The sequence below is a fragment of the Vulpes vulpes genome, chromosome 3 (genome assembly GCF_048418805.1).
Source record: "Vulpes vulpes isolate BD-2025 chromosome 3, VulVul3, whole genome shotgun sequence".
In the NCBI taxonomy this organism is placed as follows: domain Eukaryota; kingdom Metazoa; phylum Chordata; class Mammalia; order Carnivora; family Canidae; genus Vulpes; species Vulpes vulpes.
The window spans coordinates 58208974-58353152 of record NC_132782.1 but is presented as its reverse complement, the minus strand read 5'-3'; the positions used below and the strand labels follow the sequence as shown (position 1 = coordinate 58353152).

At 40.4% G+C, this 144179-nt stretch overlaps 1 long non-coding RNA gene and 1 pseudogene across 4 annotated transcripts; one reads left to right on the top strand and one right to left on the bottom strand.

Annotated features, from left to right (window-relative positions):
• The first annotated feature begins 34247 nt into the window (after nt 1-34247).
• On the top strand, nt 34248-99541 carry LOC140598231 (uncharacterized). Of its 4 annotated transcripts, XR_012000445.1 has the most exons (8): nt 34255-34352; nt 39812-39985; nt 49864-50192; nt 51021-51241; nt 52017-52143; nt 52557-52632; nt 98175-98378; nt 98767-99491. It is a non-coding gene; the product is annotated as an uncharacterized lncRNA (long non-coding RNA). The 4 variants fall into 4 exon arrangements; XR_012000446.1 differs by having other exon boundaries at nt 51106-52143; XR_012000444.1 differs by having other exon boundaries at nt 51021-52143.
• Nucleotides 99542-99877: 336 nt separating this feature from the next.
• Nucleotides 99878-100877, bottom strand: LOC140598121 (glyceraldehyde-3-phosphate dehydrogenase-like; annotated as a pseudogene).
• Nucleotides 100878-144179: the final 43302 nt, after the last annotated feature.

Sequence of the window (144179 nt, the reverse complement as noted above, 5' to 3'; positions counted from 1 at the left end):
CAAGCTTGATCTTCTCATAGGTTGTACATTTCCTTTCATTAACACAAAAATGAAAACTTTTCTTTCTTCCAGTCCTAGAAGAAAGGAATGGAGGAGAGGAGAGAAGAAAGTCAGCCTCTGAATATACCTGGGCATACCTTTTTAAGAAAAGAATGCAAACTCTCTCCCTTCTGGAAATGTCTTAGGATTCTATGACCACATGAACCCATTGCGAGGACCTGCTCAGCATCTTGGAAGGAGCCCCTGCCAGGCAGACTCAAGGTGAAGCTTTAGCAGCTTTATTGTAAAGTCTCTGCCTGCCTTCTTCTTTTTGTTTTCTGAATTTGGTTGAACACTACCAATTAATTTTATTCCCTAGCTTCAAAAATTATACATTTCTGAATGGGCAAATGAATGCATGTTTTCCCATGCGCAGGTAAAGGGTATTTTGAGAAAGGCAGAAACATATTCTTAGGTGAGTCTCCTCATGCTACTGGGCTCCAGGACAAGTCAGCTTTATCATTCCTCTTGTCTCCCCAGGATTTTGCAAAATGAGTGGGTTTCCATGGCATCTTTATTTTTTTCTGGCAGGACAGACAGGGCCCAGGGCAGGGGATCAGAAGGCTGGGGTTCTAGTCCCAACTTCACAGCCACAGAGAGGGCTGGAGCAGAAGTAGCAGAGGGTGAGCTGCATAATTCCCCAGGAGGGGCTGAGGCCTGGAGAGGTGTGGCCACTGACCCAAGGGGGTACAACTGGTTCCTCCTACAGCAAGAACTCCCAGCCCAGTGCTCTCTCCATTGTACTTCCTCTCTGGTCTCTTCCTCTAGCTGTGCATTTTTGGGAAAAAGGATTTCTGACCCTTCTGATGTTTGGTTTCTTCCTCTGTACAAGAGAGGGCTAGAACTAGATAACCCATAAATTCCTTTCAGTTGAGTATTTTCTGTTCCTCCAGCTGTTTTTGTTTGTTTTTTCCACGTTTGGTCATCCCAATGAACAGCATCTCCTGGATGACCTGGTCGAGCCCTAGTACCCAGCACAGGGTTTGCTGAATGCTTTGAGTGGAATGGAGATTTGATAACGTAAAGCTTCAAGGTGGGGCAGTGGAAGTAGTGGCCTTCACCTTGGCCCCTTGCTGTCCTCTTGAACTTTGTTACTTTGGTAGGGACAGGGCCAGGAGGGGCCTGAGAGGGCCCTCACAGCTCCGTTTCATTACAGAGATGAAGAACCTAGGGCCCTCCTGAGGCTGCTTCATGAATGGTACTGACAACACGTTGGGGCTCCGGTGCCCTGACTTCCCCCTGCACAAATCCCAGCCTTCAGATTGCTTTGAGGCAGTCACTGCCCGGCCACCAGCGCCTCGGCCTAGGCCTGATAGAACTGCGCTGGGAGACCCGGCTGCCTTGGTCATGGAACAGACCAAAGTAAAGATTCCACTTGGGATCCATGTTGAGGTTATTATTCTTTACCTAACGTGGAGCTCCCATTGCCTCTACATTTAAATTAAAATGTGATTTAGTTTAAGAACACATTTCCTTATACTTGTCTCAGGTCTGGAACTCCTTCTGGCCACCATCAGAAACCTAAGCGACAGCAGTTATTTTAATTTTGCTTCTAGAATGTTCTCCTGACACGAGTGTTACCCTGACATGGGTAAATACTCCCTCTGTGAATGCATCAAGTTCCCTCAAATTCCTTTCCTCTTTCTTTTCCTTAAGAAATGGACTCTTCTCTTTGAAGCCACCTTCAGTGAAGCCCACGTCTTCCTGCTGTCCTGCCAGGTTCAGGTGTGGGCAGTACTTTCAGGTGGCTCCTGGCTGTCCTTGATGGTCTCATGTAGACCTCCTAGTCCCTCTTTGAAGTGGACACAGTTTCTCCTCGTTGGAATGTGGAACCCTAACTTTCCCACAGTTCTGCAGTTAGTTGGTGGCAAGATCCAGATGCCAACTCAGGGTTTCTGAATCAATTCCTGATATTCTTTTTGCTGTGTCACAGCCACTTGGAGGACAAAATGTGAGGAATGCCATCCACCCTCGAGACAACATATGTGAGAAGTTAGAGGAGGAAGGGGTCCCTCTACTAGCGGAGGGTGGGAAAAGCTGAATGCAGACACACTATTTTAATCTGGGCTGAGAAGGCAGGGGAAGATGCTACGGGCATCGATGAGAGCTATGTCATGTTTCCGGGGAATATGGCCCGTGTACCGGGGTGGGGTGTGGGCCAGTGTGGACCCTCGTTGTCATCAGCCACATGGGCCCCAGCTTGGTTTGGCAGCCACTGAGTTGTGCATGTTGATTCACTCATTTATCGCTGTGAGGACAAATGGCCTTTGCCATCAGCTCCTCTTGTCCTTTCTTCATCTATAAATAAATTATGCTTCTGTTCCCCTATGTATGCATTTCTCTTTTTTCCCTCCTTTTGTAGAAATAGACTTTATAAAGTATGCATCATAAAAGGTAACAGGTATTACCTATGTAACTTGAAAGGTAAAATTCCACCATTTATTTAGCGGCTAGCCTCGGTCTCCACGAGAAGAACTCTTTAATGGGCAAGAACATTTTCTCCTCATTATCACCTCCTCAAGTTGAATAGAACTAGGAGGCCTAGACTTGGCCCTGGGGGTTTTTCAAGGTGATAATGAGGTAGCATTTTGTTCGCCTTGTGCCTTATTTTAGCTCTTGGTGTATTTGCTTCATTATCTCTACAGATTTTAAGTTGTTTCAGCAAGGAGTATGTCATTTCAAATTTGAATTCCTCACTGTGTGGAGCTCACATCTGGCACATAGTAGGTGCTCAGGTAGCCCAAGAGTCAAGGTGGCATTTTCAAAATTTTCCTGATGATAGAATCAAAGAGATGTGAAGAGAATAAGGATTATTCTATCTTCTGGACAGCAATAGCGTCTAATTCATATAAGATTGATTTATATGTATTAGTAATAGAGATCTTTTTTTCTAGGGCTGGGAATATTTCTTTCTTTCATTTTTTTAAAGATTTTATTTATTTATTTGAGAGAGAGAGAGAGCAGGGGAAGGGCCAGAGGGAGAGGGAGAGAATCTCAAGCAGACTCTGTGCTGAGCGCAGAGCCTGATGTGGAGCTCAATCCCACAACCCTGAGATCATGACCTTAGTCAAAACCAAGAGTCCAAGCTTAACCGACTGAGCCACCCAGGCGCCCCTATAGGGTCAGGAATACTTCTGTTCATCCTACCTGGACACTCTGGAGGGTCTAGGCATTAATCAGAAGGTTGTTTGGTGAATGTAGAATCTGAGCATTAAATAGTCGAGAATCTTGAGGGTTATTTCATCCAGGTTTTGGGGAAGCCTGAACAAATGCATTGCTTTAGGGATAGACATACCATCACCTATCACATTTACCCCCCCCAAACGTCTGCCATATTCTCAGACTCCAGCAGACCTTCCTGGCAGCTTGGTGTTAGCAGCTGAGATGATGGATCTCAGCTTGATTTGAAATGCAACCCATTTGTTCACCAAATTGAAGATAGAACTACAAATTTTGTAAGTTGTTTATTCTGAGGTTAGTCTTATATTTCTATCTGGGCTTCTGGACAGTGACCAATCATGTGAGTGTGCATGAATGTTATTTATTTATTTATTGAGTTTTTAATCTTAATTGCAGTATAGTTAACATACAATGTTATATTAGTTTCAGGTGTACAATATAGTAATTCAACAAGAGTGTGCATGAATTTAAGAAGAGAAGGTGTGATGAGTATCCTTTTCACCACATCTCATTTAATGCCCCAGCCTACCTTGTAGCCGGTGCTGGGATTCGAACCCAGCTGATTCCAAAGCCAATATTCTTTATCCTACATTATACTGCCTCCCCATGGACACTCAGAGTCTTCTATGACCTCACTCCCATCCATCAAAACAGCCTCACCTCTCTGCTCATGCTTTCCTTCAGAAATGCCAAAACGCTCTGAACTCCCTGTACGTGTTGCCCTGTGTCTGATCCATAGGCGGAATGGTCTAGTTGTCCTATACCTGTTCAGCTGAGATCTGAGTACTCAGAAACAGGAAGATAGCAATGTTACAGTAGGAGTGGGCAAAAGGGAGTGTAAGTATATTATGGGCCGTGCACACTATTAACAGATCCTTAATATAGGTTGTTTCATTTACTCCTCCTGTTTATCTCACACAGTATCAACAAGAGGATATGTATGCAAGGGTCATGAATTTAGACTCCAGGGCCAGTTTTCCCAGATTTGAATCCCAGCTTTTTACTAGCTGCATGACTGTGGACAGGTCACTTTCTCTGTCTCTGCCTTAGCTTCCTTTTGCATAAAATGGTCATGATAATAATTGAATTTGCCTCATTAGAATGTAATGAGGATCAAATTAACAGAGTCTGTCTGGCATATGGTAAACTCTTTCAAGGGTTAGCTATTATTAGTGCCCCAATTTTAGAGATAAGGAATCTGGGCTTGAAGAGTCACTTGTTCCTGGTCACACAATTAGCAAATGGTTGCACTGATTTTTAAACCTGGATCTGCCTGCTTCGAAAGATCATATTATTACTAGTCCATATCACAGTGTTCATTAGGATAAATAAGGACAATGTGCTTTTCAGAATGGGGTCTATGTCTTAGGTGTGTACTCATAAGAAAAACGTGAAATATTAGGGGGTTAAAAGAATGGGTTTTAAGATGAATCATAAAAAATTGCTCTCAATTTACATACTTATCATAGCCTAGCATTATCCCCTGGGGGCATGGAAAGGCAGTTTGGTCATCTGGGAGCATCTGGTTTGTAAATATGCAAACCCTACATAAAGATTAGCCTTCATTGTGAAAGTTTGCCAATTTTTTAGCAAGGAACCCTGGGCATAAGGAAGTCAAGTGCAGGCCCCTAATGGAACGTGAGATACTTGTGTACAGCATACACACAGAGAAAGCTTTTTTGGTGGGAAGTAGATTGCATGTCTAGAGCCAAGAGGCCTGCTTGGAGAGGTCCAAGACTATGGACTGTCAGACAGTCCAGACTGACTGCTTAGATTGCTTGCGCTGGAAGGGGGCAAAGAGACTGAGGACTACAGACAGTAGGGGGCAAATGTAGGAGGAGATAGCAGTCAGAGATAGCAGTCAGAGTAAAGATAAGATAGGGAGTTTCATGGCTGGAAGAAGGATCAATAGCTATGGCCTTTGGGTGAAGAATATGACCCCATATAGCAAATACTTCAAAAATGGGCCTATCTTTTTTACTTTTAACACTGGCTCCTAAGTCATAATAAATGATGGCCAAAGATTTGTATTTATCACAGTGTTATTAAAAATAGGAAAAATTGGGGGGTAGTCTATTTTAAAATAAAATTGATAAAATGAAATAATACATAGCCATTAATCATGATTTTAGGAATGGTTTTTAAACTCTAGGGGAGCAAGGATCTTTAATAGCTTGTTCAAAGCTGTGTGTTCCTTGCTTTAGATAATGCCTGGAACATAATAAAAGCTCAATAAATTTGCTAAAGAAATAAATATAATGTGCAGAAAAAGATCACCCAGGACACTAAACTGAATCTCTTGCTTTGAAAAGGATTCTGATCATGGAAAAGGAAGTATTAAAAATGCCTCCATACATAATGCATACAAATGTCAAATCATTATATTGCACACCTGAAACTAACATAATGTATGTCAATTATACTTTAATTAAAAAAAAAATGCCTCCACACTAACCTTGGATTAGATCCTGGAATAAAAAAAGGACATTCTTAGTCAAGCCATGAAGACATAGAAGAATCTTAAAATACATATGGCTAAGGGAAAGAAGTAAATCTAAAGATTATATACTGTATGATTCTAACTAGATGAAATTTCAGAGAAGGCACAACTAAAGAGACAGTAGAAAGATTATTGGTTGGGGCACCTGGGTGGCTCAATAGGTTACGCAGCCAACTCTTGATTTTGGCTCAGGTCATGATCTCAGGTTCATGGGATCAAGCCCATGTTGGGCTCCATGCTCATGGAGAAGCTTGCTTGTCCCTCTCCCTATGCTCCTCTCCTCACCGCTCCTTGTGCTCCCTCTCTCTCAAATGAATAAACAAACAAACAAAATCTTAAAAAGAGATCACTGATTTCAGGGGTTCTGGGGGAGAAAGAGAGGGATAAATCTTTAGGGCCACAAAATTACTCTATATCAGACTGTGATGGTGGATACATGTCATCAAGCATCTATCAAAACTCATAGAACTGCACAACACAAAGAGTGGACCTTAATGCAAACTGTGAATTTTGGCTAATAATAGTGTATCAATATTGGCTTATTATTTTAACAAATGTACCACACCCATGCGAGATGTTAACAACAGGGGAAACTGTGGGCTAGGAGGGGTGCAGGGTGAGGATGGGATGGGTATGTGGGACTAACGCTACCTGCTTGTTTTTTCTGTAAATCCAAAACTATACCCCAAATTAACTTCTTATTTTTTTAAATAAAAAGAACATAAGTGGAAAAGCTGGTGAAACCCGAAGAAAGTCTGGGTTTTAGTTAATAGTAACATACCAATGTTAATGTCTTAGTTTTGACAAATGCGCCATGGTTACACAAGATGTTAACATTATGGGAAACTAGGTGAAGAGTATAATGAGAACTCTCTGTACTATCTTTGTCACTTTTCTGCAAATCTAAAATTAATCCAAAGTGACAAGTTTATTTTAAAAAAGATGCCTTACAGCAAGCGCCATTCGGGCCTCCTGGCTGACAAGCCCCCAGGCCCAAGGGCTGCCTTCGAGCAGGGCACTTGCCAGGGACAGTGGGGCTGTTCTGGTGGCCAGAAGGAGATGATGGAGGGAAAATCCAGTGCCCACATTCCAATTTTGGAGGTTAGGTGACAGCCATGAGCCCCAAGTTCCAAAGAGATGAAGTTAAATGTGGTACAAACCACAAAAGCACAAGTCAGCAAAGATTGTATACAACTGCCATCATCTATTTTTGGAAATACATAGAAGTAGTCAAGGAATGAAAGCTGCAGTTGTGCCCTTCTACAGGTAAGTCTCTTATGTCCCCTTGGAGAATCTTTTCTTCTGTGTTTGTTGAGTGACTGCATTGGACTCTGAGGGGTCTTCAAGGAGCAAGGCAGGTGTGAGCCCTGCCCTCAAGCACACTAAAACTGGGTTTTCAATAGTTAAAGAGTGTTTGACCTCAGTGTTTGTTTGTTTGTTTGTTTGTTTTTAAAGTACTCTATACCCAATATGGGGCTGAAACTTGCAACTCTGAGATCAAGAGTCACATGCTCCACTGACTGAGTCAGCCGGGTGCCCCTATTTGTTGGTTTTTAACACGCTTTCCTAGGTCACAAGCAGACTTGCCAATACCCCCTTGTGCCCTTCCATAAGATTTCAAAGACTTTCTTGTCTCTGCTTTGTGATATTTTATCGATGGTTGTCACCTCTGGAATTGGTGTCTTAAGGACTCCTTTAAAAACTCATCAACATGCCATTGTCTTTCCTTTGAAAAGAGTAGTAGCTACGTAAGAAGGCCATAGGGGTGGGGAGGAGCAGTCGTTTAGCCCTGGCCATATAAAGTGCTGAGTTTCACACTAGGACTCCTGAGATTTGGCTCACACCAAACTGGCCCTGAGACTGGCTTATGGAAGTTCAAAGAGAAGAATTCTTTCTGGGGTACCACACTCAACTTTGGCTCTCAGGCTCACATGTTGGACTGTTACCTACGGTACTCCCATGGTTCCAGTCTAGGTGTGAGCTGTTCCTTACCTGCCTACATGTTTAATCTGTTTCATCAGAGCAGCAAAAGCAGGATTCCTACTTAGAATTTACTTTGTTCGGTTGGTCAGTGAGGTATCGTAGAGCAAAGTAAGCTATTTCCCCTGGCCTGCCTGCCACCCCTGATCAGGGTAATGGGGTGATGGTGGTGGTGCTAGGCATATAGAATGTGAGTCATATTTTGAGGTGTGCTTGGACCTTCAGGCATTCCCAGGCTGTGTAGGTGGTGTGTCTAACTCATCACAAGCATCTGAGCAAGGTTCAAATTTCCTGGTGCACTTCTGCCTCTGATAGATAGGCTGGAACAGTTTCTCTGAACATAGGAACCCAGAAGTTCTAATGGACAGCCTGGAGTGAGGAGCTGGAGCTAGAACGTGGGTCATGACTGTGGGGAGGCCCCAGGTACAGGGCTGATTTCATGGGTGTGTGACCTCTGATGTCCTGTAGACTCTATGCTTAGAAGGGCCTCACATTAGGTTTAATGCTCTGCTCTCTCTGTCTTGAAATTATTAATAAATTTCAACAGGGGTTTTAATTTTGCCCTGGGCCCCTATCTTAGTCTGTTCAGGCTGCTATAATAAAATACAGTAGACTGGATGGCTTGTAAACAACAGAAACTTATTTTCACAGTTCTAGAGGCTGGAAGTTTGAGGTCAAGGAGCCAGCATGATCAGGTAAGGACCCTCTTATGGGTTGCAGACTTTTTACTGTGTCCTCATGTGGTGGGAGAGAGAGGAATTCCTTGGGACCTCTTTTATAACAAGGATACGATCCCACTCATGAGGGCTCTGTCCTTATGACTTAATCATTTCCCCAAATTTTCTACCTTCCAGTACCATCACATTGGGCATTAGGATTTCATCACATGAATGTGTTGGTGGAGGTGGGGTGGGGAGACACTTTCAGAGCATAGCAGTCTCGCAAATTATGTAGCCAGTCCTGTCCATGTGCAGTAAGTACAGGAGGATCAGACAAGTTGGGGTTCAGATTTGACTCAGCTCCTTATTAGCTGTGAGATCATGAAGAAATCTCTACTTAAGTTTCTGAGCCTTAGTGTTCTCGTTAGTTAAATAGACCTACTTCCTTGTTAAGAGAAACATTTAAATGGGAAAACAGTTTAAAGAACGAGGTTGGTGCCAGGCACACAGTAGATATCTTGCTGTCCATGCATGCAGCCATCCATCCAATCGTCCATCTGTTCATCCATCTAGTCAGATACCTAACAAACATGTACCATTTGTCTGTTTGTGCAAGGCAGTATGGGAGGGTGCAGTTTTTGGGGTGCAGAATTGAAGAAAATGTGTTCTCAAATAGCTTGAAGTGTAATAGAAGGGATAAGATCCCTCCTTCCACAATGGTCCCTACCAACAAAATTTGAATATAGGGGACTGGTTATTATTTACCTGGAGATAGGAAGGAGTAAGAGGGAAGTAAGGTGTAAAACTTAGGATGAGACACTTAAGTTTGTGGGATAGTCTGAGTCATTGAGAAAAGTTAACAGAGAGCATTGACAACTGTCATCTCATTTTAACAAGTGCCCGAGGGAGGGAGAGGGTGATAACATGGATGAAGGAAGACAGAGGAGGAAGGCTCCAGATGGGGTGGAAGGGTAGCTTTATTACAGCTCCAGGAGAAAGGTAAGATCAATCTGGATCCAATAATTGGAGAGAATACAAAAATGTAACACTTTCATCGTGAAACCAAGCAGCCAGTTTTAAATAATAACAGATTTCTGGTTTGAGGACGCCTGGGTGGCTCAGCGGTTTAGTGCCTGCCTTCAGGCCAGAGCGTAATCCTGGAGACCTGGGATCAAGTCCCACGTCAGGCTCCCTGCGTGGAGCCTGCTTCTCCCTCTGCCTGTGTCTCTGCCTCTCTCTCTCTCTCTCTGTCTCTCATGAATAAATAAAAAAAATCTTTTTAAAAACCCAGATTTCTGGTTTTAACCACAGCAATTTTTATCAGGTTAAGCATGAAAGCAGACCAGCAATGCACATACATGGGGAAATTTACCATCTCGGTTTAATAAACGAGTTTATGTGCTGTGTTGAAACAGTGCAACTTCCTTAATCCAATATCTGATGAAAGAGCAAGGATAGAAGAATTAATTTACCACACACTAATTAAAGAGGGGTATGCACTGTATATACGGTGAAAGTCTCTGAAATGAATATTTGATAAACAATATCTGGTAAATTAAAAACCTGAAATGTTAAATTAAATGCAAATTAAAAATCTGGAATGTTAAATTAATTAAATACAGAAAACTGCATCAAATAACATTACAGGTCTCAGTTAAATTGAGAAGAAAAAAAAAAAGCCAAGTTACTCATCATTACATCTTGCCAGCTTGCACTCTTGACTCACCTGTTGGGAATAAATGAGGGTGACAGGAGCTTCGGATTTATCCATGAATTTAAATGTCACATGCACAGACATTTCTGGGTACTTTTGCTTGCGAAGCTAAGTGGGGAATAAAATGGACTTTTTCCTCTTACCATTGAAGAGGTGCTAAGAGATTCAGTCAAATCACTGGATCTTCTTCCAGCTCGAGATAAGGACAGCCATATTGTTACAGAAAGGGACCCCCTAAGGCAGAGTGGTTCACACTATGTGGTGGCTGAGTTTACGACTGATGTGCAGCAGAGTGAGCTTGGAGAATTAGGCTCAGAATGTTCCTCGAAACCTGCCTCTCTCTGTGGCTTTGCTATGGATAAAAGACCAGAGTGCCTTGGTTGCCTTACAGGCATGAGCTCCACTGCCCTGTAAAGAAATCTAATGGGTAGGGTCAGCCATATTTCCTTGTGTTCCCTGAAAATGGGCGATGCTTTTAAACCATCATCTATTGTCATCTGACTCTTGATTTGAACACAGGATCAATCCCAGTGGGTCCTTTGGATTTGAAATTCTGCTCCCGCCACTGACAATTGAGTTATTCTGGGCAAGACATTCATTTTTCCTTTTTCTATTTCCTCACCTGTTGGATGAGGCTCATGATGCTGACACCACAGAGAGCTGTTGGCAGGAATAACTAATCAACCTGAGTGCTTTAAAATAATTTTCATTCTAACTTCTGCAAATTAACCAGCATTTCAAAGCTGTCATAAATTGCCAAAGTTGTTTTTTAGTCTAGGTCTCTGGGTATGTTATGAACACTTGAGATACGAAGTTTTATTTCTGGGGGACAAAATCATATTTAGTGAATGGGAAACTTTACAGAATAGATTATTTTTGCCTTCCCTTGGGTCACATAGTACTTTATTCATGTCTCTATTTTAGCACTTACACTGTATTGCTATTATTTTAAAAAGCTTATTAATTGTAACCATTCATTTAAAACAACACCAGTAATATATGAAAGAATTCTTTTTTTTTTTTTTTTTTTTTTTTTTAGAGAGAGAGAAGTGGGAGGAGGAGGGGCAGAGGGAGAATGAGAGGGAGAGAGAGAGAGAGAGACAATCTTAAATGGGCTGCACTGGGTGTGGAGCCTGACATGGGGCTCCATCTCATGACCCCGAGATAACGACCTGTGCTGAAATCAAGAGTCGATGCTTAACCAACTGAGCCACTAAGACACCCCAGGAATTCTCATTAAAATATACAAACAATACAGATAATGATACAGGTTCCTGGACCACAACTTTCAATCCAGAGGTACAGATGTTCTGGGTTTGCTCATGAGCTTTGGCAACTCTTCACCCTATGGGCTTGCAGGAGGTAAATGGAGAGTTGGGCTTCAGAGCTCATGAATGAGCAACTGTTTTAGATAAGCCACAGAACCATTGTAACATCTTTGTACATCTCTACATGCTAAAATGGATTAGTACAACCTTAAACATTTGGGCTAGAAGTTTTGCATCCTCAGAAGGTTAATCAGCAAAAAATATTTGACTAAAACATGTCCTTTCTGTGATGAAGTCAGTTTCACTTTAGCTTATGAAACCTCAAACCCAGGCTCTGGCAGTGTATCAACCTACCATAATGTGGGAAATGAGCATAGATGCCAAGTTCCAACATACTCAGGCCTAAAAGCCATGGTCTTGTAGGGGAATTTCTGGGGGCTTCCTATCATTTGATCCTTCTGCAACTATGCCACAAATTTTGTTCTTCTTGTTAAATTGGTGCCAAGGGCCAAACATTAGTGGGGAAACTCCAAGAGCACCACCTAATTTGTTTCTTTTCTTACATTATTATCATTACGACATTTACCAAAGTAATGCACATTCTCTATATCTTAAAATCCAGGGAAAAGAAGAAAATTATATTCCTTGGCATCTTGCCACCTATAGATAACTAATGCTAGCATTTAACATCTCAATATATACTTTCCAATCTTTCTATATGGATCAATCTTTTTCTCTCATTTACCTTTCCTTTCTTTCCCCCCAGTTGGGTTACTGTTGTACCACAGTTTTATAATCTGTTTTTTTTTTTTTCACATAAAAGATCTTGAAATTCTTCTATTATCTTCTGCGTAATGTTTACTAGCAATGTACTATTCCATTACATGGCCACATTAAAATTTATTTAGCAATCCCCTATATTGGATGCTAGGATACTTCTAATTTTTTACCAACATAATTCGATTCTTTCAAATAATAAAAAATATTAGTGAGAGCTTTGGAATTTCTGATTTAGTAATTCCAGACCAAACCTGTTATCCAAATACTAAATGAAACTAAGAAAACCTAGATCTAAAGTTCAAAACCTCTTTGAACTCTGGCGATTCCATTCATGTGCCTCAGAAGACATGCACCTGTGCCACCGCCTCCCCAGCTCGGCCGGAATTCCCAAGGTTAATGGTGCCACGCAATGGAGCAGGAAGCTTTGTTTCTCCAGAATCCCGTTGATCTCGGGGTTCAAGCAATGTCATGTTTGCAAAGCCTGAGTCAGAACCTCCACCACCCACTGAATGAAAAGCACTTTTACTCTAGCTTTGTTTCAAGTTTTGCCACAAAAATAAAAGGGACATAAGGGAGGGTAAGAGAAACTATCAAACTTCAGCTATCTTTTCATTTTCAATTGGGTGGCTGAGGCTACACCTCGTTTTGCTTCTGGGATTCTCAGCACCATTTCCCACCAGCCACTGGAGCTGCTCTGACTCTCACGCAATCATAGACATCCAGCGCCCTAGATGGTTTTCTCCAGAAGGAAATGCCTCAAACAAAGCCAGCAAACCAGGAAGCAACTGGAAAAGTAAGTCAGACCTGGTGGGGGTAGAAAGTCATTCCCAGAATGCTGGCTTCTCCCAGTGTTGATGTTTCTGTACAAACAATGTAAAGCACAAAAGCTGGCAGCCAGGATTCATTCTAAGGACCGAAAAAAAAAAAATGTGTGTGTTGTGTGTGTGTGTGTGTGTAAATATATACTCATTTCTTTACAAATATTTTGGAAACATGAGGCCTGAAGGGGCAGCTAGAGTCTTATGGGGAAGAAAGAGAATAAGAAAGACCTAGGGACAGAGAGATAGAGCAGATCACAAAAGGACAATTTTTAAGGTGGGGATAGAGAAAGACTTAGAGAATTCTCTTCTAAACCTGGATTATCTCTCTGCTTTTGAGTGTTTGCAATATACTCTTTTTTTCCTCCAAGCAAATTAGTTACCAGAAAAATATCCTGCCTCCCAGCCCCTTGCTTTGCCTGACAGTACCTGTCAAAAAGATAAGATCTTTCAATGAATTAAAGAAGGTGAAAGGCCAATGCCTCCTAGGCATCTCACTGTGATTTACATCAGTATAATTATATCTTCTATTGCTCTGGGAAATTGACTATACCTACAGGGAAATGCTACTAGTACATAGGAAGTTTCTTAATTACTATAGAATACAAACCTGTAAGTTTATTTCTGGACCAATCTCATACTGCAATTCTGTGGGAGGGAGTGTGGTTCATAAACAGGGAGATCTTTTTTATTAATGAATAAGAACCTTAAGATAGAATTGGGTTAGTACTAAAGTGAAAAGGAAACCAAGCCAAAGTATTACTGTCACTACAAGTAATTACATCATCGTGAGCATGTGTGTGTGTATGTGTGGTGTATGTGTGTGTACATGCACTTGCACGATCCAGGAAGGCATTGTGTAAGCCCACAAATAATTCCATATGTTTTATTTCCTTACACAAGACTGCTTCCCAAACAGAAGGTACTGTTGCAGTTGTTCTTTAAATCACATTTAATTTGGACTTTCAGTGAATATCAGCATGCATCTGAGGTTTTGCTTCTTTGTGTCATGTTCACTGTTCTATGAGCCCTAGAATGTTATTCATTACATGTGCTTCACACCACATATATGTACACAAATATGTGGCTATGTAAAAATAAATACATGTTTATATACACATAGAAAATATTTTTATTTAGCCAAAGGTATGACCATGTTTGCCTTTCACTGCAGGAGTGAACCAACTTTAATTATTAACTTGTTCTTCCCAATTAAACATTAATCTCATGTGACATTAATTTTTTTAAGTCTATTTATTTATTTTTTTAAGTAATCTCTACACTCAATGTAGGGCTCGAACTCATGAAGAGTCACATGCTCCTCCAACTGAGGCAGCCAGATACCTCTGATGTATTAATTTTTAAGACATAGGAACATGCTACTGACTGCCTGGGATAAATTGAGTACTAAAAACAAACAAACAAACAAAAATCCATGTCAGATAAAGGACTAGTATCCAAGATCTATAAAGAACTTATTAAACTCAATAGCATAGAAACAAACAATCAAATCATGAAATGGGCAAAAGACATGAATAGAAATTTCACCAAAGAAGATATACCCATGGCCAACAAGTACATGAGAAAATGCTCTGCATCACTTGCCATCAGGGAAATACAAATCAAAACCACAATGAGATACCACCACCACCAGTGAGAATGGGGAAAATTAACAAGACAGGAAACAACAAATGTTGGCGAGGGTGTGGAGACCGGGGGAACCCTCATGCGCTGTTGGTGGGAATGTGAACTGGTGCAGCCACTCCGGAAAGCAGTGTGGAGATTCCTCAAAGAGTTAAAAATAGACCTATCCTACAACTCAGCAATTTTACTACTGGTATTTACCCCAAAGATACAGATGCAGTGAAACCTGCACCCCAATGTTCACAGCAGCAATGTTCATAACAGCCAAACTGGGAGGAGCCTCAGTGTCCCTTGACAGATGAATGGATAAAGAAGCTGTGGTCTATGTATACAATGGAATATGACTCAGCCATCAGAAAGGATGAATACCCACCATTTGGTTCGACATGGGTGGACCTGGAGGGTATTATGCTAGGTGAAGTAAGTCAGTTGGAGAAGGACAATCATCATATGGTTTCAGTCCTATGGGGAATGTAAGAAATAGTGAAAGGGAGTATAAGGGAAAGGAGGGGAACTGAGTGGGAAATATCAGAGAGGGAGACAGAACATGAGAGACTCCTAACTGGGAAACGAACACAGGGTAGTGGAAGGGGAGGTGGGTGGGGGGAATGGGGTGACTGGGTGATGGGCACTGAGGGGGACACTTGACAAGATGAGCACTGGTGTTATACTATATGTTGGCAAATTGAACTCCAATAAAAAATATACATAAAGAATCCATAAATGTAATTTATACTAATTCAGCTGCCCTTCTTTTCTCAGAAATGGTCCAATTTTATCATATAGGAATGACCCTTAGAATCTGATTTCATAGCCTTGCTAAGTTAGTTTAAGAACTGATCTGACATGATTTATATACCTATGCTAAATTAAACTACCATTTAAACGCTGGTATATTTTCATATCCAGGTTATCTCCATGGTATCATTTGATGAACTTTCCATGGACTTTTCAAAAAATTCAGTAAATCGGAGCCTTAAACTTGGGAACTTTTTCAAAGTAAATTCCTAAACACTCTCAGCTATAAATACACCACTGTGACACTGAACTCACTCCCAATCTCTTGCCATCGAACATCATTTGGTCTGTGTGTTGTTTATACCAGACATTACAAACTGTCACAAGGTAATGTAAAAAGATAGCAATCTGGAATATATGGCTTAATGTGGTTTGTCTTTATCTATGTCTATAACTAGATGTTATCTTGTTCAACATTCTTATTTACAGGTTAGAAAACTGAGGATTGAAGATGTTAACATAATGTGCCCAATTTCAAAGGTAACATCAGAGTAAAATTGGGACATACCTCAAGCCTTTTGAATCTCAAACCAATTTCACAGTCTTCTCTGATGGAATATTTCACACACCAAGCTTTCCATGGAAAAGTATCTAGAGCGTCACTCTTTACTCTTTACTTTTAGCAACAGGTTTCTCACCCAGATTTCCGTGTCTCTTGACGGGATATACATTCTAGCAGACTATATTTTCCAAAAATGGCTGTAATACTATCTCCCATCCCACACGCTCCTTACCATGGATTAATGTTCTTCCCCCTGTAAGAGTTGGGGTTTACGTTTCCTTCCCTTAAATCTGGGCTTTTTATCTATTATGGAAGCGATGCTATATAACTTCTGACACTAATCTGAAGTGGTGATACAGCTTCCCTTTGGTTCTTCTAGAATACTTGCCCCTGAGACCTAGCTACCATGCTGTGAGGAAGCCCAGGCATCCAGACACAGAGGAACCATGGTGACGCACTGGCTCATGGTCCCAGTTGTGTTCCCAGCTAACAGCCAGCATCAACCACTGGATATGTGAGTGAATGAGCCATGAGCCATGATTCCTGCACCCTGTCATCAAGTCATCCCCCATTTCTGGATTCCCCCATTTCTGGTTGTAACTACAGCCTTCTCTGCTCACAGTGTATTGGGAAAGCGATTGGTGAGTGGCTAGAGTCCAGGTTAAGTCCAGTCCAACCTTTTTCCTACTCCTTGCTCATCCAAGTCCTGTGCTACTGAGGGAAGTGTCAGCAGAAGCCCACTTGGGTCCCCTTCCTCTTCCTGGGTCCAACTACTTACTTATGCTTTTTTTTCTACAAGCTACCTTTTCTCTCCTTAAAGACTCAGTTCAAAAGCCCTCCCCTTCCAAAGAGATTCCCCTGAGCCCTTCACCTGGAATTTCAGCCATATGCGACCATTAAGATTAGACCAGCTACTGGTTGCAGATGATGCCCAAGGATGAACCGCATTTGACACACAAAGTCAGTGAAATTACTACTCTGGATTATGTGGATATTATTATTACAAGTACTATTGTGGCCACAGTAGCTTTATTTGCTTCCATTACTGGTGTATGTTGAGGCAGCAGTCAACTTAAATCCCAACAGCTTTTTCCCCTAATATAGATTTCTACTTAAGATTTGTGTCCAAATTAAGAAATTTCCTTCTGAGTTTCTTGACAGCAGGGATGCATCTATCAATCTCTTTAGTATATCCTGAAGGGGCGTGGTAGCTGCCTGAAACTGCAGGTGCTCCAGAGATCTTTACTTGGGAGATATTACCCTGTCGTCCAATATTCTAACTGATAAAATTATTTTGAATCTTGAATCAATCATGATTAACTGTCTATATTCTATATTTTGCAAATTTCCCAAGCACACCTGCTATGATTTCACATAAATCATTTAGTTTTCTAAGTCCCAGCTAGAGTAAGGTCAGCCATAGAAACTCTGATACAATATTTTTGATTTCAGTATCTTTTAATATACCTAAGAAGACCATTTTTTGGCTCAATTTTACTCCTATCGATGAAAATCATATTATGGTAGACATGTTCATAAATCTGAAATTATTCTTAAATTAATTTCATCCACTCACTCATTCATAAACATTTATTAGACACTTATATATGCCAGGCACTGTACTAAGCACTAGAAACAGAGAAATATAAAAAAAAAATTAAAAAAAGAAAAGAAACAGAGAAATAAATAGAACCATTTAAGAACCACTGGACCAAAGGACTTGGCCAAGGAGTGCATTTTTATTTCGGTTAGCAGAAAAATTAGAAACAACATAAATGCCACCAATATAGAAATAGTTAAATTAGTTACAATACAGCCACAGCATGCTGTGCAGCAGTAAAAAAAAAAAAAAAAAGAAATACATTTTTGATTAAATGATATAAAATTCTCTAAAACATTATAGAGTTAAAAAAAAAAGTGGAGGCACCTGGGTGGCTCAGTTGGTTAAGTGTCTGCTTTCAGCTCAGGTCATGGTCTCAGGGTCCTGGGATGGAGCCCCACATCGGGCTCCCTGCTCAGCAGAGAGTCTGCTACTGCCTCTCCCTCTGCTCCTCCTCCTTCGATCATGTTCTCTCTCTCACTCTCTCATAAATAATCTTTTAAGAAGAAGTTTCCAATAGATACGGCACAAAACTACATAAATATTTTTTCCTAAAAATTGTTTCTAGCCATAAGAAAAGAATGAAATCTTGCCATTTGCAATGAGATGGATAGAGCTAGAGAATATTATGCTAAGTAAAATAAGTCAATCTGAAAAAGACAAATACCATATGATTTCACTTACATATGGAATTTAAGAAACAAAACAAGCAAGTAAAGAAAAAAAGAGAGAGAGAAGCCAAGAAACAGACTCTTAACTATAGAGAACAAACTGATGGTTACCAGAGGGGACATGGTGGGAGGATGGGTTGAATAGGTGATAGGGATTAAGGAGAGCACGTGATGTATGGAAATGCTGCATCACTATACTGCACACCTGAACTAACAGAACACTACATGTTTATTGAAGCAGGTTGTCAACTACTCATGGCACAGTGAACCAGGCAGCTTTCATACTCTGTCTCATGTCCACGCAGACCCGGGTTGTCCTTCCTTTAACAGAGGAAGAAACTGGAGCTCAGAGAACTTAAGTCATCAGGCCTGAAACTTGCTTGAGAACCCAGATCTGTTTGACTGAAAACCTGGTGCTTATTCAATCATCTGTATAATGGATTCATTATAAGCCCAAGCCTATGGCTTTATTTGATTATTTTCAAGTGGCCTACTCAAATCCAGCTATTAGTTTATATTATTTCCTCCTTAGCTGATCCTTATACTCTCTTCCTTCTCTCCTCCTTCCTTTCATCATATTCCATTTTCTTCTTTATATCTTTTAAGCAAAGAGACACAACATATGAATTTAAGAAAAAGCAAAGGTGATTTCATTCATTGTTCTCTACTCTGTAGCCTACCAAAGATACCTTTTGCTCTTTGAAAGTTAGGTGTGCATCTATAGCTTTTCTCTTAAAACCCAGGCTAGGGATCCCTGGGTGGCGCTGCGGTTTAGCTCCTGCCTTTGACCCAGGGTGCGATCCTGGAGACCTGGGATCAAATCCCACGTCGGGCTCCCGGTGCATGGAGCCTGCTTCTCCCTCTGCCTGTGTCTCTGCCTCTCTCTCTATCATAAATAAATAAAAATTAAAAAAAATAAAACCCAGGCTATCATATTAAACTTTTACTTTACTAATTATAGAAGAACTAACATTTATTGGTACTATTTATTCAAAAAAACTTTCTTTATTAAGGGAGATTTTGAAACAGATACAAATGAATAGTGTGATGAATCCATATGTACCCATCACCACTCAGCTTCAACTCGGATAACTGTTGATTCATCTCAATCTTCCACTTCCCATATTATTTTGAAACAAATCCCAGGCATCTTATCATTTAATTCACAAGCAGTTAAGCATGTGTCTCTAAAAAATAAAATAAAGGCTCTTAACAAAAACAATACTATTATCATCTCTAAAAAATTAACAATAATTCTTTATTATCATCAAATATCTCATTAGTATTTTAATTCTCAATTATCTTATGAATTTCCTATTGTTTTTATAGTTTATTTAAATCAGTGTCCCAGGGCACTTGGGTAGCAGAGTTTGTTAAGCGCTGACTCTTGGACACTCAGGTCATGATCTCAGATCAGATGGAACTCCCGAGTTGGGGTCCCTGCTCAGTGTGGAGTCTGCTTGAGATTCTCTCTCTCTCTCTCCCTCTCCCTCTCCCCCTCTTCTCTTGCATCCTCTGCCTCTAAAATAAATAAGTCTTAAAAAATAAATCAGTGTCTAAATGAGGTCACATACTATGATTTCTTGATATTTTCTAAAAAATATTTTTTAATTAATTAATTAATTTGAGAGAGAGAGAAAGAGAGAGACAGAGAGGGAGAGTGAGCACAGAAGGAGAGGGAGAAGCAGACTGCCCACTGAGCAGGGAGCCTGATGCAGGGCTCTGTCCTAGGACCCTGAGATCATGACCTGAGCTGAAGGCAGACGCTTAACTGACTGAACCACCCAGGCACCCCTATTGATATGGTCCTGAAGTATCTTTTAATCTATACGTCTCCCTCTTTCTCTCTCTCTTTATGTGATGTGATTTATTTGTAGAAGGAATGAGATCATTTTTCACATTTGGGTTTTGTGGATTGTATCCCTGTAGTGTCCTTAATATATTCCTGTATCTTTTGTCTGTATTTCTTATAAATTAGTATTTGGATTTAGAGGCTTGACCAGGTTCAGATTAGATTTTTTATTTTGGCAAGGTTATTTCTCGGTAGTAGTGGTTCTTTCATCAGAGGCACATATTGACTGGCTCTCTCTTTTATGAGGTTAGCATTTGCCGACAATCATTAATTCATCGAATTCAGGGATGCTTGAGTGACTTGGTGGTTGAGCATCTGCCTTTGGCTCAGAGTGTGATCCCCAGCTCTGGGTGGAATCCCCCACGGGCTTCTCGTGGGGAGCCTGCTTCTCCCTCTGCCTATGTTTCTCTCTCTATGTCTCTCATGAATAAATAAATAAAATCTTAAAAAAACTTCATCAAATTCATTAATTCATTAGAGGCCTTAAATCAGTAGTACTTGGGTTATTCATTCCTTCTTCATTTATTATGCTATTATTGGGTATAGTCTATATACTTATTAGCCAGAATACTCCTATACTGAGAAACCCACTCTTCATCTCTAATTTATTAAACTGCTACCATATGCTGAGCATTTTACAGAAAATGTTTCCTAGGTCAAGATGCTAATAATTTTATCAGCCATGTTCTCATAAAATTAATTCTCAGGTGTATTTCATCTGGTTGACCTACGTTTTTTCATCTTCCCAGCCTTCTTTCTCCATTTCCCTGTCCCTTTCTTCCAGTTCTCTCTCTTTCTCCATTTCATTTGTTTCTGCAAGGATAAGTCACATCAGTGGTCACTTCTGGATCATGAGGAGAGCTGGATTTCTGAATATGCAGAAATTAAATTTTAATGGTGTTTTCTCTGCGGTTATTCAAGAGAATGTAGCCTTCCCCAGCAGCACTTACATGCAGCTGGATTTACTGGAGATGTATTTGATTTGATCGGGTTTTACGAGAATCTCTGATATTTGGAGGGGAAAGCTCATTCTGGAATTTAATGTGTCCAATTTTACCTTTTTTGGGTGACTCATTATTGCTTTTGGCCCATTTATGAGACTTACGAGTAGATATAAGTTGGTTGTTTTTCAGAGTTTAAATCAATATTCATACTAATATTTGTTTGATACAAGATGGTCTCCAACACCAAATCAAAGAATGCTCTGATTTGCCACGAAATTGCTCATGGTCCTCAGAATTTGGGGCACTTGAAAAAAATCTGTGCAGATTTGGGGGGTGGGTCAGCCTTTATTGAATAGATGAGGCCCAGATGTGAGTAGGAAGACACCTTTTTAGGCAAATGAACTTTTAAAGGCTGGATTGGGTTAATGCACTTCACCCAGAAGTCTTGATTAGTCCAAACTGAAGGAACTCATCTCCTCGGGGTGAAGGTTAAACAGGCACTTTAGCAAAAGGACACTAAAGTAAGGGCATTAGCAGACATGATGCAAGCCCTGGGACAGCCACTTCCTAAGAGGGACTTTTTGAATTTTTCTTGGCCTCAGTTTCTTCATTTGTCAGGTGATAAATAAGCCCTCCCCACCTTTGCAGGGTTGCTAGGAAAATAAAAAAGAGAATGACAGTGTTTTGAAAGCCTTCTAACCTATTCAAATGAAAATATTTCAATCAATATTATTTATTTTTTTAAAAAATATTCTATTTATTTGTTTTTTACTTATTTGAGAGAGTGTGAGAAACCGCACGTGTGCATTGGGCGGAGGGCCAGAGGGAGAGGGAAGAGAAGATCTCAAGCAGAGTCCCCGCTGAGTGTAGAGCCCCACGTGGGGCTTGATGTCAGGACCCTGAGATCATGACTTGAGCTGAAACCAAGAGTCGCATACTTAACTGACTGAGTCACCCGGGTACCCCAATATTTATTTTGTTTAATTGTGAAAAATAGCATAGTTAGGAAAAGATAAAAAAGAATACATCTGGATTTCTTAACACATTTTTATTATTTTTGCATATTATTTCTGGTCATTATTCACATGCCAAATTTTTACAGACTTGAAGTCATGCTAGGATAACATCTTATATTTTGCACTTGTAATTTAACATTTTATTGTTAATATCCTGGCTAAGCTGCATTATCTTTATAATTGTTGTTTCTTTGTTATAACTACAGTTGAACATTTAAGTGATTTCACTTTTACATATGAAACTGCTGTGAACATCTTTGTACTTGAATTATTTTCTTAGAATAAATTCCCAGGGGTGTGATGACTGGGTGAAAATATATGGGCATTTTTATGGCTCTTAATAGATTTTGCCATATTGCTTTCTAAAAGCTAGTAACAATGAACCTGACACCAGCAATGAATGTGTGTCATTTACAATGATTATTTTAAATCAATTATTCACCAGCCATATGTGAAGGCATGTCCCAGGATCTCTGTGTGCCAGGACCTTCCATTTCTGACTCATTCATTCATAAGAAATAAGTAAATGAAACAAGGAGCCTGTGTATGCTGAATAAATGAAGAGTTCTATTAGTTCAGATTCTAGAAAAGCCAGAGGGTTGTTGTTGCCTGTGATACTTGCTTGCCTGTTTGATTTTACAGATTTGGCGATATTTTTGCAATTTTCCTGGAACCTCCAAAGGATCAGTATATACTGCTATATCTGGAACCTTTTTTTTTTTAACCGATCAAGGTCTTTTTTTTTTTTCTTTTGCTTTGTTTTGTTTTGAGACTATAGGTTAGATAGGCCATGATTCCAAAGCACAACTGAACCCAGAGTAGATACTAATATGTACAATTTCAAACTATGGAATTATAATAACATCCATCATCTATGAATACAGATCTTTTAACTTTCAAAGCTCTTTCTTGTGTGTGGGTTTTTTTTTTTTTTTTAATCCTCATAACCGCTGCATGGGATAGGCCAGGATGGCATTGTCATCTCAGTTTGTCTGAAATGGGGAGACTGAGGTCCATGAAACTTGTCTAAGATTGTTCCACTTCTCAAGGTGGTCACAGCATCTGTCTCCCAGCTCCTGGGCCCTTTTCACCCAGTGGTACACTTTACAAAAATCCTCTTTCATATAAGTACAGTGCTTCTCAATTAGCATTTTCAAAATACAGGGTTGTCTGGAATTAGCTTGCCTTTTCAAAGGCACCGTTGCAGCATGGTCCTGGCTTTTTCCTTACAGCGCTAGTGGGATGAAGGAAGTTCCTTAGTTAATGTTAGGACCGGTTAATGTAATTAACCTACATTCTTAGTCAATGGCAGCAGTAGCTGTCACACGCTGAGTGGCTAGTAGGTGTCAGGCACTTCTTACCGTTTTAATCCTCATCACAGCTCTGTGAAATAGCAGGTGTTATCCCTCACCACCTTCCGGGGGAGGACATTGCAGTTCAGAGAAGTAAAGGAGTTTTCAGATTTCACACAGCTGGGAGGTGACCGAAGCTGGGACTTGAACCCAAACCCCTCTCAATCTGAATCAAATGATCTTTCATCTGTACCACACAGCTTGGCGCAGGGGTCACTTTTCAAAGACTGAACATCATATACATTAATTTTTTATTGTAAAAGAAATCTGTGTTCACCAAACAGCACATGGAAGTATAGACATCATATTTAGACAATGCCAGGCTCTGCTTTCTCATGTGGCATGGATGATGTGAGCTATTGTAAAGGCTGATACTTAATTAGCTGTCATCTCAGAGGTGGAAGCGTGGGGTTTAAGTCTCCGGTGAGCCATTTTTTGGCCTCCCTAAATCTAGCTTTCTGTGAGGCTTAAAGGTTTAACTCCTCGAATCCCACCTACCTAGTGTATGTACTCTCTAGTTTCCGGTCTTGTACTTACTTTATTTGCTCACTTGGGAAGAAAGCAAACAACAAAAAAAGGAGTCAAGCTCTGACTTGGTACAGAGCATCTTAAATCAACACAGCCAGGGGAACTTGTACTGCTCCAAGTAATTATTTTTGTCTCTAGAATGTCACATTGTCTCTACTACCAAAACTTCCTGATACGTAGACAGGGGACAATGGGAGGCCCAGCTGTTTATTGGTATAGCGCTCATCCTCGGCTTACGAAAAGAAGATGCAATTCACCGTCTTGTCTCTTAGGCCTCCAGTGTCACACCCTTTCCTTTGACTACATTAAAGTGGCAGCAGAAGGCATTCCTCGAGACACAATAGAGCAACTCAGCAGCCACCCCAGAGCTGGAGTTGGTATTAGGTTACTCTTCTGCATTTTTTTTTTCGTACCATAACCGTTTACAGGAAAGTTGGAACGAGGTCAGGGAAAGTACGTAATTGTTATCAGCTTTGCTGAGGCCACACCTGAAGGTAAAGTTTGGTGCTGAAACAAGATGGAACTTGAGTGTTATTTGGGACTTAAAACAGCAAATGTCACAGGAGAACTGAGACAGACTCCTGGAGTTGTTTTAAAGGGGACCAAAGCGCAGTTTGGGCAATTAATTTCAATCTGGCAGATGTTTCTTGTGGGCCTATGACATGCAGCAGTTTGTGCTGCACAGCCCAGGCGGGGTGTGCCCGTTGGGCCCAGACTGGCCAAGCTGGCCGTGCTGGCAGTTAGCAGCTCGGGCCCCGGGCCGCACGCACGCCAGTAGGACACTACTTGGGATCACATTCCTTCAGATCTAGAACAGATCTGCTCCTGTTCTCGGAAACAGATTCCAGATAGCAAAAGCTTGATAGAGCATAATTAACCTGTATCTGGTTCTGTCCCCTGGCCCTGGTGATATACAGATCTTTAGCATTTTGCTCATATTTTAGCTGCTGGCGTGCTGACTCTCTTAATGAAATTCATATCTGGTTTTAGGAGCTGTCATTAGACAAAAATTATTACTGAGCCTGCAAGCAACTCTCTGATTTTGAGAACCTCCAGAATTAATTATGTTTAGAGACACTGCGAGCTACATCGGGTCAATCTGTTTCTTCTCATTTCAATTAAATTGAATTTACCAAACATTCATTGCATTCCTACTGTGTGCCAAGCACTGTGGTTGCAAAAATGAATGGGATGCGGTTTGTGCCCGAAGGAGTTCTTAATCTAGCGAGTTTTGGAGTCTTTCTCCTTTGCTGCTCTCATAGCCATACTCTATCCTCGCCCCCCTCCCCTCTGTTTTCGGATGTGTGTGGGGGGGTGCTGCTTCTTTTCTTTACACCAGATGTGGGTGTTCCCCCCCCCCCCTTCTGCTGTGGATAAAACTCTCCCCAGCCCCGTTCCTAACTCTGCTGTAGTCTTCCTAGTTCTAGGGCAATACCAGCATTGGGAGGATGGGCCTGTGCATCTGGATTTGAAAATGAGGCCAGTTGTCATTATCAGACGAGTGGAGCCAAAAGCTTGGCGAAACATGGATTTGTCAGGGGAAAAAATAGTTATGCTGTGTTTTCTGAGCTATGGGAAGAAAAGTGGTTGTGATTTTAATTCCCCTAAAGCATTTGCAGGGAAGGAAGAAAATATGCAGAAGACTCCAGTCTCTTCATTTCTGTCTCCATTTAAAAGATTCCCCAAGTCATCACAGACCATTCGCTGGCCTGGCTAAGGATGGCTGTTTAGAAGTTTTAATTGAAAATTTGGCTTGGATTTTGCAGTTTAGACCTACAGATGAGAATCTACATTTTGAGGCACAATTCAAAATGAGCAATTTGCCTTGAAAATAGGCATATTTTCCAGCTTCCTATGACTAATGGCACATGAAGGGAGTTTAGTAATCACATAATTAGTTTGCCATTACTAAGAAATCATTTCCAGAGTCCAGGAGATGTGGTTTGCAGTAACTTCAGTGGTTCTGCACCAACAACGTAGACTCTGGAGGCCTGCATTTGAAGAGAAAGGCCCAATTTTCAATGATAGAGCTCTGGGGAATTCTTCTAATTGGGGGATAAAGCTCAGTTTAACTCATTTTCTTTGTATTTTGTTTAGATTCCAACTCTTGGACCGGATTGGGAAAAACCTTCCTAGAGGATTTGTAGACTTTACCAATCTCAGACGCTACTCAAGTTCATATGTTCGCCTTGATTCCATGTTCAGTTTGAGAATTTGATGGATCATATATTTTTTGTGAAATGTTTGCAGCTTATAATACCATAAACCATACTTCGAAGGAGACTGGCTCTTTTTCTTGTTTTTAAATAAGATAAAGGGAAGTAAAGTATGAACTGTATTTATAAATTAGAAAATAATTCCTGGGGTATTTGAGATTTTATTAAGAGAAACTCAAGTGGTCCTATATAATAAGTACACTGTGGAGGATTTTTTTTTTTAATTTAGTGTTAACCTTTAGAAGATTAGCTGCATATTAATAATTGTTGGAGCTCAGCAATGGGTGTTGGAAGGTTTCTATTTTCTCTAATTTTTTATGTTTGAAATTTTCTATAATAAAAAATTTAAAGTTTCAAAGAAATAAGCGATAAAAACATAAAAGGAAATGAGACAGAAAGAGAAAGAGCAGAACAGGAGGAGGAGGAAGAGGAGAAAGAGGAGGAGTGGAAGAGGCAAATTAACCATCTGCAGTCATGTGGTTAAAATACATCTCAGTGCGTCTGGGTGGTGCAGTCGGTTGAGCCTTGGACTCTTGGTTTCTTCTTGGGTCATGGTCTCAGGTGGTGAGATCGAGCCCTGAGCCCTGCATCAGACTCCACTCTCAGCATGGAATCTGCTTTAGTTTCTTTCTCCTTCTCTCTCTAACCCTCCCGCCCATTCTCTCTCTCTCTTTCTAAGATAAATAAATCTTTAAAAAAAAATAAAAAGATAAAAATACCCCATCTCTGGAGCCATTGGTCAAGTCAGCAAAAAATAATAATAGCTAGTAGTAAGGTCTCTTACAAAATACTTAATATGTACCAGGACCTTTTGAACATTATCACATTTAACCTTCACAAACACCGTTTGACATAAGCAGTATTAGGGTCTATATTTTTCAACACATAAGCCCTGAGGCACAGAGAGTTGACCTGACTTGTCCCGGGTCACACATCAATAAATGGCAGATTATCTGCAACCAGAGCCCATGTCCCAGGCATAGGGCTATCTTACAACTGCCTGCTATAGGGTGAAGAGACTTGGGTGAGAAGCACTCTTCATTTAGGATTGTGAAGGTACATTTCCATAAAGATAACCAGCAAAGTGCAGTGGAAACACTTCTGAACTAGATTTTCCTCACCTCGAATGCTGCATCAGTAGCCTATGGCTATGTGACATCAGGCAAGATGTAGCATTCCTTGGGCCCTTGCTCCCTCATCTGTAAAACAGGCCATGCAGTAGGCACAGAAGCACGGAGTGGGCACTCAGTGGAGCGCAGCTGTCATTTTCTTCTCATGCCTGGCTCGGTTCCAGTGGGCATCCACACTGTTGCTGCTTTTCACGCTCGAAGAGACCATAGTGGGTGGACTTCAGAGGAGTTTTTGATGATGGGAAGAGTCTTAAAAACTGACTGCGCCTTATATTAATAAAATATGGAGTCTAGGTCTATTTGAAATTTACTTCATCAACCACACAGCGGTATTTTATAATGTCTCACAGCGGCTTGTGAGACAATGGTGAGTCATCTTACTGCTACTGAATCATCTCTCCAGGACTGGGAGAAAGACGAGTAAGGGCTCATCCGGGCTGACCCCAGCATTCCTCAGAAGTCTGGAAGTTCTTTGGATGGGTTTGCATATTTTCTTATTTTTTTCTCTGATCCCCGGATGGTCTTGGGAACATAATGGCATAGTCAAGGTAACCTACTCAGAGGCTAAGTGTGCTTAGACTTACTCTTCTAATGGATAAAACCGCTCAAAATTGGTTAACTCAGTGAAAAATCAGATTAGCCACACAAGTTGTTTGAAAATGAATGACTAATTTAATCAAAACAATTACTCAATAACCCCTACAGACCAGACTAAAGCAAGTAAAATTAACTTGATATTCTTAAATGTGTCATGCCACATGCTGAATCGATAAGAACATGAAAAAAAAGAGCATATGAAAGACGAGGGTAAACATTTCTGAGGGCACCGTACATATATCTACAACATCATGAATCTCTCTTGACTTCTTCCTCTACCCCCATGCTCCATTAGGGCTGTGTTACTTAACTATGAGCTCTTAACTGTCTGCATATACAAGGGTTTTCCTCGGACCTCCTTAGGGGCAGAGAACTCATTGTTATGAAATAAACATTTTCATACACTTCCCATATAAAGAAAGTGATACTTATTTCCAAGTGCTGCAATTAATTTCAACTCCAAAATTTGGCTTGCCATAATGTGAACATGGCCTGTGGTAATAGGTCAAGTACTTAAGTTTGGGACATCCTAGGTAAAGAAGATGGTGAAAGATTTTTTTCTGTTTAGAACACTTTTTTTTCTGTAGGAAGCCTTTCATATTCTAAGTCATTTTTGTAATAAAACACTTTATTTACAACTTCACTGTTAGACATTGACAGGGTGGTAAAGGAGACAAAATAAAACATTATCAAGTAAAAGCACATGGCGCCTCTTAAATACTATTTAGGAATCCTGAAAGTTTAATCTTTCTCAGAAGGGAGGCTTTTAGCTACTTTGCAGAAAGCATTCTTGTTTATAAATTAACTACCTAATATATTTTGTCTTTGCAGTGTGATTTATTAGTTCCTTTCTCCATCAAATGCCCTTGAACGTCACTGGGAGTTATGTATGAAGAACTCATTTAGGACTGGGCCCAGTGCAGATTCTGAGTGGGCAAATTCTAGAGAATGTGTGAAATTTTGGTGTCTGTGTGTCAGGTTGGAGAGGGGGAAGTGAAACCTCCTAGCATCAGACACCAATACACATTTATTTCTTCCTCCATTAGATGGGACTTCGACAGGATACAAGGGAACTGAACTACCTTGTGCAGGCTGCATGTTGTCATATGGAGAAGTGAGACTTTGACATGTGTGAAATCCTGAGAATTATCCTGAAAATCTGTTTTCAGAAAAAACAACCCTTATTCAATTGCTCTTCCCATACAGGTGGTCTCCCAGACAGCTCTTTCTGTGCGAACAAATGAACAAGTGGAGGAATCTGACTGTTCCATTAGTGAATAAGCTGCTTTTGCGGAAAAATGCAAACTGGATTAAAGCTGGATTTTCAAAGAAAGAGGATAGGATCTAAGACCTGGAGATTGGTATTTGGTTTTGACGTACACAATACCCTTTTAGTGATTGGTTCAATAGTTGGCTGTAGATCTGGAAAGGAAATGTAGCCAACTCTAGTCCTCTTGAGAGGAGGACCTGAAAATACTGCCCTGGGAGTCTGGATGGGCTGGGGGGCTAAGGGTTGGGCAGAGCTAGCCCAGGGCAGAATTGTGAAGAAGGGAAAGCTTGATTTTCAGATGCATGTTCACTCCCAACTCAGGCATCCAATAATTTCCAAAGTGGGTGCTATAACTGTCATTTCCTACTTAAGCCTAGATTGCTTGGTTGGAATCCAGATTTCAAAAGAAGCAAGAAAATAATAAAACAAAAACAAAAGCCACCAATTTATGTATTTGTGATTACACAGATAGTAGATACTAATTGCAGAAAACCTGGAATAGTCGGGAAAGGATAAAGACAGTGATTTCTCTCCACCTGTTACTCAGAGATAATGACATTAGCTTTTCTGATTATTATATTTGTATTACATCACACACATTTTCAGTAGGAGTGACTCTTAAGATTATTTTTTACCCTTCTTTCCATCAATATTCATTTATTCTGTATCTCCTTTTAAGATCCTGTTGAACGCTAGAGATACAGTCAGTTCTGTTATTATATGTGCACTTCTGAGAATATATGTGTTCTGCATAACTGCACAATAAAAACCGTAGTCTTTATGAGAAAACGAGATTGGAGGGACAACACTCAAAAACTTTGTCAGCGACACAATCATCCCATTTTCCCTAGCCAAAACTCTCAGCTCATCTTTGTGTTCTCTCTCTCTCTCTCTCTCAACTTCCATTCACTTCTTCCACTTTCAAAATATATCGCCAATCTTTCCACTTTTCTCCTTCCCCTAACCTAGGCCACCACAATCTCTCGCCTCGACTACTGCAGCTGTGTGATCTTCTCCTTCCAGACTGTTCTTGTCCAATCCATTCTCTATCATCTATAAAGGAGCCAAATTGATCTTTTGAAAATTCAAGTTAGAACATGTCATTTAAGAGCATAAAAAGCCCTCCCTATTGTTATTTGCAAGAGTCCAAACTCCTTATCAAGACCTACAAGGCTCTGATTAGTGCTCCAGTCTCATCTATATGAATCCTATACCCTGTGCACCCTGCCACCCTCCCAACACTGACTTAATTTAGGTCTCCCTGCCATGTACTCCTATGGCACCTCATGCTTCCCTCTCAGAACACTCATTGAACTGTACTCAATTACTTGTTTAATTATGCGTTTCCTCCATCATCAGACTCTAAGCTCCATGATACCAGGACCCTGTCTTGCTTATTATTGAGTATTCCAATGGTACGCATTCAATTAATATCTGATGAACAAATGAATAAATGAATTATTTTGGCATGTGTGGATGTGAGGGCGGGGGTGGGACCTTTTATGCTTTGTAAGCAATACAAGTGAGGATGGCTGGCCAATTCAATTTAGTTCAAGACAACTCAATTTAACAAACAGTTATTATTGAGTATTTATTATGCTCTATTGGGCATGTCACAAAGTTGGAGAAGACAAGGCCTCTGCCCTCAAAGACTACTGCCTTAACCTAACTTGTCACTTGCTGGCATCCTGCGGTTTATGGACAGATGGCTCAGAATCACAATGCTACTGATGCCCTGACTTCACGAACTAATGCCTCTAATCCCCCACTTAGTGTCCTGCTTGCCCCTACTTCAGGTGTTTGCCCAAATTGTGCCCGAATTTGCCACTTTCATTAGCATGAGAAAAGAACTGTGTAATGACTGGATTCACTCAAGGACATTCTTTCTGACCAGATTCCTCACTGCTATGTGCCCTGGGACATAGGTTTTTGGGAGACAAGCAATTTCCATGTAAGATTACATTTATAGCAGAAGTTACAGCAGAAGCAGGATTGAGGCAGAAATCTCAATTCCATCTTTTAGTAGCTGGTTGGCCTTGGGCAAGTCTTGATTTTTACATGTATAAATAGAGATAATAATAACCAACTCATAGGTTTTTGTGACTCTTAATACTATTGACCAAAAATAATAATGGCAAAGATTTCTAGAGTGCTTATTACACGCTGGGCATTGCCCTAAGAGCTTATTTCAATTAATCCTCCATAGTCTTAAGTGGTAGATAATAATATACTATTTATATTACAGGTGAGAATGGTGAGGTTTAAGTAATTTTCCCATGTTAATAGTGACCAAGTGGAAGGACTAGAATTTCATCCAGGAAGATAAGCACCAGAGTCCATGTCCTCTGTTTCTATACTGTTTCCTTGGGGTAAGGTTAATTTAAGATATAGATAGAACTTCTATTCTGGGGTGGCTCAGTTGGGTGGGTGGCTCAGTTTGTTAAGCAGCTGCCTTTGGCTCAGGTCATGATCTCTGGGTCCTGGGATCCAGCCCCACCTTGGGCTCTGCACTCAGCAAGGAACCCTCTTTTCCCTCTCCCACTGGCCCTCCCCCACCCCCCCGCCCCAGGCCTCATTCTCTCTCTCAAATAAATAAATACAATCTTAAAAAACAAAACAAAACTTTTATTCTGGTATTGGGGAAAATTAGCAAAACATTTCTAAAGGGGTTTCTTCTATTTTACATGAATTCTCTTGTTTTTCAGGGCCTACAGAGAATGTGTTGTAAAGTTTTCTTATTCTACAGAATAAATGGGGTCTAGTAAAAATAACATGGCAGCCTTCATGTATTTTTTTGTTTCATGTAACTTTTTCCTCTTGTATTACTGAAGTATTATTTGTTAGGTATAGTTGGGTCACTTGTGGCCTGCTCTTACAAATGCTCAGCTCTTTGGAAGTTGGATGGAGTAACTGAGCATACTGGGGAGGAGTGGGGGAAGAACATACATCTTTTAGTTACTTATTAAAGGAGCTGGCCAGCTTAACCGTCAAAGTTAATTATTGAGTCTAGCGGCTGCTTCAATCCAGATTTTTGTTTTATTTAATATATTTGTTATTTTGATTACATGGTATAACTGAGGTAATTTTACATCGTGGTAAGAGTTTTTGTTTAAGTGCTTGCAAGTAGATAGTGACAATAAAGCAACATTATTGTTTACAATATGGTCAAAAGGGAATTATGCTAGTTTTTTAAAACCACTTTATTCATGAACTTATAAGTATCTTCTATGTGCTAATGATTTCTAGATTCTAAGAATTTTAGGACACAGAAGGTATGTTAGTGACTGAATGTGGCTAACATCCATTATCCTAAGATATTCCTACAGTCTTCTATAGGTTTTGAGCCCATATAATATAGAGCTCACAAATTTGGAGAAGATATAATATAGGGCTCTAGTGTGATGATACACGTTTAAAGGAGATAAATAGTTGGGTTGAAAGTCCAATCCATGGTATATAATTGACCTCACTGGAGTTTCGTTAACCAGATTTCTTTGGTGACATCTGGCTCAAGATAACCAAGACCATCTACCTGCATATTCATCTTGTATTCTTTCCAAGAAAGATTGGGTATAGTGGTAGGAATATAAATCAAGATGCTGTAACTTCACATATTTATGTATGTTGACATATTTATGTTCATTAAAGTTCAGATTAAAATCTGAGTTATTACAGTAAATAAGTCCATCAGCAAAGGATACCACTTATGAAGTAGCTGCAGCATTTAAAGAGGTTAAGCCTATTTAGGCTTCTATCCATTTGAAGGCAGATTCTGAAGTACTGATTTAAGGCCCTAAAAATAAATCTGAAAAGACATGTGTACTAAATAAATAAGATTGCATGTTTAGTGAAATTGAATACAAGCATTTACAGAAACTGACACTGAGGGAACAGAGGCAACCTGTAACGCAGAATATGGAGAGAATTGTCTCTTCTGTGGTGTGAACGGCTGAATTGTCTTCCCCCAAATTCATATGTTAAAGCCCTAATCCTCAGAATGTGATTGTATTTGAAGAGGTAAAATTTTAAAAGATAATTAAGTTAAAATGATGTCATTAGGGTGGTCCCTAACCCAATACGACTGATGTCCTTATAAAAACAGGAGATTATGGTACATACATGTACAGAAGAAAGACCATGTGAAGAAAAAGGGAGAAGACTATCTCTATACAAGTCAAGGAGAAAGGCTTCAGAGGAAACCAATCTAGTCAAAACTTTGATCTCAGACTTCTAGCCTCCAGAATAATGAGGAAATAAACTCATTGTTTTTTGTTTTTGTTGTTGTTTTTGTTTTTTAATCTGCCCAGTCTGTGGTACTTTGTTACAGCAGCCCTAGGAAACTAATACTAGTGGTTTTACCACTTCCCCCCCACTTGACCCTCTCGCCTTTGTTTTTGAAGACACAAGCATTGTTTTACTTCTACTCGATTTGGCTCTGAATATGAGGTGACTCTCAGAATAGCTGACAAGTCACAAGAATTTCATTTCTGTATTGCAGTGTTAGCTGAGTCAAGTTTAATGCTGAGAGACCTTGTAAATATCTTCAAGTTTATCCTTGAATGGGAACAAAGAAAGGAGGCTTATTATATTTGCAGATGACAATAAACCAGAGAGCGCAGACAACCCAAATCACCTTGATTGGTTGAGCAAGAAGGAGAACTGAAGTACAGGACAATTCAAAAGAGATAAATATAAGTTCTTGAACTTGGATTTAAAAATGTCAATTGCATAAGTAAGAGGTAGGAGAGAAATTGTTAAACACTAGTACGTATTGAAAGCTCATTATGAGTCAACTGAATCATGAGAATGCCCTCATATCCAGTGTTCTTATAAACTATCATTTATGAATTCCATGTTTTCATGGGTGCCTTGTAAGAAAACGAGCAGGAATATGGATTTCACATGGCTGGAGGTTTCCAAGTAGTAACTGGGCAACCTCAGGGATGTGGCAAAGGATAACCAGTTAACTTGAAGCCATGTTACTGGTTGAAGTAAAACTCCCACGAATTTCTGCCTGAGGAGTTCAAGATCACCTGACCTCATGTAATTCTGAGTTTTTGCTATCGCTATCTTTTAAATATCAGTACTTAGGAAAATTGAGGGAAGGAAATAGAAATGGCCTCGAAAGCCAATGACACCAATATTAATTTATTTTATCTCCATTTTATTTACTTTTTCCTTTGACATAGATCATTCACTTAAACGGTGATTTGGAAACAGTGGTCTTTGCCTGTATTTACAGATCTGCCCAGTTTGACAACTCCAGATATTGGTTGAATCTGATTTATTCTGAGGTTGGTATCTTAAATGGTGATATGTTGATCTTGGTTTCACCTCTACCTTCTATTGCTTTTAAGATAACCAGAAACAGATTGATCCATAAAACGTATGTTTACCTGTATACACTAGTGAAATCTTATGCTGGGAAAAGTCCCCATTTTAATAAGCTTTAAACAAAAAATTCTACCTTAGGTGCTAATTAGAATCTAAATTCAGGTGTTAACCTCTTTGACTGAAAGTGCATGTTGAGTAATTGCAGGAAAGGGGCCAATTTCAGGCACAGCAGTAATTACTGAATTAGTAGAAAAGTTCAAGTAGGGCTTCGGATTTCAGATCATTACTGAGCTTTCTGAGGAACAGCTAATCCTGGAGTGATTGGGCTTCTCACACCTGTGTGTGTGCGCTTGTTTGTGTGTGTGTGAGCGTGAGTGAGTGTGAAGGGAGGTCCACTTAAATTTCAAAGAAATAACCTTACAAATGACCACAGGATTGGATCTTAATATTTCATATTATTTAAATATATAATTTTAAAGACCTCTGAATTGACCTTTGGTGCTTTTACCCTTTATTTTAAAAGTAGGGGGAAAAAACAGAATCTGTTTTATCTAATAGAATGATTTTATTCTTAAAATTAAGCCTGCTGCATTTCCTTAATGTCTTGGGAATTAGCTTTTAATATACCAGGGAGTATCTACCTCTGACATACACTCACATTCAGGGGTTCGTTGAATTTGGTTGTTGGTGAGGGTTGACCTAAGCCCTTAAACCTACTGTAGTGATACTCTCCGATGATTAGAAGAGAAAAGCACAGGAGACTACAATTGCCTTGTTGGTTGTGGTACATGGTGCGATGGTCAATCACCATGTTGTCTTCCAACTTCAAGCAGAATCTAAAAGCCCTAAGGAGAAACAAGATCCAGAGGGACAAAATCAACCCAAATTTTCAGGGCACAAAGTAGCTTACGCCTATCTTCACTGTGGTGACTATTTCTTCACCTCTGAGTGTAATTTCAAGAGTTAGCTCTGATTTATAAAGTGTTAAATGCTCTGTAGTCTTGTAAAGAGCTTTTCGCTTACCCAAGTAACAATGGTGAATTATTAGCATCTATTCACTGACCTCAAAACCAGAACTGTGGAAATTTGTAGTATCCAACTGGTTATGGGCATTTTTCAAGGACATTTTGCACACATTATTTTCTAGTGCTGTAGTATGTGATGCAGAGAAACATGCCATAGGGCTTCATGTCCTGATGAAGAGTTCATAATCAAGTAAGTCATAAAGAGAGTTAAATAGCAGTACCAAATAGATAAAATAAAATTGGAATAAGATTAGCTATTCATCAATGTAGAAATAGGTAAGTAAATTATGGGACATCCATATAATGAATGGGATACTGTGTACACATTAAAAAGAATTAGGTAGCTCTGCATATATTGGTATATAAAGAGCTTCCAGATATATTTTTAGGATTAAATGAAAGCAGAATAATAGATACAGAATTAGCTTACCTGTGCATTTTTTCTTAAAAAAAGAAAAGGATATTTATAAATAGTGTGTATGCTTAGATAAGCATACTTTTTCTTAATGTTCCATAGAAATATGATAATAGTTACTTTTTGGGTGATTAGGGATAATTATGGGAGGTTAAGAATAAATATAAGTAAATAATTACTTTTATTTATACCTTTTGGCATGTTTTGACTTTTTTTTTTTACCATATGGTTATATTGATCCTATTTTTAAAATAGAAGTCATTTCTAAAAGGCGTGCAAAATCAGACTATATTGAAAATAAAATAACACCATTATCAAAGGAATGTTATAGTCAGTAGGCATCACAGAAGTTCAAGAGAGAGAGAGACCAGTAAGTGAGCTTGTGAATAATTGGTCTAATAATTACACCATTTATGGAACTGTGCTAATATCATATTTGGTATATTTCCATCCATCACAGTTATTATCTTTATTAATACTCAAATGATCTCTTCTTCCACCAATAAAGTTGAGTTGGCTCAACTTGTCCTTTTGATATAACCTTAGTAATGTTTGATAGTTTCTTTGTTTTCTGAGTTGTTTTTGAGTTGGCTCAACTTGTCCTTTTGATATAATCTTAGTAATCTTTGATAGTTTCTTTGTTTTCTGGTCTGCAAGATGATCTGGAATCATCTTGTGCATTTCCTACCCCACACCTAGATTTGAATGTCTTTCCAAAGAGGACTGGTCCCTTTTACTGGGAAATGGTGTTTGGAGAGTATGTCTGGACACTAGAGGTGTTTATTGCTACAGGGTTGGTTGCTTTTTCTAGGCCTTATCAGTGAGCAGAATTAGGAAATGTATGTGTGTGTGTGTGTGTGTGTGTGTGTGTGTGTATAAACGTGTTTACACGGTAAAATACACGAGTTCATACTGATATTTTCTATCAATAATTACTTATTGATTACTTATTACTTATAATACATGAATGGTCTAAATGCCCTAATCAAAAGACATAGGGTGGCAGAAAGGATTAAAAAACAAGACCCATTTATACGCTGCCCTCAAGAGACTTAGTTCAGATCCAAAGACACAAACAGAATGAAAGTGAAAGGATGGAAAAAATATACCATGCAAATGGAAAAAAAGCACTGATATTCGCTTTTCTCTCTTTTTTAAAAAAAAGATTTATTTATTTTAAAGAGAGAGAGAGTATGTATGTGTGCGTGCACCATGAGTGACGGGGGTAAGGGGAGGAGCAGAGGAAGAAGGAAGGAGAAAATCTCCCGCAGATTACCTTCTGAGCACACAGCAGGTGGTGGGGCTCAATCCCAGGACCCTCAGATCATGACCTGAGCTGAAACCAAGAGTTGGCCACTTAACTGACTGAGCCACCCAGGAGCACCAAAAAAAGCTGATATTTTCAGTTCATATTCAGAGGCTTTTCTTAACCTCGTTGATCATACATATTTATCTCTTTTTATTTATGCTGAAAATTCCAGTTCTCAAGTATACTAACATAATTATATAACATTCTCAGAATAACAATACTAACACCCACTACTACTAATATAATTACTGAAAATAGTTATAATTAGAGAAAGCAGTTGTCTTTAGAGTATTTCCTACTAAAAACATATGGTCAGCTGGCTGTTGTAAAAGTCATTTGGAAAAAAAAAAGACATTTGGAACACTTCCTCTCTGGGAGGTAATGCTACTTTTGATTTTCAGGGATTGCATTTTAAAATTTAAGTTTGTTTAGTAATTATGTAAAAATATTAACTTGGTTCCAAAGTCAAATCTATAAAATGATATGTGTTTAAAAATGTAGCTATTATGTCTGCTGCCCTACAGGTAACCTTTAACACTTTTTTAATTTTATGATTTGCATTTCCCTTGTTTTGTTTTTTGATTTTTAAATGTTTGCTCCCCATCACCCACCTGCCCCTCTTCTGGTTTTAGTTTTAATATAATCAAGTGTGTATTTTAGGGAAATAGAAGCCTTTAGCCTAACAACATATCACGGAGATCACACCATGGTAGGAGGTAAAGATATCCCTTCTTTCTCTTTATAACATTCATAGCTTTGTTTTCTTTTGAGCTTTTAGTTATTCCATTTTTACTTATTTATTTATTTTTTTTAGTTTGCTTACTAGGTATTTAACACCAACTGATATTCATGCGCTCCCTGTCTCAATCTTTTCTCAATATATTTAAGCACATGCAGTGTTCCATGAAGTCTAGTTCTAAGTCTTTCTCCCAGAGTTTGTTTCCTGCTATAATCTGGATGGATAACTCCCCTGATCCATTGCACAACTGTCATTCTGCCCTTTACCATCTCCCTTCACCATCGTCCTGGAAATTTCCTCCTTTTCTGGGAGCGAAGTCACCTGTTTACTGGTTTCCCTGTTACCTTCCTTCTTGTTTTCCTCCCCCATTTTGACAAAGTATAGTTAACTTCTTCAGCTTGATGTTGTGATGAGGTTTGTAACTGTTGTTCACTCTCCTTCATCTTCCATCACCCTCAAAATGGGGATATCATTGGACCATTATCCCAATGAGTTGTCATTGCCCTGTGTGTCCATGATATACTTTCATATGGCAATTAAGTCATGTCATAGGTAAATGTTTCACAACCTGATTCTGGTTCTACCCTTACTCAAGGAGGCCATGACTTACGGCTGTATCCATGACTATTTATCTTTTCTTTTCTTTTCTTTTCTTTTCTTTCTTTTCTTTTCTTTCTTTTTTTAAAGATTTTATTTATTTATTCATGAGAGACATGGAGAGAGGCAGAGACACAGGCAGAGGGAGAAGCAGGCTCCATGCAGGGAGCCCGATATGGGATTCGATCCCAGGACTCTAGGATCACGCCCTGGGCTGAAGGCAGGCGCTAAACTGCTGAGCCACCCAGGGATCCCCATGACAATTTTTCTTAAGATTTTATTTATTCACGAGAGACACACACACAGAGGGAGAGACACAGGCAGAGGAAAAAGCAGGCTCTGTGCAGGGAGCCTGATGTGGGACTCGATCCCGGGACCCCAGGATGGTGACCTGAGCCAAAGGCAGATGCTCAACCACTAAGCCTTCCAGCGGCCCCTGTATCCATGACAATTAACTAGGGAGTCCTTTGCTTTAAGTCAGATAGCTCCTTTGCCTACTGCTGAAACCTTTTCTGATATATTTGACGCAAAGCCTTGTAACAGACTGAAAAGACTTGAAGACTGTTTTTATGTACACGGCAGAAGTATGTGACACAGCCTATACGAATCCTTGTTTAAGCCCAAAGATCTCAGAGAGTGATTGTCTCCATCAGATTATCAGTGCGTTTGTGGGGATGATGAGAGTCCAGGACGGGTATGAGAGCTTCATGCGCACAGAGCATGATTCTGTCGAACAGGTACAATAAAATTCTCAGGTGGAGTTTAAAACAATGAAGGGTTTAAGCTACTTGTGTTTAAGGCAAGTAAGCAAGCAAACAAACAAATGAATAACACGAACACAATTATTTTAAAGTGAGAGAGGCGTGCGTGTATGGATGCAGCAGAGAAAGGAGGAAAGACATCCACTGGTCGACTTTTGGTTATGTATTTCAATAATGTACAGGGTTTGTGGTTTATAACATCATCAGGGTTGTACAATAGCACTATATCCCTGAGAGTTGTGCAGTTATCTCTCCCTTTCTCTTTCTTTTCTTTGTATATAATGGGGGATCTAAGCCTGGATCCATGCCCTACCCAGGACATTTCCTCTTTGTGGCAGGTGAGCCGTTACCAACGCTAAGATTTACTGCTTTGGGGATTGGTTCAGAACAAATGTTCCAAACAGCCGTCTGCCTCGGGCAAGGTAATTTTGGACAAATTCAACAAGACTTCAAAGGAAGCCACCTACTACAATGCCTAAGGAGGATAAAGACCTGATTTAAATGAATGTATTGCAATTAGTGGGTATTTACTTTATATGTTGCCAAGTTCTGATAGCTTTCTCTAACCCTCAGGGAAATAATATACATGTCTGCTGCTGGTGAGCTGAAGAAACGGGATATGTGCTTCCCAGAGAGACAGGTGTTGTGAACATACACAGATCTAAAGCAGAGAAAAGACAAAAAGTCCATGAAAGCTGGAGACAAAGAATAAACGCAATGTTTGTTTTGAATCGAAGAGGAAAAAAGGTGAGTATAAGTGGTGCGTTGCCAGCATCCCCCTCGATGAAAAAGGGGTAAGCCCCGCTTCTGCAAAATTCTATCTCCTTTGAAAATAGCTTGTATTAACTAAAGAAAGTGAGGGGGAGGCAACATTTAATATCGATAAATGCGGAAAAGCCACTTATCAATTAAAGAAGACTTGGACCACCAAGCTGACTTAGGTACATCCTGAAGTGCTAGGGTTTAAGCCAATCACTCAGCATGGAGCATTCCAGCAGCAGAGGAAATTAAGGATTAAACTGTGGTGGAAGAATGAGAAAGTAAAACGTTGGATGTATAGTCTGAGTGGACTTTAATCAAATCAAGCCAGAAACAGACCGAAATGGAAATCCAATAGCCCAGTGTTCTCAGATTCACGTTCCCAGTGTCATTCCAGATCCTACACTTAAAAGGGAGGTTTAGTGTAGGAATTGTTACAGGAAAAGGCCAGCATGTCCTCTTGGCATTTTGCACAGAAAGAATGTTGAGAGAGCCGGCCCCAAATTTCTTTAAGAAGTACTGTATGGAGATTTCTATCTGGGGGTGATGGGGGAGCAGATGTCAGGCCGTCCCCCAGTCTGACTTCTCTTTGCCCTGAAAGATCCCAAGAGAGGAAAAGCAGGAATACACCCCCTCTCCTCTGCTCCTGATTATTTCGGACGGTACACAATTGAGCAAATAATCTCTCCCTGAGTAATCTAATCCAAGACAGATTTAAGAGCAGGTCTAGAGTTAGACGTCTGTTAATCAGTAAGACCGCCTGACTCAGATTTTCAAACCTGATTTATCTGGATAATTGCCAATATTCCCCTCCATTGAGAGCACAGCCGCATATCTCCACTGTGTATTATCACTGGCCTCTTCCTGAATTGTGGACTCAAACTCCCATTTCGATGTTTAGAGCTCATCGTACAGATGAAGACGCTTTGTAAAACTAACCTCTGCAAAAACCGCCTCAGATATCCTTTGAGTACGTTACCATCTCTTGCTACCTGCAACACATTTCCTGATCTTTATCATGCGATATTCTGTGAACCAGCTAAATGTTTTCTGGCTGGTGGCATATTTCCTCCCCAGTGTCCCGCACCACTCCTAGTCTGGGAACTTTCTGTTCTTTCTCCTGAATTTCCAAGATCTTGGAGAATGTTGATGTCTGGTTACTGTTTTGTTTTGTTTTTAAGATTTTATTTATTTATTCATGAGAGACACACAGAGAGAGGCAGAGACATAGGCAGAGGGAGAAGCAGGCTCCCTGTGGTGAGCCTGATGTGGGACTCGATCTCAGGACCCTGGGATCACGACTTGAGCCAAAGGGAAGGCAGACGCTCCACCAGTGAGCCACCCAGGTGCCCTGATTCCTGATGATTTTGAGGAAGTGGCAAAAGAGAGAAATCTGTTTAGGGCTGGGGAGTGGGACTTCTGATGGTCCAGGACTATTTATTTCAGTCAATCTTAAACCATCTGACATGTGCTCATGGTTGACCTGTAGCTGTCTTTTAGGTGTGTGGCCTGGCGTGGCTCTCCCCTCCTGTTTTTGTTAGCAGCTTGTCTGTCTGAAAGTTATGATACCACAAAGCCTCTTTAGGGTCTCAGAGCATGATGCAGCACGCTGACTCGGAGAAACAGCCCCCGGGGCTAGCTCTCTAAGCTGCTGCAGGTAAACTGCAGAGGTGTGGGCAGGTAAGTGTTCAAGGGAACAATGAGGAGGAGGGCAGGTGAATGCAGCCTGGCTTCACCTGGATGTCCTGAAACAATTAGGCAGCTTCTGTCCAAAAAGGCTCTCCTTTGGAAAGATAAAGGAAAATCTGTTAAGTGACTACTGTCACGTTCTGAAATGCCACGTGATGCTGATTTTTCACTTCCTGGGCCTGCCATTCCACCCCAATCAGCTTTTGCTCAGCACATTTGTTAGCCAAGTCAATCCCATTGATTGGTGACTTTTAAGTAAGGAAACTTTCTAATTTTTAAAAACACATTAGCAAAGGAATTTATTCTCAGATAAGGCAGAGTGAAGTGGCAGGGTAAACATAATGACCTGAAGGAGAGCAACCTTTAAACCACACACACACACACACACACACACACACACACACAGATAGAAAGGGAACAAGAGAGAGGCAAATGTGAAATTTGCCATAATCAGTTCCTTTAATCTGGTGGCCAGATTTTGGCAGATATCTTTTTGACTGCATCATTTCTAAAACAATTACTTCTAACAAAGAAGTTCCTTTCACCACGTTTACATACAAATATAAATTCTTTGGAGGCTTAAAAAAATAAACATAAATAGAAATACGCTTCCTTTTTTTGAAATTTGCCTATTTTTTTAACTTGAAAATATCTCTTGGGGAGTGTTTCAACTCAGTATGTATTTAAGTCTCTTCATTTTTTAATGGCTACGTTAGTGTGGAGTTATGATAACTCATTTACTCATTCCTCTGTTCATGTGTGTTGAGGCTGCCTCTTTTCTTCTATTATAGTGGAACTTTCAACTCCCCCCATCCTCCCAGGAGAAGTGTGAATGTATTTTTAGCTGAAATTTCTACAACTTGAATTATTGGGTCAAAGGTGTCAATTTTGCTATCCTCTTTCAATGAAACTCATCTTTTAATTGATAAATCAATTATATTGATTATAATTGGCATGTATAATTGGCACCTACTAAGTGCATGGAGCTTCAGGCAAGACATAAACATGTACTTCTTAGTAGGGGAGATAAATGACTCTCATATGAGGCTAAAGCCTTTTCAGACAAAAACCACTTTTTAATTAATTTTGCTTTCTTTGGTCGACAAGGCTGTCCTCTAATGTAATTAAAGGCTGTGGGCCTTTGTTGTAATGCAGACTGAAGCTGCTTTATTATAATATAACAGTTTTCAATTTGGACCTTGCACTGTAAGTTTGTGATTGACTTTTGACTATGAGATTTCAAAGGACCTGTGGCTGTTTTTGTTTGGCGATTTCCAGCCTCTGAATATCTAACTATCCCTCATATATCTGGGCAGTACAATCCCTAAAATACTTTGTGACCCACATCAGGGCTCAGGGACTAGACTTGGACAGCCCAGACACAATGTCCAGCAGACGTGGGTGGGGGTCATAGGTAGTGAGTCTGATGATGTTTCTCCAGGACAGCCTGATGGGATGGGGCCACTAACTCTGAATGAAATAGTTTGCCTGTAGCTAGTGAATAGTACAGCAAGAGACTTGAATTCAGGTATTTTGACACCAGAGACTGAACATTTAATTAGGTTATTATGCAATTATCAGTACAAAGTGGAATTGCTATCACTGCCAAAAAGGTTCAGAGAGGGGAATGTTTGCTATGGGCTAGGACTGCCCCGTAGGACTTTCAGGAAGGATCTGGAATTTGAATGGCTTAGATTTAAGTCAGGAGGAAGAAGAAGAAGAGGAAGAAAAAGGTAATTCAGAAAGGAACAAAGTATGAATAAAGATATGGAAGGAGAAAATAAAAAAGCGAAGAATTTGCAATAATAACAACCATAATAATAGCAATAAATTATCATTACAGATCACTTTAATTTGGGGCTTTACTAAGTGCTCACTGGAAAGCATTTTATCTAACTCTTAATAGATTCTGATAAGATAATATCATTCTCCTTTTATGAATGTGGAAATGGAGCCTAACAATATTATGTAAACTGCCCAAAGCCATGGAGCCAACAAAGATGTGTAGCCCAGTCGGTGGACTGGTGGAAGGGCAAGGCACGCAGAGAGAGGGGAGGCATCGTGGGAAAGGTGAAGGAAGCCTGGCACAGGTAGTGCAGGGCCTTGAATGACCATGCCAGTAGGCAGTGGGGGAAATGCTTGAAAAGGTTTCGAAACTGGAGTGACGTGATGAAAGTGTTTATGTGACACAAACCTATTCTTTTTGTTCACAAGCTCTCCTCTCCTCTCTAATGAGAGATGGAGATCCTCTGACACTCTAAGCTTGCAAATGTGTGCAGTGATGGCATGTAGTGATTGCAAAGATAAGCTGAAGATAAGAGAACCTGAACATGTGGCTGTATCCTTTTATGCCTGCCCAGGGGGCCCCATGTAGACCTGAAGTGGTCTGCTATACCTTGAACACGCAGCTAGGAAGAGCAGTGCTGCAGCAAAAAAACGTATCTGAATTTGAAACCAGAAGGACCTGGATTCACAGTCAGGCTCTGTCACTCTCTAGCTTTGAGCACATTCCTGAATGAGGAATCACTAGTCCCTGGGATCCGGTTGGGGAGAGGCTGAGACCTGGTCACACTTGAATGCCTGGCTAATGGGCTTTGTAAGAATTTTTTGATTAACAAGTGAATGGAGCTTTCTGAGCCTTTATCTCTTCATCTGTAAAATGAGGATCATCAAACTTATTTCATAAAGTCCTGCTTCCCATCAGCCAAGGGATTGTAGATACTCTAGGCCCACACTGGAGAAGAGACCCGTATTTCTGCTGCAGCCTCCTGCTTTTCTTGAGTTTGGTGATGAAGGAGAAATGATAATTCCTGGCTGGTTGTTATTTCAAGAGGTGATTTTTTGTTAATCATTTTTAGAGCAATACACATTCATTTTATAGAGAATTCAGAAAAACAGAGAAGTTAAAAATAGAAGATAGGAAAATAATAATATGTCACCATAAGATAATAGATACTGGTGTTTCCTGTTTTGGCCAATTTTCCTCCACCTGGGTAACATACATACATACGTTTATTTATTTATTTATTTATTTATTTATTTATTTATTTATTTCTGTTTAGTTTTTAATACAATTTTAATTTTGGAATACCGTCAGATTTACATAGAAGTTGCAAAGATAGAAGAGAGGGCTCCTGTATGCCATTCATCCAGTTTCCTCTAATATTAACATCTTATATCACCACATACATTTGGCATAATGAAGAAATCAGTGTTGGCATATTTGTGGTAATAAGCTCCAGACTGTTTTTCCCACTAACATCCTTTTTCAGTTTCAGGTTCAAATCCAGGATAGCACATTGCACTTGGTATTTTTTTAAATTTATTTTTTATTTATTTATGACAGTCACACACACAGAGAGAGAGGCAGAGACACAGGCAGAGGGAGAAGCAGGCTCCATGCACTGGAGCCCGATGTGGGATTCGATCCTGGGTCTCCAGGATGGCGCCCTGGGCCAAAGGCAGGCGCCAAACCACTGCGCCACCCAGGGATCCCTGGTATTTAGTTGTTTTTCAAGAGGAGGGATTAACTCAGTGATATTCCTCTTGTACAAGTTTTGCAAGAAGAGTTTAAACTTTCAAGCTGGTCAACTGACCCCTTCTGAAAAGCTTAAACTCTGTATTTCTTTTATTCCATGAGTATGCAAATCAAACACATACACACCTCTACACAGAACCAAAAACATACATTCCAAGTATAGTTTGTTGTTCATAATGCTTTAGGATAGCAATCATAAACTATATTTATTATATTTGTCCGATGCAACAGCATGATTGCTTCTCTATAAATTCTCCTTAGTACTGAAAATAAATCAGGTTGGAACCAGTACAGATGGGTCTGCTCACACACCCCTTAGGATAAGGATGGGAAAGTTTTGCATGTGTGGCTACCTTACCTACCGTGAAGCTAAACTTGAAAAGGTAGACAAAAAGAGGTGATGCCGTCTGGCTAGTCAGCAGTTTGGACTTCCTAAGGATTTTTTACTTCTATTATTTTTTAAAAATTATTTTTAATAAAGGATTTATTTATGTGTTTGTTTTAGAGAGAGAAGCAGGGAAGATCCAGAATCCTGAAGCACTCAGTATAGAGTCCCAGGTGGGGCTGGATCCTAGGACTGTGGGATTATGACCTGAGCTGAAAAAAAATGAGTCCTCTCCTTAACTGACTGAGCCACTCCAGGTGCCTCTGGAGTTTCTTAATTAAAAAAAAAAGTCAGTATAAGTTAAGCAAGAGTCAAATGCTCCCATTTTGTCACCTGGGTTACTTTTAAACTGGAGGTTTCTGCCTTCTACCCTGGGGGTCCTGAGCTTACCTTACCTACAGGGAGGGAGGTGGCTTTTAAGGGGGTTAAAAAACAATGTTGGTCTCTCTAGGTCCTCCTGTTGGAGGCAGGGGACCACTGATCTTGAGTTCCCTTCACACTGGCCTTGCACACTGTTGGGGTCCCAGTGCCCCATGCAGTGCCTGGCACATGGTGGATGCTCACTAAATCCATGTTGGCCACATCTTTTAACACGTTTTAATCTTGGTTACTATTTCCTTAGCAGAGAGACTTGGAAGATAAACGAGTGGGTTAATATTTTAATTAAAAATATCTTGATAATTTATAGTACCTTCTCAGGAAATCAACACATGTTTTCTTTTAAAATAAGTATTTTTTAAGAGCAACATAATCATAGAAAAGTTATAAAATGCAGATAGGTAAAAAGAAAAAAAACCTTTCCATAATTTCTCTGTTGGGATATATATATATTCTCCATCTAGTTCTTTTTCTCCATATATATATGTGTATAGTTTATTACACGAAAAATACATATTAGACACACATATAAACATAGTGTTTTATAATTTGCTTTTTTTCTATTTGTGGGTGCTCTACTCCATGTTTTTTGTTTTGTTTTGTTTTAAAGATTTTATTTATTCATGAGAGACACAGAGAGAGACAGGGACCTACACAGAGGGAGAAGCAGGATCCCTGTAGGGAGCCCAGTGTGGGACTTGATCCCTGGACCCCAGGATCACCACCTGAGCTGAAGGCAGATGCTCCACCACTGAGCCACCCGGGTGCTCTCAACTCAATGTTTTAAATCTTGGCTTGCAGTTTTTCTTTCTAGCCTGTTAATAATTAATTCCTAGTCTGTTATATCTGCATTCAACAAGGATCTACTTTCACGGCTGAATTTAAATATTTCCAAAAACAGCAAACCATTCAAAAATAATCAGTAAAACATTTTGTTTGGCGTGGTGTAGACTGAAAAAGTTTTCATTCTTTTCATACTTTTTGTACTTAAAGAACTGGTAAAAATATATTTTTGGGACCAGTATGGAATTGTCGTTAAGAGTAAAGGCATTTACGTAGCCTAACTATACCATCTACTACTGTATCACCAAGGGAGTGACATTTCAATGCAAAGAAATCAAATGCATTTACTTTTATGAAAATTAAGACACACTCTGTGAGGAGTGTCGCCCTAGAATTGTGGGCTTGTTCAGTGAGAGGGCAAGCAGCAACTGTAAAGGATGAGCCGAGAATACGAAAGATAAAGTTGTGGTTTGCTTATTTTGCCCCAGGCTGGTGAAAACATTGTCATTAACCAGCTCCGGCCCCTCAGTATCACCAAAGCAAACCCATGTCTTACTTTTTTAGCCATTTTATTTTTGCTCACTGATCTGTGGGCTCCTAGAAGGGAAAGACGGTATCGAATTCCCATCTCTAACCTCAGTGCCTAAGAATCAGGCAGGTAGAGTAAATGGAACAGTGGCTGAGGGGACCTGCTCAATAGTGGATTCCGATGAGAAAGCATCACTTGTTTCTGGAACTGCTTTCTTTTCACCTCATTGTTCATGTTTTCCAAAGTTGCTCTTTAAGTGGGGGTTAACCATCTGAGCGAAGGCTTAGGTCGTAGAGTTGGGGAACGGGCAGTTTTGATACAGCACAAACTTGATTTTCAAGCCCTGGCTGACTTAGGGAAAGGTGTTTTACCTGTATTATCTTTAGGGGAACTTAAACCTTTAAAGAAAGGGACATCTCTGAGAAAGCACTGAATGCGCTGCCGTGGGCATGTCAGGTTGAAAGTGCTTTGTCGGCTTGTCTCCGCGGCTTACACACTTTAACAGCTCGTTGCTATTTGGTTACGTTTCTCCTGCCAGAGGGTCCAGGCTTCACCTGCCAGACTTCCTTCTCTCTGAAAGCTCAGCTCAAATGACCCTTCCTCCGTGGAGCCTTTACCTCCCTTCCCCTTCCGGGTCTCCAAACTGCCCAGAATCAGTTATTCTCATCTTTGGGCACTCATAATGCTTTATTCCTATCTCTGTTTTAACACATCATTGTGCTTTTTTGGTTAAGTGGTGTTTTAGTCCATTTAAGCTGCTATATAACAAAACAGCGCAGATTGGGTGGCTTATAAACAGCAAACATTTATTGCTCACAGTTCTGGGAGCTGAGAGTTCAAGATCGGGCTGCTGGCAGGGTCCAGGGAGGGCTGCAGATGTCTCATTGTGTCCTCGTAAGGTGGAAGGGAGCTCTCTGCATCATCCCTCCCCCCCTCTTTTGTTTAGTTTTTTATTTTGATTTCAGTTAGTTAACATCCAGTGTTACATTAGTTTCAGGTGTGCAATATGGTGATTCAACTCTTGTGTGCATCACCCGGGGCGCATCAGGATACGTGCACTCCTTAATTCTGGGGCCTCTTTTATAAGGGCACTAATCCCATTCATGAGGGTTTTGTCCTTATGACCTAATCACCGCCCAAACACTCTACCTCCTAATACCATCACACTAGAGGGTAGGATTTAATATATGAATTTTGGAGGATGCAAAAATTCAATTTATAGTAGGGTAAAGGAGTCTATCTTGGTTGCACGGTGGCATTCCCTGAGGGCTGGGAGGGTTATTATTTACCATCGTGTCCTCCATTTTTGGTACAATACATGATGTAGAGTAGGGACTCCTGAACTTTGACATTTTCAGGGCCCTTCTATTCAGCATCACCATCTGTAAATACACTCGCTTTTTTTTTGTTTGTTTTCAGTGGCTGCTGAGCTGAATCTGTGATGATACACAGCAGATTCAGGATGTCCTTTGTGAATGGGTTCTGTTGGCTGGGTGGCTTCCCAGTCATCTTTAGCCCATTGTTAAAACCCATGAGAAGGCACTGTGGGTGGGGTGGGATGGGACTCTTGAAGCAGATGCAGTATTCAAAGTCTCTCTCTCCCCACACTGTTACCAAGCAGAGAGGCTTGCGTCTCACCCCATTGGTCTTCCAAACCCAAATGTGTTTAATCACCTACAAGTACCACTCATTAACTGCCCCTAAAAACAATAATTAGGTACCACTTTTTAATGTGAAGTGATCCATGTTACTATTGTTTCCTCCACATAGTGACTCTCCCACTGCTGCTATTGTGACAGCTAAATAAAAAGGCCAGTAATATGTGGGTTTCTGTTTTTTGTTGTTTTTTTTTTTTTTTACCTTGAGGAAACAAAGACTACCCTGACGTAATGAGATACTAGGAATCTCAAAAGAACCAAGCAGAACAATACAGATTCTTTTAAAAATGTTGTTATAAAGCCACCAAGCAGGAATTATTCAGCAATAATATATAGGAGAGTGGTTATTGTTAGAACTTACAGTCCATGGGGAGAGGCAGGGTCTTGGGGAGAGAGACCAAGCTGTTGAAGACAACCTACGAGGGATGGGTGACCACACATGCACATATGTTGTCAGAGTTGACACTGTCTTCCAAGGATAGACATTAAGAAGCAGCTAAAATGCTAATGGGAATTGGCCAATGCACATTTTCCACAAAGCTTTCTAGTACTAAATTAAAATTTTTAAAAGAAGCAAACCCCTTTATTTAAGAAAGTGTCCTGCCAAGCGCTGCTCTGTACAACATGAATTTCGAAGTCATCACTGAAAAGCTGCTTACACTACTTTCCCAGGAATTTCTCCATGTCTTGGTCGGAAGGTTTGGAATATCTTAGCACTGAGATTCTAACTCATTGGTCTGAGGAGTATGGCCTTCCCCTGCCAAGGATCCTCCCTTTGCTTCAGATGGAAACCCTCCTAACTGCCACAGAATGCTCAGGTGACAAAACTGACATCTCACCATCTCTCTTTCTTTTCTTTCTTTCTTTCTTTCTTTCTTTCTTTCTTTCTTCTTTCTTTTTTTTAAGATTTTATTTATTTCAGAGAGAGAGAACACAAGCATGAGCAGGGAGAGGGGCAGAGGGAGAAGCAGATTCCTGCTGAGCAGAGAGCCTGATGAGGGGCTGGATCCCAGGACTCCAGGATCATGACCTGAGCCGAAGGCAGATGCTTAACTGACTGAACCACCCAGCTTCCCCTGGCATCTCACCATCTGATTGGCCTCGTACCCAGGAGCACCCTGGGAAAGAATTTGAATGTTCTTGGCAGTTGAGATTCAGACCTTGACGGTTGTAACTGATGGATTGGGTTGGGGCACTGCTGATGAACCTCACATTCCTGAGAGAGATCATCCACAGTAAGGCATTTTGCATGATAGACTAGACTCAGCAGTGGGGCTTGTCAGTGGAAAGATGAGGTATTTCCAAGGACAACCATTTGAACCCACCCAGACACCATATCTGAGCCTTGTGGTTGAGAGGATTATGAAATAAAACTGAAAAACAAGATTAATCATTTGGGGTTCCAGCCACTTGAGAGTTGGGCATTAGAAGGCACAACGTTTCTGTGTGAGATGGAGAGAGGTATTAGAATCGGAGATTAGGAGGTGGGGATGAGGAAATGCAGGCATGGATGAGCACAGATAAAGCAGGTCATTGAGGTGAGGAGTGGGTCGGTACTCCCTCATGGGGCTTTGTGTAGGTAGCAAGCATCACACTATCAGCCATGGTTCTGCAGGCTGTGGAATTTTTTGGAATTAAGAGAAAGTTCTTAATTTTATTTTATTTTTTATAAATTTATTTTTTTATTGGTGTTCAATTTGCCAACATTGGTGTTCAATTTGCCAACAATTTTAAAGGGAGAATGACCTATGGGAAAGGATGGGACTGGACAGTAATGACCAACACTACAGGGTAGTGACATTTTAAAATAGTACTAATAGTAAGAGCACTAGTGATCCAAAGGAAGAAGCAATTCCTGGGAAGATAATTAGAGGGGATTGGAGAAGCCTTAATAGAAAACCAGAGATGACATTTAAGTAGTTGGAGGGAGAAACACTGGGGGCAAGAAATTGTAAGAGCTGTATCTTGTAAGAGATGTACCTTGATCCTGTTAGCACTTTTTGGCAACTTCAGTATCCCACCTATTATGACTGTTGTGATTATTATTATTATTATTTTTTTAGTGTCTTCTCCAGCTTTCTAGAAGTCATTAAGAGGGGCCCTGGCTAACTGAGGAGACTCATACAGAAACCCCTGTCTATATCACAGCTACATCATTACGGAGCTCCTCTAACCTGGCCACCCCTGACGAGGATTATCATGGGCCTCAGAGAAGAAAGGAAACCAAGAGGCTATCAACAACAAATTGAAAACTGAAGTTGAAATGCAAATCTGAAGATTTGGAGTAAGAATTGTATCTAGTATGCAGTTATATCCTTAAAGGGATTAAACTATATGCAGGAGTAAGACACTAGTTAGTTAATGGATTTTGTCAATGCGGCTATTTGTATAATTCACATGAAAGTGCATTTTACTACCTGAGATGAATACCTTTACCCTGGTTTACTTTTAAAAATATTTTCTTTATTAATTTGAGAGAGCAAAAGAAAGCATGAGCAGAAGGGAGAGGAAGAAGCAGACTCCCCATTGAGCAGGGAGCCCGATGTGGGGCTTGATCTCAGGACCCCAGGATTATGACCTGACCCATAGGCAGATGTTCAACAGACTGAGCTACTCGTGTGCCCCACCCCCCTTTTGGCTCCATCTTAGTATACAAGGCTGCTATAAAATGGAAGATGTAAAAAATTTTAAGAGAATTTTCAAATAGGTACTTATCTCTGCACTGGCCCTATTAGAAAATGAGGATCAATACAACATGCATTGGAGAACTAATGTTCTAGGAAGTCTAATTCTATGTTTTTGCTCAACTCAGGGGAAAGGAGAATAAAAGGGAAATAATAATAATTTTCTCTCAATGCCATCCTTGTACTCTGGCCAAATATAGCAAGTACCAAGTGAAGGGGTGAGAAGTAAGGGGTCAGGTATATGGCTTGACAGTCTGTTCCCAGGCAGCCTGCATAGGCGGTCACACTGTCCTACACTGGAAGTTTGTCTCTCTGAATTATCCAGGCCGGCTCTCAGTGCAACATGAACTCACTGATTCTTTGCCAACCTTTCAGTTCCCTTGAAGTGGCAGGTGCATAAAAGCCTACCTCCTATTGCAAACCTCTGAATTCCGGCAGCACCCCCTTCTTGGCTGTGCTTCTCAATCTGGAGGTTTAGCAACCAAATATCAGAGGCTGGCAGGTGGGTATTTTTGAGTTTTGACTTCATGTTTGGACTAAGATGTCATATTTGAAAGGAAAGGTTATTCTTTGGTATTATTTTTTAAAAATAAAAATAGCATTACCACCATCCCAACTCTATCATTCCTGACTAAAGATTAGCCCCAAACAGTCTTCTGGGGTTTTTACCCCCAGGTTTATCAAAGATACTGCCAATATTAAACTTTAAATTATGTTTATTTCATATTCTGCTTTAAGATAGGTTCATCTTTCTTTCTTTCTTTCTTTCTTTCTTTCTTTCTTTCTTTCTTTCTTTCTTTCTTTCTTTCTTTCTTTCTTTCTTTCTTTCTTTCTTTCTTTCTTTCTTTCTTTCTTCTTTTTCTTTCTTCTTTCTCCTTCCTTCCCTTATCTCTTTTACTTTTTTATAATCCACAGATAGTTCATGGCTGCATTCACCTGTGCTCACCCAGCCTGAGGGGTGTGTGTCCTTATGAAGTTGAGCCTCTCAGAGGTATGTATATAAGGCCTATCACCTGGACCACCAGGTGAATGTTTGAATGTTGAATAAGCCCTGACTCATTTCAGGTGGCCACCACATGGACAGAAGGAACTGGGAGGAGGGTTTTTGCTTTTCTGTTCCAGCTGCTCCATGGATAACTTCCCATTCCCCCTTGACATTCATTCAGCCTTTTACGTCTATTGCCTGAAAGTCCCGTGCAGAACCCTCCCCCGCCCCCAGGGATCAAAGAGGAATTAAGTGCCTTTCCCCTCTTATGCCTCTCTCCCTTCCTTAGGGAGGTCATTAAGAGCAAAATGAGAACTGTGTCTTGGGCTCTGAAAATCATGGGGTTCAAGTAGTTTAAGAGGGATGACTACTGATTTCTCTGGAATTCTTTTCCCTCAAGGCTTTTAGGAGATGGGCTGAGTAAAATGTGTATCTGCCGGTGCATGGAGCCTAGAGCCACAAACTTCAAGCTTGGCCACTGGCCAAGGGGGGGGGGGGGCGGGCGTGGAATCGGCTGTTGTTAAAATGTTAAGTAAAATAGGCAGTTTCACATGCAGTAATGAGTTCACTTACATAAAGAGGAATATGTATAGATAAGAGATCTTAACTAAATGGAGGTATTTACAGCTGCACGTGAGTTTATCATTGATAGCTTCCTTTGGCTTTTTGCACTTCCCAACCCACAAAGAGCATGTCCAATTTTTATCAATGGAGGGTTAAAACAAAACAAAACAAAAACCTTTAAGAAATAATGTATGTAGGGGGTAGGAACTGTGCTTCTTTCATTTCACTGTTGTGGTAATGACCTCTGTCTGCAGTGGACAGACACCTGGCCTAGCACCTGGATTGGGATTTACTAAGGAGGTAAACTAGGGTCTGCTCTAGTGCTCCTTGGGCAACAGAAACTTTGGTGTCTTGGAGACCTAAAGATGGTCCCAGGAGAAATCCCTGAAATGAGTTCCTTACCTATGGAGTCCTGTGGGTTTGTCATGATAATTAAGTTATGCTGCCAGTTTGCTAATTTTAATAATAGAATCATAAAGTGTTGGACCTGGAAGGATCTTGAAGAATCATCTACTTTGTTTTCTCTTTTTGTGGCAGAACCAGGTTGAGTTCGATAGTAATATTACTTTTCAGTTAGCATCCACTGTGTGCTGGGAATGGTACAAGGGACTTTATATCTGTAAATCTTTAATCGTACTATTAATGTGGGTATGTGTTATCCGTATACTGATTTTATAGAGGAGGTTAAATGATTAAATGCTCTTGCACCTCAACTTCCTCATCTATATAGCAGCTTCTTTCAAAGCATCCACCTGGAGTCCAAGGTGGGCTCCCTGTTTGTCTGATTCCAAAATGGGCTCTTATTATACACAATTCTGCGTCTTTATTTTCAACATGGGCTACCTGATTCCCAGTCGTAGAGCTTTATCTCTTGTTGCCACATTTAAAACCCAGGTCTGTTTTAACCTGTGTTAGCTGACCAGATCAATCTTGTTAGGGTAGTCTGGTTTTGACATGAAGAAGCCCACTTCCCTGTTCGAAGGCCCACATTTTCTCCTCAAAGCAATATGGCTGCAGGCCTTCAGCCTGAGCTCAGACATGCTTTCCTTTGCTCACCCACTTCCTTTTCACTGTGAGTGTTCCCATCTATTGCCGTGAGAATGTCCAGCCAGAGTGAAGGTGTGCTGGCCAAGAGATTGTCACCAGAGCCCCAGCTGTGGGAAGGGACCCTCAAGGCTGGACGTAGCCCCCTGAGGCCTCGGCTGCCTCCCCCGGGTCTTTCTGCCCTCCCACTGTGGGAAGGCTGGGCTGACCTGGTCTTTGGGGGCTTTCTGAGGTAAGGGCTGAGGGGAGGTAGGGCAGAGAGGTATCTCTTCTTTCAGAGGAAAGTAAAGACTTAAATCATAAAGGGAATCAACTTGGAGTGTGTTCTCCATGTTTCAGTCTTGCCAGAGGCACTCTGGTTAATCAGATATTCTGAACAAGGGTGATGGTGTATGCTATATGTAGCTGAATTCTTTTCCAGGGATGATAACACAATAAAATATGGGTAAAACCCAAACTACACTAAATCTCATTAAACCTTTCTTTGATGATTCATAAGTCCTTTAGGATCCTGTAGTGCCTCAGGGTCACCATTGCGTGTAATATCATCCTTGATGAGGCAGGCAGCTAAATAAAAATACCAGATTTGAAGTTACAAGCCTCACTCCCACTTTGCCTACCTGGGTGGTCTTGGGCAGGTGTCTTGACCTCTTGAGCATCCAAAAGAGGGGTGGCAACATTACATCATAGGACTGTCATTGTAGAAAGCTATGTGCATAAGGACTATCATTGTAATTATTGTTACCATTAAGCTAACAGTTTATCAGACTGCTGGCCGATAGGTAGTTCCATTATATGTTTTTTAAAACATGATTCAAAGTGATTCACTCTAGTTTCCTTTTAAGAAAGACATGGCTTCCCCAGCAGCAGGTAATCCTGAGAAGTGATATTTAGTCAAGGGCCAGCAAGAGTGTTTAAACAGTTTTTAAACTGCAAAAGTGGTACATGGTTTTTGTGAAAAAATTAGAGTGTCACAGAAGAGCATATTAAAAAATAAAAGTCAGGATCCCCGGGTGGCTCAGCGGTTTGGTGCCTGCTTTCAGTCCAGGGTGTGATCCTGGAGTCCCAGGATCAAGTCCCACATGAGGCTCCCTGCTTCTCCCTCTGCCTGTGTCTCTGCCTCTCTCTCTCTCTGTCTCTCTCTCTCTCTGTCTCTCTCTGTGTGTCTCATGAATAAATAAAATCTTAAAAAAAAAGTCCTCTTCTACCCTCATTGTCTCAGTCTTCCCCAGAAGGAAGCTTTCTGTAGTTTAGTGTATATGTGCATGCATGTATGTGTCAGATGTATATTGTGGTGTATCAGATATACTTTTATTGTCCTATGACTTGCTTTTTTTTTTTTTTTCACTTAACAGCATATCTTGGGGATATTTTCATTCTTTTTTTACAGCTGCATCTGCCTGGTCTTTCATAATATGGATGAGTTTTATCTTGTTTAACCATTGCTGTTGATAAACATTAGGTTATTTCTAGCTTTTCTATAGCAAACAATGCTGCAGTGAGCACAGAATGACATTTATGTACCAACTCAGTCATAGCCATTCAGTAATTTATTACCACCTCAGGTCACTTCAACTTGTATGTCCCAAAATACATTATATATCTGCCTTCCTAAAGAGAGGGCATTAAATATGAACAAAGCACATGACTTTAACAGTGTGGTGATTTCTAATGCATTGATCTGCTTGTGCCATTACCACCACAACCTTATTTTATTTTATTTTATTATTTATTTTTGTATCTTTTTAATTGGAGTTTGATTTGCCAACATATGGTATAACACCAGTGTTCTCATCTCGTCAAGTACCCCCCTCAGTGCCCATCACCCAGTCACCCCCACCTCCCACCCACCTCCCTTTCCATTACCCCTTGTTCGTTTCCCAGAGTTAGGTGTTTCTCATATTCTGTCTCCCTCACTGATATTTCCCACTCATTTTCTCTCCTTTCCCCTTTATTCCCTTTCACTATTTTTTATATTCCCCAAATGAATGAGACCATATAATGTTTGTCCTTCTCCGATTGACTTACTTCACTCAGCATAATACCCTCCAGTTCCATCCACGTCGAAGGAAATGGTGGGTATTTGTCGTTTCTAATGGCTGAGGAATATTCCATTGTATACATAGACCACAGCTTCTTTATCCATTCATCTTTCGATGGACACCGAGGCTCCTTCCACAGTTTGGCTATTGTGGCCATTGCTGCTAGAAACATCGGGGTGCAGGTGTCCCGACGTTTCATTGCATCTGTAACTTTGGGGTAAATCCCCAACAGTGCAATTGCTGGATCGTGGGGCAGGTCTATTTTTAACTCTTTGAGGAACCTCCACACAGTTTTCCAGAGTGGCTGCACCAGTTCACATTCCCACCAACAGTGTAAGAGGGTTCCCCTTTCTCCACATCCTCTCCAACATTTGTTGTTTCCTGCCTTGTTAATTTTCCCCATTCTCACTGGTGTGAGGTGGTATCTCATCGTGGTCTTGATTTGTATTTCCCTGATGGCAAGTGATGCGGAGCATTTTCTCATGCGCTTGTTGGCCGTGTGTGTCTTCTTTGGTGAAATTTCTGTTCATGCCTTCTGCCCATTTCGTGATTGGATTGTTTCTTTGCTGTTGAAGTTAATAAGTTCTTTATAGATCTTGGATACTAGCCCTTTATCTGATATGTGATTTGCAAATATCTTCTCTCATTCTGTAGGTTGTCTTTTAGTTTTGTAGACTGTTTCTTTTGCTGTGCAGAAGCTTTTTATCTCCACAACCCAATTTTAGGGTATTTCTATCACCTTCCGAAGCTCCCTTTTGTACCTCTTTGGGTTTAATGACCACACTTGTCCCAGCTCTAGGCAACCACTGATGATGATTTTTTTCTATCTAAAATTTTGCCTTATCTAGAAATTTCATATAAATGGAACCACAATATGTAGTCTTTTGTGTCTGGCTTCATATACTTAACCAAAATGTTTTCTGAGGTTCAGCCATGCTTTTGGATGTATCAATTATTGCTGAACAGTGCTCCAGTGCATAGCCAAACATTTTATTTATTCATTTGGATTGTGTTTCCAGCACGGGCTACTTTCATTTTTTGCCTATTATGCATAATGATACTATGAACCATTGGTGTACAAATTTTTGTATGGACATATATTTTTATTTTGCTTGGATAAATACATAGGAGTGGAATTCCTGGATCTTGTGATAAGTATATGTTTAACTTAAAAAAAAAAAGGCCAAATTATTTTCTAAAGTGGTCGTTTTATTTTATATTCCTAACAGCAACGTATGAAGGTTCTAGTGGCTTCACATCCTCACTAACACTTTGTATTGTCAGTTGTTTTACTGTAGTTCTTCTACTGGTCTTATAGTGGTATCTCATTGTCATTTTAATTTGCATTTTCCTATTAATAATGATAGTGGGCAGCTTTTCATGTGCTTATTAGCCATTCATGTATATTCTATGGTAAAGTGTTCAATCAAATCTTGTGTTCATTTTGCACTGGACTGTTTGCCTTTTATTATTGCAAGAGTTCTTTATATATTCTGAATACACACCATATATATATTTATATGTATGATTTATATACAGATACATGATTTATAATTATTTTTTTCTCAATCTATGGCTTGTTTTTCAATTCATTTCCTTAGTGATGATTTTTGAAGAAATATTTAATTTTTTTGAAATATTTAATTTTGATGAGTCTAAACTTGTTGATTTTTTCTATTATGGAGCTTTGGGTGTCATGTCTAAGAGATCTTTGCTTACCTCAAGGTCACAGAGATCTTCTCTTCTGTTTTCTTCTAGAAGTTTTATAAAAAAACCAAGGTGGTTTTATAAGTTATTTCAAAGACTAGATGAAACTAATGTTTTCCATAGGCCCTTCCTTGACTGAAATCAATGGGTCTGTGGAGTTAAATCTACAGAACAGGTCTTTTCTACTTTTTCACAGTAGTTTTTACAGTTTGGCTAGATTGCGTACCTACAGAATTACTATAGTAGTCTTTGTTACTGACTCCTTAAAATTTTTTCCCAAGATAAAATATAAGATTATATCCCTTTAGAAGGATCCAGAGAGATTTCCTTTGAGGAAATTATATTTATTTCCTATACCATGAATAGAATATTCTCTGTGTTACATCATTTAGCAAATGTAGGGCAATATCTCTCAATACCAAAGCAGTAAAGTCCTTTCCTATTACCAGCTATTTTGATGTAGCATATTTCCATTTGCTTCTCTTTATTCCTAATAACTCATTTTATTTCTCTAGATAATAAGGCTATGATTTAGTAGCTCTTAATGAGGTTCTGTGTATGTGTGTGTGTGTGTTTTAAGAGCTATATGGCTCTTTATTAGAGGCAGCTTCAATCTCATTTGTTTCAAAGCTTCATTGATTAAAGCATATATGGGTCCTCATTCCTTATTTGATACTCTTAGGGCCATATATATTTTTAAATGTATAATTTTTAAAAAACAGTTTTTTAGAAAGATAATATACTGAATATTATGACTGAATAAAATATCTCCTGGGAGTTAAGATGATGACTACTTCATAGTATGGATATAGTAGTATTTTTAAACATGCTCAATATTTACAATATGTGAAATAAATAAAGACTAAATAGCTTCTATCAGTTTGGATCAGGTTTTCCACCATTTGAATTCAGGTCTGGTTAGTTTGGGGGGCAAATGAACTATAAAAAAAAAGTTTCCCTCTTAGAAGCTTTCTGGATTTTAGAATTGAAAGTAGAGGCTAGTGGATTTGTATTGCCTGGGAACATCAGCGGCTTATTGTGCTGTGTTGGGTTTCTTAGTAGTTGACCACCGCTGGTTTTGCATTTGGAGCCCCCGTAAGCAGGTGTTACATTCCAGGAGACACGGAAAGACTTTGGCAGGCCTTGGCGAGCCTTTCAGCCTGAGTTTTCTGAATGAACATTTTAAAGAGAGAGAATTTCCACTGTGTACAATGCTATGGTTTAGATTATTTTCTAGGGGGTGGTGTTTTGTCATTCATAATCAATATATGCTTGAAAAAATACTTTCTCATCTCCCACTAATTCCAGTGCATTAATTCCATCTGCGTCATGGCACAGCCTCTCGGAGGCAGATGCCCAATAAAGATCTGTTATCTAGGGGGCCTGGATTCCTGGCTTGGGGTGAAATTGTATCCTATAAAATGGAATTGAGTCAAGCTGTGATATATTTGAATCCCATCGAGAGCTAGATTACATGGTCAATGGCAGCTCAGAAGCATATTTTAATCACCAAGCACTGTGGTGCTGACCTGAAAGCACTTATAGAAACCTCTGGCCCACGTCCCTAGGGAAAACGAGAGCTTTCTTGGTACCTCAAACTTCTTTCCTCACATATAAGAAGTGTCTTAGAGACTCATCTAATGGCACTTTATTAAATAAGTATAGAAGCAGTACATACATTTCATAAAAGATTTATACAAGTAAATAGTATACAAAAGCTTATGTAAGTATATGGAGGTAAACAGTAAAGGAAAGCCCCTCAACGTCACGGTTCCACTCCACTTGTGCTAACCTCCTCAAGGAGGAGGGGGATACCTCTGGTGGTAATTTGGTGTGTGTGTCATGCCAGGCCTCTACATTGTCACCATGCATGTGCACGCACACACACACACACACACACACACACACACACACCATCATATTTATAAGCAAATGGGCCATACTCGTCATATTGTCCCGTCACTTCCTTTTCTTAGCAATCTATCAGGGACATCCTTCATGGACACTACTATCTTTTTGATGCTGTAGAGCATTGCTAAGCATGTATTTAATCCGTCACCTAGTGAAAAATCTGTAGGTGGTTTTGGGGTATTACAAATGAGGCTTCGGTGACCTTATTCATTTATATTTTGGGCATACGTAAGCAAGATTTTCATGGTTTTTGGTTTGTCTCTCAGGTCTTACTCCCAACAATTACTTTTAGTAAGTCTAAATGTCAGCATTCTCCTCTGTCCTCCAGCTATTGATGTAAAAAGCCATCTGCGGCACTGGTCCTCTTTGCTGGACACCTGTGTATCTCTTGCGGTGAGGATTGGGTGGGGGGTATACGAAGAGAAGAGTAGTTTATGTTTACAACTTTGGTACTTTTGATTTTGTCTGCTAGCTACTAACTTAATGTTGTATTCTCTTATTTCCACATACAGGACAGGTCAGATAAAATAAGACCTTGCCTTCAATTATGTAAATTGTTACAATGTTTTTTGGAGATCTCTCCACAATATCTCCTACAATTTAAAATGTTTTGATCCTGCAGTTTTACTGCTAATATACTATGGAAATCACTTTATTTTGAGACCTGAAAGATTTTGTTCAGACATGAATCTCAGAAGCTTTTAGGAATCTTCTTATTTAAATACTTCCTGCAATGGAGTGAGTGTATGTGTCCCCCCTAAATTAATATGTTAAAATCCTAATACCCAATGTGATAGTATTGGAAGGTGGGGCTTTAGGGGGGTGATTAGATTGTGAAGGTCAACACCTATGAATGAGATTAGTGCTCTTTCCAAAGCCAACCCAGAAAGCCCTGTCACTTTTCTTCTGCCCTGTGAGGACACAATGAGAAGTCAGCTTCTGCAACCTGGAAGAGAGTTCATACCAGAACTCACCATAACTGGGAACCTTGATCTTAGAATTCTAACCTTTTAAACTATGAGAAAAAAAACTTATAAGCCACCCCATTTTATATGGTATTCTCTCACAGCACCTCAAGCAGACTAAGTTCCTTTTGCACAAATGCTGCAAGACCTTTATAGAAATCAGTCTTTTATCCTGCAGAATTAGAAATTTTCAGAACCCTAGAATGTGAAGCTGTGAGGACGTTTGGACACACAAATGAGAGAATTGGGTAAGGTGTGAGTAAATTTCCTATACCTCTTACCCCCCTTGGTCCTCTGGTCCAGCCAAAAGCTGGTGGTAAAGGCAGGATGGCGGTGATGGGCATAGTACTGATGGGGAACCTCTACATCTAGGATGGGACCTTTAGCAGACATTCTCTCGCTCTGTTCTTCACTACTGAATGGCCTTTGTGTGCATCAAAATTCCTGTTAGCTTTAAAAATCTTGTGATCTAGCCTTACTTTCATAATTTTTACTAATAAAAAGTCAATTAGGAGACATGTAAGCAAACTAAGAAGCAGGTTATCCTTTTGAATATGAAAAATGGCTGTTTGTTAATTTTCAGATGTACATCTGTAGTATTTCCCCAGAGATGATGCTCCTGGATGTTATTTAAGACAGTTCAGCACTTGAACACAGGCGTTATAGTGGGAACTATGGATCTGGAAAGAAAGGAGGTAGAGTGCCTGTCCTCAAGAAGACTAGAGTTAAGTAAATCATATGTTGGCGATTGTTTTTAGAAATCTAGTAATGCTGGGGACAGAAATAGGGCCAAAGTGTGAAACTCCATGGAGAAAACTTTGAGTACAATTTATATATCACCAAAATGGACCCAAACTCTGTCCACCTTTGAGTATAAATGAAGACTTACTAAGATTATGGGCCAAATTGTGATGACCTTTGATGGCCATCCCCTTTGATGACTGTAGATTCCAGCTCCCCTCGACATCTCTTCCAGTTTACAGAGTGGGGACAAGTGCGTGCATGTTTTCCTAGGCTGGCAACTTGTCATGTCACTGTCCCTGGCCCAGCTGCAAGGTCTTTGTGACAGAGGGTTCCTCTGATGAGATTTTTATGGTTCCACAGAGGCCAAGAGTCTGTGGCAGTGTTTGGAGGAGGAAACATGCTCTCCTTAGCTCCCTGGGCCCCACAGCGACCCTGCTTGTGCCTTGAGTGTTCCGAGTGACTCTCATGAGAAATGTTCTTCAAATTCTCACTCCAAAATTTCCCTCATCATGGCGGATCTAAACCATTGCCCATGTGTGAGTGTGTGTATGTGTGTGGGTTAGGGTGAGATAATGGACTGAATCAAGCTGGCTTTTTTTTTTTTTTTTTAGATTTATTTATTCATGAGAGACACACAGGGAGAGGCAGAGTCATAGGGAGAGGGAGAGGCAGGCTCTTCGCAGGGAGCCCAATGTGGGACTCGATTCCAAGACCCCAGGATCACGCCCTGAGCTGAAGGCAGATGCTCAACAGCTGAGCCACCCAGGCATCCCAAGCTGACTTTTCATGTCCCTGCCAGTCTTCCCCAATTTTTCCTTTCCAGTCTCTGGTAGTTACTACTACTCTCTCCTTTAAAGAAAAACACATTGTGTATGCACATCTCCTCAGGAAAATAGGCATCCAGTTCCCCCAATACAACCTGAGTCTGATGCAGACTGTGTCTTGTTTGACTTTGTATCCCTAGTGTCAGCCAGTGCTTGTCACAGAAGTGGACCTTCAATCCTTTGGGAATTAATGAATCCATGTTAAGGGGGAGCGTTTAAATATAATCTATAGATACTGAACAGAGGTTCCCTCAACTTCAAGCTCCTGCCCATGGGAGAGGCTAGTATATGTTTGTTAACTAAATGAACAATTGGTGTCTTTCATGTTCCAGATCGAATGATCTCATGATTTGTGCTGCCCAGTTTCTATATTTTTACATTGTTAGGTTTGTGGCCAAAGAGATATATTTATAAGACATTTGGCCAGGATTAAAGGTATATATTGTCTGGATCTGTAAAATGATTTAAGAAGATTAATAAACAGATTAATAAGAAGATTAATAAACATTTATTAAGAAAAACATAAGCCACTCAAATGCAAAAACTATCCAACGCACTAGGGACTTCTCATATTATGGAAAGCTGCAGACACATGGGTGAAAGGAAACAGGGAGCCTGGGGGGGCGGGTAGAGCAGGAAAGGAGGGAAGAAATAGAGGGAAGGTGGGAGACGAGCCAATGGTGACCAAGGAGTCATATTGGAACTCCTGGTTATCTAAGTTCCAAGTTCTAACCCTGGCACTGTTCACTTGAACTGTGCTCACATGCTCACTGAGGTGAGCATGTTCACTTTTATTTTTTATTTTAAAAATTCATTCTTTTGAGGAATAAGTAATAGAGTCACATGATTTGACAACTAGAAGGTCTCAAAATTAAAAAAAAAAAAAAAACACTCATTTTCTCTAGTCACCTGGCTCTTGGAGGGACATTTTATATCTCCCAAAGCAAATTTACCTAAGATTGAAGTCAAAGAGGAGATACAGAGAAACTTCAAAGATTTTTTAGTTCCTTAGGCAAAGTCAGAGCTGACCGACTTGTTTAGGAAAAATCTGTGATCTTGGTCTCATTAGTTTTATGTTCTAACATACCGAGCTTATTAGCCTGGACAGGAGCCCCTGATTGTTCACACACTAGCAGAACCTCAGAGGTCTTGCCCTCAGTTTTAAAATGTGTCAGCAATGTCTGAATCTGGTGTTGGGATGGGAGGAGGCTGTGACGGTGCTACAGACTTCCCCAAAGTAGTCCTTTGCCTGCTGCAGAGCCTAAGTCCAGGGAGGATGGGGAGACTCAAAGACCAGACCAATCATAAGCAGTCTATGCAGAAGGCCATGGCAGGTAAGTGGACAAATGTATATGTCCAGAATCAGCTTAAAAGGTCAGAGGTCAGTGAGGGAAATGCACCTCCAACATCTAACTCAACCAGTTAAGAGAGCTAAGAAAGCTTAAGTGACTGCTAAGCATAGAGCACCTGGGTGCTTCTATGTGACCAAAAAAATCTTTCGAGCTTCAGTAAACCTTTAAGCTAATTTTATGTAGTTATGTAGAAAAATGATCAATTAGAAAGATTGCCACTATTGACAAAAAGTAAGAGTCATGATTTTCTTCTAGTGAATACTTTGTTTTTCCTCTATGAGACATATTTCATTCATCATTGTTTGCCTTGGATTATTTTCTGAAATACAGATTTATTTAGATATATAATAAAAACTTAATTACATTTTAATTTTTCAATTAAATGTTTAAAATTTTAAAGTTAAATTCAGTTTAAAAAAATCGCTATGTTCCTGCCTTCAAGTAGCTTACAGGATAACCCTGTACCTTCTTTTCCTGGCACTTACTGAATCTGTGAGTAGTAATTTTTGGTTTCATCTCTGTTTCCCTCACTGAGACTCTAAGTATCCTCAGGGCAGAACCATCTTGATCTTGTTCATTTAGAAAAATTTTTGAGCACCTTGCATAGTGTCTGGCTCACAGTAGATATTTAATATTTGCCAAATGATAGAATGTAAGAGCTAAGATGAGGTGGTGGGGTTAAACCAATGAGGAACAGCTCATTAGAGGAGGCCCTGGTGTTCCTGGCATGCAGGACCAAGGCCACTGACCCTAGCCATCAGGGAGGTGGGCAGGAAAAGTTCTGAAGGGGGATGGTGTCTGACCAAACCTTTGCCAGGAGAGGAAGAGTGTGCCAGTGTCCAAAGAGAAGAATGGGAATATTGGGAATGCCACTCTTTGACCCTGGCTGGCAGAGTGAAGCTCTGTGGTGAGTGGGGCGAGGCAGGGGGCTCAGTGAGCAACACTGGGGTGTGACAGGACCTGTGTACCAAGGAGCGTGGAGCTGGGGCTCACTGAGAGATGGTGGGGAGGCCTGAGGGCACAGTGGCCACAGGAATGTCAGAGCGAGGACAGGGGGAGACCAGAGTCATACCAGACAGCCTTTTTAACTTCTGAGTCTCTCCGTCACCTCCTTGCCTCTCAGCAGTGCTGCTCAGCTGTCCCCACCACCTCTTTTCTCCTCATTCACTCCTTCACCTGTGGCAGAGGGCTCTCCATCCCCCCATTCCAGACCCTGTGGTCCCTCTCTCCACACATCCCTCCCCTCACTCGGCTGTCACCAGTGTCACCAGTGACCTCCTTATCCAGTTGTAGTCATCAGTCTTTGTTTTGTGAGATTCTTGACCATTCTCTTCCCCTTAAGGTTATCTTTTGAATTAGTAGTTGATTCATGGTTTCAAACTCAGAAAGCATAACAAGGAATGAGCAGTGTCTTTCCCATCCTTGTCTTTCATTTCTCCACAGGCCGCCACTGCTCTTAGTTTCTTACCGATCCTTCCAGACATTCTTTATGCATTTATTAGCAAACAAATTTATTTGTATTTAGTGATGAGTAAGAATATAGGTTCTTATTTTTCTCTCTTCCTAATACAAACAGTAGAATGTTCTACACACTGTTCAACTCTGTGTTTTTTTTTTTCATTTAACATGCATAAATTTGGGGTTTCTCATGGGCATCTGATGCTTACCTTGCTCCAACTACTTATTACTTCCCAAACTGGCTTTTCCTCTCACATTCTCGATCCACTTGGTGGTGGTAGTGGCAGGGAGGGGTTATGGCCATTTATCTAGTTGCTGAAGCCATAAACCTGAGAGTCATCTCTGACTACTCCCCAACATCATCCAGAATATCTACAGGGCCATCATTTCCTTTTCTCCATTCCTACCACCACTGTCTGAATTGAAGAACTTTGTCCTTCAGGAATCCTTTGCCAAAAGATTCCTATAGCATCCTATATACACCCATTTCACTGAACCTCCCATTAGGACTGATTTGTCTGTTCTCTCACTGGACTGTGGGCCCTTGAGGGTGGAGATGTATTTAATTCGTGCTTTACCCATAGGAACATAGCCGATGCTAAATGAGCAAATGAACGAACAGGACATGCCCCCAAAAAGTTCACTTGGTGAATCATTTAGTGACTGTTTACATTTATTGGAGCACTGAGGGAGACTCACTGATGCATCTTAAAGGATTTTTGGATTGGATGCAGAGACCCAGGTTCTAAGCAGAAGAACAGGTTTTCATTTTTTAGATCTAGTAATTTGTGAGATACACATTCAACAGTTATATATGATTTGGTGGATTTGGTGGATCATATATATCAGTCAGAGCTTGGAATAGTATGGAGAAGTAAGTTCGGAGAGTTAAAAACACACAGAGTGGGTGAAATCAGGGTGTGATGAGATCACTTAAAGGTACTCTGTAGTGAGAAGATGGCTATAGAGAGAATCCCGGATTATATGACCATCAATTGGAATGTGAGAGAGGGAAAAAGAGCAAGTGGCAAATGAAGGATAAAAGAGAGAGATGTTGTCCTGGAATCCCAAGGAGAAAAGGGTTTCAAGGGCCGGCAGTGTCAGTTGCTCCCAAAATGTTCAGCAAGATGAAGACAGAGGTAACCACTGGACTGAACACCTCTGAGCTCTTCGGTGATCAGAGCAATGCCAATTTTAGTGTAGTGATGGGTCAAGAGGTGACTCTTGCAGGGTGAGCAAAGGAAGGCTGAGGATTTGGAAGATGCTTCCAAGAGACTTGCTTGTAAGGAGAAGGGGGCACATAGCTATAGGGCTATGTAGAGTCAATGCAGGGTTTTATTTTAAAACTTTCTTTTAAATTATAGAGTACATATTCATTACTGAATATTAGGACAGTAGAGGAGGGTATTAAAAGCCAAAAGATCATGTGTAATTTTACCACTCTAAAGAGTGCTGCTAGTTTTAACCATTCCCTTCCAGTCTTTTCCATGCATGTTAACCAAGTTGAGAAGGGACCGTGTTAGTGATGACAGATTCTGCTTTGCACATACAGAGGACTGGCTTTAGCATCTGTCTCTGCATTAATTACCGGGGTGGATTTGGCAGATTTAATTGGCTAGACCCTTCTCCTCCCTCACTGCTCCCTGGGTATTTCTCCATATGGAGTTATTTGACAGAGATAAAGCTTCGCATTCATTCATTCATTCATTCAACAAATTCTTGTTAGCTGTCCGCCTTCTGCACTGCATTAGTTGCTGAGGGATGGGGCAGTAAAGCAGACACTTATCTCCTGATGCTCGAATAGTGTCGCTTGCAGAGGGAGCTCCACTTCATCCTCCGGTACACATGTATTGCACTCACTGGCTCCATCTTACAGACAAGCTGTCAATTTCATTTGTGTAACTTTCTCGCTTGATATTTTCCCCAACATTAGAAACTCTTTAGAAATCTTCCTCTTGCTGTTAAATATTTAGTTTCTCTTTTCATATTTCTCCTCATAATGACACTGCCAGAAATATCTTTGAAATTAAGCTTGGTCCATATTTTGTACTATTTTTCTAGAACTGGTTTCTAGAAGAGGAATTTATTTGGTCAAAGGACCTGAACTTTTTAAGGCACTTAGATGCCTATTGTCAGATTACTTTCCAGAGAAGTTCTACTAATTTAAAATCTTGGACAAAGGTTTGTTTGTTTATATGTTAAGTTGACTCAACTAGTATAAAGAGAAAGGTTAAAGATAAGATGGACCAACGTCCCTGAGAAGTGGTATTGATGAGATCTGGAGAAGGTGCTAGAAGGCAGTTTTATAAAAGAAAGCTCTCTTGTTGAGACAAGAGTTAAGGAGGGTGCTGCTACAGAGAGTGTTCCTCTATGTGTTGAGAAATGGGGAGCTGAGGGAGTTCCTAGCTGATGGGCTCCATTTTCCTTGTATGCTAGGAGGCGAGAGCATCTGTGCAGGAAGGACGAGGATAGAGGGAATCAGTCTGCTAGCCGGGGAGAATGAAGATGGTTTGGAAGGGTTATGTAGGAAATGGGACACCATCTAAAAGGTGCAGTTGCTCAGATAATGGCACATTCTGTTTATAATTGTAAGTGAAAACTTGATCATTGATGCTAGGACTCTGTTTACAGGGTATAGTGAAATTGAGCATTGGTGATTATTTGATTAATTTGATGAATGTTCCAAATTAGGAATACCAGGTCAGGGTATGTTTCCGACCTAAATTATACAACGCAGTTGTCTGCAGTGATCAAATTAACCAGTTGATTGCCAAATCTCTATTTCTCTCTGTCCCCTGTGGACATAGCCTAAAGGACTAATAAGTGAACTGGACTCTGCCCCAATCTATTTTGGGATAATTGATGTCTTTGTACTTGTATCCCAGCAGCTTGGTATTAAACACTGAAGCTTTGTGGAGAATATGTCAGTAGGCGATTTACTACCTCAAAAAGCAGTCTTTCTCTGACAAAGCTTATCAATCAGAACTTTTCCAAACTCCCTAAGGAAAGTTATATTTATTGCTATGGAAAATTATTTGATTCCATGCATTTTGCTTCATAAAATGAATTTGTTTCAGATTCTGAATGCTTATTTTTGACTATTATTTCTGTCTTCATGAATCACTTCAAAGCAATTTCAGTTTTACATTTAAGTGGTTTTTATTCTTAAAAATATTTATGTTCACTGAAATTTGGATTTGTTTTTTTCACTAAATGAAAAGTATCAGTGATTTTAACCTCTTAAAGGATAAGGAAAATCAGTTATGGTGAAGAAACATTTCATTCCTTACTGTTCAAATATTTCTTTCCTAAATTGGTGGTTGATGTAACACAGGCTATGAAATGCATGGAGCCAGTTACTAAGGTAACTCAGCCTCTGAAGCCCATTTTGTGAAATAGCAATGTAATTAGAATATTTTAGGAATTGACTTCAATGTTTGAGTTTCATTTGTATGTTTTTTCTTTTCTTTTTTTTTCCTTAAGATTTTATTTATTTATTTGAGGTGAGAGAGAGAGAGAGAGGAGGACCAGGAGGAGGGGCTGAGGGAGAAGGACAAGCAGACTCCCTGCTGAGCCAGTGAGGGTGGGGAGTGGGGGGTGGATGTGGGGGGTGCTGACACAGGGCCAATGTGGAGCTTGGGGCTCCATCCCAGGACCCTGTGATCATGACCTGAGCCGAAGTCGGATGCTTAACTGACTGAGCTCCCCAGGCGCCCCCCTTTGTATGTTCTTAAGCAGTGCTGTGACATGTCTTTTACTTACATGTGAAAGCCAGAGTAACAAGTAGTTACTCCAACTGTGACTCTTCCCTTCAGACACTCAGCCCATCTTCCCTTCTCCCAGGTATTCATCACCCCACAAGGCTGTGATGGTGTGGCATGATGGTGAGAGAGGGCCTGGTTGAAGATTTCCCTCCTCTCAAAGAACTTACAACCTGTTGAGGTTTGCTAGCAGCCCAAACAATAATTCTGTTTCAGTGTGAATATTGTGCTGATTAAAATGTGGCCATTTATGCTGAGAACAGCTTTTGGCATTAGAGATTTGTCATGTGCTCTCACCAATTGTAAAATGGATAAATAAGCAAAAACTCAAAATGGCAGAATTATATCCTTTTGAGTCTGGATTCTACTCTGTTTCTGGTCCAGGTTGCAGGATTGACAAGAATGATAAGTTGGGCTTGGCCTACTTATTTCTACAGCAGCCCAAAGGGAATGCAGGCAACTCAGAATATCTGGGGGCACCGAGGCTCCCTCAGCTTTGGCTTATAGCTGTGCAACTTATAGCACATAGGTGATGATTAAAATTGTATTTTCGCTTCTCTTCTCTCTTGCTGACTGCAAACTATATATTTTAGTTGCATTATCTGGGAGTAAGAAAGATAGGAAAATCACTTTGTGGGAATCTCTTCTTTCCTTTTTAAGCCTGCTTAAGTCTGTAAATAGTTTCCCACTGTTAGTTGGAGACTCATTTATAACCCTGCAAAGGTGTCCTGAGAAGTCTTCATGAAAAGTGAAGTGTTACTACAAGGTGTCAAATAAGTTCAATCTGGATGCAGAGATGTACATAACATTAATAGCAGTGAAAAGAAAATAAGTGAACAAATTCTTATAAGTAAGGTTAAAAAATCAAAATGTTCTGTTGATTGAATTTATTTATTTATTTATTTATTTGGTTGATTGAATTTTGAGTATTTGCCTGGAGTGTTATGTGCTTTTTGATTTTCCAGTTAGCATTTCAGTGGTGAATACAGAAGACAAAACCAGTGTAGAACAAGTAACATAGAAAGAGAAGAAGAGACAGTACTAGATACAGAACAGACAACAGGAGGAGAAAACTCAGACTTTGGCAAAAGCCACATTACCCAATGGTAAGTCTTGCCTATGCTACTTATAATAGTGAATTCTTATATGATGCTTAGTAGGTGCCAGGCAGCTCTAAAACTTTATATATATATATATCATGGATGAGTGCATAAAAAATAGATACACAGATAGACAAGAGAATTTAAGTTGATTCTACAAGGGTTTTTCCCCCATTTTTTCCAATGATGACCATTTTATTAGCATCAGTTAAAGACCCCATTCAGTTGTCATTGAGAAGAGAAACCTCAGTTCTCAGAAACCAATGGACATTTGGTCACCAAGCCAGTGTTTAGATGGAGTTAGCCAGTAAGCATCCTTCAGGCAGGAACTCCAACAAATTCTGCTTGGTTCAAATCCATTGGCCATTAAAACTGTTCAGAAATGATTAATCTTTGCTATACCACAAAACACATTGTCATGCAATGTAGAGGGTTTGCCAATATGCATAATATTCATTACAGTGCTGTACTATAAAAGACAGTCCTTAAGTTTTTTAGACATTTGGAACTAGGGAAATGCTTCCATTATTGGTTATACAAGATGTATGTGTCTCTGTGTATGTATGTGTATGTGTTAACATGTATGCTCATGCGTATGCCTATGTGTACATGTTTACATGTCATTCATGACTTTGCCCAAGAGATAAAGATGAGAAAACTGCTGTATGGTCTTAAAATTCAATCCAAATTTGCTCTTGGCTTGGAGACAGAGCACTGACAAGAAAGCTGGGATGTCTCACGGCTAAGGTACTGAAAACAGGAAGAGGAAGGCAAGCCTACATGTGGGGATCAAAAAGTTCTAGGTGGGGTGGAAGGAGAAATGTAGAAACCAAAAGCCAAGCAAGGTGTGACATTTTAGGTGTAATAATGAATGACGGGATGAGTAGTAGGGATTGGCAAAAGGTTTGAAAGGTGGACAAAGACAGAAATAGAAGCGATTGACTGGCATGACCTTCCAATGTATCAGATTCGCTTTGTGTTCATGACTCTGTCGTACTATTCTTGGTCCTGTCAGGACTTGACTAGTAGATACTGCCCAGGTGATCCTGAGAACTCTCACTTGCATATTTTGAAACCAAACATTATGAGGCAGATAATTTTATAAGTAGATATTCACTAACCATTGAATTGGATCTTTGGACCATATTTTGATGTGTAGTCCCCTTTTCCCTCTTTTCCTCTTTGTGCTTACGCAAAATTACAGGGTTAGGGACTGCTTCTTTTTTTTTTTTTTTTTCAAGAGCTTTAAATAAATTCTTCCAGATGCTAAAGTCTAGATGTTTCAAATAAAAAATACAAGTATACAGGAAAATTTATACATTAGTTCATTGGTTCAGTAAATATTTTCTTAGACTTCGTGCTAAGCACAAGGGACATGGCTATGAAGAAGTTAAAGGAGCCTGTCCTCCTAGAGTTTACAATTTGGTGGGGGAGGGTTAACTTTCTATTCCTCTTCTTTCACAGGTCCTACCATGCACACTATTTAAATCAACCTTGCATGTCTCTGAATCACTCATCCAGTATGGAAAGTTCAGAAATTCATTTGGGAGTAACAATATTAAAATTTGAATTTGTTTCTGGATCCAGTCAATCATAAAATTCCCAAATGTATTGTCTCTTTTTTGACAATGGGATAGACTTTCAGTACCAGATGTCAGTGTTAATAAAACCCATAGGCAGTGACTCAAGACAGTGTCCTTCATATTTATGGGGGAACATAAATTTTATTTTATTCCTCCATCTTTAACACATTCCACTGAATGAGAGGATACTTTAATAGCTAAAACATAAAATTATTATGTTTAACCTTACGTAACCTCACCTGTTTAACCTGTTTAACCTGTTTAACCATACTTAACCTCACTTATAAAAAGTTTGGGTCATTTTTATAAAACAATTGCATTTTTTTATGATTTATTATTTATTTGAGAGAAAGAAAAAGAGAGAGGGCGCAAGAAGAGATAGGGACAGAGGTAAGGGAGAGAGAATCCTTAAGCAGATTCCCTGGTGAGCCTGGAGACTGATGTGGGGCTTGATCCCAGGACCCTGAGATCACGACCTGAGCCAAAATCAACAGTTGGATGCTTAACTGACGGAGGCACCCAGGTGCCCCTCAAACAACTACATTTCTCAAAAATGAAAGTGAAGTATAGAAAACTTAGCTTTGAGGCAGGGTAAGAAAGAAATTGAATGCAGTTTTTGAAGTCAAGATTTTCTTGTTTCTGTCTCCTGACCATGGTGCTCAATCCTAGTCCTTATTTTAAAAACTCTTGACTAGTTTTTAAAACATCTTTTCAAAGACATGACTAGTTTTGTGGAATTAGTAAAAGACCATTTCCATCTCCACTCAGTTAAAAATATATATAATTATTAATAATGATTTATAATTCTAAAGTAGATTTTTCTGTTAGTACCCAAGGTGCTTTCAAGAGACAAGTAACATTCTAAAACCTGGGGAGCCCCTTATTAGAAAGGATTACATTTTTAAGAGACTAACCTGCCTTACCCTGGTTGTTCCATGTTTTCTCTCTATGTGCATGCCTGATTTTTAAAGCATGATGTATCTTCAAGAAGGCCTCGCTAAACATAGCATACTTTACGATGATTCTGTTATCATAATTTGGGCCACATGGCCCTTCTCTATTCATTGAACAAATAGTTAACTAATCATTTGGCTTAAGAATTTCATTTAAAATAGCTCTGAAGATAGAAGGAATAGAAGGAGATGTTACCTGGCATTTTTGTCAGATTTCCTCCATTTATGTTAGAAATGTTCTTTCAAGGAATGGCACCAGGAGTGTAGGGAAATATAAAATGAGCATTGGTGGATGGAACATTGCATGGGGGGTTGAGGGAGCCAGGCCCTGACTCTGTTCTGCTTCTGCCAAAACCTGGGCAGGCATCCTTGGGCATCCTTAATGCCTTTTTTTCCTAGTAAGTCTTTTTGTTTATCTTGTCAATGTACATTTGTGAACTGGGGTCCATTTATGGCTGTTAGCATGTTTCCAGGATTCACTTTTGGGGGATGCCCAAATCCCCCATAATTCCCACAAATAGCATGCATAATTTTGTTTAGGACATTATTTTTTTTTTCCTGGGTTCATAACTCTATTCAGTCTCCAAAGGATCTGAGACTTTCAAAGAACCTCTTCTAGAGGATCATTCAAGTCTTTACAGTGGGAACATTCTATGGCTGTTGGCTGTCTGTCTTTATGTGTGTGCACACTTTCTTCTGGATCATAAAACTGTACTTAGCTTATTTGATGGAAAGATTCTGATCAGGATATTTAGAACATGGCTTAGATATCCTTTTAGAGGGACACCTGGGTGGCTCAGCGGTTGGGCATCTGCCTTCGGCTCAGGTCGTGATCCCAAGATCCTGGATCGAGTCCCGCATCAGGCTCCTTGTGAGGAGCCTGCTTCTCCCTCTCCCTCTGTCTATGTCTCTGCCTCTGTGTGTGTGTGTCTCTCATGAATAAATAAATAATAAAAAAAAGTCCTTTTAGAAGGCAAAAAGCTCTAATGCCAAGGAGACTTGGAAATCCCACTTATATCATACACAGTGTATATAGGTATATATATGTACATATATACACATATATATGTGCACATGTATATGCACAAGTATGTAAAAGTATCACATATATTGCATTAAAGGCAGCTCTGATCAAGTTTTTTTTTTTTTTTTAAAGACTTATCTATCTATTCATGAGAAACACACACACACAGAGACAGAGACATAGATAGAGGGAGAAGCAGGCTCCTTGCAGGGAGCCCTATGCGGGACTCAATTCCGTACCCGGGATCATGCCCTGAGTGAGAGGCAGACGCTCAACCGCTGAGCTACCCAGGCATCTCTCTGATCAAGTTTTTAACAGTGGTTACTTAGAATGTCAGTGTCTGACATGGCAAGACTTTAACAACTTCAACCTCAATATTAAGTGAGGATGTATTTAAAAATCCTTCCCAATATCAATTTGCTTTATTGTTTTTTTTTTTTTTGAGGTCCGTTTGTTTTAGATGTGTCTTTTGTAAGTAGTATATAGATGGATTTTTTTTCCCAACTCAACAACCTCTGTGTTTTAACTGATGAATTTCATTTAATTACATTTATAACTTATTTAATTACATTTATTTAATTACATTAATCACATTTAATTACACTTAAATTTATTTTTATTACTTGTACATCCTATTTACTATGCTTTGGATGCTTTTTTTTCTATTTTCTTTTTTCTTGCTTCCTTTAGGTCAATTACATTTTAAAAATTCTTCTTAAAGGGTTAAAAGTTTTAGAATCTCTTTCTAGAGTTTTAGTAGTTACTCTTACAATTTTAGCACCAATTTATATGCTTTTAGTTCACTTTTGGCATTCTACTTTTTCTATCTCTAGTCTTTTATTTTAGCAGGTCTGTCGGATTCCTTTAGCATTTCTTCCAGTGATGATTTCTGCCTATTATTATCTCTCTTATCCTACTTGTCCTTCATTTCTCAATGACAGTTTAGTTGGTTATAGGATTCTAGGTTGCCAGTATTTTTTTCAACACTTTGAAGGTACTATTCAATGATTTTTCTGGTCTCTTTTGCTACCGATGAGAAGTCCACACAGTCCTTCATAACTAAGATCTCTATTTTCCCTGATTATTTTTGATACTTGAACTCTTTCTTTGATACCCTACTGTTTCACTCTGAACTGTTCTGGGTGTCAAATTGATTATGCATTTATATTTTTACTAGAGTGCTATGCTATATTAGCTGTTTTGACATCTCCCCTCCATCAATAAATATTGATACAGAATATCTTCCCATGCCCATAAATATTCAACTACTTTGTCAATTTAAATTTTTGCATTTCTGTATAGTCAGAGATTAAGGTATTTCATCTCATTTTTTATTTGAATAAAATCATATATACACACATGCAAGGAAAAGGGGTCATAATGTATATGTAAGTACTGGATACTGCTGATGTCCTGAGTAGCTTACTAGTGCACTGAAGCCACTCACACTGTATCAGGGATTATGGACTGTGTGCATCTCTTCCCAACTCTTCACTCAGTGATGTCTCTTTGGTCACTGGGAATATTTACACTCTGAAAATTGAGTAATGCTGTAAATCAGGGATTTTTTTTCCCCTGGCAAGTTAGTTCTTAAACTTTCACTAACATACCACTAGATAACTTCTTTCTAGTAGACACTTGTTACCTCTTGCCAGCATCTATGATACCCATCTGTAAGCTTAGTCTTGTTGAAGTCCAGACACTTTCTTGACATTAGCATGAAGTCTGTTGGCAGTCTCAAGTCTACTAAGTAGTGGGCCACAGAGTCACTCATTCTTTCATCTGTTAGTAAATTTATTTAATCAATATTTTTGAAAGCCTTTTATGGGCCACGCAGTATGTTGGGGAGGGAAAACACACAGATGGCCAAGAACAGAACATCTCTCATGCCAAAGTCAGTTTTAATCCCTGGTGTATCTTCTCCCTACCACTTGGCATTATCATTAGTTGGGCTATATTCTTGTAGGTCACTGTGCCTCAGCTTAAAATTTCTGCATTATGACATCCATGTCAACTAGATGGGGAGAAGATGTGGATAGAGGCACGGCATGGGTTGATTGCTTTTGTTTACAGGCATGCACTTTTTTTTTCATTTTACTTATTTATTTGAGAGAGAGAGTGAGTGAGTGAGAGAGCACAAACAGGGGTAGAGAGAGAGGGATAAGCAGACTCCCTTACTGAGCAGGGTACCCAATGTGGGGCTCCATCCCAAGACCCTAGGATCATAACCTGAGCCAAAGGCAGACACTTAACTGACTGAGCCATCCAGGTGCCCCATACATGCACTTCTCTTAGCAAATAATGCTTTAGCCTTCCAGAGTAAAGAGCTGCAGAACCCATTGTTTATCCATAAGCTCTTACAACCTCATCAAGTGTCTCTAAGTAAGTTTAATTAAGTTTTCATCTATAAAATTATACATTTTGAAATAAATTTTGGATGTTTGGGGGTTGGATTCCTACTTACTATAATTCCAAGAAGACTACTTAAAAATTTAAATTCTGGAGACATCAAGTAGTTCTTTCAATGTTATATTTTGATGAGTTTGGGATAAATTAATAAAAAGCAGATGAATGAAGTTATTCTAGGGTTCACACGGGTTTAAAAATTAAGATAGATATATTGACAAAATATGCTTTGGCTTTTACCAAGTTCCCAGATTTTTAAAGGAGTTTTAAACATTTTGTTGAACTGAAAATGAGACTGAAACTACTAATTTAATATTTAACCAGTATAGTGTCCATTAAAATACTATAAAATTTTTAATTGAATTGATTACTCTACCTTTATGTAAATATGATCAAGTTAGTGTCTTAGTTTACTAATTTAAAAATAATGATGGGCTGCCTGGGTGGCTCAGTTTGTTGAGTGTCCAACTGTTGGGTTCAGCTCAGGTCTTAATCACAGGGTCCTGGGATGGAGCCCCACATGGGGTTCCATGCTCTTTAGAGAGTCTACTCGAGAATTCTCTCTTTTTCCCTCTACCCCTCTCTCTGCTCATGTTCACTCTCTCACTCTCTCTGTCTCTAAATAAATAAATAATTCTTTTAAAAAACCCCACAAAGAATTATATATTTCATAGATTGATTATAGGAGTCTCATAATTAAAGCAATGTGTTAGCAACATGAAAACAATAACACTAAGATCCAAGTTTAGTTATTGAAGCCTTGTAAGCTCTTCAAAATATTAAGCTGTTATGTAAATTAGGAAAACATGCAAATTCCAAGATATATGTTACAATATTTCCCAAACATCCATAAACCTGTGAATCTTTCATATTTAAAGTGATTTGAGACAAAACCACAAAAATCTTCTTCAAAAATCTTGAAGAAGTCACTCAAAATATTAGGAGAGATGTCAAAAGAGAGAAATGTGATTGCCCAAGGAGTTCTTCAATGAGCTCAGATTGTAAGGAGCTATGGAAGAATGGCCACATTAATGAGGATTAGTGCAAAAGGGACAGTCTTGTTTGGAGGGTATAAGAAGGGTTAATTTTAAAATGTATTGAGACACCTGGGTGGCTCAGTCAGTTAAGTGCCTGACTCTTGATTTTGGCTCAGGTCACACTCTCAAAGTCATGAGATCAAGCCCTGCATTGGGCTCTTCACTGGGCATGGAGCCTGTTAAGGATTCTTTCTCTCCCTCTTCCTCTGCCTCCCCCCAACCAATCATACACTCTCTCTTTCTCTTTAAGAATAAAATTAAATAAAATAGGGGCACCTGGGTTGTTTAGTTGATTAAGTGTCTGCCTTTGGCTCAAGTTATGATCCTGGGCCCTGGGATCAAGCCCTGCTTAATGGGGAGCCTGCTTCTCCCTCTCCTGCTCTCCCTGTTTGTGCTCTTTCTCTTTCTCCGTCAAATAAATAAATAAAATCTTTAAAAAATAAAATAAAATAATAAAATAAAATAAAATAAAATAAAATAAAATAAAATAAAATAAAATAAAATGTATTAAGCCTCATGAAATACCCAAGACCCCAAACAGAACATTCAGAGCAAGAAGAAAAAGATGTACAACTTGGGAATGGTGAATATGGTTGACCTTTGAACAACATGGATTTGAACTGTGTAGGTCCACTTATATACAGATTTTTTAATGTACAGTACTGTAAAAATATTTTATCTTCCTTACAGTATTCTTAATAATACTTTTTCTCTAGCTTACATTATTGTAAGAATACAGTATATAATACATATAAGATACAAAATATTTGTTAATTGATTCTTTATGCTACTGGTAAGGCTTCTGGTCAACAGTAGCCTAATAGTAGTTATGGACATCAAATGTTACATTTTGACTATGTGGGGCTGGGGGGCAGTGCTGGCACTCCTAAAAACCCCTAGGTTGTTAGAAGTTCAACTGTAATGTTGCTAGAAGGTGGAAAGGAGACAGACAAAATCAATGCATTTCTTTATTGAAGAACATAATGTCCAGACACTAAAATGTAGGGTAAGTACTCTAGACAGGACACATTTGACTAGGATAGAATAAGAAATTTAAATAAGTCCATGTCTTTAAATAGATTCATGCCTCAATTTTTGAGTAACGTATGCAGGATGATTACTAAGTCTACAGACGTGACCACCAACCCACTGCTGACAAAACTTAAGGAGATGTTGCCCACAACATGAGTGGGTCCAGGAGACAGGAAATGAGCACATTCTATTGCTGTTAACGAGAGGAGAAACTGTTGGACTACGAAATTATAATGCTGATCCTGGGCAATAATTGAAAACAAATGATAAATCTAATGATTTCTAAGTACCTAAAAGAAAAGCAGTTATTAATTGTCAGAACCAAATGCATTGACAAGCTGTTATCTTATTCTCAGCAAGATGATACAGTCTCTCATTAAAAATCTGGATGGCAGAAGACTTGGTTGGATTAACAGCATGCCTCTGCGACCACGGAGAGAGACTCTTTAGAAGAGGAAAGGGTCTTAACCTTGATCTTGTTCTGTTCAGTGTCTATTAATGACTTAAATGAGGGCATATATAATATTCATCACATTTGCAGAGAAGTCCAGATTGTGAGGGAAAGTTCATACAATGACAAGTGTAAAAAGATAACCAATTCCTGGAATAATGGGTTTAAACTAACATGATGAAAATTAACAGAGATTACTATAAAGTTCTGGATTTAGGTTAAAAAAAAAAATCAAAGCCTCTAGGAGGCTTTGGGAGGCTGGCACAGCAACAGTTTGTGTGAAAGATTGATGGACCATCTCTGTTGCTGTTTTCCTATCTCCTGAGAAGTAAAGTCATCCCACTTCACAATGGTCAGAAAGCATATTTTGATGAGACTGTTCACTTTTTGGAGCAAAGTAGTGAGGATGGTGATGATTATTGCAGTTAACTAAAATTGGTGGCTGGTCAAACGGTTGGACCAACATCCAATAGGTCAGCTTACCTGTGAAATGTGGAACAGGTAAAGGCTTTTGAATAAGTAATGTTGTTCTACACTGTTGGGTGTCTGTTTTTTGGAGAGGTCCCATAACTTCTGATAGCCTCAGTTTCCTTGGCTGAAAAGTGAAGATAAAAATACCTACTTTGCAGAGTTGTCATGAGGATTATAGGTGTGTAAAACCAGCTCTTGGAGAGAGAAGCATGTGTGGATTTCACAGATTAGGATTCCTTTGTGGCTCACTGGTGCCCAGGAATAGGGTACTTCTAGACAATATTTAGAAGAAGATGAACACCATCTTTATGAAGACTGTGCTCAGGATCAAATTTTTAAATTTTGATGAAAGTGGCCTGTTTTAGAAGCAAATATTATTTGATACATACATCTTAATGGAAGAGGACATCCAAGTTCTGGGGTTTAAGGCTGCAAATGTTGGAGACTGATTTGAGGTGAGGTGCTAATGTTAATAGAGATTTAACTACTCAGGATTCTTTTAAGGAGTTAATGTTTTTATTAGTGCTCTATTACAAAGCTCTACAGTTCCTGAGGGATCTGCCTAACCTTATTTTTCCCCATAAAGTCTGCTATTTTTCATGAGCAATTTTGCAGAAGGCAAGGTTTTTTGGTTTTGTTTTGTTTTCAGGTACACATATATTGTAGCCGAGCAGAAATGCGGTAGATGGAACACAGGAATGTAAATGAAACCTCATATTTACTTGATACCTTACTCTTAAAATAATTCCACAAACAACACATAGCAAGGAATAAACACATAAAGTACAGTGTGAGAGAGCCTTGGTTTAGAGCTTTTGAGTTGCTAGATTCTAATCTGAGCACTTCACTCATTGGCTGTGAGGCATGGGTTGAACTATATATTCTAAAATTGTAGTACTAATCCCCAGTACCCTCAAGATGTGACTGAATTTGGAGACTGAGCCTTTAAAGAGGTATTTAAGGTGAAATTAGGTCATTAGGAATGGACCTTAATCCAATATGACTGATTCTCTAGAAGAAGAGATTAGTGTACCTCTAGGTACAGAGGGAAGACCCTATGAAGACACGGGGGGGGGGGGGGGGGGTTGGGGGGGGGGAGGAATGCCATCTAGAAGACAGAGAGAGGCCTCAGAAGAGACCAAGCCTGAGAACAACTTGATCTCAGACTTCTAGACTCCAGAACTGTGAAAAAATAAATTTCTGTAGTTTAAGCCACCCAGCCTATAGGACTTGGTGATGGCAGCCCTAGTAAACTGATATACTGTGTAACCCTGGATATTTAATCTCTCTGAGTTTTTATTTCCTGACTTTTAAAGTGGAGACTTTGACATAAAAATTGGTGGTATTTTACTTTATGTTTTTGAAGATTTACTTATTGAAAGAGAGAGAAAGAGAGAGATAGTGTGAGTGCAGAAGGGAGAGGTAGAAGGAGAGGGAGAGAATCCCAAGCAAATTCTCTGCTGAGTGTGGAGCCTGATGTGGGGCTTCATTCCACAACCCTGAAATTGTGTGTGACCTGAGCCGAAAACGAGAGCTGGACATTTAACCCATGGAGCCACCCAGAGCCCCTTAGGTGGCATTTTGAAATAAACAAGTAAAATAACCTATTTCATATTGGGGGAAAAGATGCCCAAAAAAATAGATTTGAATTGTGGTGGCTTTTAAATTTGATTTCTCTAAAAGCCTGAGAGAGAAAATATACACGTATCCTGACATAATGAGACCAAAAATGATATGTTAAAACTAACAAAATATTTGAATGGTAATTATTTACAAGAAAAATTCCCAGTAGCATTATGCTACCAATTAAAGAGTGCTCCAAGGGAATTTCAATTATAATTTGATCCCCTCTCCCCCAAAAAAGTCAATTTGCATAAATCATCTCTTTAGAGACATACCTATTGCATAAATTAGGACACACCCGCACTTGTTAAATACTTAAGGTTTGATTTAATCAAAGATTTCAGGATGCTGAGAACAGCTTAGGCCTGCCCTTATGGTAATGCATGCATAGGCTGCAGTTGATAATCAGAGCTGTGTTGGGCATTCCACTTTGCACCTCCTAGGGCACCAATTTTCAAAGACTGTTAGAACCCAATAGAAAAATCTCACCTAAGATTCATCTGTAAGCTAAATTACAGGGGAAGCCATTATCATGCATTTTACATGCACTATTGTTCTGGGTTGTCAGACGAGCACCTCTGGATCAGAGGGAAGAATTTTGCTAGCTTTGATAATCCTGAGAATGGAAATGGTCAACTGAGGTATTTCATTGTTCTTCTGATCAAGAAATATTCTTTTTTTTTTAAATGTTTTATTTATTTATTCGAGAGAGAGAGAGACAGAGAGAGAGAGAGAGACAGAGACACAGGCAGAGGGAGAAGCAGAACTCGATCCTGGGACCCCAGGATCACGCCCCGGGCTGAAGGCAGGCGCTAAGCCTTTAAGCCACCCAGGGATCCCCAAGAAATATTCTTAATTGAACCTAAAGGATATACTGATTCCTCACTAGATGTCTAGCCCTGGATGCCTGACTCCTGGCATGAGGATGGAGGAGTAGATACTTAAAATCTGTTTGGAAGAGACTAAACAAATACTAAACAATTAGAAATCAATGAAATGTTAAGTTTTATGGAATTAAGTCAAAAGAGATTTCAGAGAAGGGCGAGGACAGTGTAAATTTGAGGAAGTGGATGAGGCTTAGGAAAAAGGAAGGATTTAGATATGGAAATTTAAAGTAGAGGATACATTGGAGGTTACTCTGGGTGGGTGTTATTTGAGCAGAAGGGTGCGTGTGTGTGTGTGTGTGTGTGTGTGTGTGTGTGGTATGTGTGTGATCAGGCGCTACTTTGAGGGGGGAGTGTTGAGAGAGAGCATGAGCAAAGGCATGTAAGTGGAAGAGCCTAGATTCTGTGCATAATGAACAAAGAAAAATCTGGCTGTGAGAAAAAGATGTGCAGTTCCATCCCATTTACTGTCAGGATTAGGAATGTGTTATTTCTAAATCCTGAGAATAACCTCCAATATTAAGTATTACCAGCCTCATTTTGCAGATAAAGGAACTGAGTCTTAGAGAAATTAAGTGACTCGCCTGCAGTCACACGTATTAAATGCACAAGCCTGCAAAGTCTTCCTGAGGTCGTCTAGGCATAGTGAGGCGTGCAGGGGTCCGCGTGGGAATCACAAATCCATGGATGCTGCTGGTGCCCACAGTGGCATCCACTTTGCCAGCTGCATCCCTCAGCTGCATTCATTCCCCGGGAGGATACACCCCTCCAGACCTTGGCTAATGACCATTATGCGTGAGGTACAAAAGGCCAGCCCCCTTGCTCAAGCTGGAACCTACTCTGTGATGTGCTATGTGCTCCACAGCTTCTCTATGGGATCCGAATGAAGTTCATCTGGAGCTGAGCTTGCATTCTTGGTTTGCTTCTCCATATACTCTCTCCTTCATCCTTTACTCCGTCCCTGCCGACAGTGCTCCCGGGATAAATCAAATCTGACCTAAGACAAAACTGTTCACCAGATGCCTCAAAATTATGTTCCGTGCATGCAGTGTAGCACTGCTGTAAGTGCGGACACTATGTGGAGGAGCTCTCAGGCAGCATGCTGAGCGAGCGGCGGAGCCCTGGTGAGCGCCTCCACCGTCGGCCAGCAGGTACATGTTAAGCACTTCACCTGCATCTTCTCGCCTAAAGCTTATGACTAACCCTCTAAGTTAGGCTCTGTGATTATACCTGTCTTCATAGGTGAGGGAATTCTGGTCCAGAGAGAGTAGATTATCTGCTCATGATCACACAGTTTGTAAGTCGCACAGCACAGTCAGGATTCCAACACACTTGTGTTTAACTTCAGAGTTAGCTACACAAAATGGTTTGTGCATGCTGGAACGGGGGCCTTACTGAATGTGTAACTTCCATGGCTCAGCACAGTCAGGGCAGTCAATAGATTTACTCAGTGTTGAAGGGAAAGCAAGTTATAATGGTGGATCCAATCTAATCCCTTAAATGAGCCAGTATCAACACAAAATGATTTGAAGGCAACAAAGCATAAAGGGAGATGGCAAAGTGGGCAGAGGAGTGTGAAGCAGGTAAAAGATAGAGACTACATAATTGATTATTCAAATTGGAACACTGCTAAGGGGGGTAGGAGATGCCATGAGTAATTACACGAGGATAACAAGTGTAAACCAGGGCCCTCTAGCAAATGAGGATGTACAATCACCACAGTAATAGGAGGCAACAGGGAGCTATAGTAGGTTCTTGAGCAGGGGTGTGAAATAATTCCTCTGTCACTGGTATACAACATGATTTAGAAGAAATCTCGGAAGCTAAGGAAACAGCAGATTGTAGATTGTTCTAGAATTACAGTGTGTGATCTGTCTGGGTTTCTATTCTGGCTTCTCAGCTTTTCTCTAGTTCACTATGCTGGAAATAGTCACCCTTTCTGGACCTCGGCATGCTTGCCAGAGACTATCAGCCAATCATCTTGCCCCAGGGGATCAGAACTCTGTCCAGGTACTCCCGACCGCTGGTAGGACTCTTTGTTTAATTCAGTTGGACTCTGCCTTAGGACCAAAATAGCCTCATTCTGCTGGCTCTGTTCCCCTGAAACATCTGCCTTCCCACAGGGTGTCCCATGCCTTGTGATTGTCCCCGTAGAGACTTTTGCATGAACAAGAAGGTGGGGATATATGTCTGCCATGAGACACTCAGGCTTTCGGCCTAGATAGATTGGTCTTAGAGGTCATTTCCCTCTGGGCTAAAGCAAGAAAATAAATGGAAGCTGTCTGTATGAAAGGTCCAGCATTTTTGGCCTTACGTTCCTCAGAGTGTGCCAGCAATCCTGGGTTAAATGATGAGGCCCTTTATCCTCACGTAGGGCCTTTCTGGTGTCTTCTCTCTTTGGGTTTTAAACACACTGCATTACATTTACAGAGTTAGGGTTAAGGCCAATAGTTCTAATCATGTGGGTTTCAGAGGGGGAAAAGGAACAGAGGACCTATTATTATTTGTTGAGAACCCCTTTGTAAGAAGGTAGACTATGGACATTAGAGAGAGAGAGAGAGAGAGAGAGAGAGAGAAAGAGAAAATGAATATAGTGTCTCCAGCAAATCTCCAGGGTCTGAAGAGATGCACACAGATCCTTTCATGAAGCAGCATTCTGTGCCTTGGCCCTCTGTTAAATGCTGTCTCTGGATCTGCTTCTGGGAGAATAAAGGTGACAAGGAAACTGAGGAATAGGTGAAGCAAATCTAGGGAACAGCCCTTCCCACGTGAATGTGGGAGTTTGTTTCTGAATGCAAGCTGATCATCCAGGAGTAAAGAACTCGAGCTCGTGAGATGGGCATATGGTGTATTTTTGTGATTTACAAACCTTGGAATCATACAGACTAAGGCTCAAATTCTAAAGCTGTAATCTAATGATCATGGGACTTTGGATAAGCTCCCTAACCTCTGAGGTCCATCTTCCGCAGCTACAAAATGTCAGGGGAAAACAGCGCCTCGTGAGGTCGGCATGTGGTGTAAATGAAGTACTGTTTGTCAAGTCTCAAGTGTGGAGCCTGGCGCTCAGTGAAAGGCAGTTCTTGCTCAAACAAGGCACTCAGGGGCTGGTTTCTCCCTCCTCTGTCCTCCTGTGCACTCTGCACAGCCCACTCTTGAGGCATGTATCACCCCATCGCATACTTAGTTGTCTGCATCTCCCCCATCATATCACCTGCTTCTCCCTGGATTCCAGAGCCTGGCATACAGGTGCTCAGTACATATATATAATTACATATAGGTACACGTATATTTTTAAATAATAGCTACAAGGCAATGTCCTCTTTAAAATCTCGAACCAACAAAGTTTTTATTCCTTTTATAAGAAGAGACTATCTAAAACTAATTGCATTTATATTTTTTTCTTAAGATATACACTCCCAACCCCTTTTCCATATAAAAACCAGGAGACACCCACAGAACTCCTATTGTATGGGGTCTGCATAAGGAGTAAATGACTCGGTGTATAGACGGCTTGGCACACGCCTCATCCTGGGCAGGTGCTTAGTCAGCACTTGCCCCAGGACAATGATTTATATCCAACTTGTTGCATATTTGCTATGACAGAGATGTAGGATTTGAGGGCACTTGGTGTGTAATTTTTGTTTTTAAAAAGTTTATGTTGAAAAACTTAATGACATGCTCACTACCGATTATTGGAAAATTCTACAGAAAATACCGACTCCTTAGCTTAGGATTGACTTCTTTCTGAAGCTCTTGTGGAGAGAGTTTGGTGAGCGACACTCCTCTTGGTAGACACAAGAGAATCAGAGACCAGAACAAGGATTCCTAGCCAGACCTGTGGACAGAAATCCTCTAGTCCAGGGTCGTGGTCTGGGCTCAGAGCACGTTTTCTGCTGGGGTTTCTGAATAGCTTTGGAGAATGTTGTCAGTGATGGGTCCAGCTCCATGATATCTTTCATTCCAGTCTGTGTTTCTGAAGCTGTCTTAATGGAACCAGAGTGGCTCTGGGAACCTCTGGCACAGGCCTGGTTGTCCTGGCATGGCTAGCATCCACATCTGAACTCAGGCTGCCGTGGCTGCTGGCCAGCCCTCTGCTGCCTGACCAGTGATTTGGGTGAGGTTTGTTGAATGTTGGTTTGTAAGGTAGGGTCAGTTAGGCTATGCCCACATTTGTGACCACACTGTTGTCTCATCAGCTGCTTTAAATACATGCCCTCATTTTAAACCTCTCAACCAAATGGAGACCTTGCCCTCCCTCCCACTCATCAAACTGACCCTTTAGTAGTGGATCCAGTGACTGCGTATGGAAATAGCCCATATTAGCTGTATGGCTGCAACAAATGCTTACTCTCTTCTCATTCTTTTCACAAATGAGGAGCATCACCAAGGATACAACAACAATTACATTCTCTTGATTCAATCTCAGAAAGAGTTTCCAGATTGGCACTACCCATCCAGCTCATTGTCTTGCCTTCTTGAAGCCCTAAAAATGTATTCATGTTATTCTACAAAGTACTGTCAATCTTGTCTCAACTCACATTTACCAGTCTCACTTCCTGGAAGAAGATGTGGCAAATATCCCGCTGCTCTAGACATTCTGCTGCCCAGGAGTTTATCACAGTGGTCCATTAAGTTCATGTCTTTCCAATGCTCGTCTCTTTGCCTAGAATACTGTTCCATTTTGGAAAAATCCTGCTCATTCCTTTTGCTTAATTTGAATGTCATAGCCATGACACTCTTTGTTGACTCTGGAAAAATAGACAGTTATCCCCTCCTTTTCAATGCTCTCAGAGCTCTGTGTTGTCTGTTACAGCCCTTATGGTGTACTGTAATTATCTATTTACATGTGTCTCCTCTCACTGCGCTGTGGGACTGAGGAAGACAGAGATAGCTCATATTCAGTGGTGTCTCTCCAGAACCTAAAACATAGTAGGTACCGTGTTGGAAGAATAACTAGTGACTGGATAAAAGTCTCTTTTGCTCATGTAAAATAGGCTCTAGGCTGCTGTGCTTTTACGGTTTAATGTAAAATGATAAAGTTTAAAGGGGAAAAACTTTCCTGACCTGTTGCGACATACAGCAAGAGATTTTATTGCTTATTTCTGTTCTCATCTGCCATATGGCTTTCCATTCACAAACTGCTCTAGTGAGAATTACTTTTGCAGGTAATTTTCTAATGATTGTCTTGGGATAAACAAATTTATCAGACTTGTTTGGCTAATGTATTCAAGGAGGTTCACAGGGGAAAAGATTAATCATCTAAGAAGCAAGCCGGTGTCTGTCATTAGGCGGAAGGGTCCAGAGATGATCAGAGCTGAGCGGGTGGTTGCTATGACTGCAGATACGTTTTTCTCCCTTTGTGAGGTCAACAGCAGCTCCCAAGCTGATTGGCTAAAATTAGATTATCCTGCTGACCAACCATGGGGAGTTAATTTCATCAGAAAGAGAAAAATGGTGGGAAATCCTGCCGTGATGCTACAAAGGAATTTTTTTTTTTAGAAACCCGCAGAGTCCAAGTTTGCTTCCATTATAATTAATATGTTCTTTCTAATAAAATCATTTAAGGAAAGCAGACAATAGCATTCATCAATTATTTTGTATATCTATATAAGCTTTAATCTGGCTTTGTCCTCAAAACAACTCTCAAAGTTAAAGTAACCTTTATTTTCCTGTTTTACCTCCATAACCTGTTTTACCTCCATAACCTCCAAAGACTGTCATAATGTGTTCATGTTTATATGATTGGAGATAAGCTAATTGTGGAAAACAAAAAAGGAGCTGGCATAGTTAAAGATATTTGCATGCAGGGCTCCTGCCCTAGGGAAATATGGACACAAAAAACTTTAAGCAGAAATACTTACCTTTGGATGGGGAGCATCATTTGAATTGAAGGGAATCCTGCCTTCCAAAGGGTTCTTCCCTAGAAGTCACAGATGGCTTATCTTCTGGCTTTCCAATGGGTACATTCTTTTTTCTAGGAATTAATTACCACTGGCCTCAATTATTACATTTATTTCTGTGTGAGAAAGATACAGAAGTAGTTAATCTCAGAAACAAGACAAACTTCAGGTTCTCCTGAGTTGTAAAACCAAGTGGATGTGAAATACAAATCAAGGAAAACCATCCAGGATTTAGTTGTTTCTTTAGCTCCTGTGTGACTATGGAAATAAAATATGATTGAGGAAGAAATGGAAAAACAGCTGACATTGAAATTGTGGGCATTCTGCATGCTTCTATCTGTATGACTGCCATTTCAAAATATTTTATTTTTTAAGATTTTATTTATTTATTCATGAGAGACACACCCAGAGAGGCAGAGACATAGGCAGGGGGAGAAGCAGGCTTCCCTCTGGGAGGCTGATGTGGGACTCGATCCCAGGACCCCAGGATCACGACCTGAGCCAAAGGCAGACGCTCAACCACTGAGCCATCCAGGTGCCCCAAATCAACATATTTTAAAAATCAAATTAACTAGTTGTGGCATATGTGGATCTGTGCCAAAGGGTCCATGAGGAGGGCCCCAAAATGCCTATTCCTGAAAGCCATGTCTGGGGTAGTCAGGGATCATTATGTCCATATAAAATATAATGACAAACTCCAGGCAGCATGAAAACACTGCCAAGCGATAGTGTTCAAGCAGGAAGCACTATAGGAATTTCTAGGAAGAAGAGGACAAAAGCACCAGGGCTGAAGTAATCCAGATCCAGGCATTTCTCCCAGAGGAGAGAGGAGAAAGATAAAGAGATCACCGTCCTGATGTGTGTACTATTAGCACGTCACTGAGGATTTAGAAAACAAAGACAGAGCACCACAGGTCCATCACCCTTACAGTAATCATTATAGGAAGTGTATCTGTTCGCTGCTTATCCCGTCAGCCACAGCACTGGTTCACCTCCCCACAGCACTCCTAAGACAGCAGTTACTTTGTTATTATTATCTTTCTCATCACAGTATAATTAATGTGAGGCAATTGGGCCACGGAGATTAACCCACCTAAATTTATACAATTTATAAATGGGTAATCCAGAATTCAATTCCAGTTCCCCTGGTTAGCACTTTTCTGCATGTGTCTCAGAATATTTGGCATAGGTACTCATCACAGTGTGCATGCTCTGTTACTTTTTTCACCTGTTAGTATACAAACTTAATAATCATTTTTGATAACTACATACTACTTCATTGAGTGGCTGTGCCACCATTACCTCCCGTTTCATTATTGCTAGACTCCATGTACTTTCAAGTTTGGGAGACATCATCTACAAAAAACTTTTTTCTGTGTCCTTTATTCAGGCTATTTTCTTAAGGTCAATTAATTGCTAGGAATGAAAGGGTCTGAAGACTTTTTGGAAGACTGTATTGTCAAGTTCTCTCGTCAAGAATATATGGATGTTAATTTACCAACCAGTGGGAAGAATCATTAATAGTATTTAATAATAATGATTAATCATAATAAAACCAAAACATGTATATTGATGGGTAACAATACGCTTCCTGTTTTAATGTGCTTTTCTTGACCACTAATTGATTTATTTGTCAAAAACAAATTTCTCAAACACCTATCAGCCGGCAAAATAGGTAAAGGATATATCTGTTTACTAATTCTATTCAAGTATTTTTATTGAAAATACCACAGTGGTAGCATGCAGAAGACAGACCATTTAGAGGGGGGAAAGATTTGAGGAGGGGAGGATGGGTTCAGATGCTATCCTAATAGAATGAATAAGATAAATATTCAGCAACTGAGTCATTTAGACAAGTGGACAATGAGGTGCGTGGACTATATAGTATCACAAGCTCCATGAATTACTTAGATCTTTAGTTTCAGTGGAATTTCCTTGGGAGGAAGATATTATCAAAGTCCCCAACCCAGGCAGTTGCATTTGATAAGAATTTTGTAGGTAGAAGTGAGAGATTTTCAAAGCTCATCTTCACACTCATTTCTCTTCCAAATTCTTAAGACTGTGGCCGTTGGGTTGTTATGTTGTACAGCTGCAAACTGAGGTAGCATTTCAAGCAGGAGTGACGTGGTTCTGGTGAGAGATGTTGAAATTTGAGTTTTGGTGGCACAAGAATAAAACTGAGACAATTCTGTCTCATGGCTCCCCCCTGGTGGGAGGGGATGGTCATCCATCCTTGCATTTCTGGCTACAGTGGAAGCATCATACAGTCAGATGGTTTGTCCTAAAGTGTGGCTGTCACACAATTAAGGGCTACTTGAAAGCAGTCGTATGATAACACAATCAATTATTGTCATCGTAGAGAGTGGACAGTGGTGAAACCAATCATATTCTGTTTCCAGAGACCATTCATGTTTTGAGACAAAAATAGCTTGCCAAACAGAAGATGGTTTTATTCTGAGATCATGCTTGCTGGACATCTATTTATCATCTATCTTAGCTCGATCTCTGGAACAGAGTAAATGCTCAATAAATATTCACCACTCTTGTGATATGCATCATGACTTTCATTATTAAGTTTGCTGAAGTGAGATTTCCCCTTCATATTCCAAAGACACCTAGAAATGAAAGGAAAAAAGGGAAAGCACTGCAGATGAAAGAGCAGGCAGGATGAAGTGGGGGAGCTATTTTAGGATGGGGCTGCTGCTGGAAAGCTCAGAGGAAGGAGCAAGAAGAATAAAGAGGCTGATGGGGGAGGGCAGAGGGGAGATCAGCGGTTAACTGCGTGGAGTTTCGGGAGCAATGAAAGGTCCTGGACGAGAAGAGCAGTTCTGTGGCAAAACGAAAGACATGTTAGCTAGTCAGGGCTCTGAAGTCCCTAAGGACTCCAGCTGCCTCAGGCTAAGCCCTGGTCTGTTTCAGAAGCCCCAAGGTGCTGAACCACGCTCACTGCTGTGTGCCAGGGTGGTTGCGGATTTGCCAGTGAGAACAGATCACTCTATTGCTAAGGAGACGTTAGAGATTGAAGCTTGGGGATGACAGCATGATGGGCCATTATTTTGTTTCATTTAAGGCAAGATTAGTAACTTAATGTTGGTATTTCAGTTTGTGAACTGCCCAGAGGATCACATTCTTTTTTTCACAAAAACCAAACTACAAGTTCGGAGATTTGGGTGCTGTTCTAACGAGGTGGCCGGGACCAAGTGAGCTCAGGTACTAGTGAGCGCTCCTCAGGAGAGGATGACTTCGGTCTTCCTCGGACAAGTTTGCTGACTTGCCACTGCTAAGGAGAGAGGAGGTGGCATCTAACCGGCTGGTGGACACACAGGTTAGTTGGTGTTTCCAAAGAGGATCGGCGGGTCACTGGCTTTGTGGAAGTGTCAGCATCTGCCAATAGAAGGGACACCGTGGCAGGTTCACGGAGGACACTCCAACCACCCACATGGCTTCAAGCAGGCCCCTTCACCCCTCTGTACTTCAGTCTCCACATCTGTAAAGTGAAGAGACTGGGGAAGGTTTCCCCCCACCCCCTCCCCGGGTGTCAGTCATGAACTAATTATGCCTGCAGGACGTGGGCCTGGAGAACAGTCCAGAAATGTTCAACAGAAATGGTGGCTGAAATTGGAGGAATACGAACTTTTCCAATTGTAGTTTCTCTGGCTAAGGGCCAAATATTTGTTTAACTCCTCTCTCACCTTCGTGTTATGGCCTATTACATATTTTAAACGAGCTCTTCCCTGTTGTACATGTGTTTATCTATTTGGACTGTGAGCTCTTCAAGGACAGGGACAGATCTGAATAGGTAATACATTTACCTGATTCAAAAGGAACAAAAGGGAAGATATAGTGAAGCGTGCTTTCCCCAGCTACCCACTTCCCCTTCCCACCGACAACCAAACGCTATTGCTTTTCCGTGTCTCCTTCCAGAGTTGTTTTATACATACACGAACAAATAACATGTGCATCCCCCCCCCCCCCCCGCTCTCAATATCTTTTGTGGGAAGATGGTAGTGTAGTATATACATTGTTCTGCACTTTCCACTCAATACCGTATCTTGAAGCTTTTTTTGCATAGTGTATAATGAGTTTCCTCAGCCTTTTTTTATAGCTTCATGGCATTCCATTTTATATACGTGCCATAATTTATTTAAGCAGGCCCAAATTGATAAATATGTAGGTTTTCAATTTTGTGATATTATAAATAATACTATAATGAGTAATCCGATGTATACACGATATTGCAGGTGTGTATGTATGAAATTTTGTGCTAATGAAAGCAATGGTAGATACTGTTCAGTGCGATTTGGGAAATGCCACCGGGGTCCCTCCCACCCAGACACTTATCCCACCAACTGCATTTGATTTTTCCAAATTCTATATTTGGAGTCATTCTTTTGCTGAGGATCTTGTCTCTTTTCCAAACACTAACCAATGAAGTCTCAACAGTTGTTTGAACTCTGTTATGAATTATTAGCCCCGGGAGCAGTTTTATTGTGGTGATCCCACGCTTCTTCCTTATACGTTTCTGTGGCTTTCACCACATTCAGTCAGACATATCCCGCACAGCGTGCAAGGGCTTTCACAGCCTGGCCCTGCTCATGTTTAGGGCTTCCTCTCTTAACATTAGCCTTCAGATTGCAGCCACACCCAACCTCTGTAGCCTCTTAAGTGGGTGACAGCTTTCTCGTCTCCAGGCCTCTGCTCATAAAGCACCTCTATTTGGATTATTTTCCCCTCTACCTCCAGACCGGCTAGTGCCCTTAGCTCAGACCTCACTTCCCCTACATATCCTTTGCCATCTGGCCCAGTTTTGGCTCTTGAGAGTCAACCTGTGCACTCTCACTTCCATCCAAATACAAGTTCCCTAGCATTGCAATTGCCCTTAAAAGTTTTTTTCTTTTTAAATTCCTATATCTTAATCGACTATAAGCTCCTTATAAGTGGGAACTTTTGTTTGTCTTTTTATTTCTAATGCCTATAGCACAATAGGGACTCAGAATATGTCTTGGGGGTGATAAATGAATAGCTTCTCCAGTCCAAGGGATGAATTAATGGTCAACTGCTCAAAAAAGGAATATTGATAGAGGAAATAAAAATTGAATTAGATCACCATCTGGATTATGAGATCCCGAGTATTCAGAATCTGACTGTATAGTTAAATATATACACTGGCTGGAATCCCTACAGAATTAGTGCAAGAGAGTTGTATTTTATCAGTTCCTGCCTAGAATCACCCAGTCAGGGGATGGACTCTGGCTTTCAAACTCCTTCCGCCGCAGCTGTCCAAGGTAGTTGGCACAGTGTAGAAGCCATCTTTGGGGGCTGTGCTGATACAATAAGGATGAAGACGCAAACCGATTTGTTTTTTGTTTTTCCATTTGTTGTCATCTAGGGAATAAGAAGGGAGTGGAGGGCAGACATGAGTCGGCCCCCTCTGGCGTGGGAGAAACATAGCTGAATGAATCACTCTGGTGTCCCATTCTGTCCATCCCAGGATATTTGGCTTTGAGATGTGGGTTTGAATTGGGGAAGTTTGTTTTTAATAGACCTAGGCCTCTGACATATAAATCACAAGTAGGTATCCCTAAATCACTTACTGTAGTACAATTTGTCATATGCATGTGCTGAGGGTTGAGGTACATTTCTGCCCTGGATATGAGAGTTGTGTAAGTTTCAGTGACAGAGTGTCCCTTCCAAGTATGCCTATGGGATCAGCCCATGTTACAGTTTTTTTTTTTTCTTAAGATTTTATTTAAGAGAGAGAGAGAGAGAGAGAGAACAGAGAGAGAGAGAGAGAGGGCATGAGCTTGGGGGAGGGGCACAGGGACAGGGAGAAGCAGACTGCCTGCTGAGCAGGGAGCCCAATGTGGAGCTCGATTCCAGGACTCTGGGATCATGACCTGAGCCAAAGGCAGATGCTTAACCGATTGAGCCACCCAGGTGCCTCTTATGTTATAGTTTTTAAGCCATGTTTTCCTTGATATTATTTCCTTGATTCTTTGAAAGTTGATGGATAGTTGCTCAGATTTATGTACAACTTTCTTGGCTTTCAGGTAAAACTAGGCAAGCTAAGGCACCAAACATCTTTTTCTTATAATATCATGGCTCATATAAGCCCCACAAAACGTCACATCATGTTGGTACTAGGATAAAGTATTCCTTAATCTCAAGAATATTAGTGAAATTTCCCTGTATTGTAGCATGTGTTTGTATGTACGTGCATGTGATATAAGTAACCTGAGTGGTGGCCAGAAGACCTGCTGAAATTACAGCAATATTAGAATTTGATTCTTTAAATACTTGAAATCCTAGAGCCAACATCAACTTCATGATGCAACAGTGAACAGGCTTTTTAAAACATGATGCAACAGTCAGGGAGATCTGTAGTCCAGACTGCCTGACTTTCAGTCCTGGCTTCATATTGGCATTAGGGCCCTTGACGAATTATGTAACATTTCTGTCACTTGTGTTGTCATCTGTAGAATATGTTGATGATAATAATACATTCCTGAGACATTTTGAAGATGAAATGAGTTCTTATTTGTAAAGTACTTGGACTGGTGCTTGGCACACAGTGAATGTTCAATACATGATAGTGACTATTATCATCAGGTCATTCTACATGATATTGGGAATGCTTAGTGGAGGAGAAACAGTGATGTGTACAAATACTGGGTGGGGGTTTCGTGTTGAGAATACGCTCTAGTTCTCACCTCTCTCTTACCTCCTCACCTCTTCAAGGGAGCCTGGAGATGGAATAACTAGATCAGGGTGATTTGGATGTCCTTGGATGTCCATTGGACAAGAGCAGGCCCTGGGGAAAGAACTCAGGATGTCGAAGGAAGTTTGGCCAGGCAACGAGTAGGTTTCAGGAGAGTCCAGGTGCAGACGGGTCAACATGGGGACAGTCAGGCTGCTGGCACCATGCTGCCATGGTGGGGCTGGGTTTCTCAGTGGAAACTGACAAGAGGAGGAGGCCTGGCAACCAGAAGAAACTGTAGAAGTCAAGCCTCAGACAAAGGGCTAACTTCTGAACCCCCTAAAGAACTCTGCAAGCCAATTAAAAAAGCCCCAAACCATATAAAAAGTGAGAAAGGATATGGACAGTTTGTAGAAAATAAAAGAGAAACGGCTCTTAAGGACATGAAAAACTACTCAGCCTCACCAAGAAGAAGAAAAATGCAAATTGCCAAGACAGTGAAATTTCATTTTTCACCTGTCAGATTGGCAAACGTTAAAGAGTTTGATAATACTAAGAAATGGCTCTCTGCCAATTGGTACAACTTCCATAGTAAGAAATTTGTTAATATCTGTCAAAATGTAAATGCAAATGCCTTTGACCTAGCAGTTCTACTTGTGGCAATGCATCCCACATACATATTCTCAAATGTGTGAAATGATCCATGTAAAAGATTATTAATTGAGGCATTGTTTGTAGTACCAAAGTTTTCAGGACATTCTGAAAGTCCACTAATAGGACTGGCTAAATAAATGATGATGCATGAATTTAATGAAGTGCTAACAGCTGTCAACAAGAATGAGGGAGGACTTTGTTTGCAGATATGAACTTCAAGATTTCGTGTTTAATGAAAAAGAACAATGTGCAGAAAAGCATGTCTAGTGTGCTACTATTTGCTTAAAAAAGATAAAAAAGACTATATATGTACTTCCTCTAAAATAAAATAGGTAATAATTTGCCTATTGAAAAGGGAGTTGGGAATTTGGGCTGAGGGATAAGTGAGAGAGAAACTTTCCACTTTGTACTACTATACACTTTGTAAACTCTACTATAAAGTGTTTAATTTTTTTTTAGTGTTTAAATTTAAATCCTATTAATTCATTACCTATTCAATCTTTTTTGAAAATAGGAATATTGCACCCTGCTCTCTAATACAGTCATTGAATTTAATGTGAAAAAGTGTGTTGTAAAATATTGATTAATGCAATTACCTAATCCCACACCACCCTACTCCTCCTGTTCCATTTGATACTCACCCATGTTTGAATAACTTTGATGTGCCAGGAAGATGTCGCTACAGCTCCTTACATTCCTGGTGTCCATACTCAAGTGCTGCTAGACATTCACCTGCCCAGGGTGAAGTTCTTGTAGTGGCATGAGTGAGGCTTTGGGAAAGACATGAGCTGAGTTTGAATCCTGCCTGTATTACTCACTGACTATGTCTTGGGGAGTTTCCGTATCTCTTTAAACCTCAGCTTTTGGTCTGTTAAAAAAAAAAAAAACAAAAAACCTCTTTACTGTTGCATCATGAAGTTGATCTTGGCTCTAGGATTTCAAGTATTTAAGAATCAAATTCATTAATGACAACAGCTTTATTGTGGCACTGCATCCATGTCCCAACTGGCCTCTGTCAGAGTCACCATGGAGCTGGCCAAACTCAGCACTGTGCCTGGTTTCACTAAGGCACTCAGAAAGGACTTCAGGGCCACTATTGTCTAGGCCCTGCTATCCTGCTGCAGTTGGTCTCCCTCCTTCCCGGCTCATCCAGTTCTCCCTCTCAGGTACCCTCAGCTTGACCCTAAGAATGCCCCTCTTTTGCGTCCAAAGTCTCTGACAGCTTTTAGACACACTTGGTTATTTTCTCACGGTTGAGAGAAAAGGAGTTCCTTTAGCATGGGGGTCAGGAGGCCTGTCCGTGGTATGTGGAGCATCAGGGACCTGGTGACGATCCCACTTCTCTTGTGGGGATTTGTGCCAGGTGCACAAGGATAGGCATCTCTCTCTCCTCTCTCTCTTCTTCCAAGTCCCACTTCCTGGGGGTGAATTTCAGACCCCTCTGCTAACTCTTCAGTATGCTGTGATTTGAGTAGGTGTGATTTACAATCAAATGTACATAAAATATATCTGGGTCTTGCCAGCTATTTACTTAAGCAACTGCAGGGACGACTTACCAAGTGACACCAGCAGTTCTGAGGTGGCTGTTTTACGGCCAGTGTCAGCAACGGTGGAGGGTTCAGGTTTGTATGTGTTCATACACTTGAATGGGGAGAAAAATTCATATACGGTCAATTGCTTAGTTGCTATGGTGAGACAGAATGCTTTTTGAAAAAGTTTCTCTTTAAAGTCAAAGCTTAATCACTTTTAAGGCGGAGGAAAAACAGAAGGAGGAAAAAAAAAAAACCCAACCCAGACTGTGGTAGGCTAGATTTCCCCCAGATATTATTGCTGCTTCTGTCTCCGCAGCCGAACATAACAGCTGGTGAGTAGAGAGAAACTGGAGAAAGATCTTTTTTGCCTTTAATCCAGTATGCTGTTTTCCTGTGCCCGTTTTACTGTAATTCTCAGCGGCCGCGGGACAAAAGCTGTTGACTGATACGTGCAATTACCTCCTCTAATATTGCTCTCAACTGTCGGCCCTGACTGACGAAAGTGGATGAGGTTTAGTTAAGGTCTGGGAAAACACTCTTTTAATAAAAGCCATTCCCATCTCTACGATCACCTCCCTCCCTCAGACCTTTTCATCTGTTTTCTGGAAAGATAAGGCCTGGTGAAGGAAAGCTAAAAAGTGCTGCTGAACTTGGACGTTCCCGACACCACTGTTTACCCCCTAAAACCTCTGGCAGCGAGTGCACATGTGTGCGTGTGTGCGTGTGTGCATGTGTGCGTGCCCGCAATTTGCATTTGAAATCAGGAGAATCAGTTTGGGTCCCCGGGCAGGTCTTTCCCAGAAAGAGGAGGTGATTTGAAGAAGTTAAACCGGGGCTTTATTGGGTTCAGACTTTATTTGGTGTTCCCAGGCAAAAGAAAGGTCTGCGGGGGTGCTCCCCTCCAGGTCCCCTGCTGGCTGGGGAGGCCCTGGCTCCTCCAGGAGGACGCACAGCGAACCTGGGCCCAAGGAGCAGTAGGGGGAAGCCTTTTCCTTCCCACAGATGCAGCGGGTTGGCTGCAGGTGGCCTGCGGGTGGCCTGCGGGTGGCCTGCCCCCAGAGCACCAGAATCAGCAGACTGAGGAGTCGAGCTCCTGCAGGGCAGCCCCCAGGGGGGACGGGGTGCCCCTAGCGACATGCTCCCCACCGCCTCCATCCCCCTGCCCATTCCTTGTTCAGAGGAACCCCTGGTTCACCTAGGAGGAAGGAAGACCCACCAGTGAGGACGACGCCCCACTTAGGAGGGGAACTGAGGGAGGATGTCCTTAGAAAGACTGAGGACTGTGCGGATTGGACCGTGTCCCCGTCTTTGGAAAGTCCCGCCGCTCGCTGTGCATGCGGATCGCGGCCCCGGGCCGGTGCCTCAGGCTGGTGCGCGGGTGGCGAGGTGGCCGCAGGTTGCTGGAGGGCCCAGGAGGGACTGACGGGGGGGGGGGGGGGGGGGGGGGGAGACAGGGGGGCTGCTCCCTCCCTTATCGGAGAAGGAGGTAGCTCTCGCCTGTGCTGGCACTCCGTTCTCATGACACGATTTGTCCTGTGATCAGGGCTACACAGTTTTAATAGTGGCAGTAGCATGGCAAGGTTATTCCTGTGCGGTTTTAATAAAGAACAAAGGGCCGTGCTGCAGAGGACGTAAAATTATCTGTGATTTTAGAACCAGGTTTTAGAACCAGGTTCCTCTTTTTCAAGTATCTGCAGACTGTTTACTAAAAACCAAAAACCAAGAAAACACCCCCCCCCCAGAGATAAATCCACCCCTACGTGGTCCCCACCGCAACGCACTGACGTGGAGAGTCCCCATCCCGTTAACACCGTGTTTGCCTCCTGTAGGGGCTGCAGGGAATGTCAGCGAGGGGCAGTTGGGATCGGCAGTCTGACCCCGCAGACATGTATTGTGCTCCTGCTGTGTGCCAAGAGAGGAGGTGTGCAAGTGTGCCAGCGGGAGGTGGAAAGGCTCACCATCGAGGAGCCCTGGCCTGGAGGAGAGATGGGATTTCAGCCCACGGAGGCGAAATGCTGACGTGCTGCGAGGAGGTGAGTCCACAGAGGAGAGGAGGAGAGAGTTAAATGTGGCCAGGTCAAGGATGGCTTTCTGGAAGAAAGACATGCTCCGGCTTCCTACCTAAGTGACTCCTTCCCTGGCACGCTTCACAGGTACTCAAAAGCCCCTGCTCTGTGTGCCAGGGAGGACACAAATTGCGTGGGAAGCAGTGTCTCCCATAGGGCACTGACAGTCCAGTGATGCAGGTGGCATGTGCACAGATAGTGGCATTACGGAGGGGCTGACAGGGCTGGCAGGATGGCACTGCCGGGCCACGGACCAAGGAGGGGTGACCTGGCTGCAGTTCTCCCGATTACCAGGGGCTCACCTGTTTGTCCTGTGCTGATAGCCACTGGTTACATTGTGCTTTTCCTATACCAGGCCTGGCTCTGAGTATTCTGGACAGAGCAACACACGTCATCCTCACACCACCCTAAATGAGGACGTGAAGGCAGAGAGAAGTGTCTGGAAGCACAGTTGGGGCCAGGACCTGAATCTTGGCTGTCTGGCTCCCGAGTCCTTACTTGTCACCCCTCACTACGCACCTTCCAATGGAGAACAAGCTTCATTCTGGCCTTTCTTTAGGGGGAGGTGACTGAGCCCACTGTCTGATCTGGCTTCTGGGGAGAAGGCTGAAGAAACTTCCAAGGAATATTGGAGAGGGGATTTTTTTTTTTTTAAGTTGTGGACTCCTGCTCCCAACCCCCACCCTGCCACATAACAGTCACATGTGCGTTCACACCTACAACTACCCCCTTGGGTCTCAACTCTGCAACAAAATCACCAATAGCTTTAAATAAAATACAGCTGCTGAGGCCCCTTCCCGGATATACTAAATAATCATATCTGGGAGCAGACCTTGAGCATATGTTTTTTCCATTTTTTAAGAAAATTAAATGACATGCATGCCTGAAGTAAAAATTCACAAGATAGAAAAGAAAGTCAAGGGCAGCCCGGGTGGCTCAGCGGTTTAGCGCCGCTTTCAGCCCAGGGCATGATCCTGGAGACCCAGGATCGAGTCCCGTGTCGGGCTCCCTGCATGGAGCCTGCTTCTCCCTCTGCCCGTGTCTCTGCCTCTCTCTCTCTCTCTCTGTCTCTCATGAATAAATAAATAAATAAATAAATAAATAAATAAATAAATAAATATACCCCTTCCATCCAGCTGTCAGTCCTTCCTTCCAAAGGCAAACATTTCCAACAATGACTTGTAATCTATTTCCAGAAAGAAATGATCATATATACATATTTGTTATTTTTCTCTCTTTCACTCTTTTTTTTTTTGGGCTAGGTACATTGTCCTTTATTGATGGTACATGGCAAAGAAGGGCAGGGCTCTCCAAGCCCCTCATCTTCAGGGCATCTGGGATGGAAACTGTGCAGAGGTTGGGAGATTCTCATTATGTTGGGGGATGAGTTGGGGCAAGGACTTCCTAGCAGCTGAAGACCCCTCACTTCCTCTTGCTCTCACTGGAGCTGGTGGTCCAAGGGGTTCTTACTCTTTGGAAGCCATATAGACCACAAAATCTACGACCCAGTGGCTTTAGCCAAATTCATTATTGTGCTAGAAAATGAGTTTGACAAAGTGGCCATCAAGGGCAATGCAGTCCCAAGCATCGAAGGTGGAAGAGTGGGTGCCACTGATGAAGTCATAGGAGACAAGCTGGTGCTCAGCATAGCCCAGGATGCCCTTGAGGGGGGACTCAGATGCCTGCTTCACCACCTTCTTCATGTCATATTTGGCAGCTTTCTCCAGGTGGCAGGTCAGATCTATGACTGACATGTTAGAGGTGGAGACATGGAAAGCAATACCAGTGAGCTTCCTATTCAGTACAAGGATGATCTTGCCTACAGCCTTGACAGCACCAGTAGAAGCAGGGATGATGTTCTGGGTAGCCCCTTGGCCATCACACCACAGGTTTCCAAAGGGGCCATCGACAGTCTTCAGGGTGCCAGTGATGGCATGGACTATGGTCATGAGTCCCTCCATTATGCCAGAGTTGTCATGGATGACCTTGGCCAGAGGGATCAAGCATTTGGTGGTATAGGAGGCATTGCTGACACTCTTGAGAGAATTGTCATATTTCTTATGGTTCATGCCCATCACAAATATGGGGGCATCAGCAGGGCAGAGATGATGACCCTCTTAGATCTACCCTTCAAACGAGTGCCAACGTCTCCATGGTGGTGAAGACACCAGTAGACTCCACAACATACTCAGCACTAGCATCTCCCCGTGATGTTGGTGGGAACTTTCTCTTAGAAGATGGAGATGGACTTTCTATTGATGACAGGTGTCCCATTCTCAGCCTTGACTATGCCATTGATTTTGTCATGGGTGGAATCATACTGGAACATGTAGACCGTGTATTTGAGGTCAATGAAAAGGGATCACTGGTAGTGACAATATCCACTTTGCCAGAGTTAAAATTAAAAGCAGCCCTGGTGGCCAGATGCCCAATATGGCCATATCCATTCATTCTGACCTTCACCATCATGTCTTAGGGATGCAGCTGGCACTGCACAAGAAGATGCTGCTGTCTATTGAATGGGGAGGAGCACAGAGCTCCCATCTATTATTTTTTACCTTCTGTAGATGATTGTGATGAATAGTCAGGTGAGAATTTCTGACCTGGGCCCTGCTCTGTCCACCTCAGAGATGGTTCTTCTGAAGGAAAGGAGGGCAGGAAGAGGGAGGCTTAGGAAGTGGAGAGCTTTCTGAGTAGATGCAGTAGGAGAGCCAAGGGGCAGAGCCCAGCGAGAGCCTCCTCAGGGCAGCATACTGCTGTAGAGGGAAAGAGGTGACAATTCCTCTATCACACACTGGGTACTGATTGCTAAGAGAGGCACAGGGGCAAGACATAGTCAGAAGTGAGTGGGGATCAATAAGAAAATGCCTTCCAGAGAAGACTTGAGTCTCAAAAATGAAAGGAAAGGGTATTTGGGGTGGAAAGAATGGGATGGGATGTGGTTGCTCATTAATCCATGTATTCCAGGTATTTTTTTCTTTGGTCCTTTGGGATGCAGTAGGTATAATTACAAGAATATTCCCTATGGTGTCAGACTGCCCTGGATCTCAGGGGTTGAATATGTAGTAGGTGTGGTGACTGTCATACAGGAGGCACTGGGGAGAGAAACACAAAGGAGACATGTCCTTATGTTCAGTCTCTGGGGACGATGGACCTCCAGAAACCCAGTTGCAGTATGACAAATGTTTTCCTGATGGTGGGTAAGTGCAAGGTGTGTGGAAGGGTGTAGGATTTGAAACTCCTGGGATTTCTTTTAGGAACTGAAACAGGACCTTGATGGCCCGAGTCTTGAAATAGGTCATATGTTTTTGGTCACCATATTCTGGAAGGGGTTGAAACTGATCTGCCACATACAAATTTGGGGACATCTAAGGTTTGGTTGACTTTGGTAAGCACTTGGTTATAGTCTTGTGGTCTGTTTGCTTTCCAGAGTCTCCATGAGTCGCACGAAGACACAAGTGGTGTGCCTGCATACCTGTTTGATAGCCCTTCCTCTTCGAAATGTGGGCTAAGCCTGAGTTAGAAATCAAACGCTTAGCTGAGCTTTATTGTTTTCAGGGCTTGTACAATTGCTTTTCTATCTTCCTAATGATACATTTTCATTTTCTGAAGACAACGTGTATCTGGAAAGGATCATTATGTACTCAAATCATTTTTTTTTGAAAAATGGATCAGAAGGAAGTTTTCATATTGTACCCCAGATTAGCCCAGATTGGGTTCCAGATTTTTTTCTGAGTAGGAAAGGACTGTAATAGGAAGCATTGTGAATCTTTTTTCTTTCTTTCTTTCTTTCTTTCTTTCTTTCTTTCTTTCTTTCCTTTCTTTCTTTCTTTCTTTCTCTCTCTCTCTCTCTTTCTTTCTTTCTTCTTTCTTTCTTTCTTTTTCTTTCTTTCTTTCTTTCTTTCTTTCTTTCTTTCTTTCTTTCTTTCTTTCTTTTTTAAAGCTGGAGGAGCCACTTTTGACAGCCACCATTTTCTTCTTTCTTTTCCTTTTAAAATTCCTATCATGTGCCAGTGTGGTTGTCTGTGCTGTGTCTTTGCAGCAGCACTGTAAAGGAAGTATTTTGCTCTTGCCATCATTTTACAGATGAGGGAAATGAAGACATCAAAAAATTCAGTATCTTACCTAAGGTCTTGTTCGATAAGTGGCCTGGTATTTGAACTTGGATAACTCCACTTGAAAGTCCATCTTCTCATTTTGCAGATGAGCCAACTGAAGTCCCAAGGTCACTCACTTCATTGCAGATCTTGGAGCTCAGGGCTTCTTAATTTGTGACTTTTGTATGACAAGAGAGTCATCCCTGAGGAGGGACCTGTGTCTTGGGCCTCCTCCCTTCCCAATGTATCCTGTATACAGTCACCCTACATACTGCTCCTCCCTCCCCCACCCCACAAATCTATGCTTGTTATTTTCCCAATATTGCACATGGTGGTCTCAGATTCTGTCTATCTTGGCCTCTAAGCATTTCTGGCATGGACCCCACCAAATAGAAACCCTATGGTCCCTTATAAGAACTCTAGATACATGCTCTCCTGTCTCTGTCTTTTTCACCATTTCCCACTTGCTGATCTGCCCTCTTGTCAGATCCACAGATGCAATGGCTACTTGATTTTTAGACCCATCATCATGCCATCTCCTCTATGAAGCTTGTGAGGTCTTATAGCTGTATAGGATTTGTCACTCTTGCTGAAGGATAAGGGACAGGATGGAGAAGGAAAGGGAAGGGAGAACATTGGTGGAACACAGGACAGTAGACATGGAGAAGAGTGCAACAATGGATGACCCCAAGGCTAATCGACAGCCACAAGAGTTATGGCTTGTTGAGTGCTTACTGCATCCTGGAGCAGTTAAATGCTGTCATCTCCTTAAATTCATAGCAAGTTGTCAGGCTGCTGCAGGTGGGATACAAGTCTAGGTCTGCCTGAAGTCAAAGCTTGTGCTTTTCTTTTGCTGTCGTGTGGTCTCCAGATAACTGATTGTGGGGCAGGAAAAGAATAGAGCAATCTTCGAAATGTTAGATTAAAGGGATGAAACAAGATTGGGGTCATGGATTCAGACAATGCAGTGAGAAATGCTGGAGTTGGAAGGGTTGAGGGAGGGCCTTGGACAGAGTGGAGCTGGTTTAGGGATGTGGCCTTCGGTCCCTGCACTCTTTGTCATAAAGAGACAGCTCAGCTTCCAGTGATCATCTGGGTACTCGGGGCTGCATTTATGGCTTGTGAGTCTTGCTCTGTGTTTTAGGGCTTTAGGTTCCCAAGCTCGCTGAAGGCAGGGACTACATCTGTGCCTTTTTGGAGTAGAAACATAGTCTGTCCTCACAAGTGGTCAACTGGGGGAGGCAGAAGGGCAAGCACGTGGGTCAGCCCAGCGTTGTAGGGAGGCTTCACAAAGACATGAGATGTCCAGGCAGAGAAGGGGCACTGGAAGGAATAGGGTGAGAGGAACTCAAGGCAAAGGGCAGGGTATGTGTACAGGGAGGAAAGCCCAGAAAGGCCTGGCAGTAGAGTTTAGGGATGTGCCCAGAGTGTGAGTCAGGAGTAACTAATGGGAGCAAATAAGGCTGGAGAGGCAGCTGGAGGCTGGGCCTAGATGTAAAAGTGGCCTTCCTCAATATCCCCCACCCCTGTCCTGGCCCCCCTCACCCGCCCTGGCCTCCTATGTATCCAACACCTCCCCCTCCAAGAGTACGCTCAACTCCCTATCATTTGACATATCACCTTATTGCTGAGCCTCGTATAGGCCCGGGGGACCCTTCCTACTCCTCTAGGAAACTCTACTCATCTTTCAAGGCATTTTAGACATGTGTCCTGTGAGGCCTGCATCAGCACCCAACTGTCGGAATTCAACTGTCTCCTTGCAAGTGTCTTTTCTACCTCTCTGTTCTAGCACTTGTCATGCTGTTTTGTCAGTCTTCCTTAGTATTGTGGAAGCTACTTCGCGGGAGGAATTTTGTCTTCTCTTTGCATCCCTGATGCTAGCACATAGTAGGTACTCGACACATTTTGATCATGGAATGATTTTGGACTAACATTAGTGTTTTTCAGGTAGGCAGGGTACGTGGTCAGTGGGGAACCCCACCTCCAGGAACAGGAGAGGGAAATTTCCTTCTTTGCACTGTGAAGGTTAGTGAGGGGCTGCTCATTGTTAAGGCAGGCCAGCGTCCTGCTCACCCTGACCCCCTTTGGCCTCTGGTTCCTAGCAGGTCAGGTAATTTCTCTGCATTTTTCTCCTTTGTTGCTTTTTCTCCCCCTTTCCTTTTCCTGCGATGAATAACAGCCCCTCAGGAGTTCGATTATATTGCACCATGAATAAGATATCTGAATTACGCTATTTAAATGAGTCATCCCACCCCTAGTGTAATTGTTCACCCCCTGTCACACTCAACGTGATCTACATTTCCAAGAGAGTGCTTTGGGCTAGAATAGGGAATTGCTGAAACTGTAGGTTCCAGTTTTCAGCGGCTTAAGCTTGTGCGTTGCAGGGTGTGTTTTTTGTTTCACATCTGGGCTGATGTGGACTCAGCAGAGCTACCAGTACAAGCTGCATACATTTACAGAAAGAAGTTGGCTAGAATTTCCAGATGTCTGTCTGTCTGTCTGTCTGTGGTGTGCATAGAGGGGACAGAAAAAGATGGTGGAGTATAATCTGGTATGGATGATGGTCTCTGACCCTGGCAAAGCAGTGCCCGACCTCCAGGAAAGCTTAAGCTGAATGGATTCTGATTTTGGACTTGTGGTCTGAAATCTCCTTATTCCACATTTCCTTTTATAAGAGTTTTGGTCACTAAAAAATTAGCCTGCATTGGTGTTTTTAAGATGGGTGGATTGCTAGGGCGGCCCTGTCACCTGTTTAGCAGTTCTTCATCTTGGAGCTCAGCTATAGGATAGGGTTCGCACACTTCCCAAATGGAGCAGGCACATTTCCCTTCGTTTTTCGTTTCTTTTCATGAAGTGAACCTGATTGGCTGTCAGGCTGTGAGACATAACTCACTCTAAAACCACCTCTCAAAGTTCATGAAGGTCTCAGGAACTGGTGGTTATGTTGTCTCAGACATTTCAATTACTGAGACTCTGAATTTGAGTCCTGGGCCATTGGGCAAGGCCCGCGCTGAGATAAAAAAGAATTACACTTTCCAAATTAAGAGCGGACAGTTTTCCTAAAATGAGAAAGTGGGGTGTTACATTCATTCAGCAGATGTTGATTGTGGGCCCATGAATCAGAAATATGTTCAGGGGCTGGTAATACAAGAGAAACAGGCTCTTGAGGCCCCTGCCCTCAAGAAGTTCACAGTCTAGTGTGGTTGACGGGCATGCAAATGGTAGCAACATAATGGAGGCATGTATGAAATGCTGTTGGAAATTAGGACAGCAGAGTCTGCCTGAGGAGGTTAGGCAAAGTTTTAAAAACGGTGATCTACTTTTGGTGGAACTTGAAGGATGAGTAGTGGTATTTACCGGGGTAGACAATTTGGAGGAGGAGTATTCTAGACAAAGGCTAGGGTGGCTAGAGCCTTGTGTACCGTGAAGGAGATGAGGCGATTAGAACATGAGAGGCCTTGTATGCCAAAAAACATACACTGCTTTTACACTGTAGATGTATTAGCATGTGTTCATCGGCAAGAACCGAAACCTCCAACACTACTGGCTTAAACACTAAAGAAAATTTATTAATATATATAATGTGCTCAAAGGCAGAGAGATTCCAAGATGGCTGAATTCAGTGGCTCAACTCTGTCATTAAGGACCTAGGCTCTTTCCACGTTAATGCTCTGCCATTCTTGGCATGGTTTATCCTCAGACTGGCTCTTCTCATCACAAGATGACCAAAGAGGGGAGAGGTTTGTTTGTTTTCTGACTTGATGTGTGTCTTTTTAACCAGGAAGGACAACTTTTCTTAAGAAGCATCCCCCTCACCGCCCCCTGTCAAAGTCATCCTCGTGCCTCAGTGGCCAACACATGCCCAGCCCTAAACCATTCACTGGCAAGGGGAATGCAACCACCATGACTGGCTCAGACGAATCTGGACTCGGCCCTTGGAGGGGACAGACCTACTTCTTCTGAAGTACGTGGCCAGGCAGGGGATACTGGAACAAAATTGGGCTTCTGATAGAAAGTAGGGAAACGGGACAAATGGCTGCTGAGTGGGCAACCAGCAGTGTTTGCTACAGTAAGTGATGAGAGACTTACAGATCATTGAGCAGGAGTTGACATGGTCAGCTTTTCATATTTAAAAGAATCACCCTGTCATTAGTGTTCAACTTAGTTGTATAGATAGAAAACAGAACAAATGGAACAGTCTTATGAGATATCTAATTATTTATCCACATATGTATGGAACTGGAGTTAAAATTTTCCTTAAGCCATTTTCTCTACTGGGAGGGGGTTAAGAGGTGCGAGATGACTAAGGCAGAGAGGAGTCATTCCATTCTGGATTTGCCAAGCAATCCTTTCTGACATGTTGGGAGGCCTGAGAACTCTCTTAAGTCCAGATGATCATGTGGTCCACTCAGAAGGGCCATTGTAATCCTAGAACCCTGGCATGTTGGAGCTGGAAGTGACCTCAAAGTGATCTAGCTCAAGACCTTCATTTTAAAAATGAGGAAACTGGGACCAGACAGTGAAGTGACTTGTTCAGTTTCTATGTCTGGTGCACGGCTGAACCACACCCGCAGACTCTTAACTCCAGCGCCGCACTCTGCAATGGGTTCTTAGGCCATCTTTTATGGAGGCTTATGTGTGCATTCAGGAGTGTTGGAAAGAAGCAGGCCTTCTTCCTATGTTTCTATTCTTGACAACTACTCTCTTGGATTTTTCTATTTTAAATGATGCTTTAGTGTTTTTATAAAAATGCAAACAACACTCATAGGTATGGTGAAGTTCTCTTTATTATTCATGTATGATAGGATCTTTTTTTTAAAGATTTTATTTATTTATTCATGAGAGAGAGAGAGAGAGAGAGAGGCAGAGACACAAGCAGAGGGAGAAGCAGGCTCCATGCAGGGAGCATGACGAGGGACTCTATCCCGGGTCTCCAGGATCAGGCCCTGGGCTGAAGGTGGCGCTAAACCGCTGAGCCACCCGGGCTACCCTATGTTGGATCTTAATATGAATATGTCTCTCCAATTTTTTCTTTTTAAAAAAAATTTAGTTAAATTCAGTTAATTAACATACACTGTATTGTTGGTTTCACAGGGAGAGGTCAGTGATTCCTCAGTCTTCTATAACACCCAGTGCTCATTACATCACTCAGTTACCCCATCCCCCCACCTGCCTCGCCTCCAGCAACCCTCAGTTTGTTTCTTGTTTCCTGTGATTAAGAGTCTCTTATGGTTTGTCTCCCTCTCTCATTTCATCTTGTTTTATTTTTCCCCTCCCTTCCCCTGCGCTCTTCTGCTTTGTTTCTTAAATTTCACATATGAGTGAGATCATATGATAATTGTCTTTCTCCGATTGACTTATTTCACTCAGCATAATAATAGCCTCTAGTTCCATCCGCCTGATGTTGCCTTTGAGGCAGTTCTAAGGGGCCATGAGGATGATACCTTCCAGGCACCGGGAACCTGAGAGGGGAGGAGGCAGGGAGAAGCAGCAGCAGGATGTGGAGGGGGAGACTCGAGGGCTTATGACTTTGTTGGGACTTTTCCTGGGACACTAAAGTCAAGAATGGCACTAAGATCCCCGGCAACACAGACATTACTGAGTGCCATTGCTGTGCTAGTGGGAGGCGGAATCTCTGGCCCATTGCTTGGCTCCAACCTCTAGTCATGGTGCCTGATTACACTCTGTCTCCACTCTTCCCTTTGACTTTCAGCGTGTATGTGCCATTTCCCCTAGAACGCACATACTTCTTGGCTACCATTTTTACCCAGAAGCTTCTGGAAACTCACACTTGTAGGCAGAGCAGTACTTTGAACAGCAGGTGCCAAGAAGGAAAAAAAAAAAAGAAAGTAAAAACTAGAAATAGTTTGAATAGTAGAAATTCAAGATTTCCCAACAAAATGCTGTGTGCAAATCACCAAGCTTAACTAAAGGCTGATGAATCCATTTTTTTCAACTTTGCTTTTGAAAGCAATTCTAAAGTGTATTGGTTTATCTTTCTGGTCATTTGTCAAATATAAAAGTGTTAGTTTTAGATGAAGGAGGTGGATCAAGATTAGGCTGAAGCTGTATAGATCAGGGCATCTTTGGATCCCACTTCTGTAAAAAAAAAAAAAAAAAGATGAAGAGAAAAATAAAAGTGTGTGTGTGTGTGTGTGTGTGTGTGTGTAAAAGCTGATTTAAACCTAGGGGAAAAAAAACCCTGGGGGAATATTTAGGAGAATATATGAAGTTGTTAACCTGGGTTATGAAATGTAAGAGAAAAAAGGATCTGTAAAAGCATGTGTATGATATGATATGAATTGATATTTATATCAATTTCTCTTTATGTGTGGATATATATATACAAAAAATTGGGTAAAATAATTTTAAAAAGTGACCTGGGTAATCAGAAACCAAGTGACTGTAGTCTTCTTGTACATCTAAAATGATAAAATGCTCCTGGTGTGTGGTGGGCCTCAAACTTGAAATTTTATAATTCTCTAAATCGAAGGTACTAAAATGGCTGGGAATGCTGATTTACATTTTGTAAATAGTTTGATTTACATTTTGTTCTATTTTCATCTACTGGTTATGTAGTTTTTCATCATCTCATTTTATTTTCACCATCTTTGTATTAGTAAAGGCTATATTATAATAAAAATATGAATTATGCATAATTATATACACAGTTATATGTAAGTTTATTTCAAAATTGTGTAGTCTGTTCTACAATGTGATTTTGGTCCATCATAAAAAATCCTCTAGTATTTTTATTATGTCCTGATTGAAAGGAACCCCTCAAAGTATTTTGGAGAGAACCTTGAACAAGCTGGTATCATTTGACATTTTTAATTGAGCTCTTGTGAACCCCTTTCAAAAATGTGTCTAATGAACTGTAACTGCCTTTGGGGTCACCTGGGACATTCATTTGGAGCTTTAAGTGTGGAGAGGCTAGAGGCAATCCTCCCCTTCCCTCCAAGCCAAGATCTCCACTCCCTCCTAGCACACACAGGAAGGCCAATAGCATTAATTAAGCACTTATGTGTCAGGTACTTTCCTCGCAATAAACTGGCAAGGGTAGATATTTTATGCCCGTTTAATAGATAGGAAATTGAGGCCCCGGGGAGGTTAGTGATTTATTCAGGGATGAATGAACTGAGCCAGATTTTAAAACCTGGGCTCTTGAATTGCATAGGACAGTTTTGTTGTTTTCTTTTTCTCTTACCTATACCAACTCAGCCACATCAAGAGGAAAGCGGGAAGGGTTTCCTTACTCTGAAGACTTCCCTTTTTTCTGAGTTTTTTTCCAGCCACAGCTTTCAAGATGTGGCAGAGATGGAAAAGAAAGAGCAGATGGCGAAAAACGGAGTCAATGTCTATCCACTGGAATGCTAGATTTTCCTAGGAGAAATGACTGCTCTAGAATAGCTCAGAGTTGGAGTATCTTCCCTCTGAGAACCTCATCTATGCCTTTCTAGAAGCCATTCCCCTGGCTTCTAGAGTATTCTTTTTTTTTTTCTTTGAGCGGGGGAGGGGCCAAGAGAGACCCTGAAGCAGGCTCTATCTTATGACCCTGAGATCATGACCTGAGCTGAAATCAAGAGTTCAGAGTCAGAAACTTAACAAACTGAGCCACCTAGGCGCCCCAAGTATATTCTGATCTTCTTAAAGCCATATCATTCTTACCATATTTGGACAGGGAGTAGAGCTTGCAAATGTTCAAAGACACAAAAATGAGAATGAAACAGGGGGAGGGGGTCTTGATGTGAGCCTACAAACCTTTGCCAAATCTTGGCTCCCTAAGGGTAAGCTTCCTTTTGTTAAGTAGCAAGAGTTGAAAGAAACTACCAGTAAAAGGAACATTCACTATAATCTCCTATGGCCTACAATAAAGTGGAAACACAGCAATGTGGATATTTTTTTCTCTACCACTTTGGACCCTACACCAGCTCTCAGATTCAATTGAGTACAAATATATTTGTTTCATTTAGTCCTCTCTGAATCATGCACTTTAGAATTAAACTACTCTGAGTTTGTTAAGCGGGAAAAATCCAAGGTGCCTGTTTGACATTTTAAGTCATTAATTATCGTGTAGGTTTTATCAATTGTTGTAGAAGAAGGCTTTGGATTGCTTCCCACATATATGATTTTTAAAAAAATCCTTAAATAGGACAAAACAGCAGAGGACTAATTTTTACTTCCTATTGGCTCAAGCAGGAAATCCGAGCCAGATTTTGATTCCTCCATGTTTGATTGATAACTTAGAGATTCTCTAGCCAGGTATTCTGAGTGCCATCAAGCAAGTAACAGCTGGAGAATGTGCAGCAAAAGAAGCCACACAACAAGGAGCCATATCACATTTTTCACTTATTACCATACAATTGTAGGATAGATTGATGCTTAACACATTGCAATTCGATGTTTGACACAGAGTATAATACATGTTACTGTGTGTATAGTCGCACAATTATGTTCTGCATGTGATCGCTCACATAATCTATTACAAATTTGGAATAGATGTCATTAAAATGAATCTGTCTTGAATCTTTAGCCGAAAAATTATATTTGACACAGGTTAATACCAATGAAATGTAAGATTAGACTATGTGTAGTTGTTTTGGATATATGACACTAAGGGTTCTGTACCCTCAATGTGTGGGTTTTCCCACACACACCAAGCAATGCTCCAACACCAGCTGGATGTCCTGCAATTCAACTCAACAGGTTTTTAGTGCTATCTATTCAGAGATAGTCCTACAAGACTGTCCTCTATTTTGATATCCGTCTGCAAGTTCAGGTTGCTATTTTTGCTTCTGCCTAACTGGCTATAACTCAGACATTCCCATGACCCCCTCCTCGGTTTTGATTAACCTGCTGGAAAGGTTCACAGAATTCAGAAACATTTTACTTACTAGGTTACTACTTTATCATGAAAAGCTGTAACTCAGGAAGAGCCTGATGGAAAAGACATACATATAGGACAAGGTATGGAAAAATGGGCTCAGAGCTTCCATGCCCTTTCAGAGCAAGTCACTCACCCCAAACTGCCACGTGTTCACCAACCTGGAAGCTCTCCGAACTCAGCCCTTTAGGGTTTTTATGGAGGCCTCATTACAGAGGCATGAGTAAGTCATTGACCATTGGTGATTGAACAATCGAGTAACAATTACAATTGAATTGCCAGATCCTCTCCCCACCCTGGAGGTTAGGTGGGTAGAACCTAAAAGTTCCAATCCTCTAATCACATGGTTGGTTCCACTGGCAACCAGCTCCTATCCACAGTGCAGTTCAAAAGCCACCTCGTTAATATTACAAAAAATACCTTTGTCACTCTCGTCCCTTATGAAATTCCACAGGTTTTAACTCTGTGCCAGGAAGGAGGACAAAGACCAAATATGTATGTCTTGGGCAGCCTGGTTGGCTCAGCGCTTTAGTGCCGCCTTCAGCCTAGGGCATGATCCTAGAGACCTGGGATCGAGTCCCACGTCGGGCTCCCTGTGTGGAACCTGCTTGTGTCTCTGCCTCTGTGTGTGTGTGTGTGTCTCATGAATAAATAAATACAATTTTAGAAAAAAAAAAAAACAAAACCCCCCCCAAATATGTCTTACTAAAAAATCACAAGACCATTCTCTGACCATTTCATACTGAAATAACTAAATTATGCAGTAATAAATTATTTGTTCAGACATTTTGAAGGACAAGAGAAAGACAACCTAAGATATTTCAAAGGTCAGCATCAGAAAAAAAACAATTATAAAGTAGAAAGGGACAGTTAAACTGAAGGTGTTTTAACCTTCAATTGCCTTCTTTTGCTTTTGGATTGGTTAGTTAAGGGACCCTATCTATAAAGACTTGTCTACTGTCTTTACCCAAAGAATTATCAGCTTTCATATGAGTTCTATTGAAGTGTTGTGATCTTTGCTCTCTATTATGATATGCTCTCAACAGTTCCTGAGACACTGTTAAGCATTTAAACAGACCCAGGCTTAAGAGGAAAAAAAAAAAAAAAAGGGATCCCTGGGTGGCTCAGCAGTTTGGCGCCTGTCTCCGGCCCAGGGCATGATCCTAGAGACCCGGGATCCAGTCCCACATCAGGCTCCCTGCATGGAGCCTGCTTCTCCCTCTGCCTGTGTCTCTGCCTCTTTCTCCTTCTATGTCTCTCATAAATAAATAAATAAAATCTTAAAAAAAAAAATCAGACCCAGGCTAAGTGAAAACAGTGATCTTTATACTCTTTAAATTAGGGAAACTAATTGAATAGCTAATAGCTAAGGTGGGAAAGAAAAACAAGATACATTTACATTTTCTTGTTGAGGATAGGGATAGCTGGTACCAAAGTTTATTCAACCAATCTCCTAATTTCTGAATTTGGGGCTTGGTCAGATGCAAAAGGAAAATATTAGAGCCTTTGAATAAATTCCTTACTTAATCTTGCCTTAGAATTTGCTTAATTGGCATGGATTCTAAATTATAAACCACAGAAAAGAACATGCTTCTCATTTGTTTATTTAGATGTGATTCACATATAAAATTCACCCTTTTGAAAAATGCAGTTTAGCGGTATCAAGTATATTTACAAAGTTGTACAGCCACTACCTAATTATAATTCCATTACCCCAAAAGAAACTGTATACCTGTTAGCAATTTTTATCCCCCTCCACAACAACCTTCCCCAGTCCCTGGGGATTATGCAATCATATTTTACATCTGTCTTTATGGATTTGTCTGTTCTGGACACTTCCACTTTTCTGATAAACTAAGTCATGTTGATTATTCTTGTCTCACTTCTATTGAGGCTGAGACACTCTCCTAGCATGTTCTAGTTCTGCATCGAAAGCCTTCTATGTGCAAATATCTATATAAAAAATTTATGATATTATTCTTCTGTCTTTTTGTGACAGGTTGTTAGTTCCAGGAACTCAGGGAAAATATCTTAAGACTTAGCATTTATTGGGGACTTCCTGTGTTCTCAGGACTTAATGAAGGTCACATATATATTGGGCACCCACTGCATGTTAGTTGCTGTGCTGTGTGCTTGGGATACAATCTACCTCTGAGTTAGTTGATCCTCACCACAACCTTTGACACTTTAAATTGTTCATGCCATCTTATACACAACAGGTAAGTGAAGAAGAAGGGTGTGAACCCAAGTTTGGACAACCTTGCCAACTCATGCTCTCCCCATTATGGTCCCCTTCATAATCTTCTCATGAAGACTTGCCCATGGGCCTATTCAGTACTTAACATTCACTGTGTGCTGATCTGTGTTAAGTATTGGTATGGATGTTCTTGGTATACTCGTATGGTAGATAATTTAAGAGGTAATAAACATGTTTTAAAAAGTAAGTCCTCCCAAATTATTAGACCAATGCAAGGCTAAAGAAGAAGGAGGCCTTGTTTTATATGTGCTAATAAATGCTTTTAAAATAACAATTTTCAAGTGTTTGCAAAGTTTTGGTGAAGTTGACATATCCTTACATTTGATGAAAGTGTGAATTCTTAAAGTCCTTTGGAATGCAATAGCTGTCCAAAAAGAAAAAAAAAAGTTCAGTTTCCTGACTTGTTAAAGGAATTTAATATAGAGAAATAATCCAAAGGATGTAAAGAGTTTTACATATGAAAATGTTCACTGCAGCTTTATTTCCAGTGCTAATGCAATATTTAAATGTTCAAGAATAGTTTAATAAGTGGTATAGTATGACAGATATTTTTAAAGGATTTATTTATTTTAGAAAGAGTGACAGGGAGAGAGAGAGTCGGTGGGCGGGGGGGCAGAAGGAGAGGGAGAGAAAGAATCTCCAGCAAACTTCCCTGTTGAGCTTGGAAACTGATGCAGGCTCGAGCTCACGTCCCTTAGATCATAACCTGAGCCCAAACCAAGAGTCTGTTGCTTAACCTACTGTGCCACTCAGGCAACCCTGACAGATTTTTTAAAAATTTATTTTAATTTATTTATGATAGACATAGAGAGAGAGAGAGAGGCAGAGACACAGGCAGAGGGAGAAGCAGGCTCCATGCCGGGAGCCCCACGTGGGACTTGATCCCAGGACTCCAGGGACATGCCCTGGGCCAAACGGAGGCGTGAAACCGCTGAGCCACCCGGGGATCCCCTGACAGATATTTTTTAGTGGAACATTATGCAGCCACCAAAAGTGATAATTATGAAGACCTGAAAAATGTTTTAAAAAATGAAAAAAAAGTAGACTTATATTTAAGTCTTGATTACCACTATGTAACAATTGCATGTACAAACAATTTTTAAAAACTTTGAGAATAATATCTGGCACATAGCGAATAATAAGTGCTGGTTGAATGAATGGGTGACCGAATAGAAATAAACACTCTGCATGTTATGTAATGTCATCTTCACAAATGATAAGATTTAAGTAATACAGTAGAAGAAATATTTTTATTTTTAAAAAGATTTTATTTAGAATGAGAGAGAGGGCATGAGAGAGAGGGCATGAGCAAGGGGGGGTGGGGCAGAGGGAGAGGGAGAGGGAGAGAGACAATCTCCAGCAGACTCCAGTCGGATGCTCAACCGATTAAGCCACCGAGGTGCCCGGAAGAAAGATTTTTAATTAGACTAAAGGTTATATAGTGATTCAGGAAATGCCAACTGTTATAAAATATCATTGCAGGTCTAGAAAAAGTCTAATCGTTTTAATGATATATACATGCAAAGAATTTATAACAACTTTAGAACATTTAGAGAATGGTAGTGATTATAACAACAATCACAATAGATGTATTAAGTTTGTATAATAGCGTCTTTGTATTTTTAAAATAATTTGTTACCTACTTCCAAAAATAATGTAGACTGACTAATAATAATGATAATTAAAAATATAAAGTTATCTATTTTTAGAGAAAGAAATCACATAGGAGAATGGAAGAGAGACCATGGTGCAAGGTCTGAAGTTGAGCTGGTTAGTACAATTGACAATGGCAATCAGAAGAGAGAGAGGCCTATGGTGGGTTTTATAACAATCGCTACCATTTATTAGATGATGACTCTGGTCAATGCTAGAAACATTCTATGGAGATATGCTATCTCCTATTTGTACAGAAGAGTCGCTACGTAGAGGCTGCCTCCAGAGCCCAACTGCTGGGGTTCATATCCAACTGTACCACTTACTGTATCTCCTTGGATAAGTTCCTCAGCTTCATCTGTAAAAACGAAATAGTACTAGTATCTGCTGCACAGGGTCGTTGTAAAGCCCAATGCTTGGCAGACAATAAAGTGGTCAATGTTAGCTATTCCCATCATAACTTGGAAAGATACATATTTTTAAAAAATATTATTTGAGAGAGAGAGAACACACAAGCAGGGGGAGTGGCAGAGGAAGAGGGAGAAGCAAGCTACCCGATGAGCAGGGAGCCTGATGTGGGGCTCAATCCCAGGACTCTGAGATCACTATCTGAGCCGAAGGCAGATGCTTAACTGACTGAGCCACCCCGATGCCCTTCTGAAAGATATTTTTATTCCTTTCCTACAGAAGTGTAAACTGAGGTTTATAAATACTAAAAAGGGAAGATTCAAACCCAAACACATCTGCCTTCAGAGCCCAAACACTTTCCACCATACTTTGTCAAGTGTATTGCTGATGGAAGGGAATGTTCATTTCCATGAGACGTCAAAGGAAAGCAAATCCTCTGTTCATAATTCTACACATTTGACGATTGGAAAATTTTCTACAGACTACCTTCTAGCTTCATAAATTTGAGACTGTGTTCCTTCTCCATTGCACATACACTTCTGGTGCCAGGTTCTGTAGGACACATTCATATATATTACAGTGTCTGGTCTTAAAACTTTTGTTTGTGATGCTGGGTGAGTCGGCACAGTAGTGGTAGGCATAGACCAGGAAGCCCCTCTTTATACCGTGATGGCTAGTGTAGCAGATAAATATATCCCATTAAAACAAAAATAAGTATTTACTTAGATTAACTTCCCCTTAACTGGATCTCAAAATACATGAAACAAGGCGAAGCATGACAAAAAGGAGGTCAGAGTGGAAAAAGACCAGAGTGTTAACTGATCAAGGTTGGAATTTCCTTTTCAAAATTGCCCAAAGCATATGGCCATGTGAACACATTGCTAGGGCCGCTCCCAGAGCCTTAGAAGGGGTCTGTGCAGGTGAGGGGTCCTGGAGCTTATGCTTCATTAGCCTCACGATACATGTGCCATTGACTGTCACTTCTCCAATGAAAAGGTTAACAATGAGTTTTCAGTTTCCATCTCATTATGTGGTCAGTGCTTAAATGTAATGGTGATAGTACAGTGTAAAAGAGCTTATCTATCTTTACATGTGAATTATATATAAGACATATGCAAAAATAAAATATATGTCTAACAAGAAATTTTTTCAAAATAATGCTTGTAATTTTGAATAGTATAATCTAAAACCATTTTGTTGCATATAAAGAAAGACATGGACATACAACACACATTCCACAAAAAGTGCCTTATTTTCAAGGTGCTACAAAGACGATAGCATTTTAACTAGCTCTGGCAAGAGGGGAAGCTTATCGGTCATCACAGCCTCTGGTTCCTCTTTTATCCTCCATCTTGGATGTCCATCCCAAGCCTCTCCCCACTGTCACCAATGGGGCACATGTCTCCACATCTCTTCAGTTCTCCTACTGCCATTGCTGGGATGCTCATGATCCAGGGATGCCTCAGTCACTAGACACAGCCACGAAGAAACTCTCCCTCTCTTTGCTATTGCACTTTTACCTACCCAGATCTATCTCAATCCAGAGCTTTGCTTTAGCTTCTTTGCTTCTGCGTTTTTTCACAGTAGAAATTAACTCAAGTTGTTAGAGGGGGAAGAACTGTAAATTGTAGCACAAAAATAGTCTGTCAAATCAAAGGAAAAGGAAGCTGTTCTAATTTTGGGCACTGCAAATACATTAAACCACTTATTGAAGTTTTCTTGGTGCCTTAATATTATATGACCTCATGGCCTTCATTCCAGGCACCCGAGATTAATCAGCTCTGTAAGGAAGGTAGATAGTGTAAAAAAACTAAACAGGAAATAGGGCACCCCAAATCTGAGGACAGTCACTGTGAGACTAGAACATAACAGACAGCACATCTGAATTTTGTAAGGTCACAGAATAGACATTTCTATTCAGGAATCCTTTAGTAACAAAAGAAGGCTGTGTGTGGCAAGTGGAGGAGGAGGATAAAGTGGATAAGACTCTTTGCCTACATTAATTGGCAAGATATATGGACTCTGGGAGTAAGATATGTCTACAGTAGCTTTTTGAGGGGAATAGTTACCTCTCTAAAGTTATGGCCTAGGGAAGAAATCAGTAGGAAGTTATGGTGACCAAGTGGCAGTTAATTATGACATTTCTTACATCTACATAGTTGTTTTAAAGCCTGAATTTTATTTGTACTTATTTTGAAATGCAAAATATTATATGGCAGGGGCCTTAATTAATCAACTCTAGGTATTTCACTTTTATGTCTGATAACATACACACTATTAAAAAAAACACTCTGGCTTCAGCTCTTAGCTGGGTTAGCAGGGGAGATATTTTCAGGAATTTCTGGCATCTGGCTAGATAATCACACACACCTTAGCTTCTCACCTCTTTCTTTTCACCCCAGAGGAAAGATTTACCTAGATTTTCCTTCTGGGTTTGACATGTCGATATGTAGCATAGCAAGCTGAGGGGCCCGTGGTTTGCTTGGTTCCTAGGAGCATCCATTTAGCTTCAGGAGGATGAGTACGTCTCCTCCATTGAAGGCAAGTACTTTGCTCCTCTGGACTTTATTCCACAGTGTGTATATCACACTCCTATTCATCTTGCCCAGCTTCTTCTGCCTACCATATAAAACTAAGAACATTTCTTATTATGTGCCAAACACACGTTTGCAGCAATTTCAGCATCATTGATAATTGAATTAAAAGCGACACTCGGGACACCTGGGTGGCTCAGTAGTGGAGCAACTGCCCTTGGCTCAGGGCATGATCCAGCAGTCCCCGGGATCAAGTCCTTCATCGGGCTCCCTGCATGGAGCCTGCTTCTCCCTCTGCCTCTGCCTCTGCCTCTGTCTCTGTCTCTCTCTTTCCGTGTCTCTCATGAATAAATAAAATCTTAAAAATAAATAAATAAAAGCGACACTAGCACTGTCTACTAGCTGTATCTGAAGAGGAGCATAGTGGCACTCACTGTGCCCTGCAGTGGGATTTGACCTTCAGGCCTGTTCCATTCCTGTTAATCCCAAGTCCAGAAGGAATGTCTAAGCTGGTGGTGGCTGGGCTAGAGTATACTGTGTATTGGGATGGTTTCTTTATGAGTGTCAGTTACAATTCTCCTGGCAGAGGATTAAACTTGAGCCCCCAAACATGACCTGATCCAGCAGAATTTGCTTTTTCTGAATTGGTGGATTTTTCTACTGAGGCAGCAGAAGGAAGTCAGGCAGAGAAAAAAGATGAAGAAATTAGCTTTTCCCTGCATGAAGGGGACTTCATTATGGGGCTTGGTATCTGAACCACAGACTCGACCATGGATTGCTATCTTTGAAAGATTCAGGACATCATTTGGTGGTTTCAAAGATCAGATCTATGATTTAGGGAAAGGTAAATGGAAAGACAATGACTCATGGAGAAATAGAGATAGTGATAGATATTTTGAACCAAAAGGTAAAGCAGGTTTATTGTAACCTTTATTTTTCACCCTGAAACTTTATACAAAATTCTAGTTGTTTCTGTTCAAGGGATCTTCTTTTGTAGGGTAAATTGCCAGGCAGTTCTCCAGAGTCCTCCAAACATTGGCATCAGGATCTAGTAAGGGAGGGCTGCTATAACTGTTATGCATGAAAAGAGAGAAGCCAGCTCCCACTGTATGTCAACCCAACAAAGAGCAATGGAATCCAGAAGATGAAGTGTGTGGTAGTCGAGGCATCATTTTCATTGAAAGAGAAGAGACAGAATGATGATTCAAAGAACCAGACTTTTGTGCATGTTATTGTTCTCTCAGAAGGAAGAGCACAAAGTCGTATCCAATGCTGTCATTTACTAATACCTCTCCTTCTTGAAGTCACACTGTCTGATCTTAGTTCTCTTACTTCAGGTAACAGATGGCAGATGTGGATTGAGCCTACCTGCCCACAAGCCTGGAGCTCTTTTTGACTTCAGGGGTACCTTAGTCTCTATCTCCATACCTACCACCTGTCCTCGACATTGCAATGTTGAGAGAGGAAGACAGAGACTAATTTGTAAATTTGCAATCTTGTGCCCTCTTCAATTTGAGAGTAGGGAGGAAGAATTATATAGTAATCACCTAATTTTTAATGTAGATCACATTTAAAAATTCTGGGTGAAAATGTCACTTCTCAAAATGGGTTCTTCTTATCACAGTCCAATATTTTATCTTGGTTCTCAGCACTCTCAGGATTTTACTATTCTACGAAAGCCATGGATTTGGGAGAAGGAAAACAGAAGGTTTTTGTAGCAGAGCTAAGGCAGAGGTTGCTGCACTGACAAAGCAGAAACCATGTTTGAAAGTATGGAGAAAGAAGGGCTCTAATAACTGCTCTAAACATCCAGGCACAGCACACGAGTTCTGGTCTGGGACTGAATTGGTACCATGTGCGGTGGAAAGCATATAGGCTTTTCAGTCAGACTAAATCTCAGTTTCATACTTAAATAAAAGCTGTATAGCTTTGAGCAAGTTGATTTATCCTTTTGTTCTCAAACTTTAGCATGTGTTAGAATCCTCTAGAAAAGGCTGTATTTACACAGATTCTAGGGCTCTGTGTGACGTTTCTGATTTAGTAAATCCGAGGTGGGACTCAAGAATTTGCATTTGTAGCAAGTTCCTAGACTTTGAAAAGCATCAGAGTAACCCAGAGTCTCAATCTCTTCATTTATGAGATGGTGCTAAGGTTTAAAATAACATCTAGTCTGTATGGAGCACTTGCCATGTGCCAGCATGTTACAAGTTTATACCATTTCGTTCTCCTAGAAACCTCACAAGAGTAGGTTCACTATCACAGAGGTAGTAACTGAGACATGGAGAGTTTGCCTAACGTCAAACACCTAAGAAACAATTGGGGCAGAATTTGAACCCGGGCAGCCTGGGGACCAGAGCCTATGCTCTTAACCATGCCTCTAGGCCAAGTTTTGAAATTAAATGGAATCATATTTAAGGTATCTGTTAGTGTGTCTGGCTTGTTTCATACACATGGCAACCGGTGGTAATTTTAAGTTGTTCTCTCTTGAACCAACTCAGGGGCAAAAAATAATAAGGAACAGAGTACAGGCAGGTGAAGTGCCTGTTTTCGCAGCAGCTTCTTCTATCATATGATGTCAGGCTGGTGGTTTTGCTTCCTTTGCCTAATTGAAGCAGGTATGTCAGAGACATGGGAGACTGTTTTCAGGCGTTTCAAGCAACCATTTTGTCTGGTGTGATCTGCATGATTAGAGCCCTAGATTTTATTTTCTTGGGTTGAGACAAACCCACAAAGCCAAAGCAGTTTTTACATATCATCTGGATTGGCTCAGGGCTTGGCCAGGAGGGAGTGTGTTATCTAGAGCCAAGCTTTAGGCATTCTCACTGGAACTTAAAACTGCTCAAGTTCAAATATATCCCCCTGAGCCAACTTTGACTATCTGGCTAATGTAATGATAACACTTAACAAATATCATGAGATAGGACATACGGCTGCTCTCACGAGAAAAAAACAAACAAGGGACAGGAGAAGATCCCGGTTATTTGATGCATTATTTTACCTTTAATGAAAGTCAGTGGAATGATTTTGGGGGTAGTGGAAGTCATCTCCAGGACAGCTGCCTCAAGTTGTCACTTTTCTGAAGAAGAAAGTGGAACCTTTATGTTTAGAAGCTTGTAGACCTCAACAAACACCAAACTAAACTTTGAATTAAAAAAAATTCCCCTGGTTCAGTGTTTTAATAAGTGTCATCATCGCCAGGAAACACATGACTTCTATCAGAGATCGAGTGATGGATATCTTCTGTCCTTGACTCTATTTGGGAAAGAATGCCTTTCAACTCAAACTCGACCTACAGCTTTGCCTCTCTGATATTTCTTCATTTGCACCTTAAAAGGGTTAGTCATACAGTGCAAACACATTTAGTGAAACTTATATTGCAAAAATCTGACACGTATAAAAAGAAGGAAATAAACCCAAATCCCATTATTTGTGGTTGTAATTGGAACTATTCCAGTTACTCAGGATTGAACTCCTGTTCCCTTGAGAAGGCAATATGGATTACCAAAGACAAGAATGTGATGAATGGGGACATGGCTTTTATTTCTGTGACTGTGACTATGAAGTAAACAAGCATATATGTACATATATTCATACACACATGCGCTTCTGTAGATCTACATCATACACCTTTCTTCCAGTTATTACATATTGAAAACTAAAAGGGGAAATCCAGAATGGAAAACGTAATTGACAAAATTGGACTCTTCACCAGGAAGGACAACTGCGTCTCTCTGGCCCGGCTACAAGGCTCTGAGCAAGTGGTCCCAGCCCTGTGTGGACTGCATTTTCCCACCTACGCCCCTGACCTGCAGAAGGGGACCTTGTGAGGCTTATCAGGACAATGTTAGCAAGTGCACGTAGAGCTCGCTGGTAGGAGGCAGCACTGGAAATCACAGCACCATTATGTTTGGCACTTTTGATAATCTAAGGTCTATCTAACTTCTCTGACTAAAGCTTCCTATACATAAAAACATAAATATCAGATCTTAGTGCCTGTAAAAATTCCATTGCCAGGTACTGCTCCGTATTCATCAGCTGGAGACCTTTGATGTTTTCAATCTGCAAAGTTTCTAATCTTTCTGAGAAGTAAACGAAGCACTCATTCCTCTACCGTTTACATTTGGTGCTTTAATTTTGTAATTCCACCTACCCCTTCCCCCTTCCTTCCCACTTTGCAGATCTCACAGGTGTCTGGTCAGACCTGTCAGGTGGGTCTCTGTTTGCCTGTCATTTGGGAAGCTGATGGTCTTACCTGGGCATGGCTGATTGCACACAGCGGAACAGGGGTTAGTTTGAATTGCAGGTGTGAGCAATCAGTGTAGATCAGCACTAATCCTTCAGATATTAGAACCGCCAAGCTGCTGCAGACACTGCAGAAAGAGCCAAATGCTGAGTGTGACTGTTGGTGTCTGTGTGTGTAGCCAATGGTTTCCAGTGTTGAGGGATTTTGTGTTTGCAGAACGTGGTCTCCCTGACTCCTACAATGACATTTCCTCATTGAGGCCCCATTCCATTCATGGCTGTATTAGAAATCATGGTGATAGGAGACAAATAAAAAGCAGATCACATCTTCGGGTAGTTTCTAGCCCAGGAGAGAGACAATGATACAAAGCCTCATGGTAAGAGCTCAGGCTACAGAATTCTGGCTTCAAATACCCATCATGTCCTTTATTGTCTGTTTGACCTTCACTAAGTTTTCTGTTCTCATTGAGCTTCATTTTCTCATGTACAGAATGGGGATAATACCTACTTGGAAGAGTTATTGTCTCTGGGACACAGTAGGTGCAAAATGCATGTTAATTGTTGTTACTGGGTTTTATTTATTTATTTATTTATTTATTTATTTATTTATTGTTATCATAAGAATGTGGTAAAAAAAAAGAAAAAACATGCCTGAGTGGTACATGTGGTGTTAGAACAGAAAGACACGGCTCCCAGTCTGGGAGGCCAAGGAAGCTTTCAGGAGAGGTGGGATGTGAGGAACCTGAGCCCTGAAGATTCAGACGATATCACAAGGAACAGCATTAACAGAGGCTGGTGGTGTGTGGGTTCTGGGACCAGCAACAGGTTCATTTGGATTGGTGTGATAGAGATAAAGGTCCAAAGGGTCTAGTCTGTCAAGGACTGGATTCTTAAGGGGTTTGTCCTTTCAAAACAAATTCTGAGATATGAGACCTCCAGCAGCCATTTGTCAAATGGCTTCGTTGTAAATTTTATCACTGTGATCCACCTGTCGTGCAAAGAGCCAGGGCACATCGGAGACACACTTTTCCTTCTCGCCAGTGACTTTGACTGACTACATGTGCATTCCTCAGCCACAGGATGTATTAGAATTAACTGCTACATCTGGAAGCATTTGCCTTTGATAATTTTAATACTCTGAACATGGGGGAGGGGTTTGCCCTTGGGATCCATTAGTGCATTGATGCTTCATATAAAAATATAGGGCCATAAATCTGTGAGGTCTAGGAAGCCAAAGCAGCTTAAGACTGAGATACACATTATGAGGTGATGGATGTTAACCCAATTCATTGTGGTGATCATTTCATAGTCTATGTAAGTCAAGCATTGTGCCGCCCACATTAAACTTATACAGTACTGTATGTTAATTATGTCTCAGTAGAACCAAAAAAGAAATTTTTAAATAAAGACTGTGATATGCAGAAAGGTGACTTATGAACAGAATGATTGGTCACAGTGTCAGGTGGGAAGTAATAGATAAACTCAGGAAATCTCTGTCACTTATTAATGGGGAGATTCTGGGGCAAGTCAACTCATCTTGCAGGGCTTTAGTTGCCCATATAAAATTAGAGTATCACATCGATCAGCAGTGGAAATACAATTTTTATTCTAGGTCTTTCTTAGGCAGCACCAAAAGCCCTTTTAAACCAATAAATCCAATGCAGGAAAGCAATACTTAAGTGACACAAAAGCAGAGCAGCTCTGGCTGGTGGGTGCTGGGCCCTGCCAAGGCCTTAGGGTCCTCTCCCTCAGAATCAGGCAGCGAAGCACCCCTAGTCTCTATGGGACATGGTATCCAAGCTGATGGGCTATGGAATCATTGAGATCCCATACTTCCAGCATGCTATCAACTCCCCATAGTTTAAATTAATATGGCAGTGGAGGGGCAGAAGTTTTCAACTTTTCTGTTAACTTGACTGTAAAGTTGTAGAAAATAAACTCATAATAAACCTCTTTTTTTAAACAGATTGCATATTTACCTACACAACGGTTTTCAATCATAAGACATATTTTGTTTTATTGATGAATGCTAGATCACCAACACCAAGTGCCCTGATAAGAAGAGCATTGAAAAATGATATCTCATTGGGAGTTAGAGATATTCTTACTCAGACGGGAAGTTTTTTTTTTTTTTTTTTTTTGAGATTTTATTTATTTATTCATGAGAGACACACAGAGAGAGAGAGAGAGAGAGAGAGAGAGGCAGAGACACAGGCAGAGGGAGAAGCAGGCTCCATTCAGGGAGCCCGACATGGTACTCATCCCGGGACCCCAGGGTCATCAGGCCCTGGGCTGAAGGCGGCGCTAAACTGCTGAGCCACCGGGGCTGCCCGGGAAAGTTGTCTTTCTTAGGAATCATACTTCAAGTGTTTGAAGTGAAAATCTTACCTGGCGTTGAAATACAGGTGAGGAAATTTAAAGGAAGAGATTTTTCTCAGCAGCAGAAGGGGCTGCCCCTCGAGCTGGTTGGTGCTTGTCTATTGTTTACTTGCCAAGCCCAAGTAGCATGGTTACACAGAAGGGCAAAATCTCGGTCCCCTGGGCAAAAAGAAAAGTGGCTGGAAGGTGCTGACTTCTTCACCCTTCAAAAGTTTCCCAGTCCACCCCTGCCCCTGTTAGAGCAGTCAATACTATGCTGGAGCAGATGATGGCTTAAAACTTGGGCTTTATGTACCTCCTAGCACTGTTATCCCTCAGCAGCAGAGCTTCAGTAGAGAAGACAGTTGGATAGTGTATCTATGGTGTCTCTGCTGCTACAAAAACTTGGACTGTATCATAAGCAGGATGATTATGCACACACCTGAGAATTAAACATCATAGAGAGAAATCATATCTGATACTCAGTCACCAACTGCTGTCATAGAATACCCATGATCAGTTGGTACGCTCCATCTCCAAGCTGCAGCTGTATGGACCGGAGGATTCCTATGACCTTCCTGAGCCACTTAAACACCTTTGCAGCTGGGGAGCTTTTGTGGCTAGCAAAGGGGTGTCACATTCCCCTCTGTGCCTCATTTCTGTCACATATTCAATAAGCAGGTTTTATCCTAGAAGCTTTTATCTTAAGAAAGTTCCAGATTCATCAATAATTCCTCGAGAGTTGTGCTTGAAATTCTACGCTAATTTCAAATTCTATACTAATATTGAATTACTATGCTAATTTTTTCATGCATCTGAGTGCACATTATTATCCACATTATAAAGGGAAAACAAAGAAATGAGCCCCGCTAAACAGAAAAGGCAACACAAGCTAAATTCTGTGTGTTGGCTCCACCAGAAGGGATAGCTGTATAGCTGTATAATTCCTGCTGCGTAAGGATATTCTAATTCAAGCCTAAACACTTTGGAAAGTCCCTTAACCTCTCCAATCCTCAATTTCTTCTTCTGTAAAATCAGTTTAATAAAACTTACCTTGTGCAGTGGTTATAGGAAATAGAAAGTATTTAATTTTTTTTACCTTCATAACATGGTACCTGGCTCATAGGAAGTAATAAATGCAAACTTTATTATTGTCATTTTCAGTCTCTATTTGTTAATCGATTGATCTTGTTGATGATTGTGTCTGAACCATGAACTCATTTAAATACAAACTACTTATCTGAAATTCTCTAAAAGATTGATCTTATCTAGCACTGGGTATTAAACAGCTGTGTCCAAACCAAGAGCATACATGAGAGGTGGCCCACAGTCAGCCATCTATAATGATACATCTGCATTCCGTAATTCAAATTCTGTAATGGATTCGTTATAAATTTTAAACAAATACTAAATAAATTACTATAATAAATAGTTTAAGATGCTCCTGAGGCATAGTTAAGTCTTCTTGGAGGCTATTCCAATATAATTTGGTTCAGACCAATTCTTAAAACACGTGGGATTAATATTAAATAAACACACTGGCAAAGTGATAGGAGTTAAGTCACTTTCCAGCCTTGCTAGCTTAGTGCTAATGTGGACAAAGCTTAAGTGGCTAATTCTACCTAGAAAGGAAAGTCTGAGGAGCTATCTCCTCTCTATTCTTTTGACCCCTTTGCTAGTTAGGGTGTTTTTCTTAGCTTCTTTGGAAAAAAATACCCCCCAAAAGATTGCTAGGTATTTCTTTCCTTTGGTTTACTGTTTCAGCCAAAGTATAAGACCTTACTTAGATGACTAGCAATTAAGGAATTTTTGTGGTTTATTTCCTGATCTAACTGCTTACTTCTGAAGAAAGCAATTCTGACAAGTTTGTGTTAACCTGGATCTGACCAAAACTGTAGTGCCAACATTTGTGAAAGATTTAGATAGAAAAGTCAGGCTGGAATTTTAACAGTAATATCCTTAATGTTACTTTTCCTAGATCACACGGACTTTATTTTTTCTCCTTGGATACTGATTTTATAGAAAAGAAACCATTTCCATTAACTTAATATTTTAATGACATTGGAGACCTGCAGCTGAACTAGAAGTAAGGTGACTAGTAAATCAATGGTGGTAATTCTACTTACAAGAATACTTTGAGTTAATAAAACCCTTCACTTATAAAGATCTCAACACTGTTTTTATAAAGTTGATCTCATTGCTTTGTAAACATTAGCTGAATAGGGATTTAAGTTTTAATTCTTTTACGAAGCATTATTATAAGAAAGAAAAAAACTTTTCAAGATCCATTTCGTTGGAGGAGAAACTCAGAGGTGTCACATTCAGTATCAAGACGCATCTTTCCTGATAGTTGGTAATGCTGGGTAGCTGTCTGTCAGGTGAGGCATAAATCAGCAGCTCAAGAATACCCTCAAGGACTTGATATTTTCACGTCTCTGTTTGCTGTAGGGGTGTTGGCTTCATCCTAGGAGGTTGTACTCACAGTTGCAAGATGACTGCTGGCAACTCCTAGAGTTGTTTACTGCCTGGTTGACACAGCAGATGAACATGGCCATTTTTGCTTCTGTATTCCTTGCAGAAGTTCTGAGGTCACTCTTATTGGACTGGCTTAGTCAAGGCTTGGGGAAGTTCACGCACTGTGGCCATTGGCCAGGAGAATACAGGGTGCTCATTGAACTGGTTAGTCATGGGCTTTATGTCTGGAGTCCTGGGGCAGAGTCAGCATTACTGAGGACACATGGTCCAAGATCTGGGCGTGGTGGTGGGGATGGGCAGGGGGAGGAGAAATTCCCCTGGAGCAAAAGCCCATGAGATTGATTACCAGTTCACATGCCAGGCTTTGAGAAACTCTGTTGAAGTTGAAATAGGATGGCGGTGTGTGGAGAGGTGGTAAGAGAGTAGGAGTAGGAGAGTAGGAATGTGACACAGTCAAAATGGCAATTTGGGCATTTGATAATTATGATGATAATGACAATATCTTGCATGACTAGAGCTTTATATTTTCTAAAGTGCTTTCACTTACCAGGTCTCAATGTTTGGTGTACTACTTCCTTTTTGCTCTATTATCATTTACGATATAGGTTATTACTACACCAACATCATCAAAGAAGATTACTCATTTTGAAGGTGTTCCTAATTTGCTCACAGAATATTTATTGAGTGCCAGCTATGTGCCAGGCATCATGTTAGATGTTAAGGTTCTAAGAATTTATTGAGAGGTAAAAACAAGCCACTCTTTTGAGTCATTAGCTAAGTGAAAGCACAGGGTGGCATAACACTAATCTAGTCTTAAAAGAGATAGAGGAATTGTCAGGGAACACTCGTGGAGTACATAATGTCTCAACTAAAATCTTAAAGACAAGCAGGGGTAAGCCGGCCACATGAAAAGTGGAAGGCCAAGGAGTTGGGAGAAAGTAAAGCTTTCCAACAGAGGGAACAACACCTGCAAACGTCCTGGGGTGAAAGCATGGCATGAAGAAAAACTACCCAGAGTTGAATATGGCTGGAGCACCAAGAGGTTCAGTTGTGGAGATGAAGGAGGCTGGAGAGATTGGCAATGGGCACATTATGAAATGTCTTGAAAGCTTTGAGCTTTACCCAAGGGATTACGGGGACATAGAAAATTTTAGAAATGTCATTCAGTTTATAGAACAGAAAATGGATGGGGGCAGGAGGGAGTGGGGAAAGAAATGGGAGAGAAAGCCCATTATGACCATTTTAGGCACTGAGGAGTCAAGTGATGATGACTTGAATTAAGCCAGAATCAAAGGAAAGAAAATAAGTACTTTGATTTGTGTGATATTAAATTGCACTATTATAAAACATTCTTTTACCTCAAGAAATAATAAGTGGTCAGATTCATAACTTTTATCTCTTCATTCAAGTTTCTCTTAAAATAAATTTCACAAGACCTCCTTCATTCAGCAAACATTTATTGAGCACCTGCTACAAGCCAGATATTCGAACTGTCCAGATGTTGGCATTTTTGTCAGCTTAAGTTGTTTAAAATATGTACATTTGCACTTTTTAGATATATCACAAAGTCAGTATCTGTCCTGCTTTACTTCATTTTAAATTGTTCTGAATTCATAATTTGAGTGTAAGAGAGTTTTGGAAGAGAGCCGTAGGATAACCTATTTTTAGCACCTTTTCCTAAGCTAACGTATTGTGTTTATTTTTCTGATGGTGTCTGGGAAAAAGGTAAAGAAGTGTATTGAACAGATTAATTAACCACTTTATAAAACAAATCGCTACAGAAAAATCACTACAGAAATCACTTCCAGTGCAATTTGTGGGGCTTGCTTGAATTTCAAAATTAGGAAGATTCTGTATTTCACCAGATGCAAATGAGGAAAGGTATTTACCTCCTGCAGGGAATAAAAGGATTTAGGCAAACAAGCAGGATGTGTTTACTAATTAATTCAGCTAAATTTTGATGATGTCCGATGCTTAAAAACATTCTATTTACTTACGGAATTAAAAGTCTCTACACTCCTTCATTATCAGCAGGCTGGTTATTCCTCAACCACGTATCAGCTCCTCTAGTAATCTCTAGGCTGTTGCAGTGCTTTACAACTTGTGCTGATAAAGGCAATTCTAATTTAGTGCTCACGTTAATTATCAGTAATATTAAACGAATATATTGAAACTATTTACATGTGTCATTCATAGTTGCTGTATTCTAAGGAAAATGATTATAATTGTTCTTATTAGTTATCATATTTCATGCTTCTGCAGTGAAATTCTTTTTCTTCCTTTCCTTTTTTTTTTTTTTTTTTTTGGTCTTGTTTTGGGAATATCTTAATGAGGAAAAGGGTTTACAATATTTTGAAATGTTCACAAGGCACCAAATAGCACTTTCTAATTCATTAGTCATATTTTATTGGAAAATTCCTTTGTGTTAGTTTATTTGTTTCTGAGCTCATGTAAACCAGATTAAAAAGGAAAAATGGGGCAGCCAGTCAATCTTCTTTAACTGATAACTGGCAAAGAGATTAGAATACAGAATGAAAAACAGAATGCCTCTGAGATTTGAAAAAGTTTATATTTCTCTACCTTTTGCTCTTAGTTTTGTCAGGAATTAAAAAATGCAAACATGAAGCACACCTTTTGTTGCCTAAATATTACCCAATTAGAATCCCAACTCAGGGGCACCTGGGTGCCTCAGTGGTTGAGTGTCTGCCTTTGGCTCAGGGAGTGATCCTGGGGTCCTGGGATCAAGTCCTGCATCAGGCTCTCTGTAGGAAGTCTGCTTCTCTCTCTGCCTATGTCTCTGCCTCTCTCTCTATGTCTCCCATGAATAAATAAATAAAACCTTAAAAAAAAAAAAAGAATCCAAACTCATAGTAAACCTGGGATAACTTGTGTTGATAGTACCTTTTCCCCAAGCTGAAGCATTTCACTCTATCCTACATTGAATAAAAACGTATAATTTCTAGTGTGTGATTACCTGCCTGGTATAGATATCTGATTAAATTTCAAAGTTGAGTCAATATTCGGAACTTTGCTTTGGCAATAAAAGCTGCCAGATGTTCACTTGAATTGACTTACATAGAATAAGATCTGTTCTTTAGTGAAATTGGGGGAGTGAGGTGTTTCAAAAAAATGGATTGCTTCCAAATAGCTGAAGTTCAAATCTTTAAATCGTTTTTCACCCTGAGCACTCCTATTTATCATTCAAGGCTCAACTCAACATTGCCTTTTCTGGAAAGCTTTCCCTAATCTCTCTGCCAGCCACAGTCAGGGTTTATGCTCTCTCTCTCTCTCTCTTTTTTTTTTTTTTGGTATCAACACTCCATTTTGTATTGTAAGCATCTGTTTTACTCATCTGTCCTTATCAGCCTCCTCTCTCCTTTCCCTCCATTGACTATAAACTCACTGTGAGTTGGGATTCCGTCCTGCTCATCTGGGTACTTCTAATGCTTTATGCCATGTCTCATGCATAACAGGTAGCTTCGTAGCTTCTTACTATGCGACAGAAGCCATTTGAGAATAGATCATACATTTTCCATACCTTCTTAAATAAAAAAGTATAAAAAATAATCGTAATAAAATTTGTGATTGCTTAAACTTATCATGACAGGCCAAAAACCCTTCAGATGTGTGTCTGTTAGTCTCATGGTACATGGCCAAGCTGCCTAGGGTTTGTGTGCCCTCTACAAGCTCCTGGGATGAGGTAGGCCTTTGGTGCCTAGAATTATTGCAGAATCCTTTGGGGTCCTCTGAGGTGACTCCTAATAGTAGGGTGTCTTCTCCTCAATGCTTTAATTGACCTTCATCTGTGTGTTGTGTTGTGTTGGTCTCAGCCTTTTTGATAGTGATGTGCCAGAGGCACTTGCTAGGCCTGTCTTACTGGTAGCAAGCCCCCACAGACATATTCCTTACAGACCCTTGTGGTTGCAGGATGCATTTCAGCAAAAACCATCTGGGAACTTCGAGGAATAAGATTTATTATTCACAGTCACAGAAGGTAGAAGGCACCCCAAGGGCCACAAGTGAAGTCTAGGGTAGAAAAAAGAGAGGAAGCCAGGCCCTGGGGCTCTGACTTTATCAGGGCCCAGGGTAGTGGTCTAGGGTTTCACCTATTGGTAGGTATACTCTATTGGCTTGCTCAAAGTATAAGACTGGGGGCTAGGGCCTGGGAAGGGAGAAGTGGGGTCACTCAGGTGGCCAGTTATCTAGGTTACCCAGGGCCTTCTGAAGGAGGGGACATCACGGGTGGGAGCAGGTTCATTCCTTATCTGGTTGTTTTGCTAGTAACTTTGTCAGACAGCTAGAGATCTGTTATTCAAGATGGAGGTTATTTGAATTGGATGCCTCCGCAATCAAAAGTTTAATGTTAGGTATTTACATTACATTCTGCTACTTCCAATGGTCCCTTTGTCTCTCCCTGTCTTCTCTTCATTTTAGTTAAAGCAACTGTTGGCTCTTGAGCCAAATGTCCTGGTTTTCAGAGCAATCACCATCCTTCCCTCACAATGTGTAAGCCAGGGATCCCTTTCCATCTTATGGCATCCTTTTGGCTAGTTTTGTTGCTGTTATTCAAATTTTCAATTACTCCTTTCCTTTCCTTTTCTCCTGATAGAAAAAAACAGTAGTTAAAAAGCAAACAGACAAGAAAACCAAAGGAACATCCAAAAACTCCAGACTCAATTTCATTTTAAATGCTTAAGCTAAACGTTTAATGTTTATAGGAAACTGCTTTCTAGACTAGAGGAGTGACCATAATTGGTTCCCATCTCAAATGATTCCTTAGAATTTAGTTTCATATCTAACAGAAAAATAAATGCAATCAACTTGGCAAATGAAAAATAGAATATTATAAAGTTACCAAATTCATTTCAAGTAACTCTATAAACTTTTTGCTTGGATGAAATCTTCGTCCATTTCCTTTAAATTCTTTTAAACTCTCAGTTGTCTCTATTTAAGTGTCTCATAATTCTTACACTAGAACATGTTTTAGAGATAGTTAAGTATTTAAGTGATTTTGCCTTTTCTTTGCTGCACGATTCTCAGTGAAAACACAGATTCTTCATTTACTACCACTCTAGTGCATCCCTTCAACCTCCTCTAGTCTATAATTGTTTGAGCCAAAAAACTTATTAGTTTTTTAGCATTTACTTTTAGGACTTATGTACAAACCTGCTAATTTTCCCCCTTAATTGTCCCTCCTCCAAGATGCATGTTAGAGCATTTCTTGAAATAAGGCCCTTGGGCCACTTGCATCAGACTTACTCAATAGTATTTGCTGTAAAGGAAAAGTATCCCAAAATTGCACTCCCCATACTCATTTATTCAGTATCTCACTTCATATAAAAGTAAAAGTAGAGTGCATGTTCTGTTAATAACTACATTTGGATTGTGGTCTACTCTGAACCCCTGATTTTTGCCCCTTACCTGTTTTAAAGCCAGGATGTTTTATTATGATTTGTGTTGAAAAAGACCCCATAATAAAAAAAAAAAAAAAAAAAAGAAAAGACCCCATAAAAGTCAAGCAATCCTTGTCAGTTACTTTTGAGGAATTCTCCTGCTTTTCTGATCTCTTTTTGGATTCTCTTTTCCATCCATAGTCTCTCTGTTAAGTGCATCCAGTCTCATGGCTTTTAATAATATCTATAAGCTAATGGCTTCCAAATTTTTAACTCTGGTCTAGCCTTTCCCCTGGATTAGGACCATATATTCAATTATCTACTTGTCATCTCCATTTGAACAATTGAATGGGCAACTCATATTTAACATTACTAAAGTTTAATTTTTGATCCCTATTTCAATATCCAGAACTCACACTTTTTCAAGTCTTCCCCATTCCAATGGATGGCATTACATTCATTCCTCTTCTCAGCCAGAAACCTAGGAGTCCTTTCAGATGATTCTCTTTCTCTCATGCCTTAAATGTAGTCTTTAGCAAGCCTTATTGGCACAATATCCAACATATATTCTGAATCTGACCACTTCTTACTCCCTTCCCTACTGCTGTGCTGGTCTAAGCTGCCATTATCCTTTGGCAAGTTCTACAAGAGCCTCCTCACTGTTCTCGTGGCTTTCACTCTCACTCTCTACCCTGTAGCAGAACCACTTTTTCATAGCTTTAGTCAGATTGCATTACTCCACTGCTCAAAACCCTCCATTGGCTTCCAGCCATACTGAGAACAAAGCCTAAAGTCCCTATCATGGCCCACGAGGCCTATGTGATGCAGCCTGTAACCTCTCCCAGCTTATCTCCTGCTACTCTGTCCTAATACATTCCTGTATCGGAATCTTTTCTGTCTGGAATACCTTTGTCCATGTATCCACCTGACTTTCTCCACCACTTCTATCAAGTCTCCACCCAGAAACCTTATTTGAGAGAGTTCTCCTATCTAAAATGCCACCCTTCCATCACTTTCTAACACCTTACCTTGCTTCACTTTTCTTCAAGACGTATATACTGCATGTATATGAATATTACATATTCATTTTTTATATGTTTACTATACTTATTTTTTATATGTATTATTCCTGTCTGTGTTACTCTACTGGAAGAGTAGAGTACTCTCCAGGGGCTGGAGCAGGACCAGCACATGGTATCTGTTGAGTGAATGAATTTAATCCAGGTCCTTTCTTCATATAATACCTTAGTTAAATTATGGCTGAGAGTTTGAAATAATTTTTTTTTAAGATTTTATTTATTTGAGACAGAGAGATTGAACACCAGTTGGGAGGATGGTCAGAGGGAGAGAGAGAAGAACTTTCTGCTGAGCAGGGAGCCTGATGTGGGGTGAGATCCCAGGACCCTAATATCATGACCTGAGCTGAAGGCAGATGCTTAACTGACTTAGCCACCTAGGCGCCCATGAAAGAAACCATTCTGAAAACGTTTTATGATTTAAAATGAAAATGAAATGATGCAGCTTTGGATGATCATTTAAAATTGCATGGTAACCTTTCCTTTCTGTCTTGAAAGTGTTTCTTAAGTCTGATCAGCTTTGTTTTCTTATTGAGACTCTTCTCTATATCAACCGAGTCTCTTAGCTAGGCCCTCTGCCAATCTAGCTCCAAATCTAAATTATAGCACAGTCATAATTGTTTTTATTGCTTGATCTTGCTGTGAATCAGTGGATACAAGTTATCCACTGAATTCCCTCTAACACATTTCTTGATCTTGTTTTCTAATTTTATAAGTGACATGCATTTTGCACATGTAGAGTCATATTTTTGTTCCCTGAGTAGCAAGGAAATATGTTAAATTGGTATTAGGGATATTAAAAGCTCTTTTTTTCTTAGTTTGGCATTATTAGCCATGCTTATGTAGGTAGTTGAATAATTATGCCTAGAATTTATATATGCATTAAATATGATAGAGTTCACCAGGAAATGTAAAAATAGAATAAAATACAACACTTTACTTGCAGATTGGAGGTGAGGTGATTGGTATGTTAATTAAAGGTGACCTCAGCACTCTTAATATTAACCTCCTGATTTTCTCCAGTGTTTCAGGTAGAAAAAAAATTATTCTTCAATATTCCTAAGAATAAGATTGGATAAAGGACACAAATGAAGTCTAGACCAAGTACAAAAACATGAGCTCCTTCTTCTGGCTGCTCAACTAATGCAGACTTAGTCTGGGGATGAGATAACTATCTCAACAGCCATTCCATCGCTCAGACTTCAAATTATAGTAATTATGACAATTTGTGCCAATAGCCATGAGGTGGGATTTTTGATGTGGTTAAAAATAACATCTGTAAAACCCAATAAAAATTACATTTTGCTAATTTTCTGATAAGATACTGTTTTAACTATACTGTGTCTTCTGCCGCTGCCAGTTTTCAATTAGAGCATTCCTTTAAAAAAATTTTTTTTAACCCATTTTGTCTCCCGGATCCAATTCCATCCTCAGCAATGCATTTGTTTTAATGCTCTTAATTAATTGTTTTGTGTGAATTTTGCCTTTCAAACTGATACTAATCTTTGAGACTTTATTAACTTGCTGATTGCTAAATCTTGATACAAAAGGACCAAGAGCAGGACTCAGCTTCTTCTTTCTGGCTTAGACAACAGAATTCCCACGGAGGCCTGCTCAGTGATGTCAGTGCCAAAAAGGCCAATGATGCAGTGAATAATGGACCTACTAAGACAGGTTGGGTCTGCAGTTCTGTCCATGTTGGAAATTGCTAGCTTACTCGGGGACATAGTCATTGGTGAGAGCTCATAAGGAGTTCCCCTCAAGTGTGTTGTAATGGTGTCTTGTGTGTCTTCCTAAGCCGTATTTCTTTAAATCCCTTTCCTCTGGTCAATTTTTGAAAAAACACTTACATATTTTCTCATCTCCTTAGTGCACATATACAAAACTGAGGTTCTGAGAGCTCAAGTGGCCTGCCCAAGCTCACTCATTTGGGATGAATACCAAAGGTAGGGCCTGCACAGGGCCCTTTAGAGTCTCCTTCCACTGGTCTTTCAATCAAGTCATGTGGTTTCTAGGCCAGTATAAATGTGTGTGGGTAGGACACACCCCTGGCTCCTCAGAAATCATTCCCTTTTTTCTTTGCCCTTGTGTCTACTCCTTCTACAAAAAAAAAAAAAAAAAAAAAAAGGAAACTTTCTTGATCTAGCACCTCCTCCAGCCACCACCTCAGCCTTTCCCTTTCCTTTCTTTTCCTCCACATCTATACATTTTAAAAGGATCAGTTACTCTTGACTCCTATGTCCTCAGACTCACTTGTCAACATGACACTACTCAACTGAGGGTAGTTGGTGACAATATTTCTCAATTCTAATCTTTCTTCTCCATTTCTACCTTAATTGTTCCATATCTGGCTCTTATCATCTCTTCTCTGATCAAGTGGGAATTGGGTAAGATGGGAAATGGGAATTTATTCATTTGCCCATTCATCAACTGCTGAGGCCATTGCGGTCAGCAAGACAAACACGGTTCCTGTCCTCACTGAGCTTACAATTATCTCAGGCCTGTCCTCTCTGAGATGAATGATTCAACATCCTTCTCACTTCCTTTGGTTTCCTCTGTCTCTCTGCCTCAAGTATGTATATATAATTCTCTCACTCAAAAAGAAAATTTCATTTTTTGTATGAAGACCATAGGTCAATAATTGTATTCTTTTATACCTATTAACTTCTGAAACATAACAGCTAAGATAGTAGCCTAGTTAAGTAACAAAACACAAGTCATACTCTCTAGTAGTATTTTTTGACCTTTAAGATTGGTGAGTGTATATGTGTGCATGTACACACATGCGCATGGTCAGAGTTTACATGTAATATTTCATGTGATATTTCTCTAGCTGTTATTTAGCTATGAAGACTTCTTTTACTTTGCCATTATTGACTAAGGAGTATTTTTTTTTTAAATCAATATTCAAAGATTCACCTTTTCATTCACTTTCTCATACTTGCAATAGGTAATCTCTTGTTGACTAGGAAAAACAGATTTTAATATAATGCAGTATCATCTAATTCCTCAGCAATCTTTTTCCGTTAACTAATCCATTCCCTTTGTTATTTAAACTTTTTCATTAGCAATGACTAGACATTACCAGTTAATTTTAGTTCAAGTCCAAAAATACAAATATTTTCTTTGGAGTGGCCCAATATTTCGTTATTGTTTACTTTCATTTATGTTTTTGCTCATTCTTCTTAGAGCTTGAGGATTCAGATATGCTGAGAAATTAGCCCTCCCTGAAGGTTTAAATGGTCTTTTAGGGAACCTGTTTCTGTACCTGGCAGATGAATAAATATGACATGAACAGTTCTGGTAATCTTAGGAACCACCAGAGCCCCAAAGGATCCTTCCATATCAGTTGTAAAGATATCAAGAAGGAAATAGCCATCTTCAGTGATTATCTCATTGACCTGCCACACAGTCATTAGATTTCTGGTGGAAGAGTGAACACAAGCCATTGTTTTTCATCTCATTTCAATCTGAAATCTTTCAGGAGTAGAGTTTAGGGAATGGAATGAGTCCATGAAAAACAGTGGGAAGAGAGTGCTTAGAGATTTGTTTAATTTACCAAAATTCTATCCAGGGGATCCAGACTTAAGGGCAGCCACGCCAGAGAGCTGTGAGGGTAGGTACCAGGTCTGTTTTGTTTACTGATACATCCCTTCATTTGATTAACACTTATCAGTGAGAGTGATTTCAGGTTAACATTTTTGCTGCATGGCTTTGTGTGGCCAAACAATGGGACATGAAAATGAGAACAATCATGATCTATTCTTTCATGAAGTTTGGTTGAGTAGGGTGGCTAGAGAAGCTATGGAATCAGATGAGGTATTTTTTTGGTGGTGTAGGAGGTTGGAAGCATCTTAACATCTTAAACATGTTATAAGAGTAGCAAAGGAGTAGAAGAGAGGCCAAAGATAAGGAAAGGATATTAATAGATTAATATTCAGGAGGAACAATGTATGACATGCTCACACACACTTTTCCACACACCTTAACAAATATATGAGTCTCTCCCATAGAGTGTTAAGAGCATCAGACTTTGGAATCTTTTGATTCTCATAGGAAAGTCTTTTCTCTTACTTTTATTTCTCAAATTTCCTGGTATAAAATTCTGAATTCTGGAAAAGTGAGAGTAAAGGAAAAAAGAATTCCACCAAAAATGCCAAACAGAATAAATAAATATATATAAGTACATATATAATGTATAGTAGTTATATCTGAATATATAGTATGTATAAATTATGTATGTGTGAATTATATAGAAATGTATATTATATATAAATTTATATTCCTTGAATATCTATAGGCAGAGATACATACTGAAATGTGATATGATGTCTGGATTTTGTTTAAAATAATCTAGATTGGGAGAGATCAGAAGAGACATAGGTGAAACAAGACTGACCATGAGAATTCTCCAAGTTTGTGTGTATTAGACATTTTATATAATAAAATATTTTTTATACAAGACTAAAGAGATGTAGAAGTCAAATGTCCATTATTCACTTATTCTGAGTTTTATTTATTTACTTTAAAATTTTATTTAAATTTAATTTGCCAACATATAGTATAACGCCTAGTGATCATCTCATCACATGCCCTCCTTAATGTCTGTCACCTAGTTACCCTATCTTCCCACCCACCTCCCCTTCTTCAACCCTTTGTTTGTTTCCCAGAGTTAGGAGTCTCTCATGTCTCCTAACTCTCTTGTCTTCCTCTCTAATTTTTCTCCACTCAGTTTCCACCCCCTTCCCTTATGGTCTCTTTCACTATTTCTTATATTCCACATATGAGTGAAACCATATGATAATTGTATTTCTCTGATTGACTTATTTCACTCAGCATAGAGTGAAATAGAACCCTACAGTTCTATCCATGTTGATGTAAATGGTAGGTATTCATCCTTTTTGATGGCTGAATAATACTCCATTTTATATATATATAAAATCTTCTTTATCCAGTCATCTGTCACAGGACATTGTGGCTCCTTCCACAGTTTGGCTAATGTGGACATTGGTGCTTTGAACATTGGGGTGCAGGTGTCCCATCATTTCACTACATCTGTATCTTTTTTTTTTTTAATTTTATTTATTTATGATAGTCACACACAGAGAGAGAGAGAGAGAGGCAGAGACATAGGCAGAGGGAGAGGGAGAGGGAGAAGCAGGCTCCATGCACCGGGAGCCCGACGTGGGATTCGATCCCGGGTCTCCAGGATCGCGCCCTGGGCCAAAGGCAGGCGCCAAACCGCTGCGCCACCCAGGGATCCCACTACATCTGTATCTTAATTTTAATTTACTGGGGTAAATACCCAGTAGTGCACTTGCTGGGTTGTAGGCTAGTTCTATTTTTAACTTCTTGAGGAACCTCCATACTGTTTTCCAGAGTGGCTGCACCAGCTTGCATCCCTACCAACAGTGCAAGAAAGTTCCCCTTTTTCCATATTTTTGCCAACATTTGTTGTTTCCTGTTTTGTTAATTTTTGCCATTCTCACTGGTGTAAAGTACTATTTCTTTGTGGTTTTGATTTGTATTTCCCTGATGACAAGTGATATGGAGCATTTTCTCATGTGCCTATTGGCCGTGTGTATGGAGAAATTTCTGTTCATGTCTTCTAGAAGCCCATTTCTTGATTGGACTGTTTGGTTTTTGGGTGTTGAGTTTGATAAGTTCTTTATAAATCTTGGATACTAGCCCTTTATCTGATAGGTTATTTGCAAATGTCTTCTCCCATTTTATAGGTTGCCTTTTAGTTTTGTTGACTATTTCCTTTGCTGTGCAGAAGCTTTGTATCTTGATGAAGTCCCAATAGTGCATTATTGTTTTTGGTTTCCCTTGCCTTTATAGTCCTGTTGTACAAGAAGTTGCTGTGACCAAGGTAAAAAAAAAAAAAAGTTTCTGCCTGTGTTCTCCTCTAGGATTTTGATGGATTCTTGTTTCCCATTTAAATCTTTCATCCATTTTGAGTTTATTTTTGTGTAAGGTGTAAGAGAATTGTCCAGTTTCATTCTTCTGCATGTGGCTATCCAATTTTCCCAACACCATTTATTGAGTTTTATTTTCAAAATACCCATATTTTTCTGAAGAAAGTAATGTGTTAGCTTGTCAGAGCTTGGCTAATCTATAAGGAGAGTTAATTGGGTGTTTTGATGTCTTTGGTAAAAATTGCACCAGGGGATTTAAAAGATTCTCAGTCCTTTTAATTTTGTGACAACAGATAAGTTAACTAATTGATTTAATTGTTTGATTATTAGTGACATTGAACATCTCTCATATGCTTGTTGGCTATTTGTATTTCTTCTGTAGTTGGCTCTTTTATCTTCTTTGCCAATCATATTAGCTTCCTGTGACTGCTCTAACAAATGACCGCCAATCCGGGGGCTTAAAACAACAGAAACTTATTTTCTTGCAGTTCTGGTGGTCAGAAGTTAAAATCAGTATCACTGAACAGAAATCAAGGTGTCAGCAGGGTTGTGCTCCTGGACAGTCTCAGGGTGAATAGTCTCCTTACCCCTTCTAGCTTTTGATAGTTGCCATTATTCTTTGGCTTGTGGCTGTATCACTTAGTCTTTAAGATCAGCATCTTCAAATCTCTCTCTGCTTTGTGTTCACATCATATTCTCCTCTGTCTATAAAATTCCTCTAACTCCTTCTAAGGATACATCTGATCAAATTTAGGGTCTCCCGATAATCCAGGATAATCTTGCTATTTCAAGATGCTTAATAATACTTTCTGAGAGCTTTTCCCACCTCCCTCTGAAATAGAGTAACATTCATAGATTACGGAGATTAAGCTATGGATATCTTTGATAGGGGGCAATTTTTCAGTCTACCACAATCATTTTTATATTTCTTTTCTTTAAGTTTTTTGTTTTAGAATAATTTTAGATTTAGAAAAATGTTGCAAAGATGTTGCAAAGAGTGTTCTACATATCCTTACCCTAGCTTACCTAGGATGGTTTTTTAAATGTTTTCTTTCTTAAAAATTTTATTTTTGCATTTTGGGTGCTTATAAGACTGGGTATAATGTTTGTTTATAGAATGAAATATGTTGAAAAAAGCCTGTGTGTTACTTTTCTTGTTTAAAATGAGATTCCCAGTATCCATATTCTACTTTTCCAAAGAAGGAGGAAGAAGAAAACCATGATTCTGGCCAACAATGAATTGACTAATACAAGCATGGGTTGCAATGCCTGGATGACTCAATCAATTGAATGTCGCACTCTTGGATTTTGGTTTAGGTTATGATCTCAGGGTTGTGGGATTGAGCCCTGTGCTGGGCTCTGCGCTCAGCACAATCTACTTGAGATTCTCTCCCTTTCCTTCTCCCTTCTTTCCCCTCCTCTCATGCTTCCTCTCTCTCTCTTTCTCTAGAATAAATAAATAAAATCTTAAAAAAATACAAGCATGGGTTCACACAGTACTTGTTGAGTGATAATTGGAAAGAGTCATAATTGTCAGATGTGGGTTCACACAGTACTTATTGAGTGATAATTGGAAAGAGTCATAATTGTCAGAGATTTCTAGTAATTTTAACATGGAATGCTCCAAATTTATTTTTTACCTTGTTAATAAATTTCCATATATATCATATTTAATTGATATACCCAAGAATTGTTTGGGATATTTCAAGATTTTTTTTTTATTAGAAGAGGAAATTAGAAATAACAAGCTCATTTTGTGAGTCAGTGTCCACTGAGAAAAAAAAGTACATCTTATTTACTGGTCCAATGCTAAAAAATTAAATTATACAGTGAATTATATATTAAACATATTGAATTAAGTATATATTGCTTATTGGAAATTATGCAGTGTGATTTGTTCTAAACTCTAAACAATGTCAGTACATATAGGGAGTTTAGCTTAGTCTGTCTAAATTTTATTCAGTGTCAGTCCTTTGATGATAGGGGCACTCGAGCCATTGGTTTCATGTTCATTTCCATTTGATTTCTGAGACCAGATGTTTATCACCATATATATTTGGCCATAGAGATCCTGGGGACTGATTTGATAGGATCACATAAACAGAAGATAAAATTCTGTCTGAAGACTGAGATTTGGTGACTATAATATTTTTTTACTTCTTTATGACCAGTTAGTGATACTATGGAGAATCTAGCTGATGCTCTTAGTGTAGGTAGCGAAACACCTCATTTTTCACTGGGCCATCTGGAGAGAGCTATTGGTTGAATGGCATTTTATGCCATGTACAGAAGACTAATAAGAAAAGCAAACATTTTATTAAAGTTTGAGATCTCAGGGCTCCTCAGGCCACCGCCGTCTTCATATATTGTTTTCTTAATGGCTTTGGGCCAATTACTTAGCCTCTTTACCTCAGCTTCTCAATTGGTAAAATGGGAACTGTTATAGTGTGATTAATTTATCTCCTAAGGGGGTTGTTTATATTAATTAACTGCTGTTAAGAGCTTTGAAGATGAAAAGTGCTAACTGCTTATGCCATGATTAGCCATGGAATAGTGGAATATGATAACTGCTTCACGAGATAAATGACTAAACCTGATACACACAAACTGTGAAATCTGTGGGAGGAGTTAAGACCCAGGGCAACGAGAGACTGCTGAGGAACCAGCCTCATCAGGGAATATATTAGTTACACTTGAGCCTTGGTTTAAATGGTTTAAACATACTTCTGAAATATATGTTTAAAATGTCATAACGCTGGCACCACATTTTGCTTTCTGAGTGCCTGTTAATGACTTTTCTTTCCTGGATATATTTTCCCCACAAACTCAGCTAAATCTGAAAAGTATCGATTAGTTTCAAATACCCTACTCCTGCGCTCCCTCGTGTACACCCACAGACAACATGGAAGTTCTACGGTTGACGGGATAGAATGTTCTGGTTTTTATTTGTATTCCTGAAACCGAACCAAACATGTTAGTGGAACATAAACTGCCATTGCATTGAGTCAATGGATATTTGAGGATATTAATTTACTTCCTTTAATAGTCTTTAAGACATGTTAAAAATAAACATATGGAACAAAGGAATAAAATGTCACTTTAAGCTTGAGCTCTCGCTGAGGACTGTGTGTTTTGCCGTTGACCGTATCATTACCTACCTCGCTATGAGGTCATACCTCTGTACAGTTCATTAGAATTTTTCTCTGATTTCATGGCAAACCATAAATGCAAAGCCAAGACGTTTTGGTCAATGTTTATTGCACTGGCATATTTATTTCAAAGGCGTATGTTAGAAAAACTAAAGAGACAGGCTCTTTCCAAAGTTCTTTGGATTAGGATTCTTGGTAACACCCTCTCTGTATTGTAATTTAATCCTGAAAGCTTGTATCTGAAGTAGGATATGGGAAAATGCAAATTCAAATTAATTCTCATTTAAAAATCAACCATTGGAATACTTAATATTTATGTCTGAAGGGTGTCACAGTATAGTGAAAAAAAAGCCAAATTTTGAGTCAGAAAACTGAATTTTACATCCTACTCCAGCACTTTCTCAGCAGTGCAATTTTGACAAATCATCTGCCCTCAGTTTTCCTAGCTATAAACTGGAAATGATAATAAATTCATCATAGACTTACCCTATTGATGGAATGGCCAATGTTTATGAGAGAGTAACTGGTATCTGGTAGGGACTATGTAACATTTTATTGATCCTTTTTGGCCAGTAGAATTCAGTAGAGAGCCCTGCCAAAAAGCCATTATAGATTTTTATCTAAAAGCTCACATTTGCATCATGTCTGTTTCTGAGAATAGTTTATTCTTGAAAAATTTCCACAACTATAATGTGGCTGGAGCTTTCTTATGCTGAGTCATAATATTCATATTAAAAGCTAATTTGCTTTTAAAGAATTTAATCTTAAGGAAAAAACAAAACAGATGTATCCCAAATGATTCTTCAAGGGAGAAGCCAATGATGTAAAATTTCATAGGGTATTTTGTTATTATTAAAAGAAAAAAGATGTTTTCAGAATCATCAGTTAAAGATTTGACTATACGACTTAGGTTTGTCTAACAAATTAAATTTTTACAACTTTATGTGTCCCTGAATTCACCATTTTCAGGCTCCAGCTACTATTTCAATAAAACATGAGTCCCTTAGGCCAAATGACAAGGAAATCCTCATATAACCTTAAGCAGAAGTAGAAGGGAATGGGGAAGTGCTTAAACCTAATAGAGGAAGAAGTCTTTTTGGAATATAAGCCCAAATAAATATTTGAACAGGAATGGTATCTTCATGTGTGTGGTGAAAATAGTCTGTTTCAGGCTGCACAGTTTGGCAGGCTGGCATGTTGACTTTATCACCTCAGGATCACTGGGGTTTCAGAGGCCTTCCCACAGGCTTCATCACACACCCCTGCCCTAGGGCCTGAGGCTGCAGGCTGGGGCCTGTGAGGCCTCTCAGGGAAGTCTACCCGC